Source organism: Aristolochia californica, unplaced genomic scaffold (genome assembly GCF_029961685.1).
Source record: "Aristolochia californica isolate CCGP_79_NKW_82.1479 unplaced genomic scaffold, dmAriCali1.0.hap1 SCAF_2, whole genome shotgun sequence".
Classification (NCBI taxonomy): Eukaryota; Viridiplantae; Streptophyta; class Magnoliopsida; order Piperales; family Aristolochiaceae; genus Aristolochia; species Aristolochia californica.
In genome coordinates, this window is record NW_027181881.1 from 48,330,029 (window position 1) to 48,471,717 (window position 141,689).

The window sequence follows — 141,689 nt, forward strand, 5'->3', positions numbered from 1 at the left end:
CAAAATCCACGTATTTTACGCGTTGCCCATACGTTTGGCAGAGGCGGTCAAGCTTGGCTGCCGTTAGAAAAATTAAATGACCGACTTCGATTCCGATGGATGGTAACCGTCAGATAATGTAGACGGGCCACGTATTTTGGTGTGATCTACTTAGGTAGAGAGAGTACAGGGAGGAGAATATAATATAATCTACAAGTTTTCCCCTTTTTTTTTTTTTTTTTTTTGCATTAAAATTGATGGGAACGGGAGTGAGATTTTAGCTAGAAGTGGGCCACGACAAAAGTACCTTTTCTTTAGTCTTTACTAGCCCCTAACACATGGGCCTTGAGACCAAATTGCATGTGACCAACCCCAGGGTTAAGGGCTTTTACTGGTTAGAAACAAAAGGCAGAGAGAGTGAACAGAGCGGAGTCAGATAAGAGCAGTCACTCCTCTGTGCTCCTGGTGGTATGTTTTGGATTTTGACCACAGAAACGTTAGAAAAACAATTCTCTGTGTCACTTTGAACGCACCTTCAGAGAATTTTCCCTCTGAGAGAGAGAGAGAGAGAAAGAGAGAGGAACTTTTTTCTCAAAGCACGAGATGCTCTAGAAGGAAGCAGGAGAAGCAGGATAAAAAGAGAGAAAGGTTGCAGCAGAGGGAGAAGAAAAGGAGAGTAGGAGTCAAGAGATCAGGATACAACTGAAAAAGGAGCAAGAAGAGAATGCCTGCAAGAGTGGCTCCTTTGGACACTGGAGTTCAGATCCCATACCACTTCAGGTGTCCCATCTCTCTGGAGCTGATGTGTGACCCGGTCACCGTCGCCACCGGCCAGACCTACGACCGCGCCAGTATCGAATCGTGGGTGGCGACCGGAAACACGACCTGCCCTGTCACTAGAGTGCCCTTAAACGACTTCAGTCTCATTCCCAACCACAACCTCCGCCGCCTCATTCAAGAATGGTGCGTCGCCAATAAGTCCCACGGCGTCGAGCGCATTCCCACCCCTAAGCAGCCTGCGGATCCTGCCCACGTCCGCGCTCTCCTCGATCAGTTGTCCCTGTCTTCCTCCGCCCCCGCGGAGCCCCGCCTCGCCGCTCTCCGCCGTCTCAGAGCCCTCGCCAGGGATTCCGACAAGAACAGATCTCTCATGTGCTCTCAGGGTGCCCAAGCTACTCTTCTCCCTATCTTTCTCGCTCACACCAACGTTAACGAATTGGTACTTGAGTCGCTGGCATTACTGGTCATGTTCCCGCTGTCCCAACCGGAGTGCAGTTCGTTGGCTGCCCAGTCCGACCGGCTGACCTTCATCGTCTCCCTCCTCGAGCACCCCTCCATCGAGGTCCGCGTCAATGCCGCGACGCTAATCGAGTGCATCGTCTCGGGGTCAAGAACACCGGAGCTCCGGCTTCTCGTCGGGGAGACGGAAGGCATATTCGAGGGGCTTGTGAGAATCCTGAACCACCCATTGACGTACCCGAAAGCGCTCAAGGTGGGCGTCAAGGCCCTCTTCTCCCTTTGCCTAGTGAAGCCCAACCGAGGCAAGGCCGTCGCCGCCGGGGCTGCCAGCGCTCTCGTCGACCGCCTCGCCGACTTCGAAAAGTGCGACGTGGAGCGCGGCCTCGCCACCATCGAGCTCCTATGTCGGGTTCCGAGCGGTTGCGCGGCATTCGGAGCTCACGCCCTCACCGTTCCACTCCTCGTCAAGATCATACTCAAGGTGTCTGATCGTGCGACGGAGTACGCCGCGGGGGCCCTCCTCTCTCTCTGCTCCGCGTCGGAACATCTCCAGCGGGACGCAGTGTCGGCCGGAGTGGTGACGCAGTTACTGCTACTGGTGCAGAGCGACTGCACCGAGCGTGCGAAGCGTAAAGCACAGGTGCTGCTGAAGCTCCTCCGGGACGCATGGCCCCATGACTCCATCACCAATTCGGACGATTTCGGTTGCAGCGACGTGGTCCCCTTCTGATAATTCTCCTCTTCTTCTTCTGCTCCTTCTCCTCCTATCAAAATTAATTCCCTTAGTTCAAGTCACGGAGAATTTTCCCCTTAAAAAAAAAAAGAAAAAAAAAATTAAAACATTAAAAATTCAGGGTCTAGAATCTAGATTCATACATAAACTTGTGTATTGATGTATCATGGATGTATGTAAGTAGAGATTTTGTTTATTTGAAAAAGGCCAAAAGAGGCAAAAGGTTGTGTTCTTCTTCTTCTCAGCCCATAAGTGAGTTCACTGATTACTTTTATGATATTAACTTGGTTTCAATTCCTTCTACCACTTGAAAGCAAATGAAAAGCTGCACTGCTTTTCTACCCATTCAAGCTTATTCTATTCCATCAACAAGGAGGCACAAGTGTTTGGTATTGGTGGTCTTCTAGTGGGTTAGGTCCCAAATTGGTTTTTCTCTTTTCTTTCTTTTTGGTGGTGATGAAAGTGATAGATGTGGGGAATCATGTGGATGGATGGTTTTCACTTTGTCACCAATAAAAGGCAGTGTTGGGCATCTTGGTCCTAGCAGAAAGAACAAAATTGAAAAAGGAAAGAAAAGGAGAGAAAGGGAATGATGGGTTGTGTTGTTGGGTGCTGGTCACATGGTAATGAAGTGAAACTCTTTCCTTTCTTCTCAGATTTTCTACAAGAAGAAGAGCAAATCCTTGAAAATGCAGTGTCTATCTGTCATTGATGAAGGGGGGGAGTAATTGGATCTGGTAGATGATTCTGCCCCAGATCTTAGCTGAATTTTCTATTCATATGCATTGGCTGTCAAACATATTTAAAACATCCCCATCTGGAAAAACTGTCGTTCACATACATTCAAAACTTCATTTTAAATTGCAAATCATGAGGAGCTGCAATTGATAACTAGTAACTATAATGAATTAAGAGTATGACACACTGGAGATTGATTCACACCGGTATGCACCATTGACCATTATCTAATGGAACATTATTGTGACATTATCAATTATCATCATCCACAGTGTAGATTGCAATGAAGTCATCCAAGTGCCTCAACAAAACATCGAAATTTGTCCTCTGATGGCGAATTCTTAATGGGGTGATTTGACAACCCAACCCTGCTAATAGATGGGGCCACCCTTATTTTCGGCCGAATCTTTGACTGATCTCGAACAATGAAGAGTTCATTGGATTTGTACTCCAACTGCCATAGCTGCTTCTGAGGCTCGTCGATAAGCTTGGATCAGGTCTCTTAAAAAGAGTACATTCTGACTACCTACGTGTAGCATATTGGTAATTTTATTGTAGGTCCGGCTGGTGGAGGTCAATAGGTAACCCCTAACTAGTAACGTGTAACGTAGTTCTAGATTTATGCCCCATTACGATGAGTAAAACGAAAGCGTTTTGAGTCCATCAATGAGAATTCAGGACCACAGGCACCCCACTAGAGTGGGAGACTATATGGTTGAAACGTTAATAAATAGATTTCCATCTTACAATAATCAATCGAACTGTTTTGCCAGGATGTATAGGTGCAATTAGCCTCGCCGTTTGTCTCATCCTCAAATTTTCTTCAATAGCTAACACAGACTGCCAATGCGTAGACTCGCATTCCCATGAAACCCAGAATGTGATCTTTTATCTTAATACATTATTGACAATAACCTGCCAATCTTAAATTCATTTACAGTTGTTGCTTGATTGTATACGTTTCCCACCTTTGCATCAAAGCCATCAACGGATCTTTGTGTTTGTAATGGTGAATATTGACCATATGAATGAACTGTTCGAACGAATAACGATCACCAAGCTTGGTTCCATCCTACAATTTTTACTCTTTCTAGAATCGTGACCATGATATTTACAAGATTTTTATTTTATTATAACGACAAAAAGTTAAAAAGAATAATTGATCATTCTCTATTATATCATTCAAAAATATAAAAAAAAAACTTAAATTAAATAGGATTTTATTTATTTTTTATTATTAGTTACTTATTTCATGCATTGATAATTGATGTTCATTTGAAAAAAAAAATTATTGATTTCTTACAATAAATAAAGAGAATGACATTTATTATCAACATAATGAGGTCAATGATATTCTGGTAAATGATATGATTTTACTAAAGAAAGAACAGTATCCAGGACAGCCACAGAGATCAATGAGCAGTATCTTGCTTCACTGCAGACAACGTCAGCAAACTGCAAACAACAATCTTGAATCGCACTGGATATTCCCCCAGCTCTTGGTCAAATCAATCATTACACACCCACTTACAAACAAACCCAGAAAAAGAATCAAATTAAATCAATTAAGACAGAACCTTAAATCATTTTGATATACAGTTCTGCTGCTCACAAATAAACTGGTGTTCACGTACATTTTGTAATGAATGGTAAACAATAGAACAGATCCTTTTTCCCTGTCTCTATTCTTACATCTGCTTCATCTTAGCCACATGCTCCAGCAACGCACTAGCCTTCCTTTTGGCCCTCTCAGTCCCACTCCTGGCTAGCTCCATTAGTGGTACGATAGCCCCCAGTCTCCCTATACATGCTAAATTCTCCACATCTTTCTTACACAAGGCAAGTAAAATACCAGCAGCATTCTCCTTATTCCTCGGTAACCCTGACCTCAGTAGGTCTATCAGTACGGGTATGGCATTAGCCCTCGCTATTGCTATTTTACCTTCTTGATGACTTGCTAGCACTGATAGTATGGTTAATGCTTCGTCAACCATGGAATCACTTGTATTTGTCAACATTTGCATAAGTGGGTCCAGGATACCAGCCCTCACTGCACGGGTTTTGTTCCCCTGATATATGCATAAGTTAAAAAGTGCTGTAGCTGCATCTTTCTTTCCCCTCGTGCTACCCCTCTGGAGCAACTCTACTAGTGCTTTAATTGCTCCGGAGGCCCCTATGGTTATTTTATTTTCATCAATAAGAGATAAACTGAAAAGTGTAGCAGCAGCATTCTCCCTAGCTTCCATGCTGCCTCTTTTAAGGACCTCAACTATAGGAGGAACAGCACCTGCAAGCGTTATCAATCCCTTGTTATTTTCATATATAGAAAGATTAAGAAGAGCTGTCACTGCATTTTCTTGCGTTCTCAGATCATCTATTGACAAAAGCTTGACCAGCAGAGGAATTGCACCAGCCTCTGCTATTAAGATCCTATTATCGGTGCTTCTCTTTGCCAGTAACCGGATTTCAGATGCTGCATTTCTTTGGTCATCGATCGAGCGGCTAGAGAGCTTATGAACAAGGCCATCTATAATTGTTCTCTCCTCAATCATTTCCTGATTGAATCCATTGTTGTTTCTGACCCTGCTACCACTGAGTCCCAATGGCTGCTCAATTTGGTTGGTTTCACACCACTGCCTAATCAGACTTCTCAACACATAATTTGGGGTTAGTGTCAGATTTTCAAGCTTTTGCTGAGTTTTAGGGCATGTCTTGTTGCCACAGTCTATCCACCTCTGTATGAAAGAACGTTCATATGTCTGCACCAAAGGAAAGAATGTCAGAAAGTGTAGCAGAGCCTTATTCTATATAGATACGAGCACAGTCATCCCACAAAAACCTACTTCTGGGAAAGCCAAGAGAACAGATTCTGTAGTTTGATCTTGATGAATGATGCAAACATGAATGGTCAAAAGTTTCACCAACTAGTCTTTTTCAGTTTAAAATTTTTTACATGGAACTGTTGATGGCCAATAGTTTTGAACCATTGGATTGGCCCAAAGTTATTCCCCATAAGTAGGTTTCATGGTAGATATGTATCAGATGTAGATAAGATTGTCAGTGATACCTGTCCAGTGGACACTATAACAGGATCTCTCATCAGCTCAAGAGATATAGGGCAACGAAAATCATCAGGAATCGTGGGCGAATCAGGTTTTTTAACATCCTTCATGGTTGTGTCGGTGATGATATCACTTCTGCAGCCAGTTTCACCAATTGTACAGGAATCCGACAATGAAGAGTGGATGAGTCGGTCCAGTAGTGATCTTCTGTTTTCCATTCTACGTCCACTCTTTCCATAAACTTCTGCAATGGTGTCCACAATCATTCTGAAGTCATTGTCTGAGCTACCGGTATTTTCAGTCTGAAAGTTTTCACGTACTGTGCACAATACTTGTGGATCAACTCCATGTGTTTGGGATAATACATAGGAAATATCAGTGAGAAGCTTTGAATTAAGGGATCCCTTTCTCTCTGTAGCTCTTCTTAATTGCGCACATACCAATTCAACCTAGTCAACAAGTCAAGTTAGCAAAATATAAGTAAGAAAAAAATTTCAACTTACAAACTACACAACTACAGTATAAAATAAGTAAGTTGTTTTGCCCTTACCTGCTCACGAACTTCATCAGATATGTCAAAATAATCATATGGCATGCCTCTCAGAACTTTCTCCAACTGCCATGTCACAAACTGGAACTGGAGAGCAATCTTCTTTCCAACAAAATCCTAGATAGTTAAAAAATGAAAGTATTTGAAAGAAAATAATCAGTCGCACATAGATATTCTCACAAGCTTCCCTACAGAAACATTAAAAAAGAACACTTATTTGTGCAAGCTTGAAAGGCCTGCTCAACCAATAAAAACTTATTCAGCATAGAAAACAATCATGAAGAATTCCTCAAAATGCCAACTTTGAGGTCCATAAATGAGATGAAAATGACACATCCATGATAATGTGGAGATTAACTCCAAGACTTTGGGGTGCAAGAGAATGAGAAAGAGAAAAAAGATACACCAACCACCATTGAACAATCCATTGCATATTCGAGACAGATTAGTAGCTTTTTCTGCTTTAGTGAACAAATCCACAGACAGTGGACAATTAAAACTCAAACCATGTCACTTCAGGTTATGAAACAGTATAAACAGTGACTTATTTGGAACACCTAAGCAGCAAATACATTCGTTTGAAATTGGTCTTACACTAATGGGTCAATTATTCAGGGACATGGGTGACCTGCTATAACAGTGTACACTCGAAGATTCACCTGATGTTCCAAAAATTGAAAAGCACCTCTTCTTCAGCTTTTATCTCATAAAATGAACTCACAGAAATTTGTTCCAGTTTACTATAAACTACTGAAAGGTTATCTAGTTCTGAACTAATAACAGGTCCTCCACATCAAGATGTTGATGAGTTCACATAGAATTAGGTGTCAAATGCCCAAGGCCAGCAGCTATACCCCATTCTTTCCATCAGACAGTGGATAATGTGCACTAAACCAGTTGTCAAGATTGTAAAGTGAGCATCTTTACATTGAAAGGGACCTACAAAGTCAGGTAGGTGTTAACAACAGATCAAACAAAATCGTTGAAAATGGTGCAGATGGCAACATGTTGACTGTCAATGACAAAAGCCTTCATCAGAGCAAAAACCACCGCATGTTGCACACTGTAAAACCCTATCATATGCCTACAGTCAGAGATGGAAAGCACGCAGCATGAATGGATCCCACTGGATCTAACAGTATGACAATTTGGCAACATACAACTATGAAGAAGCTCCGTAAAAAGTACAAATTGAACAAGCCAGATGACAGATGGGATGTAGGACCACTTCTAAATCGGATGGTGTGATAATACACAATATTTAACAACTAGACAAAACATGAAAATAGGAACAAGCTTTTTCTAGACATTTCTCAAAAAAACTAGAGAAGATAATAAATAATTAAACAAACAACACAGTCAAGTTAATAGCAAACAAGCAAACGAAAGGACATGGGGAATTGATCCTAAACTAAATTGAAGATCAAACACGAAACTAGAACAGACATGCTACTCATGAGTAAATAAAAAAAAAAGAAGAAAAACCGAGCAACTAATCGTAAAAATTTGCTGCTTTGGTAAAAATGTAGACAGCACATTCATCACACAAGATACTTATTCCAATACAAGGTCAATTTTAGGTACCAACATATAAAGTAAACTTGAAACAGAATTAGATTAATAGAAATTTAAATTTAGATTGATTTTAACAAAACAAACTCCCCCAGCAAACTACAAATAGAACCACGAGCGAGAAAAAAAAAACGCTTACAATGAGAGCATCACGTGCCGGCCGTGCAAGCAAGAGCACATTCTTAGCAGCCTCAAGCGCCGGTCGGAGATCAGACAAGGAAGAAAAAGCGGAGGAAGAGTAGGAGGAACAAGTAGCCGCAGCCGCAACCGCAGAGACCAAGGACGAACGTCCCTTAAAATCCTGGATCTCCTCTAACAAATGCGACAGCAACTGAATCCTCCGTGCTAGATCGGTGCAATCCTTCCTAAAAGCCTCAGCAAACCCGCCGAACTGTCCAATTTCCCGGACGATGTCGAGCAACGCCCGTCCCAAGCGACCGAAGTCCGCATCTCCGGCGGCCATTGCCGAGATCCCTCTCTCCACCTCCCCTCCTCGTCGTCCTGATCACAGAGAAGAGGGAGGAAGAAATGAACAACGACTGGAATAATTAAGAAATTATCTACGATCATGGGCGGATGTAGGAGGAAGAAGCCGAGAATTTCGGGATCCAAGAATCATTAAAAAACAAAAACAAAAGATTACAGTTGGAGGGAGAGGGAGAAGAGATAGAGAGAAGAATATATTGAAGTGGACGACAGCGAGATCCTTACAAGGGAGAGCGGCTGAGAGACCAAGAAATGAAAAAAGCGGAGGATGACGTGGACGATCTTACGGTGGTCGTTGTGTCTTCGTCGCGGTGACGATATGGATATTGATAGATAACAGTTAAGAAGGCTGGTCGGCTTCGGACAAAAAGTTGCCTCGCCCTGGCGTAATCCAAGGGACGCCCATGTGCGTGCGAGTGCTCCCCCCCCCCCCCGGTGGACTTCGTGTAGGTTCTAACAGTAACAGAAACCACGGTGGCCAGGAGGAGAGCAATTGTAGCCGACCCGCATCGGACTATCTGGTCCGTCCATTGATGTTGTAAGTGTTTGGTGAGATTCTTCCGTTTACAAAAGGATAATCACCTAAAAGCTCAGCTGGCAGCTTCTCAATAATTTCGGCATTTAATAATTGTTTTTTATAGGCCCGTAGGCTGTTTAGGAATTGATTAGACAAAAGACAATGCTTAAATAAATGCAAGTAACAATGATTGCAAATCACAGGCCGGCGGCTACTCTTATTTTGGTGGGGGTATGGAATTATAAACTGAAAAGTAGAGAATGAGGGTGTCTACCTAACGATGGTATTGGATTCCTTTAATAGATTTTTCTTCTGGTGAAATGTCACAGCTCATCACTCATTCACCCCTTTTTTTAGACTCTGGAATTGGGTTTCTTTTAATAATGCAAGTCGAGGCCGCAGGCCGTTCATGATCTGTTGTAATAATTACATATTAAGACTCTTCCTTTAATTAAAAGTGAGAATTGTGGTGGCAAATTTTGTCATCTTGAGCAGGAATGGGCGCGTCTGGGAAATCCCACACGTCAATTGAAAGCGTGCAGAGTCTTGGGCCTCAGTGGACGCCATGATCTTGGCTGTTAACGATAGCTCTGAGGAGTTGGTCTTTGGTTTAACTTGTAAATATCACTTACAGGGCAACCCTTCAGGCAGGACGAGTTCGTCACCCTCTTGCAAGAATTCTGGAAGCTCATGGGCGCTTTCAAAGGCATGATTATGTTACGATTTTCAGTTTGTTAATGTTATTTATAATTCTGTAAGTGATACTTTTTCCAATAGGAAGAATCAGACACGACAAAATGAGAATCAACTCATCAAGAGAATGTTATTTTCTCTCGAGGGGCCTAACTTCTTTGACAATTGACACTTAATGGGTAGTTGAAGCAACAACATAGGTTTTGACTGGTTGAAGCTCAGAGACACCTCGCAGTCAACTCTTGTACTCATTACTGGCTACAGTTGATAATGAAAGAGATAGTAGATAAATTCCGTTTTTTAACCTCCAAATGCATTTTACTCTCAATCTCATTTTCATATTTGCTTTACAGCAACACATTTTTATGTCCATCCCTCGATGAATAAGCACAAAATCTTTAGGTTTTCTATCTGTATTTTTTCTTATAAATCATCCAAAATAATCTTCCCAATGACCTCGTGTAAAGTCACAAAAGGCCTATACTTGAGGGAGAGTATTAATGAATAATTCATATGGATTAGTGAATATAAAGATCTTGATTTTATTAGTTAGAAAATAAAAAACTTTCTATGCTGGCTAATCATTTTAGGATGAGTTTTTTGACCCAATTTCACATCTCATAGGGATTACACGGTGAAACACTTCCCTGTCCATAAGTTTGCCTTGATTCTATAACAAAAACCAGGTTTGGTTTAGAAATGAAACTGGATGCAAGTGAAATAAATGGCAGAAAACCAACGACATTCACCTTGATTAATTTCATATGCGAAAGTACTGACAAAGGATTATAACGAGTGAGCTCCATTATTGTCTTCGAATTGCTTGTAAGAATCGAGGGCATCTCCAAATAAATGAACAAATGACAACCCGTAAGCAGCTTAATTCGTTTCACGGCGGGACGTCGCAGATGATATCATCAGGAGCAGACCTTGGGTTGCTGAAGTAAGGCCCAAGTTCGTGGTGGCAAGGAGACGGTCCCGACGGCGGCACCGGCCCTCTCGGAAGCATGCTGTGGAACGTTCCTACGTCGTCCAAGATCCGACCATCCATCGCCCTCGCGCAGGAGCCCCGCGAAGCCAAGGTAGCCAATGCAACTGCCACGAAAACAAGAACAAGAGTCGCCAGTCTCCTCCGCACCATGGTTAATCTTCTTCTCTGTGGAGCACAACATAAAAGAAAATGCAACTGAAACGGAGAGCTTTATAAGCTTATATTCGTCGACGCAAAGAGTAGAACGTTGAAAAATGTTTACCCTGTGATGAATTTCAGGCTTTGCTTCGTCGGTAGAATGAAACCGTGTCCGGTAGTCATCAATTCAAAGCACAAGCAGCTTTTTTTGAAATTGGAACGAAATGAAATATTATATATGTAGACGCTGTTGAAATTGTAGCATTGAGTGCCCCCCTCCAATTGGATCGTCGCCTCAGGATTACGTTGTTTGTGAGGAATACATTGAAGAGAAAATTTTGGAAAACGATAAAAACACACACACACACACACAACAATGATAATATTTTTACATTTTCTTGAGTATTAAAAATTCAAATGGAATCAGAATTTCTAGCAAGTTTCCGTAGTGGTCAGCAGATTGATGGGTGAGCCGAGAGTTTCTGATCGAACGGGGTCTGGTTCTTCCATTTGATCATTGTTTTGCGGCGCTTGATTTCTAACGAAGCTTTTAAATTATATTAACAACACAAAGAGACTATTTCTGGAACTGTATCTCCATCTGAGATAAAATCAGAAACCATTTTAACTAAATGCTGCTAAGAAAATTCGGGAAGCGTGAAATACGAAGAAGGGTGTTGATATCATATGAAATGAAATAGGAGAAATTATTGATGGAAACACATGTAGAGCTGCTATTTGGAAGAAGATTATTGAGGGTAGAAATTCAATGGAGATGACCATGGAAATAAAGCAAACGACGGTTGATTAAGGGAAGTGTGAGTTGCAGAGAAACTTCGCTTCGTGATTGAGCTTTTGATGACTGTGTAAACGGTCAGAGATGTCTAACTAAGAAGATGTAACAAGTGTGATGTTTGAGTTTTCCTTTTGCTTGAGCACTAAGAAGCCTAACAAAGGCGCAATGGTTGTTAATATAATTAAATAATGTATGATTCATGTCTTGACTGATGCATAAAAGTTCAACAATTGAAATTAATTAAAACGTAAAGCAAGAACATTCTTGATATCAACAAGTGAATTATGATGCTTTCAGTTTTTTAGACCGAGATGATAACTCAGATTTTAAAGATCTGAAAGAAGGTTCCCATTTCGGAAAACTGAATGAACAAGGAGAAAACAAATGTAAACATTTCTTTTTCTTCTGTTCTTGAGACAATGGAGATCGAAACATTAGATCATAGATTTGGCTGATGGCTATTTCGGAAGAAGGGTTCAATGGGTTGGCTGTCTTCTCCGTCTGTACTTTTACTCAGAATCTCTCTTCAGAATTCATCTGCCAACAGAAAATGATCCTGAACAATCAACTACACAATTAAACTTGTACCACACATATACAAATAACTTTAATAAGGTGCGGAAGGCAAAGAAAGTTGGTGTTGTTTCACTGCAAAAGTTTTTTTTCCCACGAACTGACCTATAATTATTTACAATGGAAATCTATGTGTTGCTTCAGGCTTAGTTACCAAATACTGTGTTTAAAGAAGTCGGGGCAAGTGCTGCTCATTCAGTGATAGAAATCAGCATTTATGTACTCTTCATCCTCAACAAGAGAAACGTAATAAAAGGGACCACTCAATTAACACTGCTAACAGCATTCAATGAAAATCTGTCAAATCCATGTAAAACTTATTTTTTTCTTATTCTAAATTATATAAATATCACCATTAATCAATTGTGAAGGGGTGGTTCAATTCATCTTATAATGTGGTTCAGTTTGATATCTAACAGTAACAACTACCCGAAAACTGACATTTGAGTCAACCCATTAATACTTTTGAGTCTCTGAAATACAATCCTCCTCCCTAAGATTTTTATCCTCATGCATCTCCAATGGTGGATTGTCCTTCGATGATACAAGCCATGTTGATGGTACCCAGGTAGATGGGGAAGCAAGATATAAAAATGACCAGTGCAGTTGTTCGTGACATCAATCATACTATCAATCAATGACAATAGCACCGACAATTTTTTTTTAAAAAAAGACGAACTATAGCACACTAACATTGTAAACTATGAAAAATTATCCGGATTCTTCATCATGTAATTGGATTTCTTTGTCTCCTTCATCGTCTTTTTCATTTTCTTCTACATCGTGTTTTTCATTTTATTTTTCATTGTCATTATCCACGACATCTTCTTCTTCTTCATCACACTCATTTTATATATCTACCTCCTCTTTGTCATCTTCTTCTTTCTCTACCATTTGGATCGGTGTAATTGTACATTCTGAAAGAACATCTAATCATGCCACTAGTCCAACATCGTCATCCCCTCAGACAACACTTGATCCTACATGAGGAAATAACCCGTTTAGATGAGCTCCTCAGTATTTGTCGTCACTTGATTAGACTCGGGCTTTAAATTTCAAACTACCAAGCAGAGGTAGTTGAACAATTCATATAAAAATAGGGACATAAATTTTCATTTGAATTGGTTGTTGGGAGGACGTAGACGTAGTCTTTAGAACCTTGTCGCGGTGACTTTCAATGGCCCCGACGTTTTTGGAGGCACACACCAACGTGAGTTAAGTCCGTTCATGCCTATCCTCTCATTTTGACTTTCGTTTGAACTAATGTGAAAAAATTTGCGTAAAATGACTATTACATTTAGTTAATGCCTCTCGGGCCTCAATTCCCGACAAATGAAACGAAGACGTTCACATTAACATGGATTGAAACTAGTAACCAGAGTTGCGGAAGATTGAATTCAGTTTCTGCTGCCGAGAAATGGGTACTGAATCCTGATTGCATCAAAATATAACAATCCATACATTCTTTAATTCCGGTTTACACTAAAAATAACTTTCATCTACAGTCTGGAGTCGCCTCTGCATCGTCTTCTTGCACCAGCAGGAGAGAGACGGAGTATAAGAGATGTAATCAGAGAAAGAGAGTGTCGAGCTATACCACTTCTCCTTCATTTACAGGGAGAAATCTCACTCCCAACTTCTGCAAAAACCAAGAATAGAAAATGAGATTGGATGAAATGTGACCAAGGAATCAAAGTCGATCACGAGCGCATACAATTAAGGTCTGATAGTGGAATGCTTATATAAATATCCATCTGGGGGCACGAAGTTGCATATAGTCTTCCAATGGTTTCAAATTTATATCACTCTTTAACTGAAGGGGAATCCCATCATGGCATCATCACCAACCACTTAAGCTAGTTTAATTAGACTTGGCGACGTTATAACAATGACGATTAAAATTGACTAAAAAGTCGACTAATAGAGTGAGATGCCATCATCAAAGTTTGTAAGTGGTCGACCCATTTATATTATAGAGGGTTTAAGGAGGAAAAAACGGTGTTTCGAGATGAGATTTGTTTCTGCTGTGATATTGGTTTAGAATCGAATGGAACGGCTAGCCATGTAAAACGTCTCAATGATCTACTAATAGCAGAGATAAGGATCATGATAGAAGCTTGACCATTAAAGAAATTCAGTTGGGCAAGAAAAACAAAAAAGGGGTGGATCTTATCAAGATGTGAAAGTGATAGAAAATAACGCTCCATGGAAAGATACCAAGGAGTTATTAAAGGAGAAAACATGGTCCCTCCATGGATGCACTTATGCCAAACGATTTTAGTTTCTCTGTTAGTGCAATCTAAATACTTGATTATTATTCAGATATTGTCGGCCTAATGGCTGCTGCAGTGGCAAACCAGGTGCCGACATGAGATGTAATATTTCCCAATTTATAACAATGCAATTTAGACCAGGAAATTGATCACCACAAAAAGCTCGATATGTGTTTGTTGATTTTTCCGGTTAGCCGGAAATTCACGTTACCTGTCGGGGCTTGCATCTCTCGTCGATGAGCTCCAGCCGCCTCCGCTGCACGGCCGCGGTACTCCCGTCCCATGCTTCAGTTTTCGCAGCACAAAGCTCCATAATCTTCTCGGCGGCCTCTCCGGCGTCCTTGCTCTCTTCCACCGCCTTGGCCACCTGCGCCCGGGGTAGCCTCATCTTCACCCTCACCGCGCCCCCCACTGGCCCGCTGGAGCTGGCGCCGTCAGCCGCCCCAGACGCAGTCACCAGCGTCAAGTCCGACACGGACCTCCGCGAGAGCATGAGGCTCTCCAGCCTCTCCTTGGCGCTCATGTTAATGACGCCAGACCGTACTCGCCTGGGAGCCTTGTGGTCGGTCACCTTTGGGAGTTGCACCAGAAAGTACAACCTCCTCGGTTTCAGTTCTTGGTAGCCTTCCATCGGCTTAGCACGGACGCCCAGATGCCGGACGGCCTCGGAATCCATCAGAACATGCTCTGGATGGTTCTTAACCACATCCTCGACGCGCACGGGTACCTTGAATTTGATGGTCTCCCCGTCCAGCTTCATGACTCTGGCCGTCTTCCTCCCTCCCAGGCTATTACCCATTTCGACTTTGCGCAATAAAATTCTGAACCTGAACGGCAAAAAGAAGATAGAGAGAAATAAACCTTCCCAAGACAATCGATTTAACCGACCTCCTCTCTCCATTATGTTTTTATATCCACCCATAGGAGACAAGTCTTAACTAGTGAGATAAAGTTGGCGCGGTCGTGGGTCAAAAAAAGAAGGCCGGCGTGGGAGAAATCTGACGGTTCCAGGATTCTACGTAAAACTACAAATCCATGTGACGCTTTTCAATTTTTCTAGAGTATTTCGACGAACGGCTGATGGGCAGATTTTGATCTTCTGTGCAACCTCGGAAGATCAAGTCCCCGATTTTCCAACTGCGACAGCTTCCGTATCAAGTCCGTAATACGATGGATTTAAAACTTTAAATACATATGATTTGATTACTCAATCATTTTTATAAAGTTTTCTTCGTGGATTGACTGGAGAGAAACCCGGTGTGGACTCGGGGAAATTGGGGGAGATGCTCCACATTTGAAACGGTGTTTGTCAACGGAGGGGTTCTCAATTTCATCACGGTGGATGTTGTTAAAGAAAAGTCCAAATGGATACCAAACCTTTTCCTTCTGGGTTCTCACCTGGCCTTTTTTGAATTTATGGCTCATCCAACCGCATGTTCCTACTAAACACTTTCTCCCTTGTTTTTTTACTGCACTTTGAAAAAGGAGGAGAGAACTGTCATGAACAAGAGAGGAGGAGAGAACGGCGGCGGAATCAACGGGAAGATGGCATCAGAGGGTAGATAGGAGAAGTGACTTTGAAAAGATCAGCATAACTGCTCCATGTGCTGCTTTCGCTCTCAGATTGGGAGGTAGGCAGGAATCAGGTTACGATCATTCAGGTTGTATCACTGTGAAGGAAAAGGACTTTTGCGGCAATGGAACCACTGTGCACACGCATTACCAGAAGAGCTATGCAATTGGCAAAGAAACAAGAAAGCCAACTTTTGGAGAAATTCCTAAAGCAGTGTTTTTAGATATCAATATTTGGGTGTATGGCCGCTAATATCTGGTAATTGTTACTCCGAAGTACAACTAAATTCCTATTATCACTAATAGAATTCGTTCAAATTATATTAAAATAGTTGTTAGTTTATTCTACTACAACTTTACTATTAAAACAAATCTCCCTCCTCTCCTTTGAAAGAAGCACCTTTTGCCATAACCGAGAGAGACAAATGAAGAGGATAACTCTGCCCTCCCAAAGGATGAAAGACATGGCTCTCTAGGGTAGACATAAGAAATTATTCATAGTGGTCCATAGTAAAAATGATCATCAATTTAACGCAAAACATAATTAGATTTGATTATTCATTAGGACCTCTTTGTTATGGGCATCCTGTGCCACTGAGGGATTATATCTTTCGCTCCTGACTGGCCGGTCTTTTGGATAGTATTGGTTAGGTGCATAACATTTGGTATCAGAGCTTCATTCCTCTATCGCACATTCAAATCCTGGTGGCTGCGACCCAATGCGCAGAGGCTGGATTTAAATACAGGTAAGGTCAGCGGAAACACCAGGTAACAGAACCCAGGTCGAGCATGTGTCGCTATGACGACGAGTGAGCCGTCAGGGCCGTCGGCTCGCGAAAGGGGGGTGTGATGTTATGGGCATCCTGGCTATTGAGGGATTATGGCATCCTGGGTTATGTACCTATGTTTTCCGCTATTGACAGACCGGTCTTTTGGATAGTATTGGCTAGGTGCATAACACTCTTAGTGTATTGTGTAAGTGAAAGTGAATTCACTTTCACAGGGAAGTAGCCCTAAAAGCGTTTGTGCCCCGTGTAAGTGGGGAGTGAAAGTGAATTACGCATGTAATTCACTTTTACTCGTTCAAGTGAATAAACGAGTGAAAGTGAATTCACCCCATGAGACCAATGAATTCACTTTCACTCGTCGTTTCACTCAATGCTCGATGCTGAGACATTAAACCATAAATGATCTATTTATTGCTTCACACCCTTGTTCTTATCGAATGAACAAATCAAAGAATAATAAAACAAAGAATTGTATGGAATGCTCTTTCTACCATCCTTCAAAAGAATTCAAGTGCTTGTAGAGGTCACCTAGACTTTCTCAAACAACCACTAAATCTTAGTAAAAAATGCATCTGCATAGAGTTTTCTACTCTCAAATTCATTGTACAGAGAAATTACATTATCAATATCATTGGTTCTCAAGTAAGCTTCCATTATCTAATAATAACACAAAAAATCAGGTGAAGTCCCTGCTATATGTTCATACACCAAAATTGTGCTCTTGTACATACGAAGCTTGTTATAGATTCTCGTCGCTGAATCTTACACCGCCATTGCCATCTCCCTCTCCTATTCGAAACTCTCAACAATCTCTTTGACACTTAACCTTTCATGCAACAACTCACCATTTTCTCACAATTTTATGCCGCAGTGGAAGACGAAGATGCAGGCGGAGAGGAAAGAGTAAAATGGAGAAATCAAAACAATGGAAGGATATATCATACTTGTGGAGTTCGCCAACTCTGTAAAATCATGGTGGAGGAGCTCCACAAAATGGCGCTGGATGGGTCGAACTAGAATGGAAACAAGGACGAGGAACGACAAATCGTGTAGGATCATGAAAGAGGGAAGAGGAAGGAGGAAAATAGGTTTTCCTGACATGGAGAGTTGACCATTCCACCATGGGGGCTCAAAGTTAAAATCCGGTAATTTTATATATAAGTTGAAATTTTTGTATTTTACAAATTAGTTTTTATATTCCGGTACGCTCCTAAGTATCCCTTGATTTAATTAAAATGTTTATAAAAAGAGCAAAACCTAAATAAACAAGTCAGTTGATTCAAGCATTATGCATTTGGATTAGGGATTCTATTCATGAACTATGTTAACCTTTTTCCTATTATAATTTGTTAATAAAAATTCTCTCTACGCTTTATACCATTTTTTTTCATTGTGTACACTAACACCAAAAAAGAATTCACATTCATTTTCACTTTTATTTTCCACAACACTTTCAAAGTACACTAACCCCCCCTTATAGTTCAACAAAATAGTTATATGACCTCATCATTTTGTTATCTATTTACCCCATTTCTGTTTAATTATCTGTTTAATAAAACTAAGTAAATAAACAGATAAAAAATAAAATTTTTTATAAAACTATTAATTTTTTTAAAAACTGTAGTAACTCAATATAAGTATTAAAAAATATAAAAAAAGACAAAATGTCAACTTTGAGATGACAATGAAGCTCGTTCGTTATCGTGATTCATCTCTCTACCCATATATAATTGAAAACCGACAAACACAAGTCTTAGACGATTGACTCCAATAGAGTGAGGGAGGGTTACAAATCAACATCTCTCGGAACCAATCCCACAAGCTGACAACCACCCTAACGACAACCCCTTTCACTTCATTAATCTAAGCTCGATCGAAACATATGCCTCTACCAAATATTCCGTTTTTGAACTCTCTACATCATCTCTACGCATCGCTTCTCACCCTTGCTGCTCCATCCCATACTCCTCTGTCGTCTTCGTCAATTCTGCAGTCTTCGTGCATGGGTTCTAGTATTCTAAAGGTATCGAATGAGAACCGCAACTTTGTCGTTCGTATCGTTTCGTGCCCAAGTGTTTAAAATTTTAAATTACTGCCAAGCTTTTATTCTCTGTCATGGTTTGTAAACGAAGCGAGTCTCTGACAGAGGAGTCTTAGAGTAAAAGCAAACCTTTCAATATTCAAATGGCGGATCCATAAATGCAAGGCCTATTTCCACGACAAAAAACACCAAAAACAAAACAAGGGAATTTTCTTCAAAACAAAATTCAACTCAGAAGTTGGTTTGCCATCAATGAGTTTGAATTGGTTAACCGAACGCCTCGATTTGTCAGCTTCATCAACTTCGTCCTCAAGCTTCCGCAATCGGCTCCCAGAAATATATTATCAGGCCCGGCCCATGATAATCAGCAATGCTGATAACCCACACATGCCACTGAGCCAAAGGCCCAATCCATAAAATTTGGCATAACAGTTATAAAATAGGTTAAAAAGGGTGTTAGTATACCCCACTCATAATTATTGATTCAATCTTGCTTTGAATCTACCAAACAAAATTCTTGACATGCTCTTTTAGGCGCCTCAAGAGGCAAGAAGGGAAGGAACGATTTTGGGCTTCAAGGGGCAGGGCCAAGCCTTAATTTTATACAAAACCCATTGCCAGCTCTACATGTCTGATTCTGACCAATTATTCTGACTCAGAATCCTTAGCTAACGTGCTGCCAAGTACCAACACTTCCCATAACTAATTATATTCGTGAGTATGCAATAGATGCCACTGAAAAGAGAATGAGGGATTATAATTGATCCAGAAGCAGGGCTGAAAGCCCAGAAGTTCAAATTTCCATCATTGCTGCAAATGCAATTTTCTGGAGCAGCCTCAGTGGACTGGCTTTCTACCTTTTGCATTGCTTTGCACCAAACCTTATCTTGACAAAGTTATTTTCTATTGTAAAAGTCCAGCTCCAATACCCACCCCTTTTTTTATTCTTTATCTTCGAAGCATCACCAAATTCCACGTTCCAGCTTCTAACTTCCGTTAAAATGCATTAAAGCACCAATGTACTGCCCTTCCCGGGGCTGCTGCTCTCTTTCAGCCTTTTGAATTGGCTTTTTGGCAAAAGGGAAAGCAAATTGGAACCGCATGTTCAGTGTCTCTGGGAACTTTCGTCGAACATTTGACGGGCAGGGCATGGGTGATCTTCTCTTTGGTGCTTCAGATTAATATTCCTTTTCCTTAGTATTAAATAGCCAAGAAGAACAAACCTAATAGTCAGTCTCATTCAAATTTGGGAATACACAATCTAATCACGTTTTAACACAATTTAATTGCATCATTCAAGAATGGGAATCTGTGGCACATGAGAGGAACAATTTCAGGGTTTTACGAGCCACGTCTGAAATCCGGCCTACCGTCTAAAAAGCAGCCGACGATGAGGTATGCATTATTGTCGTGAGCGGAATCTAATGTTCCAAGCTTGATCAACGTCTAGGCAAGCTACTTTTAAAGCGTTTTTTTTGTGTAACCATAGATGATGATGGGGTCCGCTCGACTAGTTTTTAGGTCAGCATCCTAGAATTTAGTTAGGCACCTCTTGATGTCTCTCCTTTGGACTCTTCGGCAATAAAGAATCCACCGTGGGCCCCATTTGTTAGTTTTCGTGAACTTGACATTTCATGGTATTCTTTCACCGATTTGGTTGTGGACCAAGGAACCGGCCTGATTGGGCCACCCGGTTTCAATCTGGTCGTGACTCGTGAGGAAGATGGTCATTAAATTTTGATGAATATCATCGTATTAGGGTTTAAAGAAGTAGGAGTGACCCGCCGTTCGCAGAGCATTTAATTGGCAGTAGGCCGGGTTTCTGGGAGATTGGATCTGGTGTAGTATGATGACACATGTAGGGCTGTGATGAGGAGTTAGTGACGGAAGGAAGATTTGCCTTATAAGTGGTTACGGAAAGAGACAGAAATAGAGAGAGATACAGAATTGTTGTCGAGGGTGACTAGAGTGTGAGTCACCGTCTACGCTTTGTTAGAGAGCGAAATTTGATGTGGCTTTTGATCACATGGATGTGAGTCATGCCTCATAAGTCATAAGCCATGGGCGGCGCTCCTTTTTTTTTTTCTTTTTTTTCTCTTCCTTTGCTCGATAAATTGGTACAGAGAGGCCCACTTCTTTCGTTGAATTCCGATTTGTACACGCGCTGAAAGGACTGAAATAAAAGATCCAACGGCTGAGAGTACCTCCTTTGACCCATTTCTTTCTAAGTCTTGTTTTGATTCGTGTGATCGTACCCGATAAATTTGAAAAAGTGGGCTCTTTACTTGGACACGTTATGCCCGTCATGGATATCCAAAAACGGAGTGGCCCCTCGTATATACGCTTTTGCCTGGGGATCAGGTTCGGGTTTTGGTAAACCGGAACTATGACCCGACCCATGCCCACCCCCTGGTATTTTATTTGACAATAAAAGACGTGGAATAATTAATCATTACTCTTAATACGTCCGTCTCGCATCCTGTCAACATCGTTTCGGTACTCCTACAATTAATCTAAACCACAATATCTGGTATATCCACTTATCCGTCATTAAATACAAAGGTAAAATTTTTAGCTTTGATTTTATATTAAGAACCGTCATTAACATGGTTGGTTTTGTGGTTCATTTGGATTTGGGTCCCACACACAGCGCTGACTTGAGAATGTAGATAATAGCGCCGGACTCTACTGTACAGTCATCACTTGTTCGTGGAGTGACGTATCTTACACGCCTGTGCGAGTAAAGACTTAATTTATGTATAAATTTTTTATAAAAGATGATAAAAAATGAAAATAGGATAAGAAAACAAATAAAAAGGAAAAAGAAAAAGAGTCTAGGGTCTCAGTCGGGGGACGTGACCCATTCCATTTCCGGCCGCTTTTGGCACGCCAAAATTCCCACTATCCTTTTCCGGATGCGCCCCGCCTTCCACCAACTCAGCGTCCTTCTCCACAACCATTTTTCGTCAGCCATTCGCCTCCGCTGCGCATACACAGCTGCTACTTCGCTCAGCTCATTGATGCCCCGCGACCTGCTCGACTGCAAGTATTAGAGCGTACACCGAAACATATAAGAGCCTGTCCTTCCTTTTCCTTCTTTCTCTCGCTTCTTCCATTTTTTAATCAAAAAGTCTGGGCTGTGACGCTTCGGGGAAAGACATGAGTGTTGCGAGCCCCAAGCCACGTTCACCGTTCGGGAGACGCGCCGGTTCGCAGAACGGGAAGAAATCCTTTTCCATTCTACTCTTACTCCTCCTCCTCTCCGTGATTTAGGGTTATTTTGATTTGGTTTTTTGTTAGATCTCCGGCCGATAATCAAAAACCTAGATTTTTGTAGGATTTCCCCCAGATCTCGAACCCTTTTTGGAGTTTCACCTGCTCGAGATGATATTCGGATGCTTCCGCCGATTCGGCGATTGGACTGAAGGTGAAGAGGCTATTGGATTTCCGGGAGGCAGCGGCTCTGTATTGTACTCTGTAACTGTAAATAGATTGGGGATTCTCCAGAAACCCTGTTTTGTATGGTTTCTTCGCCTCTAATCGGCTCGGTAGTTTTGTTGCTTCTAAACTGTCTTCTGTTGACTCCCTTCCAACTTGAGATATTTTGTGCTTCTCAGGTGGAGATTTGTTTTTTTTTTTTTTCTCCTATTTTGTTTTATAAATTACAGTTATTGCAAAAATAAAAAAAAGAATCATACAAACTGTGAAACCATATCCTCTACTTGGTAACCGATTGGAGGTAGTTGTTGCGTTGTTGGTTTTTCATTTGTTGTATACCAGATTGTGTTTGTCCCTCTTCAGTTTTCTTCTTTGTCAACATACGCCCCCACCAATTTTATCTGTGGGTGGGATACTGGATACATTTCTCTCTTTCCCACTATTTTTTTCTTGGGTATCGAGAATTCCCATCTGTATTCTACTTTCATTTTTTCCTTTTTAGCTTTTTCTCCGTTCAAATCCCTGAGGAGTGTGCTACAGAAAGAATTAGTCAGTAGTATCAGTAACTGAGTGTAACTTTCGGTCTATGGGAATACCCGATAGCTCGATTCCTAATCTGATAGCAAAGCTTAGATCCTGGGTTTCTTGGGGTGGTGGCGATATATCTGGCGTCTCCAAGGAGTACTGGATGCCTGACAATAGTTGCAGAATGTGTTACGAGTGCGACATACGATTCTCTGTCCTAAATCGTCGGCATCATTGTCGTAGCTGTGGCAGAGTCTTTTGTTCCAAATGCATGCAGGACCCTAATGGTATTTCGTCCCATGGAGAGGACAGAGAGCAGTTAAAATTTTGCAAATTCTGTTTTCAGGCGATTGGGCGGAGTTCAATGGCAGAGTTTGATGAGAAATTGGATCTTCTAATGTCTCCTGGACAGAGTTTTGACTTTGCGCAAGAAAAATATAACAATAAGCGATTACAGACTGCGAAGCTGGCAAGTTTTCTTGAATCCCACCGAGGATCTTCTTCTGGGGGACCTACTAGCTGTGCAACATCATCTATCGATCCTCTGTCACCAATTTCATTTCGCTGCACTGCTAGCAGGTTAGTGATTCTGTTTAGGATACATGCAATTTCTGTGGAATGCTCCCATTTCGGCCTAGTTCCATTTAACCCTTTATGTTTTCTTCTACTCGAAAGCCGAAGAGACTCCAAATAGTTCAATTTCTGATTAACAGACTTATGAACTCCAATTGAAGTAGGATTTGGTATTTCTAGGACTCAAATTTATTTTTGTGAATACATGAAGTAATACTTTTCTCATTGAAAATTAGCCATCCTGTGGAAGATTTACTTGTGGTTGTGTGTTTATATACTGGCAGCTATGGTGCCGATGGCAAATGAGGTTTTCAAAACGTAACCTTCTTTTCTAATGTTACAAGTTCACGATGTTGATACATATTTGAGTTTTTTGCCTGTCTATTCTTGAATCCTATTCAGTGTTTGATAAGAACTTGCCTGTTCTTGGATTTAGGAGTGATGAAGAAGATGTAGATGATGCCCGGAAGCGTGTCTTCAGCCCTTCCAATGAATATTCACAAGATGTATCTGATGCAGATGCCAGTAGCATAAACGCAGGAAATGAATTTGATAATTGCAAATCAGTGGCTTCCAGTCCCTTGGATAGTCCCTCATTAATGACTGGTAGTCCTAACAGAACTGATTTCTCACTGCATCCCAAGCGAGTGCGAAGCCCAAGTTTGCAAAGTGACCCTCTTCTCAATCAAGAATCTATCGACCTTTCAAGAAGGCAAGAAAATGATCCCGAGGATATGGAGCCCACTGATGACAGTACTGATTTATCCATATTTCACAATCAAAGCCAAGGAGCAGAACAACCATTGGATTTCGAAAGCAATGGGTTAATATGGTTCCCTCCACCTCCCGAAGATGAGGATGATGATGCAGAGAATAACTTTTTTGAATATGATGACGAGGATGATGAAATTGGGGATTCCAGTGCCACATTCTCATCAAGTAGCTTTAGCAGTGAGGCCTTCTCTTTCAAGGAGAAACCAAATGATGGCCAAAAAGAACCTCTAAGAGCCGTGGTGCATGGGCATTTTAGGGCTCTCGTTTTACAGTTATTGAAGGGAGAAGGCATCTGCATAGGAAATGAGATTGGTGGTGGCCAGTGGTTGGAGATAGTTTCATTTTTGGCTTCACAAGCTGCAAATTTCATGAGACCAGACACTAGTCGGGGAGGAAGCATGGACCCTGGGAACTATGTGAAAGTGAAATGTATGGCATCTGGAGATCCATGTGAAAGGTGGGGCCTGATGATGTTTGACTTCTCATGATGGTTGGTTTCCCTTTCTGTAACAAATTATTTTCATCAAGTTACTAACCGGGTGATTGTGTTTGGCAGCACCCTTATTAAGGGGGTGGTTTGTACCAAAAATGTGAAACACAAGAGAATGACTTCACAATACCGAAATCCTATATTACTACTTTTGGGTGGTGCACTAGAGTACCAGAGGGTTCCAAATCAGCTAGCATCTATGGATACATTACTGCAACAGGTTATCTATTATTTTATTTTCTTCCATGGATGTACTAATTAAATTCAAATCATTCAGTGAGCTAGAGAGCCTTGCTGAGCAAATAATTCTGTATTATTTGCTTGTGAACTGGCAAAAAAAAAAAAAAGTCAAACGGACTTGCCATCTGATCTAAGACGGTGGTTTCTGAGCTGTTGGCCTTGTGTCTTTTGTTAAATTTGTTGCAATATCTTTCTGAATGTTTTCTGGTACTTAATCTTTCTCCAATTCTTTGCATGTGATGTGAATGGATGGGTGCTGCACAGCTGTGGGCTTGTTGTAGCTGATCTGATTCATGATCATTACTTATAAATACACACACATATGCATCCAAGTAATTCTTGTTGTTTTGTTCTGTAGGAGATCGATCACCTCAAGATGGCAGTTGCAAAGATAGAGGCTCATCGTCCAAACGTTCTTTTAGTGGAAAAAAGTGTGTCCTCTTATGCTCAAGAGTACCTGTTGGCAAAAGAGATATCTCTGGTGCTGAATGTTAAGAGACCATTGTTGGAGCGCATAGCCAGGTGTACTGGTGCTCAAATTATTCCATCCATTGATAATCTTGCTTCTGCTAGATTGGGGCACTGTGAAGTATTTCGTTTGGAAAAAGTTACTGAAGAAATTTCGGCTGTCAATCAACCAAACAAGCGATCCACTAAAACATTGATGTTTTTTGAAGGCTGTCCAAGGCGTCTAGGGTGCACGGTAATGTACTCTGAAATTTGTGCTTTACATATTGTACTGGTCATTTATGAACATAGATTTTAAAATATTAGTTTTAAAATAATGTCGCCCTGATCTTGCAAATTAATTCATTGGTAAGAGTGACATACTCTTATACCGTATAGTGTAGCCTCATTGAACACATAGGCATTGAGGCACAGATACATGGTTTTCATTTTTTTTGAAATGGACATGGTTTTCATTTTTCCTCTATATTATTTCTTTCTTCATAATTATATAAAGCAATGATGAGCAATGGACAGGACTGCCTGTTTTTCCTGGTTGATCTGGATCCTTTTTGGTCACAGACACAAATCTGGTTCTTCCTGATCGACCTGCTGACCAGGTTGGATGTGCTGGTTCAACCAGTATACAGATCTGGTGACACCGGCCTGGTTCAAGTTCTTGAGAAAGTTCTGCGGCCATGACATTGAACAAGATTATTAGGAACTATCAGCTATACTGTCCTAGCATGCGTAAGAATGTGAAGATGAATAGTCTATCGATTCAAATGTATCAGCCATTTACCCATTATAATGAGAGCAGGCCATGCTATTGTTTCAATGGCTAATCTGGTTCTTGTAGTGTTGGTTTTTGCGTTTCCATTGTTCTTGTTATACAGTTTCTTTATGCTTCCTCACTTGTGCTGGCTTTGTTATTGTGGTTGCTTCCCCATTTTTCATAATGATTAAGCAGAGCATCTATTGTTAATAAGGTAAGGAGTTGGTGCATACTTGGATGTGATATTTTAGTTTCATCCAATTTTTAATTTAATTATAAAAGTTAAATTGAATAACAAAAACTGAATTAGTTCATGTTATAGATTTATTTCTTATCTCATGCATTTGTTATAGATGTTCATTTTAGATAATTTTTTTAAAGTTTTATCATTTTTAATGATAAAATAAAGATATCATTATTGTTGTAAATCTATTACAGTAAATGGTATTTTCGTAAATAGTGTGATTTTTCTAAGGAAGAAAAAAGTTGGGTGCCGCTAAGGCTTGCTGAACTTGAGTTGGTCTCTTCCCCTTCTCTCTCTCCCTCTCTCTCTCCCCTCCCTCCCTCTCTCTGTACCTCTCCTCTCTCCCCTCTCTTTATGTTTGTGTGTGTGTGTGTGTGTATCTTTTTATTCATCCTAACTGTAGATTTGTTTGATACGTTCTCGTTTGCTTTCTCTTCTAACTAAACTTTAACAGGGAATCGAGCGTCTGAGTGCTGCTTGGAAGTGAAGACTTATTTTTTGTATCCATTGGATGCATGAGGTTTTCTGTTTTTAATGATTTACAAGATGCACCAATTTTATTTTTATTTGGTTATATTTATGGATTTAAATAATAATTTTTTTTTATTCATAATGATTAAGTAGAACATTTATTGTTAATAACTTCTGAGGTATTTGAACATATTTAATGTTGTAAGCTTAAATTTGTCTCTTTTCGAAAGTGGAGCTATACACTTTTTGGAGTTGCATAATCCTTGTGTTTTGTGAAAACTGAATTTACTTCTCTACAACAGTGAATGGTAGCATGGACCTAGAAATCATATTGTATCTTTTGATGAGATATTGAACTTGAATTTGAAGGCCTCATTACTTAATTACAGACAATTCTTTGTACTGTTTTACTAAAATTTGTTCCTTAATCTATATCACATCCTGCTGTTTTATTTTCATTGTATTTTGCATTTATGTTTGAGCAACTTGGTGTACTTTTTTCCCTTTTAGGTACTTTTGAGAGGAAAATCACTTGAAGAACTGAAGAAGGTTAAACATGTGGTCCAGTATGCGGTTTTTGCAGCATACCATCTGTCTCTTGAGACATCCTTTCTTGCAGATGAGGGTGCAAGCCTCCCTAAAGTACCTTTGAAACCGTCAATTGCTATACCTGAAAGGCTAAAGACTAGTGATTGTTCAATTTCAATGATTTCTCAAGCATCTGTTTCTCCTCCTGGTGAAATAATGGTTGATGAGCCCCTAGGTGTTTGCTCCGGGAGCAAGTTGGGGACATTGAATCTGTTGGAAACCTCTAACATTTCATCGCAGGAAGGGAAGATTATTGAAAGTGGTTCAGAGCTAGAGGAATGGGAAGCATCAAATAAGCATTTTGCTCTTTCTACTGTAGATTTGGTGTCTGATGGTAATGTAAACTTCAAATCACAATGGGGCAAGCTGCAGTATGGGAGGCTGCTTTCTTTTGGTGAAAATCTCACGAAACCACCGCCTATTGAAACTCCAGTTCAGGAGGAGGTAACATTAAGTAATCATGGACCAGCTGTGGAAGCATGCGATGTTCAAGATAATCAAGCATCTGCTGCTGAGTATTTTACCACAGCTGACAATAACCAAAGTATCTTAGTGTCATTGTCAAGTCGTTGTGTTCTAAAAGGAACTGTCTGTGAGCGCTCTCAACTTTTTCGAATAAAATTTTATGGAAGTTTTGATAAGCCACTTGGGAGGTTTTTGAGGGATGACTTATTTGATCAGGTATCTTTTATTTTTTTTCTTCTTATAGTTTCTATTTCTTGTAGTGATCTTTGTTTCTAGTTATTCATGTCTGTTAATTTTGGGCTGATTGTCTGGAAATTCGACTTGATTATGGCAGAGATCGTTTTGTCGTTCTTGTAATGAACCAGCAGAAGCTCACATGAGGTGTTATACACACCAGCAAGGGAGTCTTACGATAAATGTTAGACGTCTCCCGTCTTTGAAATTACCGGGTGAACGTGATGGTAAAATATGGATGTGGCATAGGTGCCTCAAGTGTGCCCTTAAAGATGGTGTTCCGCCAGCTTCTAGGAGGGTGGTAATGTCAGATGCAGCATGGGGACTTTCCTTTGGCAAGTTTTTAGAGCTAAGTTTTTCAAATCATGCAACTGCTAATAGGGTTGCTAGTTGTGGTCATTCACTGCAGAGGGACTGTCTTCGCTACTATGGGTATGGTAGTCCAACTTCAGCATGCTTGACATCTTGATGATGTAGGTGCAAAAAAAGAAGAAGCTTTGACAAAATTATAGCTTTGTTTTGATACTAGGATTTTTTTTTTTAATTTTTAGGTTTGGGAGCATGGTGGCGTTCTTTCGTTACTCACCTATCGACATTCTCTCTGTTCATCTGCCACCTCTGATTTTGGAATTTAATGGCCAATGTCATCAGGAATGGATTCAAACAGAAGCTGTAGAGGTGAGGTGTTTAGAGGGCAATTTTACTTTGTGGTTTGGATTGTGTCATAGGCCTTCCATGTCTGTGGCATTTTGCATTGTGGTGAGACCCTGTTTCGAATCAGTCACTTTAGTCCCATTTTTTGGTTATGGTGGCACTTAATTTCATACTTGACCCATCATATGCATGCAATTTCCTTTGCGAGCCATTAGTTTTTCAGAAATTCTAATGTCATATTAAAGGAACGTTCAAGTATTACTTTATGTATTTCTTTCCTTTTAGGTCTCGAAGAACATGGAATTTATGTATGCTGAGGTGTTTGATGTACTTCAAGGCATTGAACAGAAGCTTGTGATGTCTGGATTTGAAACTTCGAAAGCGAGTACCCTCAGTCATATTAATGAGCTGAAAGATATGTTGAAGAAGGAAAGAAATGAATATGAAGTAAGTATCAATTGAATGTGAATTTCTCTTTTATAGCTTGATGTACAAAGGACAAGGGATTTTTACAGGTTTGTAATATCCATGTGACAGGGATTGCTGCAGTTTGCTGCCCAGGATTATTCAGACTTTGTCCCGGTGGCTTCAGATATTTTGGAGCTCAATCGTGTGAGGCGTTGCCTCCTCATTGAGTCATACCTGTGGGACCGGCGGCTCTCTTTATTGGATTCATTTCTCAAGTCAAAAAGTCCTCTTTCTATGGGTGAAGCCATTGCATCTTCCAAACTGAAAATGTCTCAAAATGAATCCTTATCTTCTGATGGCAGTCCTGGCTGTGGGTTAGAGGAAAACGACATCAAGTCTTTGCCCATTATAGAAAATTCCAATGAACAAGTTCTGTCAAGAGAGAAAGATGAATGTAATTTGGAACTCTCAGAGCCTGTGTTAAACGAACATTTCCAAGTGAAAATTCCTATTCAAGAGGTGGAAACAATTGGTTGTGAGGCTTTTGTTGAGAACAAATCTTTGGATAGCTTGCCTTCCCCTGCATCAAACCTTTCAGATAAGATAGATTTGGCTTGGACTGGTTCAGGGCAACCTAATGAGGCTGAAGCAGCTTCCATGAGCCCAACGAAATGTTTAGAGAATTTACATCACAGAAGAGTTATGGCTCCAGTTCGAGTGCACTCATTTGATTCTGGATTGAGATTTCATGATAAAGTTCATAAAGGATTATCTCCAGCGTCATTGCATTTGTTGTCATCAGTCAGGTCTTTTCATGCTTCTGGAGATTTTGGAAGTTTAGTGCATGACCCAATTTTAAACAGAGGAAGGGCCTACACTCAGACCTCTCCATTGGCCAACCAAAAGTTGAACTTTATTTTCGGTTATACTCCATTCTTTGTCTCATTGACTTCTTGCATGGTAAGTGATGGTGCTCGATTGCTTCTGCCTCTGAGTGGCTCCAGTAATGTTGTTATTGCTGTTTACGACAACGAACCAACCAGTATAGTAGCTTATGCGCTTAGCTCCAAAGAGTATATGGATTACATGACTGATAGGTTTGAGGGGCATGAAATTTGGAATGACAATGATTTTAGCAGAGAGGATGATCTTGGGCATGTATTAGGCCCCTATCGTGGTATCTCCACATTATCAGCTTGGCAATCGTTTAGTTCGGTGGACTCAGATGATTTGCAGTTTAGAAGCTATGGAAGTTATGGATCTGATGGTGCATCTTTGATGAGAGGGGCTCATGTGCTACCAGATTCTAAGAGAACACCACATGTTCGGATTTCTTTTGGGGATGAGTCTTCTTTGCCTTCTGGAAAAGTTAAGTTCTCAGTGACTATTTACTTTGCCAAGCAATTTGATGCATTGAGAAAAAAATGCTGTCCAAGTGAAGTTGACTTCCTGAGGTCCATTAGTCGCTGCAAAAGATGGAGTGCGCAAGGAGGAAAGAGTAATGTTTACTTTGCGAAGACACTGGATGAGAGGTTTATAATAAAGCAAGTCACGAAGACAGAACTGGAGTCTTTTGAGGAATTTGCTCCCCAGTATTTCAAGTATTTGATGGATTCTCTGAGTTCTGGTTGCCCCACTTGTCTTGCGAAGGTCCTTGGAATTTATCAGGTTAGTACTGGACCCTGTAGTTTATTTCTTGGAGATCATAGTGGCCTTGATGTATTGTTATATTTAAATGTTTTAGCCAGTGTTGACAGAAAGTTGAACTGGGCCCTTCTTTGGTTTGTGGAATCTCAAAATTACTGTTTGACAAGCTAGGTCAATCAGATTGTCCCTCCATCTATTTCTACATCATGGTTGGGAGGAGAGTGGTACCTTCTCGATCTGTGCAGAAAGAGGGGGAGGGGGGCTTGACCGTTTTCCATGTGATGGGTGGAGGTGGGGTTCTTCTCCCTTTAGTGCAGAATGAGGGAGAAGGATAAGGGAAGTTCCCTCTTCCCCCTACCATCTGTTTTTGTTCCGTACCCTTCCCACTTGTTGTGTGTAATGCATGGGGAAGGGACGTCTGCTCTTCCCACTGTGGTGAGGCCTTTCTGGTATTATTATGTTATTCATGTTCTTCTTTCTGGGTCGCTTTTTTTATTTTTAATTGGTGATGCTGTACCAGCTCAGTCACCAATTGAACCCAGTTGGTATCAGTCACCCTTCACATTTGATGGCTAGTACGGTTTTGACAGTATAGGTTTCAACCTGTGCTCTGTTATGGATCCATCCTGCATTAGTAGTTTTTGTGAAAGTGTCTGAATCTTGCGATTCATTGAAATGTTTTATTCCCCTATATGAGGTGTGATTGATCAATGGTAGTGGACACGTCAATAACACCACTATTTCCTTTCTAACCTGTCATGGGTAGGTTCTACAAGTACTGCTTCATTTTATGTTAATATTGCGTTTTCTCTACTCTTTGCAACAAAGCTTTCATAGAATTTTCTGACAGTACTGATTTGTTTGGTATCTCTAGGTAACTGTGAAGCATTTGAAAGGAGGAAAAGAAGTGAAGATGGACTTGATGGTCATGGAGAATCTCTTCTTTCAGAGAAGCATCTCACGTGTTTATGACCTTAAGGGTTCAGCACGCTCTCGTTACAATTCAGATACAACAGGTGGCAACAATGTTTTGCTGGATCTAAATCTTTTGGAAGCCCTGCGTACAAATCCAATGTTTCTTCGGAGCAAGGCAAAGCGGACATTAGAACGAGCAGTGTGGAATGACACGTCATTTTTGGCGGTAAATCTCCCCCTTTTTTAGAATGGGGCAATCCTCTAATGTTTTCACTCTTGTCATGGATATGTGAAACATGTATGTTGATCGGGTGCAGCAAAATTGATTTGAAGTTAGAATTGTGGAGCAATGGGAACAAATGATCCTGGAAATTTATACCTTTAGATATTTGCTGAAGGGACTAGGATCATTTGTTTGATCATGTGACTCAAGCTGTTTGTGCAAGCTAGACAGGTGGTCCTTCAAATCAACATCCGATCGATCTTTACATGTATCATAAAATATTTTTTGTTCAATTAGATTAAATGAGTTTTGTGTTAGGTTGTTAGGAATTTTGTGGACGTCTCCAGATAAATTATTCTTGGGACTGCGCCCGTACTTACGTGGCCTCTGCATTTGTTAATGACAGTCGATTGATGTAATGGATTACTCATTGCTTGTGGGGGTGGATGAAGAGCGGAAGGAGCTTGTTCTGGGTATCATAGACTTCATGAGGCAGTATACATGGGACAAGCATTTGGAGACGTGGGTCAAGGCATCTGGTATTCTTGGGGGTCGCAAAAATGCATCCCCCACCGTTGTTTCTCCGAAACAATACAAAAAGAGGTTTAGGAAAGCCATGTCTACATACTTCTTAACGGTACCCGATCAAATGGTCATCGTGAACAGTGAAGCAGTTGCTTGTGATGCTGATGCTCCAGGATCTGGGATTAGAGATAGCAAAGGCACAGGATAGCTAGGGAGTGAGTTGATGGCTGTATAAATACATGATGCAAGTGTTGTTAAAATGTTATTCGTTTATTGGTTATCAAATTTGTAATTGATTTTACCCCCATTTTGCTCTTATCTCTGTGTTGCTCCCCAAGTCTGTCTTCTCTCAACTGTTACTAATTGTGCTAAGTTGCCGGCGCCCGCCTAAGAGCTTCGTCTCTTTTGTAATTTATACAGTGGCTGCAAATAAATTTGCCAGTTTAACCCCGTTCAACACATTTGTGTTTCTGTTGGTCATCTTGAGACTTTTTCATGGATTATGCTCGTCCTTGGGATCTTGGTTTCTTCCATGTGTACAGTTGCCAGTGGGTGTATGATGAAATAATGGTTTAGACTGCAGGAACACGAAGTTGCCTTTTCCATTAATCTGGAAGGTTGTTGACCGGCAGACACCCTGTTACTGCACGTAACGCATTTCTGCACGTACAGATCAAAGAAATAAAAAAGGGGGAAATAAATGTGAAAACAGAGGAGGAAGAAGAGACCAATCAATGTGGGTGGTGATCATGGTTGGAGTTTGTTGTAGGATTATTACTGTGGAGTCCTTTTTCTCGAGGCATGTTTGAATCTTTCTAGGAGCGATGAATTTGTATTCACGTGGTGGGGGGGAAGGCAATGAGTTAAATTCCCTTGGGTGGTGGAAGAGACTTGGGAAATTTTGATGTGAAACCATGCTTGTCAGAAGAGTGGAGAGCAGACCTCCAGAAGTCCAGAAGGCCGAAAGCACAACGTGTGACTAAGTGTGTCCAACTCCTTAAATAAACGATGTCAATACTTAACCAATTTGGCAATGTCACCACGTATAAGTAGAGAAAACGACATCGAACTCCTTATTACTGATGTTAGTCACTTAATTTTTTGTCTCATTCTCTCGGAATCAATGAAAAATGATTAATTAGGACGGAATTCGTTGAGAAATCATACACCATTAAACACCACATTCAAGAGTTAGGTCCAACCGAACCACTCTCTTCAACATCTAATTTTCTTTTCCTCTTTTCTCATCCCCAGCAGTTATTAACATTTAAATAATTTTTTTTTAATAACTTCAACTAAGGACACCAGACGTCCTGTTTTTTTCTACTAAAATAAAAACTAATCATAATTAACCAAAATTAAAACATCTTTTCGATTTTTAGTTATAATTAAAATAATTATTTTCTTATAGTTAAAAAAAAATTAAGGATAAACTGATAAGGACGAGATATTAAATATTGGTCAGAATGAAGGTGGTTGGGCGTTGGTTCGAACCCGAATTTTTGGCTAGGCGCCCTGTTTAATAAAATAATATTTTTTCTCAACCAACGCCAGCTTACGTGGCGAAAAATCATCATCTCTGGCTGTTCATTAAAGCAGGTGGGAATGGGATACTCGGGTCATCATTCACATTTGTTGCACCTGTATCGAGGCTTTCATTAAATTGGGTCAACTGTGGAGGCTTTCCGATTAACATATGGGCCGCGGGTTCCTCTTGGCCTTCTGGAGATACGCCGGTCTCCGACTTTCCCCGTCCGGGGAAGGGAGGGCCAGAGTGGGAAGGAAAACGTCTCATACTGCGGCTCTGAAGTGGGTAAAAAGAATCATCTTTGTTAGGAACTAGAGAGAGTGCGATAGGAAACTCATTTTCTATCCACTTACGTTTTGGGACTAGAAAGAGAAAAAATATTATCGGATAAAAAGATGATTTCAGCATAAACATACCCTAAAATGATATTATAGTTTTAGCCTGCAATGAAGTTATAAAAGAGTTCTTTCAGTTTACTGTTTCTTGTATAAATTGGAACAGCAAGTCGTTCATACACCTACTTTTTAAGATTTTCATTAATCATGGGAACTATCGGGTTTTTTTCCCAGTTCTCTTATCATGGTTCAGGAAGAACGAAAGACAGATCATCTTCAACGCTTACTTATTTCACATCTCATCAACTCTTTACGTGACAAATCAACGATTGATTATAATATATATTAGTTTGACGGGGAAATTGTTGCAAAAATCTTATATAAGAAGATATTTCAGGTGGCTCCACCTCTTTTTTCGCAGCATGGCAAATGAAGAACCGACATGATTCAAAACTGGGTATGTATGAGCAGAAGCAATTTAGCTTTCTTGTATCTCTTCATCAATTTTAATACACGTAAAAAACCCAGATCGAAGGCTGCATGCATCTTCTGTAACTGGAAAAAGACGCGGTGATGCTCGGCACTTGCTTCGTCCAACGCTTTAAACCCACCAAACCAGGCCGCGCACACTTTAGTTAAATTTCCTCACCCCACTGCGTCACTCTCTTCCACAATTTGTGGCTTTCATTTCAGCAGAAGGGTTCAATGCTGCAAAACTGTATTCGGCGTGACAACTCATACTTCTCCTCTCCTGTATGAGCCACATACTTCCCCACCGCTTTCTCTCTTGTGGGATCACATTGATTAAGATGAAGAAGCAACTTGCTTGATTGGAACTTATTCCTGAGATTGGTGATCAATCAAGCGTTTTATTGATATCAATTCTCCATAATGGTTCCTTGTCGATCTACTCTGAGAAATTCCTCTTGGATTGGGTTTGAAAACTCGTTGCATGAGTATAAAATAATACGAGCAGAACTGCAGACAGCAGATTCCAGATCATGAATATCTTGACTGTTATCTTTGTGTATAAATCCATTTATTTTTCAATGTATATGCATTTAATATGGTGTATTCATGGATTTTACGAACATAACTTCCTTCTGCCCAGCGTCCCAACAGAAAGGTAGTCATGAATTTTACGAACATAACTTCCATCTGCCCAGCGTCCCAACAGAACTTTTTAAGTTTGGAAGCTCCCGAAGAGAAGGATTCAAGAGTAGAAAACTTCTGTTTGAAGCAATTTGAGGTGTACTTAAGAGGGTGATGAGTCCTACGCTTTGGTAGACTTGGCGGTAGCTCGGAGAGTTATATTACCAATAAAAATGGCGAATGAAATACATGGCCATAAGTAAAAGATAGAAGAAGGTCCAGCTAAGGTAGCGTTGGTGACGTGAGAGCTTTATTTAATTGAGCCATCTGCCCACATTGATTGCCGCCACAAACCCTTTAAATTCTCCAACCAGCTCGACTGACTCTTCACAAACATTTGTTCTGCTCTCTTCCTTCCTCGTCTTTCTTCTCTCACTCTCTTCTCCCACCACCGCTTTACTCTGTCTTCTGTCTCCTTTCCGACGCACAGAGGAAGGAGAGATGCCGACTCCGTTGCCGGACTTCTCTAACTCTGTGAAGCTCAAGTATGTGAAATTGGGGTATCAGTACCTGGTCAATCATTTTCTGACTTTCCTGCTCGTACCCATCATGGTGGGAATTGTTATCGAGGTACTAAGGATGGGCCCGGAGGATATAGTCAACCTTTGGAGATCGCTTGAATTTGATCTCGTTCAGATCCTATCCTCAACCTTCTTGATCGTCTTTATCGCCACCGTCTATTTTATGTCCAGGCCTCGCCCGGTTTATCTTGTCGACTACGCCTGCTTCAAGCCGCCGGTGACATGCAGGGTGCCCTTCGCCACATTTATGGAGCACTCGAGGCTGATCGACCCGGACGATAAGAAGAGCGTGGACTTCCAGATGAGGATACTGGAGCGTTCTGGGTTGGGGGAAGAGACGTACTTGCCACCGGCCAACCACTACATACCCCCCAACCCCACAATGGAGGCGGCGAAAAAGGAGGCCGAGATGGTGATCTTCTCGGCCATCAACTCCCTCCTGGAGAAAACCGGAGTCAAGCCCAAGGACATTGACATATTGATCGTAAATTGCAGCATGTTCTCGCCGACGCCGTCGTTGTCAGCGATGGTGGTGAACAAGTACAAGCTCAGAAGCAACATCCGAAGCTTCAACCTCTCTGGGATGGGCTGCAGTGCGGGAATGATATCGTTGGATCTTGCTCGTGATCTTCTCCAGGTTCACCCCAACTCGAACGCACTGGTTATCAGCACGGAGATCATCACCCCCAACTACTACAAAGGGAAGCAGCGTTCCATGTTGCTTCCCAACTGCCTCTTCCGCATGGGTGCGGCGGCCATCCTTCTCTCCAACCGGAGGCGCGAGAGGCGGCGGGCTAAGTACAGACTAGTGCACGTGGTGAGGACACACAAAGGCGCCGATGACAAAGCTTACCGGTGCGTCTACGAGGAGGAAGATCCGCAAGGTATCTCGGGCATCTCGCTCTCAAAGGATCTGATGGCCATCGCTGGAGAGGCTTTAAAATCCAACATCACGACCATGGGTCCGCTCGTCTTGCCGGCATCAGAGCAGCTGCTCTTCCTCTTCAGCCTTATCGGACGGAAGCTGATCAACCCCAAGTGGAAGCCTTACATCCCCGACTTCAAGCACGCGTTCGAGCACTTCTGTATCCATGCAGGCGGAAGGGCAGTCATCGACGAGCTGGAGAAGAATCTGCAGCTGCAGCCGGAACACGTGGAGCCGTCCCGAATGACCCTCCACCGCTTCGGCAACACCTCCTCTTCCTCCCTCTGGTACGAGCTCAACTACCTGGAAGCAAAGGGACGCATGAAGAAGGGCGATCGCATTTGGCAAATCGGTTTCGGCAGTGGATTCAAATGCAACAGCGCAGTCTGGAAGTGCAACCGCACAATCAAACCTCCTGTGGATGGCCCCTGGGCGGACAGCATTCACAAGTACCCAGTTCACATACCTGAGGTCGTCAAGCTGTAAACAGAGACCTCTCCCATGTCGACCGAATCAGCAAGCAAGCTCACTGCCCACCCCGCTCTATTTTCTTATTCATGCTTCTTTCTTCAATCTTAATCTCCCTTCCCTTCTTTTACATCAGTTAAAAAAAAAAAAAAAAACTGAATTCCAACTACAATTTAATTCTCAGTTTGCTCATAAAAGTAACTGGAACAAAATAGTTAGGATGTCTGTACTTGAAAATGTCTGATATTTCCAGAAGAAAAGCTCTGTTGGTCTGTTGTATCATCTATGAGTATCATGATCATCTCTTTTTTTTTTTCCTTTCTTTCGCAATTTTGGTATGACATTTCAGGTGGTAACGGAGGGGTACCTTCTCCTTCACTTTTAGACCTAACCCAGTCATCGGCTCAGTAAAAAGTGTTTAATGAAGGGCATTTAATAGCGTAATTGGGGCAGCAGTATGAATAATTATATGCCAATGATACGATCAGAAGCTTGAATGCTTTTATCTTAATATTCAGAGCCCTTCAGGAAAGACTAAGTTCATAAACTTTTTATCTTCTCGGATACGTATTCAATATTATGAAGAGGTCGACAATCTCCACGACATGTATTTATTATTAGCTTCAGACAGAATTTAACACTTGTCTACGAGAGGATGTTAACCAGTTCTTGTCACTTCTCCTACTAACAACAATCTTATCTATTGGTTCTCTTTGTCTAACCTTGATCATGGAAAATGATGGATGCGAGCCAGTTTTAAGTGATTCATATGAAATAAAACGAATACATTTGGGACCTGAAATTTTAAACTTAAAAGTATTGGCGTTAGGTTTTCATTAACTTTCAAGGACTGAGTTTTAAGATTGTTTTTTTCTTTTTCTATAGGATTTGATATTCTTGGAGTTCCAAGGCTATTTGTCGAATTATCTTTTTTGTTGCTTCGCCAGATGTTCAATAATAGAGCATGGAATGAAAATAGTTAAATCACTACATTCGTAATTACTTATTCCAACTTTATAAGTTCGAGTACTGTCTCCCCTTTAACTTTAGTTTATTTTTGCGAAAGTGAAGTTCCTCCCTCCCCCTTTTGATCCTTTTATTCTAATGAGGGGAAGATCAAGAGATCAACCCCAGCCCACTACGGAGCCCAGCCCATGAGTCCAAGGTAATAAAAGCCCAGTCTAAACCAAGACGACGGGAGCTTCTCAATAAAAATGTGGAAGGAAGATTTCTGTTTTCATCGTGGAAGTGTGTAGAAATAGAAATAAGAGGGAAAAGAAAGGGGCGTGTTTCGGACAGAAAAGGGGCACCGAGGAGAGCAGAACGAAAATGGGCACTGCGTGGAGAGAAATTGTGGTGAGTTCTTGAGACGATTCCGGCTGCCGGAGAATGCGAAGGTGGTTCAAGTGAAGGAGGCCACAGAGAACGATGTGCTGATAGTCACCGTCTCCGAGCAAGAAGTCAAGAAACGTCTCAGCTAAAGGAGGTTCTTTCTCTTCAAGTTTTGTTTTTTTACATACTCTGTTTGTGTATTCTGTTTTGTGGATGTGTATTTGCTCGCTGTGAAGGTTAGTTTTCAGTACATGGACTGAATAGATCAGCAACTTTGCGATTGTGTATGTTACATTTTATTTAACAATTAGTATCAGAGCGGGACGGTCAGGGATCGTTTTTTTTTTTTTTTTTGTGAAGCTATCTTAAGTTTTGAGCAATAAGGTACTCTGCAAGGGTGTTGGTCAAGCTTGTTCGGTATAGTCAAAGTTCTGCCAGCATGATGGATGACCTTCAAGTGGTTGGAGGAATCAAGAAGCTCAACAACAAAAACTACAACACGTGGTCAACATGTATCGATTACAATTTTAGGCTCGGGGCTAGGGTTGGTTCGAGCTCGAGTTCGAAACATTTAAATCAAGCTCGGCTTGAACATAGGAAGGTTCGGTCGTAGCTCGTTGCGATGCTACCCTTATGCCAAATTTTAAGTAGAGGTCATGCCCAATTTTATGTAAAATGTATGCATAATTTTATATATAATTTATTTTACACATATTTTTGGAAAAGTTTTAAATTTATGTTGGAGCTCAAACTCGAGACATGTAGTTTTTGAAAAGTTTTAAATGAATGTTGAAACTCGAGCTTGATAACAATTTTAGGCTCGAGGTTGGACTCGGCTCGAGCTTGAGTTTGAAATATTTAAATCAAGTTTGGCTCGAACATAGGCATATTTGGGCTCGACTTGACTCGATGCCACCCCTACCTTTGTGGGTCTAGGTTGAGAGTCTAATTAGCTACTATAAATTTTAATGAGGGTGTGTTATTGAGTTGGCTTTTGTGATCAATTGAGTGGTATAATTCTCAGTGTGATTAGTAGTTATAATTAGACTCAGTGACAATTTATTATAGATACCGGAGGACAACCCAACTTAGAGGAACCTCAAGGTGCTAAACTATTTTGGCGGGATATGCTAGAAATTCCCAAAAGGATTGTGAACCACGTAAAAACAAATGGACTGCTGGATTTGCAGTGTTATTTTATGTTCTAGTTATTAATTATATGTTTGAGAGATTACATAATTGTTGTAAAATTACAATAAAATGCAAATAATTTCTTGAGAACTAATGATGCTTTACTCATGTCATGGTTACTAGGAGTATGAGCTGAATTTTATAGGACATTTTACCACACCCTTGAGCTCCTCATTAAAACTAATTTAAAAGGGCCCCACGCATGCATACAGCAACCATCAGTGTACCTTATCCCAACACACCCACTTGACTTGAGCCTCTTCCCGGCGTTGCTTCTCTGAGAAATATTATGAATAAATTGCTCTTACTAATCCTTCCATAGAAATGTAGGACATTTTGCACCCTTAATGGCCAAAAAGCCAATCAAAAGAGGGAAAAAGTGGTGGCAGTGAAGGAGAGAGGTAGTTGGACATCTCCTTCTCCCATTTTTCTACTCTCAAGTTGAGAAGAAGATAACTCTCCTTGTCAATGCTAGCAGAGGGGAGAGGAGCCATCCTTGCCAGGTCCATCGATCTAATGGTTTGGGTAATTTGATTGTTTCATCTAGGAGTTAATATATTGCAAGTCCATTAATTGGTGAAGAATTAAAATTCAAAAAGTTGAGTAACAATCTCATTCTATTATTAATGTGTGGCCCTCCAAAAACATTTATTGCATTGTAGAAAATATATCTTTACACTAGAGCAAACAGTTTTTGTAATATTGGCAAATTCATCCCCTCCGTATATGGTGAAGTAATTACTGATAACTATTGCAAATTCTAATATGGGTGTGAATGTAATTATAAGAAGGGCATTATGACAGTTTTGGATTCAGAATAATAATAAAGGAAAAATCCCTTTGAGATTAACTTATAATAGATTTCATGGAGGTACATTGGGCAAATCAAGAACACATATTTCTTCATTAAAATTATTAGATATAAGTGATAACGCCTAGCCATTTGTTATATCAAGGCATCTTGGAAATCCAGTCTTCGTCCTTGTGGGATTTCATTTGCCATATTTATGGGAAACCATCGCAACAACAACACCAGCATAGAGGACAATGTTAAATACTTTCGCAGTTTGTAGAGATTTGTTGAGGATACCAGTGAGTCTCCTAACTGCGTTGTCCCAGTGCTCAACCACTTTGGTAGAGACGATGGCTGTGCTCGCATCACATGTCTGCGTCTCAATTCTGCGTTTAACCTGAGACCATTTAAGTGATCAACATAGGCCACAAGAGTTTGGCCAGTAAAGATGCTGGTAGGCTTTCCTGAAACAGATACAGGTGAGATCTAAGTTTTCAACCGTTCCTGTACTGAAATTGACCGTTAGACACCCCCATCCCAACAGGTGAGGAATACAGTTGAAAAAACAGTGTGCATCTGCCACTGTTCGTGCCTGTCGGGAACATTGAATAGATTGGTCAGTTCTCACAGAGCTTCAGTAATCTCCTGATCTGTTTGTTAGGCAGGAACACATGAGCCTGGGCTTTATTAACGAGGGTTGGTCAAGGTCGAGGCTACAACCACCGTCACCTGCTCGAATTATGAAGTGATGGGTGAAGGCAACTGTCTTGGTCTCTGCAGCAGTCCGAGTGATTGAACGTGGGCCATTACCAACTACAAGTAACTTCGTATCGGTACGCATGCATATGATACATTACCTTGACTGAAACTTGATTGCGAGTCTCTCCAGTATTCATATTTCTAGTCTCATGAATCTTTTCACTTTCACAGACCTCTACAGTAAACAATAATTTGTCTTGATTTATATTTTTCTAAGATTAAGAACAAGTATGTATTTACAACGTTGGTCATATCATTAAACCTAACCACTTCTTCCATATATTAAATATGTTACTAAATGAAGAAGAAAAAATGATTTAATTGACTATCATGTTGTTCAAATAAGTTATTCTCCCTTTCCCAATTCAGTTTCAATCATATCTTATTTAGTTTGTTCAATTAGTTATTTTCACATCTCATTCTAAATCTTATTTACTTTGTAAATTAACTATGTTTTTTTTTTCAGATTAAAAGTTCGCATCATTTACAATTGGAAAATCCAGCAATTTTAAGTTCATCAACCACCCTTTTCTTTCTTTTCCTCAGTGGTTGTTTTAATTGGATCAATTCCGAACATCATATGGTTTATAATGTTTTCTACGTTTGGTTTTAGTACATCTCTTTGTTTGTGAGAAGTCACATGCAGGGTGTACCTTTGAAAGTTCAATAATTCAGCCAGAACTGAATTCCCGAGAAAAGAAAATATGAGAGAAACTACTTTTTTCTCTTAGTTAATGACTTTTTCTAAAAAATCATGGAATTTGGAGACAAGATAAAAAAAAAGAGAAATAAGAGGAAAATTTTTAATCATCAAAATTTATAATATTTTTTATTTTTTGCTTGCATTTAAACAAGAGAAACTATACTTCTCTACTATTTTCTCTCTCATTTTTCATGAACATTCATACAAGAGAAAAAAAACATCCTCCTTTTTTCTTCTTTTTCTTTTCTTTTATCTCTACATTATATGTTACAAACACACCTTAGTTTTTTTTGCTTCCGTTAACTTAGGTCCCGCATTTTATTTTCTTGGCGGGTCGCCAAATCGGACAGGACCGGACTGAAACCAAAAAATAAAAAATAAAAAATTATGAAGTCTTATTCAGAAAGTGGACCGGACCAGTTATCTGACCGAATCGGAATAACAAACCCAAACTAGGTTAACACAGTGAACAGAAAGCGAACCGGACCAATATTTTTGGGTGATCATCATCGATCTTCTTGCATCATGTCGAATGAATCAAAACTAGGACGTATTTGTACTCACTGTGGTGAGACTAGGTATATAAAGTCAAGATGTTATGAACTTATTGGCTATCCAGATTGGTGGGATCCTACTAAAGCACCTTGCAAACGGAACACTAAACCAAATAATCATGCTTCCGTTGCAGTAGCAAAATCCTCCACCTTTGCTACATCCGGTAAGGTTTTTAATACTTTCACTCCTAGTAGACATAGTGAATCGATAATTAATTCTGGGTGCTACTGATCATATGACCTTGGACAATCATAATGTTGAAATTATGAAACCATCTGAACAACATATAGTATCTACATCAAGTGGTACTCCCTCTCACGTTATTGGAGAAGGTTCCATCACCCTCACTGAAAATCTGAGTCTTGATTCTGTATTAGTTGTTCCAACCCTCATTCATAATTTATTATCAGTGGCTCAAATAACTCGTACTTTGCATTGTATTGTGATTTTTTGGCCTAATCATTGTGTTTTTAAGGACATTTGAACTCGGAAGACAATTGGTTATGGTACTAGAAGGGAGAAATTCTATTACCTTAATATGAAGCCAGAGAGGTCTCACCGGTTAGCTCAAACATTCTCTGTGAATAAATTTGCAGAAAATGAGATTTGGTTATGGCATAAAAGATTGGGTCACTTATCTTTTGGTTATTTAAAGAAACTGCTTCCAAAACTATTTGCTAGATTATCTATTTCAGATTTTAAGTGTGAGGTATGTGAATTGGCTAAAAGTCATCGGGTTCCATTTCAAATAAGCATTAATAGGAGTCCAACACCCTTTAGGATTATCCATTATGATGTATAGGGTCCACCAAATATAGCCTCTCTGAGTGATAAATTGTGGTTTATTTCCTTTATTGATGATCACACCCGGATGACATGGATTGGCTTAATGAAATCAAAAAGTGAAGTTAGTTCACTGTTCAAACAATTTCACAAAATGATAGCCACTCAGTACCATTCTACAATACAAATTCTCCGTAGTAACTATGGTGGAGAATTTGTTAATCAAGGTTTAAAAAAATATCTAGATGATCATGGTATTAGGCATCAAACTAATTGTCCGTAAGCAAAATGGGGTTGCAGAGCAAAAGAATCGCCGCCTTCTTGAGGTTGTTATTGGGGGTGAAGTCATCACAACTGCAACTTATCTTATCAACCGAATACCTTTGAGTGCGTTACAATTTAAGACTCCCTTGAGTGTTCTTCATGAAACTATAAGCTCACCTGCTGTACTGAATCTGCCACCTAGAGTTTTTGGGCGTGTAACCTTTGTTCATCTCCATAAGCCTTTGAGAAATAAATTGGAACCCCGAGCTCTCAAGTGTGTCTTTGTTGGTTATGCTCAACATCAAAAAGGTTGTCAATATTATCATCCTCCCTCTCGCAAATTTTATGTCACTCTTGATGTGATATTTCATGATGATATCATGTATTATTCTACTCCTGAATCTCAATTCAAGGGAAGAACATGATAGAATTGCATACCCTTAATCATCATTTGGATATCTTGGATACTACAAGTGGAAGTATTCAAATTACAACAGTGAACATCAAAATAATACAAATGAGCATGATTCACAAGATGGAGACAAACAAGACCAGATGGAAGTGATGCAACTAGAGTCTCAACCAACATATTCACAGGATGGAGACAGACAAGTCCAGATAGAAGTGATGCAATCAGAGTCTCAACTGACATCTTTCCCCCTTCATAATGTACCAATGGATCAATTGCCTTCTGAGTCCGAGTCCATGTCTAAGCCTCAAGTAAGTTCCAAAACTCAACTAAGAGTGCTACCTCATCGAACCACAAGAGGAAAACCTAGAGTCAATTATGAACCTCTTCTCACCTCTAAATCTCAGTATCCCATACATAATTTTGTGTCTTATCATTGATTGTCAAAGGCAAATGAAGTATTTGTGAATCAATTATCTGTTATATTTATTCCTAATAGTATACAGGAACCTTTGAAGGATCCTAAGTGGAAAGAAGCCATGAATGAATAAATGAGGTCCCTCCTAAAGAATTCAACATGGGAAGTGATTGACCTACCTGTAGGAAAGACACCAGTTAGATGCAGGTGGGTATTTACCAATTAATATGAAACCGATGGCACCATTGAAAGGTTCAAAGCAAGACTCGTCGCCAAAGGATATACTCAAACCTACGGGATCGATTATATGGAGACATTCACACCAGTGGCCAAAATCAATATTGTTCGGACTCTACTATCTCTGGCTGTGAATCTTGACTGACCCTTGTATCAGTTTGATGTTAAAAATACATTTTTGCACGGAGATCTCCAAGAAGAAGTATATATAGAATTACCTCCTCGATGTATTATGCAAAACAAAGGATGCAAACAAGTATGCAAATTGAGGAAATCTCTATATGGTTTGAAGCAGTCCCCGAGGGCGTGATTAGTAAGGTTCAAAAATTTTACGAAATCTATCAGATACAAGCAAAACAACTCAGATTATACTCTCTTCCTGAAATATAACAAGGAGGCCATCACAACTCTTATTGTGTTTGTCGATGATATGATAATAACTGGGAATGATCCAGAAGAAAATAAAACATTGTAAAGTCATCTTGTTAGAGAGTTTGAAATGAAAGATCTTGGCTATTTAAAATATTTTCTTGGTATTGAAGTGTCAAGATCCAAGGAGTGGATTTTTCTATCTCAACGAAAATATGTTTTGGATTTATTAAAGGAAACTGGTATGACCGCATGTAGTCCAGTCAGTACTCCTATGGAAGAAAATTTGAAACTGGGAACACATTCAGATCAAATCCCTGTTAACAAAGAACGTTATCAGAGACTAGTTGGGAGGTTAATGTATCTTACACATACCAGACCAGACTTAGCTTACGTACTAAGTGTGGTTAGTCAAGTTATGCAATCTTCAAGTGAAAAACATATGAATGTCGTCAACTGTATCTTACGTTACTTGAAATCATCTCCAGGGAAAGGAATTTTATTTAAAAAATGAGGTAACTTAAAAATTGAAGGTTATACTGATGCCGAATGGGCTGGGTCAATAGAGGATCAATGGTCTACATCTTGATACTTTACATTTGTAGGTGAAAATTTGGTCAGTTGGAGAAGTAAGAAACAAGAGGTGGTGGCTAAATCGTCAACTGAAGCCGAATACAGGGGAATGACCAAGGCAATATGTGAATTATTATGGATAAAAAATATGATACAAGAACTACATATTGAGCAGACAAGTCCTATGAAATTATATTGTGACAATAAAGCAACATGTGATATTGCCCACAACCCAGTCCAGCATGATAGAACTGAACATGTTGAAGTTGATAGATACTTTATTAAAAAAAAGTTAGAAGCAAGAATCATTGAAGTCCCTCATGTTCGATCTGAGGATCAGCTTGCTGATGTGCTAAGCAAGTCAGTGTCTTACCGAACTTTTAACAATTGTCTTGACAAGTTGGGCATGAGTGATATCTATGCACCAACTTGAGGGGGAGTATTAAGATTTACTCTGAGATTTCTTCCTTTTAAGGAGAAATCATGTAAATATTCTGTAAATCCGGTGATTGTGTAATCCCGTTAATCACTCATAATTCTTCCATGTATATTCTGTAAAACGGCTATTTAAGCCGATGATGTGAATGAGAAAATATGAAAGAAATTGAAGTCGTATTCTTGAGTGTTTTTACTTTCACAATTCAAAAACTCTTAACTCAGTTTCGTACTTCGGCCAAACATCATCTGATCCTAATATAGTAAAAGCCCATTTGCTGAAATATTACTACACCATGATGTCCAAAATAGCTCTTTGGGTATTGTAAATCTTGAAGCAGTATCAGGATAATTTTTTTCCTTCTTGTTCCTCCTCCGCTCGTATGAATTGATCTGTATTAAGAGGCAATGTAGGTTGAGGAGGAGAGAGGTAGACCGTCCTCAAGAAGACAAGTAGGAGACAATATGGGTTTAATTTAGAGGTAGCCCCTTGTAGTAAGAGAGCCATAGGCGCCTATTACTACTGAGGTGGCGTAGCCCCTAGAGGTTCACTTACTTAGGAATTAGTAAGACCCTTGGCACGATCTCTATAATGGGTGAAACATGGGTGATTTCTCACTTGGAAAATGAAAATGTGGATGAATTAGTGTTATTTGATCGGACTGAACTTTTGAATTGAGTTCTATCACACTTTCAAATAACACAAAGCCAAAGATCAATAAAAAATTAATTAAATAATTATGTTTAATTTGATGTTTAACTCATTGACTTAGTTAATATGACTAGGTTGGCCAAAGATTAGGTTGTAAAACCAGTCACTATGCATATAAGACAAACAACCATGCAATCAGTCGTGCATGGGATGTCACTTGCCTAAGACATTGGCATGATCATGTTCAAGACAACAAGTGAGCTAGCCAAGCAAAATCACCTCAAACTAATGAGAAAACTTGTCAGGTCCGTTGAGGAACAAAACTAGAGGCAATCGAGTGAATAAGTATAAACCTGATCTTATAATTTATGTTTATGCACAATGATCAAAGTATAAGCAAAAACAATCCCATACCAAGTACATACAAATTTTTTATGCGGTTGAAAATCCATTCGCAAATTGCTAGTCCACCTCCAATATGTTTTTAGCACCTTGAGGCTTCACTAAGTATGGATTGCCCTAAGACATCTACAACAACTTGTCACTGATGTACTACTCTATTGACCACACCAACCAATTTACATTAGTACACCCTCATTTAAATTAGAACGGGAAACTAGGTATACTAGCCTAGATAGCCATAAAGCGATTTTTTAGTAGTTCACTAAGCTATACAAGTCTAGACCCACACAAAAATTTCTGCAGCTTAGGCACACCGACCTAGACCTACAAAGGATTTTCAGTATGTTTATTTACACAAGACAACTCAATGTAAATTGATTCTCAATTGGCAGATATAACAATCCACGTTTATGCAAATAGGCACTCTAGTTCTCAAGTACCTACTTAAGTAATCGGCAACTCAAAAAAATCCTTACTGACTAGATTTGAAATAAATGTACAATGTTAAGATGGAATTGATTTTTAAAATTGGGAAAACATATAAAGTAGTTCAATGTAATGGTTGATTTTAAAGTACATCCCAAGAGCAAAAATCTAAACTTTAGTGAATAATATCAAAGAGTAATATGACTAGTTTGGTATACTCTTCCAAGTATAATTAATATAACTCAAAGTAGATGCTTGCATATATTTGGATTTGAAAACTTATCCCCAAATTTCAAAAAATTTATTACCCTTTTCATATGCTCCAACCATGACTACCACATGTGCTGAAATCATTTATCTCCAACACCTCCTACTCAACCTCTCGTATTTATACACCGACCTGTATCACGTATTTATTTAAATCCATGTTTTTCATTCTTGTTATAAACATATCGACATTGACACTTACTTTGCTCTCTCCACTGTCTTGTGGTGGGGGAGGAAGCATCTCTAGATAGAGATGGAAATTGAAGGACCTCAACTCCCTCCTACAGTAGGGGAGGGCCCTTACAGCCCTGCCTTCAGCTCTTAAGGAGGGCTTTAGATACACCCCACCTTCGAAAGAAATGCAGCCCCTCTCTCCCTTGGTTTCGGGCAAGAGGGGAGTTCTTTTTAGTCGATGTGTAACCGTGAATATTTACATCAATCATTTGCGTTGATGGGCCATATGAAATTTTTTATATTGACAAATCTCCTGGTCATTGCCATTAAGAGGGATACAAAGTTTCAGGTATTGATCATGTCAAGGATGAGAAAAGCTATGTATCCAGAGACAACCCATTTAATCAGTGGGCCCAATCAAAGATGGGAGAGAAGGGATTCCAGCAGTGGGCGTCTCGGGTTTTCGAGCTGGTTCTGTTAAAAATTTGAGATATCTATCATGTATAATTTCGATCTCGAAAACTTAGGATTGGAGGTGTTAATTTTATCTGATTATTCCATTTTTTTCTTCACTATTTACTAAAGGGAACGAAAATGGAAGAAAATATCTACCCGGTAATTTTATTCATTTACCATTTTATTATTTATTAAATGAAATTGAAATGGATAATACCCACATTCTATACCAATTTAGCAGTTTACCGTTTGTCTAGATTTTCAAAAACAAGAGAAACGTCTTGATTTGTTTGATTAATTTAAATGATATAATTATTTGTATTAATTAAAAAAATTGAATCATTGATTTAAGGATTCAGATTCTCTTATTTGCTAATAAATATGCATAAAAATCTTATGTGAATCCATGCACAAAACTTAGGCACATTAGAAGAAAGATGAAGCCGTAAATAAAAAATAAAAAATAATAATTGGGCATATATTGAAAAATGGGCAAAATGAGTCAACCCCTTTGTCATTTCTATGAGAAAAAGGGTGTTGGCTATAGGAGAATAGAAGGTATTGATAGAAAAAGGGTGTTGACACTAGGATATAATGTATAATTTTTTTTAATTTACGGACCTATTTGACCTATTTTTTCAAGATATTAAAAACATCATTTCCTAACTCTAACGACTAGTTTTCTAAAAATTGGGGAGTCGTTTATTTAACCAAACTCTCCCCAAATGAATTATCCTCCTTGCCATAGTAAAAACCTAGCCTTTGAAGACACGACACACAATTTGAGAAGTTTTTGCCTCCTTGAAAGCTCAAAAGGAAGTCAAATTCGATAAACTTCTGCTTTGAGCTAATTATTTTAGTGCTTGTGTTTTTAAAATTTGATTGAATACTTACAGCCCAATGTAATATTTGATTCAACAATTACATTTTGGATAGTTGTGCAGTCCAGTACCACTTGAAATTAGTTTTGTAGCCTATTTTCTTTCAAATCATATCAATACATGCCAGTATGGTATTTTTGGAGCACTTTAATGAACTTTTGTAAAGTATTAAAATTTGGGGATAATATTTCAAATCCAAGTATTTGCATGCATAAATATTGAGATATATTAATGATAATTGGTCGAGTGCAATGAACCAATGCTAGTATACTTTGAAATCATCTACTAAAGTTGATATTACTACTCGTTGGCTATATTTTGAAACTAATTATTAAATTGACTTGCATTGAGTGTATTTCCCTATTTAAAAAAAACAATCCTAGATTTAAATTGAGTGCATATTTTAAAATCAAGTAATTAGTGACTATTATGAGCTACCTATATTTTTAAATCAAGTAATTAACGATTATTTTGAGTTATTGATTACATTGAATAGATACTTAGGATTGGTATGCTTATTTGTTGTGCTTGGATTATTGTTTCAACTTATTGAGAGGCAATATAAATTGGGTTAATCCTTTCAATTTAGGCCAAGTCTTGAGTAGGCAAGAGCATCCTCATCCCAAATTGTTCAAGAGAAGTTGTTGTATGTAAAAATTGGGAAGTACTGTTTTCTGCTACATTAGCCATTAGTCCTTGAGTAGGTAAGTGGTATTGAAAATCCCTTTGTGGGTCTAGGTTGGTGAGTAATTGAAATTCGCTATGTAGATCTAGGCTTGTTTAGCTTAGGCTTGTGTGTGCTATTGTAATTTGGCTATTATAGTCGATTGATTAGTGACACAAGTCCTCGTGTAAGCAAGCATCGTAATTAGCCTTAGAGGCCATTTATTATAGATACTATAGGGTAACCCAAATTTAATGAAGGCTCAGGATGCTAAAACATCCTGTGGGGGTAAGACTTACAATATAATAAAGGTAAACTGTAAAATTGGCTTTACTCTTTTAACTAATTAAAATGACAAATACACTCACATAGGTATTAAGATAAAAGAATTGAAACTTATTTACCTACTCTTCCCCCGACAAGTTTGTTACTCATGTCTACTTCTTTTAAGTCTATTTTCTTTAGAAAATTTTGTCTTTTAGTTCAGAACTTGCATGTGGCTATTGACCCGAAGGTCTAATCCAATTTAATACTAAAAGATATTTAAATGGTCGGGCTTTATTTAGAAAACTTTTCTGAGTAGAATCTAACTGATATCTCTCAAATCATACTGTATCTCTCAAATGTCTATCTGGATTCCTTAAAGTGACTGCCTGTTTTTACGCCCTTGGATTATGTAGATCAGAATCTCCTTGATTTGCTCAATGTCGGTGCTCTTCTGTTTTAAAGAAAAGAATGCGGCTTAAGGGGAAATAGAAATTTAGGAAGATTAGTGCCTGACTTGGAGAGAGAGAGACGGAAAATGTGAGTCGATGTATCCTTCACTAATATCATGCCGACATTGCTGCTGCTCCTCTTATTATTTCCTCTCAGCAGCTCAGCTTTTATTTTAATTCTTTATTGTACAAGTGAATTCCTTCTGATGAGAGATTACGGGTTTTATTTTAAGCTGCTAGTGAGAGAAGGCTGTGTCGATAATAAATAAAAACAGCTGCAACAACTGAACATGGCGGACATAATTTGCCTAACCGTCTTGCTCTGAGTTGGTGACTTCCCTTGGGTCCCCCAACCGGTGCCACACGCTTAAAAGAGCTGTTTACTGAGACAGGTGATGATGAGGATTTCAACGAACAGGATGACAGACTTTCTCCAAGTACAGTCTCCACTGCTTCATTAACCATGATCACCCAGAGCTACTTTGCTCTGTTCTAATTCGATGTAACAAAGCTAAAATAGATACGTCTGAGACCCATTTGGTTAATCCCAAAACTAATGAAAGAAATTGAGCAACAGTTAAAAGCTGTTGTAATGCCTAGATTTGGATGGATGAAGCGGGTTTATATGCAAGTAATTTACCTGAACCTACCGAAGTGGTTATTATAAATATGCCTCTGTGGAGTTCGATCGTACAGCTAAGGTAGCGTTGGTATCGGAAGGCTTTAACATTTAAAACAAACCTACCGTAATTGATTGCCCCTTTCTCTGCCCTTTATAAACCCTACTACTACTCAGGCAATTCTGAACCATCGCCACTCCATCCATCTTCAACCAAACTTGAGCACGGCAGACATGCACCACTCTCTCCAGCTCAAGTACTTTAAGCTCGGTTGCCACTATATGATGAATCATTTCGTCACCCTCCTACTGGTGCCCATGACGGGCTTGACCCTCTTCGAGATGGCCAAGCTTGGCCCTGATGGCCTGATCGAGTTGTGGAGATTCCTTAATTTGGACGTGGCTCACGTCCTGCTCTTGTCTCTCCTCGTTGCTTTTATGGTGGCTCTGTACTTCGCGAGGAGGCCGCGCCCGGTATATCTCATCGAATATGCTTGCTACAAGGCTCCGGCATCCTTCCGGTTCCCGACTTCCAAGTTCATCAGCCAGACTCAGCAGATAGAAAACTTCGACCCGGCGAACGTGGAGTTCCAGTCGAAGATCATCGAACGCTCGGGGCTTGGAGACGAGACCAGTCTCCCTCCAGCGCTTCACCACGTTCCCCATAGCCCCACCATAAAAGCCTCCAGGGAGGAGGCCCAGTTGATAATATTCAACATCGTCGACGACGTGCTGCAGAAGACGGGAGTGCAACCCAAGAATATCGATATACTCATTGTGAACTGCAGCCTCTTCTCGCCCACTCCATCCCTGACTTCCATGATCATTAACAAGTACAAAATGCGGAGCAATATACAGAGCTATAACCTCTCCGGTATGGGTTGCAGCGCAGGGCTGATATCCATCTACCTAGCCAAGGACCTCCTCCAGGTGAACCCCAACGCTAACGCGCTGGTGGTGACCACGGAGATCATCACGCAGTACTGGTACACGGGGAACCAGCGATCAATGCTGCTTGCCAACTGCCTCTTCCGCATGGGTGGCGCGGCGATCCTCCTCACTAACAAGAGCAGCGAGCGCCAGAGGGCCAAGTACAGGCTGCTGCATGTCGTCAGGACACATCGTGGAGCGGAGGACAAGGCATACAACAGCGTGTACGAGGAGGAAGACAAGCAAGGGAACGTCGGAATCTCTCTCTCTAAGGATCTGACGACGGTTGCAGGGGAAGCCCTCAAGTCCAACATCACGACTCTAGGCCCGCTGGTCCTCCCCCTCTCCGAGCAGCTCCTCTTCCTGTTCACCGTCCTCGGCAGGAAGCTGATCAACCCCAAGTGGAAGCCCTACATCCCAGACTTCAAGCAGGCGTTCGAACACTTCTGCATCCACGCTGGCGGTCGTGCCGTGATCGACGAGCTAGCCAAGAAGCTAGACCTCTCGGAGGAGCACGTCGAACCGTCGAGGATGACACTCCACCGTTTTGGTAACACCTCCTCCTCCTCTCCCTGGTACGAGCTGAGCTACCTAGAGGCCAAAGGACGGATGAACAAGGGCGACCGAGCATGGCAGATCGCTCTGGGTAGTGGCTTCAAATGTAACAGCGCCGTCTGGAAGAGTCTCCGCAACATTAAGCCGCCGGTCGACTGCGCCTGGTCCGACTGTATAGACAGGTACCCGATACACAATACAGACGTGAATAAGTAGTAGATGATTTCGGAGGGGCAGCGGATCCGAAACTCAGATTGGTAACATAGATAGCGGCCGGCCGGCCTTGTGTTGCACGTTGTCTCCTACTCTTGCTCATGTCTTTTTACATTCTCTTGTCAAAGAAAAAGAACTTATCGCCATTAATGCCTGAGGGCTTGCAAATTCTATTTCGATATCGTTATCCAGATTTTTCCTGATGTTTAATGATCCATTCTGTTCCCATCTTCAATCTGCTTAAACTTTTAAGTCATAATCAGCTTTACTGTGTTTACGAAAGCGAATGCCCTAAATTAACCAGATTGTTTAATAAATGAAAACAATGACGAGACCTCAGGCCTATTCATCCGTAGATTCTTTCCTTTCTTCCCGGTGTTTCGTTTGGCTTCTCATTTCCAATGCCGATACAAAAGATGTCACGTCTTGTCAGGATGATCCAAAGTTTGAACCATCTTGTTGATTCGGAGAATCTTCGTTCTCAGCTAACCAGAGGGGTACAGTAAAGACGAACAAGATCACGTTATCTTCTGAGCCCATCGTCATTGTAGGCAGGTGAACTTGGCGAGGAAAGTGATACCCCTAGGTGTAAACGAAGGAAGAAAGTGGTCGCAGTGTCGGTGGAGGGCCGTGGAATGTCGATCAGATGCCTGCTAGAAAAATACTTCAGCTGCGAACTAGAGAGTTCCACGTTGTTTCTTACACATATTATGAGCTTAAAAACAAGGAAATTTTACCAAAATATCGGTTTTAAACAACTTATTTATGAAAATAACAAAGACCACAAATTATTTACAAAACTACCGAACTTTGACCAGTCCACTGTATATGTGGACAGTCAAAGGTGACACTTAAGCTTTGACTGCTTACGTGTTGCTCCATCATCAGAGCGATGTTGTAGATGAACACATTGACTGCCATGTCATTATTATTGACACGTCATTTGCCACGTCATTACATGATAAAATTTTGAATAAATTTAAAAAAATTAAAAAATCACATACACTTTTTATTACCTTATATCTAAAATAAAAAATTATTTAAAAAAATTAATAAACAATTAAAAAATTAACTCTTACTTATTTAACACCATTTAATATCAATTAAAATATTTATTAATTAAAAAAATTATCGTTATACTTTTTATTTCTTCATATTTTACAAAATAAAATAAAATAAGTAAATTAATTAGATTTAAAATATTTATAAATTAAAAAAATACAAAAAAAATATTTTAGAGTTTAAAAATACAATTTATTTGTATATTTTTATCACCTTATTTACGAAATAATAATATTTAAAAATTTTAAATATTTATAAATTTAAAAAATCTTACTCTTAAGTCTTACCCATATATTATCGATTTAAAATATTTAAAATTTTTTAAAAAATACAAAAAAACTATTTTAGAGTTTAAAAATATAATTTATTTGTATATTTTTATCACCTTATTTATAAAATAATATTTAGAAATTTTAAATATTTATAAATAAAAATAATCTAACTCTTACCCATTTACTATGGATTTAAAATATTTATAAATAATTTTTTTTATTTTTAAGTCTTACCCGTATATTATCTATTTAAAATATTTATAAATAGAAAAAAATTTACTCTTAAATCTTACCCATATATTATCCATTTAAAATATTTATAAATTAAAAAAATAGACAAAAAAATTGTTTTAGATTTTAAAAATATAATTTATTTGTATACTTTTTATCACCTTATTTACAAAATAATAAATTATTAAAAAATATATTATTTAATTAAAAATCTTACAAAACTTTACAATAATTTTAATTTGGCAAAAATTTTATTAACATAAAATCAGAAATTAAACAGTAAATCACATAAAAATCAATACAGTAATTAAACACCTAAATTCAAATTAATATTATAATTAAATACAATAATTCTATTCAATTAACAAAAACCCTAAAAAATCACCCCAAGGTTTTGAGAGAATGGCCGGGAGGAACAAAGGGGAAGGAAAAGAACGTCGGCGGCGAGAGGATGAACAGAGGGGAACGGAGAAAAAGAACGAATGATAAGGCTGAGACGAAGAGAGAGTGGTTGAGCGGAGGGCGTCGAGGGCGAGGCCGAGCGGCGGCAATAGGGGCGAGGTCGAGGCCGAGGCAGAGCAGAGGCCGCAGGCGAGCGGCCGAGGCCGAGCGGCGGCAATAGGGGAGGCGAGCGGCAACAGGGGAGGTGAGCGGCAACAGGGGAGGCGGCAGAAGGCGAGCGACGAGAGGAGAGCAGCCGAGACGAGAGGCGAGGAGAAAATCGTGGAGGAGAAAATCGCTTGCGGCCGCTGCTCTGCCTCGGCCTCGTCCCCGCTGCCACCGCTCGCATGCGGCTGCTGCTCTGCCTCGGCCTCGACCTCGCCCCTGTTGCCGCCGCTCGGCCTCGCCCTCGACGCCCTCCGCTCAACCCTCTGTTCATCCTCTCGCCGCCGACGTTCTTTCCCTTCCCCTTTGTTCGTCCCGGCCATTCTCTCAAAACCTTGGGGTGATTTTTTAGGGTTTTTGTTAATTGAATAAAATTATTGTAATTAATTATAATGTTAATTTGAATTTAGGTGTTTAATTACTGTATTGATTTTTATGTGATTTACTGTTTAATTTCTGATTTTATGTTAATAAAATTTTTGCCAAATTAAAATTATTGTAAAGTTTTGTAAGATTTTTAATTAAAAGATATATTTTTTAATAATTTATTATTTTGTAAATAAGGTGATCAAAAGTATACAAATAAATTATATTTTTAAAATCCAAAACAATTTTTTTGTATATTTTTTTTAATTTAAAAATATTTTAAATGGATAATATATGGGTAAGATTTAAGAGTAAATTTTTTTTTATTTATAAATATTTTAAATAGATAATATATGGGTAAGACTTAAAAATAAAAAAAATTATTTATAAATATTTTAAATCCATAGTAAATGGGTAAGAGTTAGATTATTTTTATTTATAAATATTTAAAATTTCTAAATATTATTTTATAAATAAGGTGATAAAAATATACAAATAAATTATATTTTTAAACTCTAAAATAGTTTTTTTGTATTTTTTTTTAAAATTTTAAATATTTTAAATCGATAATATATGGGTAAGACTTAAGAGTAAGATTTTTTAAATTTATAAATATTTAAAATTTGTAAATATTATTATTTCGTACATAAGGTGATAAAAATATACAAATAAAGTATTTTTAAACTCTAAAATATTTTTTTTTGTATTTTTTTAATTTATAAATATTTTAAATCTAATTAATTTACTTATTTTATTTTATTTTTTAAAATATGAAGAAATAAAAAGTATAACGATAATTTTTTTAATTAATAAATATTTTAATTGATATTAAATGGTGTTAAATAAGTAAGAGTTAATTTTTTAATTGTTTATTAATTTTTTTAAATAATTTTTTATTTTAGATATAAGGTAATAAAAAGTGTATGTGATTTTTTAATTTTTTTTAAATTTATTCAAAATTTTATCATGTAATGACGTGGCGAATGACGTGTCAATAATAATGACGTGGCAGTCTATGTGTTCATCTACATCATAGCTCTGATGATGGAGCGACACGTAAGCAGTCAAAGCTTACGTGTCACTTTTGACTGTCCACATATACGGTAGACCGGTCAAAGTTCGGTAGTTTTGTAAATAATTTGTGGTCTTCGTTATTTTCATAAATAAGTTGTTTAAAACCGGTATTTTGGTAAAATTCCCTAAAAACAATAGCGCAAGTATACTACTACTCAAAGAATCTCTGGTCAGCGGCAGTATGTGATATTACATTTTGTTGTTTTACACATGAAAGTTTAATCATTAGAATTAAAATACTGACCAACATCGATCAATGACCAAGGTTGAAACAATCTGATCGCCAATTGACCAGTAACTTCAATAAAAAAAGTTATCAACATGAAAGTATGGAGGTTTTGTCTAATAGTCTGTCAAATGTAAAAATTATAGTTTTTGTCAAGATTTAGATCGATTATTAAGATCATAACTTAATCAACAATCAAGATAAAGTGGATTGTAACATGGTGCCAAAATTATATTTTTTAGATTGAAGTGCCACCTAAGCACCACATAAGTGAGTGCACATGGATGATATGTGGCATCACAAGAAAATTCCACCCAAATAAAAATGGTGGTACATCAATGACAATCGACATCATAAGATTGCTCCACCTAAAGGAAAGATGTGACGTCATTTTCAAATAAATCAGATGAGGTGAAGAAGAAAAAGTCTTGTAAGTGTTTCCCCCCCTTATATGTGTATCTAGTAATGGAAAGAAGGTGAAGTATAAATAGAGGTTCATTGTAGGTTTGGAAAAATAAACTTTTTGAGAATTTTGTTGGACTGTAGGGGCAAAGCAAAGCTTTTATAAAGGAGAAATCGTTAAACAAACACACAAGAGCTCCAGATTTTGACCTCTGTTAAAATCTTCACAAGGCTTGCAACAAGTAAAAATTCTGCTACAACTACGCCAATTTCCTTGAAGCCATCACATAACTTGTACCAAACAAATACTCAATCTACTATAATTTCATTATTCCTTCTAACACCTCAAACTTCAAATTAGCCTAAACTTTGTAAAATTTCTGCAATAAAGGTAACATTAAGTAATCATCTATAGAGATATTTTGCCACCATCTTGGGACCTGTCACTACAATGAGGGGGCAAGTGAAGACTAGTCGTAACATTAAAGCTAGTTAATCAAGGGAGGCTATAGTTTGATAACAAATCATTCAAGGTTCAAATCAAGTTTGTGCATGATGATCTGATCAGAAGACCAAGTCAAAGATATGACCTCACATCAATTTAAATCTTGTGACTTTATTTTATTGTTGTACTTACGGTCTCACCATGATGTAGATTGAATACTTATGTACGTCTACATGTTTTGCATACATGGTGGGATATCTCGGCCTCTTATCTCTTTCTCCACAAGCTCCAAGAAAAGAATTAACCCCAACATCTTGGCATCTCAAGGCATAAAGAAGAGTGATTATCTCAAAGTCACACGTTCAAATCGGAACTGATAAAATTTAATGAAAATAGATCTGGTTGTCATCCATCTAAACCTATGGAGATAGTCAAACACATAATCGATCATGGAACCGTCAAAGAGAAATGAGGTTCCTTCAAGTAGCACATTAACAATTCATTCAGGTCTAGTCACTCGACTAATGAAAAAGAAGTCACAAGGGCTAAAATTGTGTCATAAAGTGGAAGAAAAGAAAGAGACCAATGATTTTGAATGTACAAAGAAGATCAAATATTATGCTAATCTTTAAGCAATCATATCTTCAACTACTGAAGATGAAGAATTTTGCCTCAAAACAACATCAAAAAATCTTCTCCATCCTTCATGCTCCTTGAAGTGGGTGATGGTTAAGCAATACAAGGAACATTGTAATAGTTCTTCTCAAAAGGATGAGAGCAATCTCCAATAATCACGAAAGGAATGCTCAATATAACCAACTTCTCCAAGATTTAGAATATCTATCATAATGGTATAAGCAAAGACTTTGGAGGAGCAAGTGGTAGAGCTACAACAAACGATGCAGGAAAAAAGTGAGCAAATCAATGCAAGAAATGCTCAAATTGTACAACTCATTGCCAAAATTGAGTTATTGATAATAAACATTGGAGAATCTTCTCATTACAAAAGTCCTCCTCAACTCTTCTCAGCTTCAAAGGGTACTTATTTTCCTCCAACAAGAAGTAAATAAATTTTTTGACAATCAAAAGGAGACACTTTGCCAATTGACTTTCTCAAGTCGATCATTGAAAATATTATTTAAGATCTTCAACTAATGGACGAATCACAAACGAAATCTCGAAGTTAGGTTCAGCCTTATAGCAGGAGAATCCAAGCTCTAGGAATGCCACGTAGATACAAGTGGCCTGAGTTCTAACAGTTTGATACAAATGGTAGCCCAAAGCAACATATTGCCCAATACATCAAAATGGGCAATAATATCGAGACAAATGGTAACTTGATGGTGAAACAATAATGTGTTTGACTAGTTTCAGAGTTTGTTGACAATTGGAAATAACTTGAAAATAAATTCCAAAGCCTATTTTATATCACTTGCCACATTGTCATGGTCGAGTTCACCAATACCAAGTAGCGAGGAGATGAAAATGTAATCAATTACATCAATCATTGGTTGTGTAAAAGAAGAGGCCCACAATGCCTCCAAACACATGAATTTTGATGATATAAAAAAACAAACTTGTTACACTAATTGTGAAAAAAGAATTTTGCAGAAAAAAAGGACTTCTTAGAATTTTTGACATATGACTTCGAATTTAGTCCTGGATTTGAACCAAACTGAAGAAAGAAAATAAAAGATGGATTCCCCACCCCCCCACCCTCATCAAAAAGAAGTTATACTATATTGGTGCACAACTGAGCTCTGATGAACTCCGCTACCCAAGGAGAAGAAAATCCCCAAGCCTGTCAACAATGATTGTTAGGCACCACAGAGAGAGCTCTCTAGAGAACCTCTTTTGCAAGGAAAGGACTAAGTTCATCAATAGAGATTTTTTATTGAGCTACTAGGCTCACATGGTGATTTTAGTTTGGGGTTTCTCCAAAGTGATAATGCCCAGAGATATATTCATCACCCAGAGAACGAATGGTTTTTGTAACCAATTTCATGACTAAGTATGTGGTGACCTATTGGTACCGAGCACAAGAGCTGCAATTGTCGTCATGGTCAATGGGAATGGAGTCTTTGATGTATCGAATGAGCTTAAGGAATTAAAGTAGGATATGGAGGGATTTTAGGTCATCAGCTGGAAGAGATGGATCTTCCTCTAAAAATGAAGGGGAGAAGAAAAACTTGTATACCAAAATGAAGGAAACTAAAGTATGGAAAAAAACAAATAAAGTAGGAAAGGAGATAAGGGATAATGAAAAAGTGAAGAATAAACTACACTAAAACTTGATCGGGAGAAAGAAATGCATTGTCTATGTAAATTGACATTGTGTCAATCTACAAAAATTGCTCTAATACTATGTTGAATTTTTATAAAAGTGAAAATAATTCATTGACTTGATTATAACTAAGTACAATGAGATTTTGTTTATAATAAAAGAAACAAATAGAATCAAATGAGAATTAAACTACCCTTGTCCTAGTTATTGCCTGATTGAAGAATAAGTATGGAAGAGTCTTATATGATTTTACAACAAGAAGTCTCAAAGAGTCATAATTAAAATGGTGAAGTCTAAGAAAAGTCTCATGGGAAGGAGGTCTCACAAAAGAATCATATAGTTTAAAAATATTTTAATTATTTTAGTCTTTTAATTATATTCAGTTGTTTAATTATTTTAGGACTTATCTTTTAGTGTTTGATTTTGGGTGCAACTGGGACATTTATAGTTAAATTGTAATTTGATTCTACTTGTCTCCTATATTATAAATAGAGGTTCATTTTACGCAATTACAATTAAGTTAATGAATTATTTATTTTTCATAAATTTAATATGGTATCGTATCAGGTTCTATAAATTGATGTTACATCAATCTACAACGATGATTTGTTTATCTCTCCCAATCAAGGTTTAGTATAATTTAACTTTGGAAAATTTTCTAAATTACCCATTTTTAACCAATATTTAAAAATTAATAAAATCCAAAAATAATATAAAAATACCCAACTTTGACCTATCAACTACACTTTTGTACAATCTAATTCGACACGTCAACTTTGACTGTCTACATGTTGGCACGTCATCACATCACACCAACAAACGGAGAAACAATGCCCACATCATCGAAACATTGCAACATCATCCACATGTATGACGTGTCATCATGATACCTCATCTCCATTTTGCATCAATCCTTCTTGTCAGCATACCTTTTTTTTTTCATGATTGATATAAGTTCATTTGTAATTTAAAAAATAGTTTACAAACATTATTTTTTTGTTTTAAATATAGTACACATTTTATTATCTTCTATTTTATATAATATAAAATATAAAATTATTTATTAATTGTTTAAAAAAAATTCTAATGTAATTGATATCTTACATTATCTATTTAATATTTTTAATATAATTCAATATTTGTTAAAAAATATTATTTTTAAATCTTATATATCGGTATGTGTTTCATTACTTTCTATTAATTGTAATAAAATATCACTTTTTATATTAGTTATATACAAAATATTTTTCTAATGTAATTAACACCTTTCATTATCGATTGAAGAAACTTTCTAATATTAAAAATATATTATAAAAAAATATTTTAGTTTTAAAAAATCTTATTTGTTGGTGCACATATTATTAACTTTTATTTAAAATAATAAGATATAAAATTATATATTAATTAATTAAAAAAATCTCTTCTAATCGGTTTATCACATTTCATTATTGATTTAAGAATACCTTTCATTATAATTTTTAAAAGCTATAATAAATTTTCTATTATTTTGAAAATATTAAAAATCTTAAATCGATAATGAAATGAGTTAAATAGATTAGAATATAATTTTTCAAGAATTTATATATATATATATATATATATATATTAAAATAAATAAAAGGTAATAAAATACATACAAACAAAAATATATTGAGAAGTCCACTCTTTCTAGCTGACTTATTGAGCCATTAGTGACCACATCTCTCCCTCTTATCCATTTTTGGTCCTCTTTTTTATACTCAATCCATAGCTATTCGAAAAGAGTCGCGATCATGTGTTACTTCCAAGACCTCAACATCCCATCCAATGTTTAATTTTATTTTTACTCACTGATTCTCTTTGGAATGTTGCACTTTTGTTGCTGCCTTGCCTACTATGTCTACTCCGAGAGATCATATAGAGGCTTTGATTCATCCACGATGGACAGCTGCCATGGAAGAATAAATGATTGTCATGTATCATAATTACACATGGAACTTGACTTCTTTAACCAGTAGCAAAAGATTAGTGGAATGTAAATGAATTTTTACAATTAAGCATAATCTGGATAGCTCAGTTGCTCGGCTAAAAGCCCAGTTTGTTGCTAAGGCCTTCACTCAAGCATATGGACTCGATTATGAGGAAATTTTTTCTCTAATTACCAAACTCAACTTTTTAAGACTTTTCATCTCTCTTGCTACAAATTCCAAGTGGTCTATTTATCAACTTGATGTGAAAATTTTATTTTTCAATCGTGACCTCCTTGACGAAGTTTATTTGCTCCAACCACCTGGTTTTGTGTTTGAGGGGGAGAAGGTATATAAGCTTAAGAAATAGATTTATAGGCTTTAGTAATCTCCTCATGTAGGGTTTGACAAATTTAGTAAAATAGTTTGTGGTTTTTTACTTTAAGAGGTATGAAATGGACCATTCTATTTTTGTTATGCATATTATTAATGGTGTTATTCTTATTCTCACTAGGAGTGATACAAGCGGTATTTACTAGATTATAAAAGGGTTAAGCTTTTCCAAACTAAAGATCTTGGTTTAGTGAAGCATTTTCTGCGCATTGAAGTTTAACAATCTCAGTATGGCCTAGTTTTGTCATAAAGAAAGTATATCTTAAATTTGCTTGAATAGTGAGGAATGTTGGACTACAAACATATTGACAATCTCGTGGATCCAAATATGAAGATGTTAAATATCATATTATAAAGTAGATGTTAATAAGTCCTAAAGGTTGGTTGGGAAACTAATCTATTTGATACTCACAAAATGTGACATCTCTTTTGTAGTAAGAGCCAGAAGCTAGTTAATGTACAAGGTTTAACTCTCTCATTGGCAAGCATTGGAAAGAGTATTGAGGTAATTAAAAAAAAATCTCGATCAAGTGTTATTGCATAAGAAGCAAGATCATCTCAATATTTAAGGATTGGAAGTTAACAAGTCCTTGGTTGAGAAACTAATCTATTTGATACTCACATGATGTAACATCTCTTTTGTAGTAAGCGTCAAAAGTTAGTTCATGCACAAGGTCGAACACTCTCATTGGCAAGCATTGGAAAGAGTATTGAGGTAGTTAAAAGAAAAATCTCGATCAAGCATTGTTGCATAAGATACAAGATCATCTCAATATTTAAGGATTTGTAGATGTAGACTGTGCAGGGTCTGCTAATGATAGATCCATATGTGGCTATTGTACCATTGTTGGAGGTAATTTAGTGACTTGGCGCAACAAGAAGTATAATGTTGTGGCTAGATCGAGTAGGAAAGTAGAATATGGAGTCATGGCATATGTCATGAGTGAGATGTTGTAGTTGAGGTCTTTAGTCAATGAACTTGAGTTCCAAGATAACACTTTATACAACTTCATTATGACAACCAAGTAATCCTTCACATAACAACATATCCAATCTTCCATGGGATAACAAAGCATATTAAAACTGGCTACCATGATTATCACAGAAAAGCTCAAAGGTAGAGTTATTTGCATGATTTGAATTCCTTCAAAAAGTCAATTGGTTGATATTTTTTCCAAAATAGTTTCAGTCAGTCTTCTTCAACAGTCTTACTTCAAACTTGGTATGTTTGATGTATTTGAAACATCGGTTCGAGGGGAGTGGAAAAAACATAGTGAACCTTGATTGGAGAGAATTTGGTTACATGGAAAAGCAAAAACCAAAATGTAGTAGATAATCGAGTGTAGAAGCAGAATACAGAACCATGACACATACTATTAGTGAACTCATATGGATAAAACCTCTTCTCATTGAATTGGGATCCTACAAAGAAACACCAATAGATCTATACTGTGACAATCAAGCAGTAATACACATTACATCGAATTCAGTTTTCCATGAAAGGACAAAGCATATTGAAATAGATTGCAATTTTATACGAGAAATGTTCCTAACTGGTTTCTTATCTCTGAAGCATATATCATCACAAAGTCAAGTTGCAGATATTCTAACAAAGCCGGTCACTCACAAGATTATGTCTACTATATGCAGCAAGCTGGGTATTTATGATGTCTTCTCACCCCCCAACTTGAGGGGGAGTGTTACAATGTGGGACCCACTATGGTGCTCGAGCTGGTGGGATCCACCATGAGGACGTGGGAAACCAAGAAGAGTCTTCACCAAGCAAACACGAGTTAAGGAATTAAGAAGCACAAGTTGAATTGAGTTAGAAGACTTGAAGATCAAGTGGGACCCACAAATATCTCACGAGTTGTTAACCTTATCAAGATAAGCTGGAAGATCATGAGGGACCCACAAGGATAAGGCCAAGCTCAATAGCTAGACGATACAAATACAACAAAATTACATGATTTTAATTTTATTTTTTGTTGAGCCTTTGACATATTAAGAGTATCCAAACCCATTTCATTTGACTCATAGGGGCTAGCATTTCCTTTTCCAATGTAACATTTATGGGGTTTTATACCCAATACTTATATAAAACATTGTAAAATCACAAATTTGGAAATTTTCTATATATAGTCTTTTACCCTATTTTGGTCATCAATTTGCACAATTCAACCATATGTCTACTTTTACTATCATAAATAATTTCAAATTATGATATTGAAGCTAGAGGTGAACATGGGTAAAATTAATAGGGGGGTTAGTCCAACATGAAGTGAGATGAATTACTCTCACATTACTTAGTTAATTAGATTAAGGGGTTAGTGTATAATGAGTTACACTTCAAGTGAATCATGTCAATTCACTCGCTCAAGCAAAAAACGGGTAATTTGGATATCGACCTGTTTTGCAAATCAAACAATTGAAGCGCGCATTGTTCCTTCCTCCCATTCCCCCCACGATCCTTCTGCCAATTTTTTTCTCTCCCCGGGTCCCCCCTTGGGGGAAAACGATATAGTGCGGGGGTAGGGTAAGAACAGTTTTTCCTAACCTCAACCCACCCAAAGCCTTATAACAACATTATACATGTTTTAAATAAACACTAATCCTTAAAATTTTATGTGACAAGGACATTTAGGAAACTAGAATTTGATTACAAACCATTGATAAACACTAATTCTTATATGATTTCATTGTTTTTTTTATCTATTTTAACATCATGTTATAGACGGAATAGCCATGGGCCAATGCATGGATTGTCTAAGGATGTGAGAAAGGGGTAGGAGAGTAGGGGAACACGAAGGGGACAGGTTCAGACCATGGTTAGGGTTTTTCAAAAGCCTACCTATAACCTAAACCATGTGCACCCCTAAGTTACATAGGTCTTAGAAGCATTTTAAAGAATTCGTACACTCACTAAGCTCTTGAGTCTGTCATCTGTTTTATATTTTTTCTTCTCAATCATCATTCATCTCCTATTTGTTTTTACCAGTCTTGCATGTCATTATATTGATTTGCAACTTATCTTCGCTTTCTCATGTTCTTGCTACCAACAATAGAATTACTTAGATGATTTTATTTTCACTTTCACAAATTAATAGTACAATAAATTACGATTTTGTTCTCATCAAAACTGGGTGTTTGTAAAAAAGTAGCATTGCGGGTTAAGAGTTTCTCTAAACACGACTTAATTTCGTGACTTTCAGCAACAAATTTAACCGGCAATTCTGCTGCACAATACATCTCTGAGTAAGCATCTCTTTTCCAAGGTTCAGATATCGTGGCGAAGTGCTCCAAGCAGCAGCATTGATCATAGAGAGATATCTCCCAGGGTAGGCCCAATTGAATTTGCTTTTAAGCTAGCTCCATGCTCTGGAGTGTCAGGAGGAGAGGAGATTTAGAGCGAAGATGCGAATTCGGTCCAGCTCAAACTCATAACGAGCTTCATATTCAGTTCCGAGATGCCAATCCTTGCTTACAGCAACAGTCCACATACAGATTATCTTGCTTTCTAGAAACTATTTCAATACAATACCCGTCGTTCTGCTTCTGCGAGAAAAACGGCCGAGGAAACACCCAACACCCAGAACAGAGAAACCAACAAGAGGATCGAAAATGACAAGCAGATGAAATATAAACGCAGAACGATGAGAGAGTCGATGGGCCGCGATTCGTCGGCAGAAGTGGAAACAAAACTGAGTTTAATGCGCGCACCAACTTGGGTTGGGTCCCGGGTAGTGGCTTGAGCATTTGGACGTAATGCCTCGCACTGCTCCCCTGGATTGGATTGGATTCGATCATATGTTAGGATTTCCCTTCATGTCAAAGCCACTGTAGAGGGCATACATAGCATTCTTTTGCGGCATTTCGTGCTAGGCCTTCCTGCTAGTACGTCTTTTCCGGTCATCTCGTCTCTACCCTTTTAACCCACAAAAAAGAAAAAAGATTTCCTTGAAGGTAATGTTGTTGATGATAATGATCTCAAAGATGATAGAGACTCCGACGAAGACGATTCGAAGCTTTATGCTTTTCTTGATTTCTTTCCTCTCTGCTTTTCCTGTTCAAAATGATCGGCCTTCCACACCAGTTTAAATATTAATGGTTCCCTTATCTATCTCACTTTCTCGATCTTTTAAACTTAAACAAACCCTTGGACTTTTCTTAACTCTAAAAAGATAATCAATGGAAGGTTTTTCAAGTTCGGAAATCATAGCAGCAGGTACCCATCGCCACTTTGTTCGCTGTCAACGTTTCATTAAAATCTTAGATTTCAGTTGAGTTACATCAGAGTGAGATCATGTCATCCTCCCACGCCTAGTCAATGTTTTTTATCAATACCCGTTTTTGTACGTCTTGGGAGATTGCTGTTTGTTTTGCTAATTTTTGTGTTGACTTGGTTACAGTTGATTAATTGGTGAAACCAACATGGACTGAAAACAAACATTTAAAGGCGTTTGGTTCGGCAATGTGCAGGATTCTTAATATATCGAGGCACTCTGTATACAAGTTACGACGTCAATTTTATTCTTCCTTTTGAATCGTTGTTATCGTTCAATTAAACTTTCTCTTGAGTTCTTTTGAGAATTCTTCCACTTTGCCAAGAAGCTGTAGAGATCTGCATTATGATGTGCCGGTTTTCCAGCTTGATCACTATAGTGGACGGATAACTTGAAGAAAGATGAAGAGGATGCACACGGCTGATTAGAAAGAGCGGACGATAATAATGAAGTAATAGACATTACAATAGAAGAATATTGACATTGTTGGTTTGTTTTTATCTGGTGAAGTCATCTCTTTCTAGGATCAAGTAGAACAGGAGGTCAACCGGTGCGCGCAGAACGAAAGTTTGCTCCTGTTTTTCTTATCTCGATGCGATAAAGGATCACTGTAACACTGGCTTTTGAGGCTTTGACTCATTTCTGATAAGAAAGAGCGAACGATAATAATGAAATAATAGACATTCCAATCGATGAATATTGACATTGTTGGTTTGTTTTTATCTGGTGAAGTCATCTCTTTCGAGGATCAAGTAGAACAGGAGGTCAACCGGTGCGCGCAGAATTCTCTCACTAAAGTTTGCTCCTTTTTTCCGATCTCGATGCGATAAAGGTTACTGTAACACTGGCTTTTGAGTCTTTGACTCATTTCTCTTCGATGTCGCTGAGCTCCTTCTGTTCTTTCCTCAAATGCTCGTTAAACAACCGCAGCAAAGGGTCATTTTCTTAACCAAGATTACTAATTTGAACTTGAGTAGCAAGAGATCCCAAGAATGGTGAAGTAGATTTGTGGAGCACTCAAAAGCCGCGCCAATTCGGAGAAAGAATGATTAGAACAGTTTACCGAGGTTTCGGCAGTGGAGGAAGAAAGATTGTTACGGATCTCCTCAATTCTCAACCCAGTACAGAATTCAACGACTTTCTCCTTCTTAAATCTTGGCAGTATGAAAGGATTGAATATCGAGATCAGTAACTCCGCAAGATGGTCAATCTAATACTCGAGGTACTTGACTTTGACTTCAACGCTAGTGACAGTAATTAGAGAATCTTTTGACTAGAAACAATATAATAATCCCATTGATTAAAGTCAACCTTTGGAATTATGCACCCTCGATTCAATTTCTTTCTTTTCTGCATTAGGAGCAGATCTGCTAACGGCAGATTTTTAATATCGATGTGGTCGATAATCAGCCCTCGCATGAATAATTTATAGATATTTTACATTCATCAATACAGGTATTTATAGGTTATAAAGAGATAAGATTTTACATAACAAATATTAAGGAGGAGTTTGTATTACTGTAGAGTTACAATTTGAGACAATATCAAATTCTATCAGTTTCATCTTTATCTCTATCATGTTCCTGCAAGATGAGAGTCCAATCTTGGTTTTCAAGAAGAGTAACCGTGTTCTTGGAAGTGGTTTGGTGAAAGCATCTTCTAATTGATAAGCAAAGGAGACATGAGTAACCTGAAGAACACCACTTTAAACTTGTTCTAGAATAAAATGGGAATCCAAAGCTGCATGTTTCATGTGCGAGTGAAATACTGGATTGGAGCATAGATTTATAACATCGATATTGTCCCAATAAAGCACCGGATGTCGTGAAAGAAGAACACTAAGTTCAATGAGAAGAGATTGGATCTCAGCTATAATGGTTGCAACGGATCAATATTCTTGCTCAATAGAGGATCGAGCCTCAATCTGTTACTTCTTATAACTCCAAAAGATAAGATTGCGACCTAGGTAAACAATATAGGCACCGGTGAAAGTGAAATCGTCTTTGTTTCCTGCCCAATCAACATCAGAGAATGTTTGAAGAAACAAAGAAGATTGTCAATGTATTACAATACCATCATCCAAAGTTACACAGAGATAGTGCAACAATCGCTTAACAACATCTTAATGATCAGTAGTAGGGTAATGCATAAACTAGGATAACTTATTTACCACATAAACAATGTCAGAGCAAGTAAGAGATAATTATTGTAGACTCCCAACAACAGTCCGATATTCAGATGCATTAGAGAGTGTTAGGGGGGCGACAACGACAGGAAGAGGGATTGCCGATCAAGAACTCTGATATCATATTGAATAAGAAGAATGAATAACAGAGAGATAAGATTTTACATGATAAACATTATCATTAAGAGGAGTTTACATTGTTTAGAGTTACAATTTGAGACAATCTCAAATTCTTTCAATTTTATCTTTATCTCTATCAATGTCACCCGAACTTCCTCTTTGCCTTTTTCTTTTCCCTCGAAGTCATCGTGGCCACAATCTTCATAGGGCTCTCGAGAGCCTCTGTCACAGGACAAGAACCCCTTCCCTAATAAAATTAGGTCCAGTTCTGTATTAAACCCAACTTGGGTATTTTTATAAGCTCAAATCTGAACTGGAGGTCTAAATAATGTGTTTATATGCTTCACTTGATAAAAAAAAATAAAAAATTGAATTGTATCTCAATACGACATGAAATCTGAATCATCAATTCTGATCAGACTTACACAAAGAACGGCTCTAATTCGTCTCATACTTGATCAGAGATTAAGGAAACGCTAAAGTCTCTCCTGTTAGCTGTTTTTGTTTTTCCCTTACACGAGCAAAGTATTTTAACATAAAGAGAAAAAAGTGGTAGTGGGAGATGTGGTGGGAGGATATGCCAAGAGTTTATTTAGGATGGTTTGTGACATTTGAACTTTCACTTGAAAAGTGACTGGAAGAGGCCAAGCCCACGTGGGCGTGGGCGCGAGGTAATCCCTGATTTCTTTTTAAAAAAAAATTAATTGCACCACGTTTGGAGCAGTCGAAATCACTCGTGCACAGGGAAAAAAGTAGAGAAAAGAAGAACTAAAGACTCCTAATCCCTCTTAAATCATCATTATCAGAGACTAATTAATTCTCTTTCAATATTCGAGCATTGGGAACTGAAACGATAAGATCCCGCCACCTCTGTTTCATAATCATTTCCTTTCTCTTCTCCCGCAAAATCGGTTTCGATGCTTTGCTCCATCCTCCGAGAGCGAGAGAGAGAGAGAGAGAGAGAGGGAAAAGAGAGGTGAAATGAAAGAAAGCACTCGCAGACAACTGAAAGTATGCAGATGGCTGTCATAGGCGCATCATGGAGTAATCTGAACACCCATTTTAAATTAATTTCTACGGACATTGCAGTCTTATCCGCTTCACTGTGGCCTCTCTTGCTTTCTCCGATGCGCACATTTTATAATATAAATTGGATAGTTGATTATATGAGTACCAAAAAATTATTATTATATTTCAGTCACTTATTCCATTTGAAGCTTCTCCTGTTTAATCCTCTCACCTCTCTTACCTTTTTCGTATTCAGTCTCTCCAATAAACAAAAACCAGAGCTGAAAAAACAATGCATCCTCGTAGCCTCTCCTGTACGAACAAATACGAATTCTGGGCTCCATCCTCTCAATGTGTCAGAGGCTTCAATTTGATGAGAACCCCATGTTTGGGCTTCAAGGTGAGCACCACCACAGGCGCATGCCGATAATTCTCGGAGATGCTGAAGCTGAACCGAGTGAGAAACATGGCTAAGATGATCTTTGCTTCCATCATGGCGAAGGATTGGCCCACGCAGTTGCGAGGCCCCGCCGCAAAGGGCATGAAGTGGCGGCCAGGAGCAAATGATTTCCCCGCAAACCTTTCGGGATTGAATTCATGCACATCTTTTCCCCACAGTTCTTCACTGTGGTGAAGAGCCAGTACTGGAATCCAAATCGATAGTCCCCTGGGAATGTGGAGATCACCCAGCTTGAAATCCTCGAATGCCATCCTTGGAAGCAGAGAAGCCGGCGGATACAGCCGCAGTGATTCGTTGATTATCATGTTAAGCTGCCAAAAAACAGATCGTTTTACGAATTAAGAACCCGCCCATTGTTTCGTATTTGAATTTTGAAGTGAAAGTTAACTAGAATGGCTTTAAACATCATTAATGGAGTCTTGTAGATTTTTTTTAAGTACCAGAGTGAGCTTGGGAAGATGATCCGGGGAGGGGGGTTTCCCCCCACAGACCTGAAGCACCTCGGTCCGTGCCCGTTCCTGCCACGTTGGGTTGATCGCGAGTAACATTGCCGTCCAAGTAAGAAGAAGGGCGGTGGTTTCATGGCCGGCGAAGTAGAAGGTCTTGCATTCGTCCATTATGAGTTGCAGGTTGAAGCTAAATCCCTCTCTCTTATTCTGGGTTTCAGCCAGAAGCATACCAAGAAGATCATTCCCGTAGGACTCACCTCGTCCAATCTCAACGCAGTCTTTTCTGCTCTGGATGATCTCTATCAACAGCTTCTCCACCTCCATCTTCAGTGCTTTAATCTCCCTATTATATTTGCTGGGAATGTACCTGCAGATTAAATTAAGATTTGGATGACTACAAATATATGTGAGGCAATTGATGGGAGGGAGCAGAACCCACTATTAATTGAACCGAGTGCCAAACCGAAAGTGATGGGCAAAGAGCATCACAAATGTCACTCAAGAGAAAAGAGAGGTCAACCTGGCCCAAGGAATATTAGAAAAGGGATCTGGCAAAGCATGTGGAGCTGAGGTGGAGGATATTAATTTTCAGAGAATCAGAAGCGAGGAAAGACTCACCGACTGCCGGGAAACCAATAGTGGCGGCTGGATTGAGCGCAGAGGTGTTGCAAAGAGTTAAGAAGATGAAAGATTTTCTTCCCCTTGTCGTAGCTACTGTCGAATTCTGTCCGAGAAATTATGTCTCCGGTGAGTCTGGTGAAATATTCTCCAATCTCCACCTCCGCGCCGCCGGACGCGGTCTCTGAATGAAGAGATTGGAGCATTTGCTTCGTGCATTCCACCATATATCCTGCATGATTCTGCAGACACAACCATTGGGGTATCAAATCCTATTAGAAAGCTTTAGAAAAAAAAAAAAAAAAAACCCTGAAATAAGGAGAATAGGAATTCGTATGAATCCACCCCTTCCTAACCTTGAGTTTGTCACCAATGAATGCCGGCGCGACGATGTGTCGTTGATGATACCAGTCTTCTCCATTCGCCATCAGCAAGCCTCTGCCAATAAAATGCTTGGAGTTTTGTTGCTGCAACCAGGACTTGCCTGAGATTTGGGTGTACTTGGCTGACAACAGCTCCTTGATCATTTCCGTCTCCGTCAAGCATATCCTCGGCTCGCATCCACACCAATAAATGAATCTCTTTCCTGCGCACCAACACGTGATTCAAACTACAGAATCGCTTTCCTCAACCGACGCATATTTCAATCGGAAGAAAGCAAAAGAAGAAAAAGGGGACTTACCGTACTGTCTGGACCAGAGGATATAATGCGGCATGAGACGGCTAACGATGTCATGGTGAATGGAGTTCATATCGGAGGAGGTGGTCTTGGAGATGATGGACGCCATCTCCACGAGATTTCCCACGAGAAACTTGGGTTTGGGCCCATTGACACCTTGCCTTTGCATAAACTTTTGGATCCTTTGGGGTGTCAGCCAGTAACAAGAGAGGGTCACATGGACAGCCCTGAGCAGAAGAAGCAGAGAGAGGAGCAGGAGCAGCAGAGAGAGGAGCAGGATCGTGAAGGCCATAATAGTAGGAGCAATGGCGGAGAAAGAGAAGATTTGGCAAGGAGAGGGATTGATGGGTGTTTCTTCTGTGACTCTCTGATCCTCTTTATAGTACATCAATGGAACAGTAAGCAGCTGGCCCATCTGGTCTCCTACTTCTGGTGGTAATTCGTTTGCTGGCTCCATTTTGCATATGCTAAGTGTAAAACGGTTTAAATGGCATGCAGTCCACGGGATACGAAACCAGGGACGCTTTTAACGTCATTTTGCTCGGGAATATAAATCTGAAATCCTCATTTTATGCTCTCCACCTCATCCCCAATCGTCTACTTTACTGAGAAGCCATAAAACCTCTCTTAATTACGCTAATTAAACGTCTACGCTGCTTCTTTTCTACTGTAAGTCTGACCGGACGGCTTTTCTACTTTCCTTTGCGGTGGTCTCGGTTCAAAAACGAGAGCGGGCCCAGAGAGGGAATGATGAGGTAGGTGTGTGACTACCTCGTCCTCGTCCCCAGGAAGGAGATTTTGGAACCTTCTCTTTCAATTATAATTTCTTTTTCTTTTTTCCCTTACAACAAGAAAGAATAAAAGTAAAACCCCACGGAGAGAGTCGCAGACTCGCAGTCGCAGAGAGGCCATAGAACCCACCGCCCATCTTCTCCAATTCAGCTTTCTCTGCAACTGCCACAGTCCATGATTGAGGACCCTATTTGCATGTGCCCTTAGCCCTCTTTTTCTGGACACATAAAGTCAGGAACGACGTAACCTGTCTCTTTTTACATTTTTACTTGGAGATCTCTCTTACGCGTTGTCTTAATGATGATTTAGTGGCGTGCTTATCTTCAAACAGCTACTAAAAACGGGTCTCTCGGATAGCCGGCCGGATAGGTGCCCGCGCACCCTGCAGATCGCTCGTCTTAAAAATCTCTTGGTTGATCATGAGGAACGTGCGTTGGGTTCAAAACTTCAATGGTAATGGTGAAATTAGTGAGAAAATTTTCATTTAAGTAGGCACGTTAAGAGAAAACCTAATTAGTAGGTTTAACCGACCGGACCTGAGTGGGAACAAGTTTTCACTATTTTATGTTTAACAAGCTAATGGGTCAGATAGGTAGGATTGCCCACTTGGGGAGATTTTTTTGAACCCTATATACCCTGTCTGAGTTGGGAGTTGGGGTTAGTCTTTTTGCGTGTCCATCTTGTCCTCTTGCCTACCACTTTCACCGATTTCGTTAATCACCCTTAAACCCCCTTTTAATTAGGTTTAATGTTCGTTATATACTGGGTGGGTGTTAACCCAATTCCCCTAGTGTTTTCAGAAGATTGGCGAGAACTGCATTTGTCCTAAGTTGATAATTGAAGATGGTGCAGAAGATAAAACGCAGTGACTTGTTTTAATGAATAATAAAATTTTAAAATGTGAATATTTTGTTTATTTCTATATTTGAATGAGACTAAGAAAGAGGATAGAGAAAACACAAAAAAAAAAAAAAAAAAAAAATGAAGATTCTCCATCGGGTGGGTCTGATGTGAGAAAGTTGGTCAAACGGGGGAAATTACACCGGCCAAGATAGCCTTTCACATTTTCCTTTGATACCGATTCTTGACCTGTCCATTCTCTTACAGATTGAACTGCTGGGACGAGGTGTCCTTGTAAAGGACGTTTCCCTTACGGCGAATATGTTCATACGCACTTTAGGAACAGGGTCTTCTTCTTCGACTACTAGGCGTTTCCTATCCTCCCTTTTTCTTGTCTTCCTTTGACTGGCAGTCGAGAATTCTCTCTCTCCTCTCTCTTTAACTTGGTCAGCTTGTCATTAGGATTCCTTCTTTATTACAACCCATTAGCTTAATTAATCAATAATTATACTTTATAGAGTGGTTTCAGCCCCTCCAAAAGAACAATTCGGCTGACTTCTGGCCTCTTGGATTCACTGGACGGCACCAATCACTCCACAACTAACAAACTTTTTTGGTATTATTCAACTCCACTAAATTCCCATAACATATCTGCTGAAACATGAATTGAAACTCACTTTGTCTCAGCGATGGGTATTCGAGTAATTTAATGGCTGCACCTCCTCCAAATCTTCAGATGGGGTTTTCATGCTGGAGGAAGGAGACAATGCCACATTCCAGTGTTGCACTCTAACATGGCAAACAGAGGACAACAGAATCGATATAAATACTAAAAATTGCGGATTTCCCCTTGCGTTGCAGAAAAAAAAAAAAAAAAAAGTGTTTTTATAGTTCTTGAAGATATGGCACGCACAGGGTACATTCCATTAGCTGAATTCTAATCCCCCACTACTGAACTTTGAGTCTCAGAGCTTCTTGTAAGAAGCAATATACTATACAGAATGAGAATAAAAAGAAGGGGAAAGGTCAGTGAGGGTGTAGCACTATATGTTAAATGTTAGCTTTAACTAAATGTTCATTTGAGAGCAACTCTGATCACAGAAAGTTTTGAGATTCTTATCATTAACATTGAAAAAGTCCCGTTGCTTTTGACAACATGACAGCAGCGCTGTTGTACCAAGGAATTTGGTAGCTTTCTTTTCCATCTCTTCAGACGTCCAAGCAAGCAACTGGGAAAGCCACTTGATATAAAGAAGTACAATAGCGATTCCGGCTGAAAATTGAAATGACGCAGTAGTTTCAAGCTTCAACCACGGGCTTTCCGAGATTCCCTCTCATCCAAAAAAACCCTTTATTCCCCCTTCTTAATTGGGTCAGTTCTCTAACGATGTCAAACCGCCCTTGGCTTCGCTACCTCTCAAAAATGGAGATGATATATTCACTGAAGATAAAGCAGCCATCGGGTACATTCACTATCGTAGAAATTTCTGTTCAAATCCGGTGTGGCCGATCGAATCTTGGCTGCGTAGTAAGATTAAAGAAGCTGTGGTTTCTACGCATTTGCGTTGGATTTTAGCACCTCAAAAGGCCCTCGAGGAACTTCAAGTTCCATCCTTATCTCGTAGCAGAAAGAAAGGCTAAAGAATGTTATCATGGCGATACGATGAGAAACACGTGCAACCTGATCGGTATAGAGTAGATATTTCAGCTTACTCCACCTCTAGCCTCAAAGTTCTGCGTGTTAATCTTTACTTACTGGATTAGTTCTATCATTTTCAGCCATGGCTGAATGCTCATATCCTGTGTTTAATATGAATTAGTCTCGCAAAGCTGACTTATGATGGAATCTGTTTTTTACACAGTTAAAAGTCCCAGCTAAAATGTCAAACAAAACGTATAAAACTAAGAAGGAATGAGAATACATGACTCTCATTCAACTCTTGAGTGCCTCTGAAGCCATTGGGGAGTCAATCAAGTATATTCTTGAGTGATTTTAGTTTTCTCACAGGGGAGGGACCCATTAACTAAAAACGGCAGACAGATACGCCGTTTATTTGGGCCAACCTTTAGTTTCCAACACCTTTTGGGCACAAGTTGGCTTTTAGTGGCCTATGATGCTTCTCTCTTCACACTTTTCAGTTTCTCATTTCAGAAAAAAAAAAAAAAAAAACTCCTCTCACAAGATCAATATGAAATTATTCCATCTGCTTTTTTTGTTTTTTTTCGCATAATAAAATCATCAAAACATCTCCTCAAAAGTGAATAAGAAGAAAATCCATCTCTTCTGCATCTTTTAAAGTTGAGGAACGCTGGAATCCGAACTATTTTTTCTCTGTTATACCAAATTGGGTTATGCGATGGAACCAGAAACCTTTGTTTCTTCCATAAAACAAGTGCAGACACACGGGGTTCGATTTGGCATTTGTTGGCCATTGCTTGCAGTCTTTTCATAACTAAGTTCATCTCTGTGAAACAGTTCTGTGATATCTTCATTCACTTTTCCAGATTTCAGTGGACATACTGTACTACATGTCTGTAGAGTAATAGGAAGTCGATTCAATTGGCCTCATTGTGGGAAGAAAAAAGTACATGTAACACTTTATTATGCAATGAAAGTGGGTTCCAATACTTACCAACAATGACTCAACACATCTTACTACCAAAGTTTCCCACTCAAGGAGGTCGTTCAATGGCTGATCATGGAAACCACTATCGTTATCTGAACGACAAAATGCAAAAGATATGGTCGTCTTTTTCTCTATCACACATTGGTAGAAATGTTGAAGGTGATACTGATGCAAGAAAACCAATCAAATCATGTGTCACTCTAGCCGTGGCTTGGTGTGTTTCTAGTGCTTGTTTTTCCATATATAAATAGCCAAGAGTGTGACCGTTTTCTTATTTCACCTCCTTCTCACAATGATCAACTCAACTCAAAGATGCTTCCTTTATAAGAAACCACACCACTAACTCAGTTACCTTTTCTCCAATGCTTCTCTCCTGGAAATGCATTATCTGGAGAGTTGGGCTATCTTGATACCCAAATAGGCAGTTGCTTAAGGAACTCATGAAAAAATGGATTTGATCAAATATGGGGCAGTGATGATTCTAGTACAGCAAATTGAGTGCCTTGGAAAACTGTAACATCTTTAATTCTTTCCATCTACTTGCGGAGCATAGCATAGTGTCTCTCAGTTTTTTTAGATTATAGTAACTTATCTTCTGGATCTGATTTGGATTCTAATGCTAACATTTGCAATTCCACTCTGTGTATCCATGATTAACTCCTTCAAGGAGGTTGAGGGAGGTCCCATGGTCCTCTGCACATAATATTAACGAAAATAGCAATTCATCTTGTGTTATATGCTTGTTGATTCTTGTGACTTGTGACTTGTGACATAGTAAACTTAGTCACTAAATATTAGTACCCTAAATAATATGATAAACTTAAAATTATTTCTCAAATATAACATAGATGTAAATAATAGATGTGAAATATGTATCAATTGAAACAACTAAAGAAGCTATTTAAGTAGACAAATAACAGCTCTAACCTATTTGAGCTTATACGTAATGACATTTGTCAGATGAATGGTATTTCGATAAGCGGTAGAAAAAGGTATTTTATACCTTTATACACAATATGTCAAAGTATTGTTATGTGCACTTAACCAACAACTAGGGATGAAACTTTGAAGCCTCTCAAAATTCTCACTTAGGTAGATAGAAGAGGAGAGTACAATTTAATAAAAATTGTGAAGAACATGTCATCATACATGAGACTACTGCTCCTTATTCTCCTCAATCTAATGGAATTTTTGGAAAAAAAAAAAAAATAGAACTTTTTAGACATGGTTAACTCTATGTTATCTGGTTTTCTTCTTGTGGGGGAAAAAACTCTACTTTTGGCGTGTAAATTACTCAGTCTTATCTTATTTAAGGAAAACATCATATGAGTTATGGTGGGGTAAATGACAAGTCAAATCCTAAAGCTTTTGATGCAACTTTCATAGGATATGCACAAAATGGTATTGCATGTTGATTCTTAAATTCAAAGTTGTCGGATATTTCTATAATCATTAGTAAAGAATCAAATGATTTTGATAATGTGTTTCTATAAAAGAGGAAGAGATTAGAAATAAGAAGATGTCTAGATCCAAGAATGAGGATACCAAAGTATGGCTACAAAATAATCTAAGAGGAACAAGAGACTTAGGATAGTGAAGAACCTACGAGATTAGTTTTTTACAAATTTTTCATAGAGCATAATCCTTCAACATATAATGAAGTGATGAAATCTAGTGATGCCAAAATACATGGGCATTGACTAACTTACCTCCAGGGTTTAGGCCAATTCGATGTAAATGGATTTTCAAAAGGAAACATAATCTTGATAAGTCTATTGAAAATATCAAGTTAGATTAATTGCTAAAGGTTTTAGTTAAAGAGAAGGAATTGACTTTTTTTACATTCCATCACTAGAATCACTACATTTCAAGAACCTGTAGCACTAAGTATATCATATAAGCTTGAAATCCGTTATATGGATGTGAAAACCATTTTTCTTAATGGCAAGTTAGAGGAAGAGATATCAATAGAGTTGCTAGAAGGTTTTGTAGTTCCTCTTCAAAAGAATAAAGTGTATAAGTTAATTGAATCTTTATATGGACAAGCTTCTAGGTAGTGGCATGAAATTTGATTGGGTAATCTTCTCTTATCATTTTAGAATATGTGATTTTGATAAATGAGTATATTGGAAAAAAAAAATTGATAGATTTTTTATTATTTTGTGTAGTTATGTAGGTGACATTTTAATTTTTGGTAATGAATATGTCAAATTTCTAGAGACAAAGAAATATGATTCGAGTATAACATTAAGAAAAATGGTGACCAATTCGTTGGGTGATCAAAATTTCAGTTTATTAGCTATTTCTGTACCCCCCACGTAGAACGTTGTCTTGTTGTTTGATGACTAAAATGAGCACGAGAAAATAAAGCGTTTTTGGTAGAAGTTTGGTTCTGGAATGCTCCACTATCTGTTTCCATTTTAAAGATTAGATTTCCATGCATCCTTAGGAGGAGTACCTCTCATGCTCCTTAAACAGCTCTACCTCTGACCTGAAACTTCAATTTTTTTTATCATTTTCTGGGAGAATTTCTACAGCGTGTTGACAGCGCATGATGATGATAACTGCATTTTGTTAGGTTTTGATCAATTGTTCTTGTTATCAATAATTGCTGATATAGAAACTCCTTGCCTAACAATTAAGCAAGTTGAGATAAAACTGCGAATAGCTGCAACCGAGTGGGGCATATTGGACGTAGGAAACTTGTTCTAAATTAAATGCTTAGATTAGGCCTCTCAATGTCGAACTTTGTAATCAATCTGGATGTATTGTGTCCACTTTAATTCAACTCATAATGGGAATCCATGCTTCATTTACCACAGTCCCTTAGTTAGTTGACAGTGGAATTAGATTGCCGATAAACTTAGAAATAGCCCAAAATTGATACATCTTTTATTTTTATTTAGGACCAGTGTTGCATCTGCAATAATATGCTACAAAAGAAATCAAATCATCATTAAAATAGAACTTAATTACTCATCTATCTTCGTGAGGGTGAGTACAAAACATGATTAAAATAAATAACTGGACAAGCTATCAAACCAAGCCTGCTTGATTTACTGCAGAAACTAAACTGGAGCTTTCTGTAATAGGTGGTAACATCAAAATCCAACAAATAATGGCATCTGAGATGGGCTAGAAACTTCCTTATGGACTTTATGAGTAGCACACAAAGTACATTTTGTAGTAGGCTATCATCTAAACCATCTTTAAGAGGACCAGCATGTGGTAAGAAGCTCACGGGCCTGCTCCGGACTGAAGAAGCTTATATTCTGTATCTAAATGTACCTTCTACCTATTAGAAGAGATGACTGTGGCTTCAACTCTACAAACCGAGGTCTCCACATGCATGACTGTGCAGTTCAGTAAAAAAATTTGTCTGTTTTAGTAAAAATCAGTCATCAATCTTAGGACTCTGTTGTACATGATTCATTTCATGAAGTGGTAGACCTCCTTTCTTCAAGTGTCCAAACCTTGGTTCGGCTTTTTTAACTTTTAGTTTTAAATTAAATGTGTTGATGATAATTGTTTCTTATCAGTTTAACTCTATTGCAGTGTTTTAGTTCCAGACTTGTTCCATGGGGATTCATGGACAAAAGAACAATCAAAAGATGAGTTTGAGCTCTGGTTAGCAAGATAATCCCCTGAGAGACTTGCCAAGGACATTTCAACCTCAGCAAGGTGGATGGTTAACAAATTCTTAGCTGCTGTGATCTCGAAAAAGCTAGGTATTATTGGGTTTTGCCTTGGTGGCGGGCAATTAATTGAGACTTTGGCTGGAGACAACAGGATCTGCTTTTATGGCACACGAATTGACCCATCTCTTGCTAGCAAAATCAACATTCCAGTCCTATTTGTGTCCCCCTTTGCCCTCCAAGTGTTTTACATGATACGGAGAAAAATATAAAAAATTCTAGAGTGCTGATCTACCATGGGCGAGGCCATGGGTTTGCCCATCGTCCAGAATCTCTAGAAGAAGATGAAGATGCAGAGGATGCACTTGCACTGACGAAGACTTGACTTAATGATGGTTTGGTGGCTGTCGATTAGTTGGTGAAGTTTCTACTGCAAGTGAGTACTATATTCTTCTGTTTGGTACTAGCATAGAACTTCTTGATCTTGATCATATGTGGGAAATTCCTTTAAAACACCCCGAGTTGACTTTGATTTATAATTTCTTCTGTTCACCTACTGCCACTGCTCTCATCGTGATCTCACTTACGGTAGTATTTACTTGACTTCTATAGTTAACTTATGATTTTGAGCTTCTGAAGATATATAATCAATCTACCAGAAGGTGAAAAACAAAAACCACCGGAGACCAACTGCTGTATGGTATACCAACCGTATAGATATTTGATCCAAAAAAATAGATAAGACGCAGATGAAAGAAATGGCCAGGTTGCATTTATTTTATGCGGATAGGATTGTTTACTGTGACTAGTATATGTTTTACGTTTCAAACATGGCAGATGAAAGAAATACAATGGAGTGAATCTGTAGGGAATCCAATGCTGGAAATGTTGGTTCGTGGATTGGTCGCAAATAAAACGGGTACCTGCGGATATGTTTTGTTTTATTTTGTTCCTTGGAAGGAGTACAACGAGCAAATGAACGCATGGGAAACGCTTGTTCTGATCCTCTTCAAGTAAATTAAGTGAACACATGCGCTGTTCCTGAAGGGTGGTCCTCTGTTGCTGAAGGAAACAACCAGTTAGTCAAAGTGGTAACATGAGTATGAGCAATAACGTAACAGAGATGGAAAGAGAGGTTTTGGTGCGCCGTGCATTCACTTGTGTGTTCCATGACTACATGAGCTTTTGTTTGTCTGGATGCGACTATAATGGCTTTGAAAAATGAAAGAAAGCAACGAAATCGAATTTTTTTGAAAGTGAAATGGACTTTCTGTCTTCTTAAGAAAGGTTTTGATTTGATTTGCTGCTTTGGCCTATTCTGATTGTTTTCTCCATAGCCAAAAGAAGAAGAAGAAGAAGAAATCAGACTCTTTGCAGAGGAAAAGAAACCCAGAGAATTCAAAACAACCAAAACATGTGGTAGTTCAGGATTTTAGACAAACACGTTGTGTTCGTAAACTTTGCGTCTTCCAACAACTTAAAGACTGCCAGCAAGATTTATTTATTCTTCCATACACCCATTGGTGTAGCTTTACAAAGCTGTCCCACCTGCAAAAGCTCTTCTCGTCCACATTTGGTACTAGTAATCACTCCTATACCATTCACAAAAAAAAAAAAAAAAAAAAAAAAAGTCAAAAGTTGTAGATATCTGGAAGCTGGCCAAACTGATAAATGACGGCAATTAGTTGGAAATTTTTGGAAGAAATAGGGGGAGCTATAAGATAAGGATGATGAAGAAGGGCGCCACACAGAGACAACGACATGAAAGACACAGCTGAACGATGGATAAGAGAAATGGACTTTTAATACTTAAATAGGAAAAATGTTCTTTCTTTATGGATTAAGACTGAAGACCCATGTGTTCTACCTCGAGCTTTACGAATTACTTTTTTACAAATATGATGTAGTTGTCTGCTCCCTCATACCTTACAGTGTAATTTAACCTTCAACTATGTCAATCAAGCATATAATGCCTTTAGGACATTAAAGCTAGTCAAGATGACATGTGATTCCTAAAGAATTATATAATTATATGCTCTGTGAATGGATTGGGAACAGTTCATGAGATTTCTTGAACTAATAAGCAGCAATCAAATTAAAGTGGCATCTTTTTCCAGCCATGATGAAGCAAGAAGACAAGGGTACAAGATAGTTGTCATGAATTATTTGAATTTGTCTTCTTGATAAATTTTGCTCCCTTTCTTTTCTTCATAGCATGCCAGTAATCAGTCATCATTCACTATCAAAACGAAGGTGGTTTAGCCCCAGCACAGGACCAGTCTGTTCACACATGTCAGGCAGGAGGCTAAATGGCTTGCCCCACAAGAAACATGCAGATGCTGAACGTTAATTCCCAGCATCTGCTTTGGTGAAACAATGGAAAGGGCATATTGCACTAGTCGATTTCCCTCTTTCTGAATTATTTCCTCATGTGCTTCATTCAAAATTCAATTCTCTAGGCTGGGCCTTTCGTACATTGGGTTTTAACTCTCCCAGGAGCAACATGGCAGGGAACTAAAAGCTCAGAAACAAACTTGTCCATGGCCTATTAAATGAAAGAAACCAGTTGCATCACTGTTAGACTGCCCCTTTCGTAGGGATCCTCATGCTGACACACTGCGGGGCGCGCCAGAATTAAAAGACAAAAAAAAGTAAAAAAGTGAAGAAAGCATCATTCAACACTCCAAAAGACATAAAAAGCACTCGGTACATACGAAATAAAGGGAATGGGAGAGGAGAGATGATGAATACAGGCTGAGAGAAGATGACTCTGAATAACATTATAATGAGATAGAGTAACAACGACCAATTCAATGTACAGAAGAAAATTTACAGGGCAGCAGTGAGCTCCATCCCCCCCCTTTCTTCCCCCCAATAACCACGTTCCTCAATAAACTCAAATCTCACAAAACAACATCAATCCACTTTTAATAAACAAAAGTCCAAAAAGAAATAACAAATAAATATCAACGACAAACTGTTCCTCTAAGAAATAAAAAGAAAAAAGAAAGAAGATAACCAGTTTAGATCCACATCCCCAGCTAGATGGTCTTTTTCACATTGGCAGAAGAAGATGAAGATGGAACTAGTAGTTGACAGAACTTTTCACTTTCACTTTTCTCGTTTATTTGCCTCTGTGTTTGCACCTTATACTGAATCAGTAGATGTTTTGGTCTTGGATCTGTATAGGAATTTCTTCTTCTTCGAGCTGGTGTTGTCAACTGTAAGAACAACCTTACCAGGCTCTCCAATCTTGAAGCTGTTTTTTATCACAGGCTCATCAGTAGACCCCATCTTCCTTGTCTTTTGGACTATAACTGTGTATCCATCTTCAGCACTTGGGACGAATTCCGCGCCATAGCTCACATCCCACCCAACAACTCGAAGCTCCCAAAGAACAACGCATGCCTGGGAATTTTTTTTTTTTTTTTTTATGTTAGAACATCCCAATTAAGATTCAATACACAAGTCATTCAATGGATGAATAAATAGAATACCCACCTCAGTAGCAGGCAGTTCAACTGTGTATTTTGAAGCTGGCTTGATTGTGATCTCTGTTACAGGGTCAGCGGTGCTGAAATCAGGGTCGCCCTCTTTGCTCAGTCCACCGTACTGAACAGGAACTTGCTCAGGAGCAATGTATCTAAATAGCATACAAGTAAATGATCCATAAGAGAGACAAAAAAAGGAAGAAAAACTCATCACCAAATAAAATTATAGTTCAGAGACCAAATGAGAGAACATATGAATCATACTGGAGAACCATTAATAATAGAAATCCTAAAAGAACGTATGAACAAGCAAAAGAATCGAGAGGGAGGAATTGGAAGGAATAATTACTGAAAAATCAAATAGATAATCAAAACAAATGATCAGACATGATAAAAATAGCAACCCAAAAAAGAAATCAAAATGAAAAATAGTAAAGAAAGAATCTGAACTAACCAAGAAGACAGTAATTGACATCAGAGGAAAGAAAATCCATTAAAAATTCCACACAAACAAAAAGCGTAACTAATACTCAAACGAAGATGAAGAAAACAAACAAATAGAGATTAAAGATGGGAACAAGATTCTGTGAAGTAAAAATACGAACTTGAAGAGGGTATCCGTGGACTTTGACGGGCCAGCGAAGACAAACTTGCTCTTGGTCCGCTGAGTAAGGAAAGGGCTGATCATCCGGTTGAATGCAAGATACCACCAGGGGACATTGATAAACACCTAATATACGTCGTATCGGATACAAGTTAACAAGAGCACTTGAATTAAAGACGACATTGCAAGAAACTCACCACAAGTTACCTGCTTTGCGACAAACTCGGGGTAATTGTCCTGAAGCATATTAAGGGCCTGGTTGGTCGCCTGCCTGAGCTCTCTCTTTCCAGGACCGGGGGAGTTCTTCAAGTCTGTTACCTGAACGAAGGAGCCGATCCCACTAGGAGAGAAATCGAGCTGTTGTCGGATGCTCTTCTCCAGGAACTGAATCCTCCAGCGCAAGAATTTCTGCCTCTTCTCAGCATCGGAGAAGGTCTTGTCATAGAGCTCCTTGTTCTGAAATTCTCCGTAAACGTTATAGCATACGGGATGACCTTCTTTGTCGTATCCATGCATGAAGACCACACTATCCAGATCGTTTCCGAGATCTTCCTCAAGAAGAGAGTCGATTCCAAACTCCTTCCTCCAGGGAACAGTGTTTTTTATCATCGCGAAAGCATCCTTCACCTTGAAATCTCTTGCCCTGAGAAATTTCAACAGGATCACATCGCTCTTCTCATCGCCAAGAAGTGGGACTCCCCAGATGAAAACCTCCTCCAGAGGCACCTCAGGGGCCGATGGAGCCTCTTCAGCGGCAGCCTCCTCGATCTTCTCGGCCGGTGGCTCCGATGATTCGGGAGCAGGAACAGCGGCAACGGCCACGACAGTTTCCTCGATAGCTTCCACAGTCTTGGCGTCATCATCGTCAACGACAACAGAAGCAACCACTACGGTCTCTTTCGCGACCTCGGCGACCGGTGCCGGCTCGGCAGTTGGCACCTCGGCCTCAGCCTTCGCTGCCTCCGCACTCTCAGCCTTTGGTGCCTCCTCCACATCGGGTTTCGGTGCCTCTTCTGCCGGCTTCGGTGCCTCCTCCTCTATCTTAGATGCCTCTACTTCCGTAGACTTCTCGTCTTCCTTAGGTTTCTCTTCTACCTTGGGTGTCTCTTCTTCTTTAGGCTTCTCTTCCACTTTGGGAGGTGGAACAGTAAACTCGCGCTTATTGAGCGCCTCCTGGATCAACTGCTTGAGCTCTTCCAGCGCTTTCTTTTCCGGGTCAGGAAGATCCGAAACTCGATTGCTCTCCTCTTTGAAGGAAACGGATTCGGTAATAACCTCCGCAGGTGCGGGCTTCTTGTCATCAGCCTCGCCAGCGGGCTCCGCCGCTGGCTTGGCCTCTTCCAGCTCTGGAGCCGCCGGAGTCTTTTCCTTCTCCTCCAGCTTCTCGACCGGAGAATCGGCCGTCACCACAACCGTCTCGGCAACAGCCTCCGCCGGAGCAGCCGTCTGAGGTTCCTCCGCCATCGAAACCAAAAAATATAACAATCGAAGACGCTCGCAGATAAGGGAAAGAAAAAAAATTTCGATTTGAAGTCGTCGAAACAGAGAAAGAGGAGAGAACAGATGTGGAGAGGGAATGGGAGTGAGAAAGGGGGAGGGGAGAATAGCGGAAGAAAGCTTAAATGGAAGGGAGAAGCAAAGGACCAGTCTGTCACGTCAGATGTACAGCAATGCTACTCTGGCGGAGCCCACAGCCGTTACCCGAATATAACGCCGTGGAAGTATCTTCGGTGCTGTCGCACGCCGGCGGTTGTTGGCGCCCACACCGGAAACTCAAACTGCATCCCCTCATTTTCCTCAAGAAACGGTAAAAGATAAAAAAAATTCTCACCCAGTGTCCTCTGTCGGGAACGTACAAGAACAAATTGGGTAAATGACGGCCGTAGCGACTTGCAAAGCAAACGCCGAGTAAAACAAGCAAATTAGCAAAATTCAAAGCCCAAGGTTTCAAACAGAAAAAAAAAAAAAAAAACCTTAAAAATACAGAAAATTCCAAATATGGATTCAGTAACAGACATGTTCCGTTAAATCCGAGAGCGGACGAGAATATCGTCGTCTACAGGTGGCAGATCGATTTACGTTCACCTGTCTCAAAGGGTAACTTGGTCATTATATTCCACATTTTCCTGTTTTGTTTTTTTAACTTGCGCTTTCCGTATGATTGATGACCGGGGAGTCACCGTTGCCCCTCTCCACTGGATCTCTGGTTCGTGAGGCTTGAAATATTTTCTGCACATCACGCTCGCTATACCTTATTTATTTCTGATAAAGATATCAAATTTATCAGCATTTACGATTTTGTTCAGAAAACGCCGGGCGCTGCATTTTTACTCTTCTGTATGATTGGGAAACATGTCAGAAATTGTCACTGCAAATTTGGTTGCGACTTGAACCGCCACTGACAAGTTTTGATTTGTCTTCTCACCCTTCAACTTTGAACTCCCAAGTAATTCTTTGTCGCCCATTTCAATCAAATCACCCTTTTTCCTGGTTCGTCTCCGGAAAGTTCCTCTGTGACAAAGAATAAGTAACATTAAATTACACAAATACCCCTTATTTGGCAGAAACTTCTCCGGGACCAAAGCCGTAGAAAAACATAGCATGTCCCGGAGTCGATCGATATCTAAATGGTGGTGGCTGTCTGCCGTACGAAACTGAGGTCGCTACGTCAGACGGAACGGCAGAGGCAAAACTAGTTTGATAATCGCCCTTTCCACTAAAGCCAGTTCATCAGTGCTCGACTTCCCCCGTCAAATGATTACATAACGGAGTTTTTTCGGCCGTTTCCTTCGTTACGTCCTAAGAGGAAGACGGACGCTCCAGCTGGCACCTGTGGCCCCAAACCCTGCAAGCTCGTGTGATTGTCATCTCAAGGGTCCGAAGAGGGGAGGCCTTCGTTTTGTGGCTGCCACCGGCCACAAACTGATAAGCCACGACTCGCATGCCGGCTTGCTCCGCGGCTTAATTTGAACTCCTAACGTGGCTCTCCCCGGTGGTGACAAAGCTTCACGCAGAAAGTATCCGATAGATTCGGTGCGTCGGATTCCTCGGCGCAGAGGTTAACGGCTGAGATCTAATGGCCTAGTTTTATTTTATGCTGGGAAGAATAGAGCGAAGCAATGATTAAACGGGCTTAAAGAATGAGGTGTCGCTGATGGAAGGTAAGTTGGCCAGTTGTCATGGATTTGTACTATTGGAATCCTATCTAACTCTCATTTTTTTCCACATTAAATAAAGAAGAAAAAATAAAAAATTAATTTACATAAATATATTTTTTTAATGGTAGGAAAACCCACATCGACAAGGCATCCAGCCAAGATGTGACCCCCACTTTCGCCCTTGACCGCCTTCCATTTTTTATTGACAATAACTTCACGCGGGCCCCATCTGATTGCTCCTCGGCTTTTGGGACTCTTCCGCCAATTATTCTCTGTCATGTGGGGTCATCGAGTTCGAGCCATTGATCAACCGAGACGGAACGTTACTGAATACATATCTACAAGCGGGAGATTCATTCGCCATTTGCCACGTACGAAATGTGATATATCCCGGGGAGAGAGCGGGCATTGGGAGTGGTGGACCCGAAGCCATGGTAAGGGCAGATGTTACATGGTTTTCATTGAAAAAATCCCGCCAGTCGTGTGGGCACGAAAACACCAAAAATGTCGCGATTGTGTGCGAGCGGAGAAAACATCTGTGTCTCTTCCAAGTACAAATCTGGCTTGCAACCCATTGAGGCGTGATTCTGTCGTCTCTGTGGGGTTAGATGTGATGGATCCACGTGTCGGGAGGATGGCAATGATTCTTAATTTGAAATTTAAAGAGGATGTGAATGAGCATATGTGATGTTACATTCATGGACTATGACCTTTTTCTAATACAGGCTACAACGAATTTAAATAGAAAATTCTACATTAAAGACGTTACCGACAAAACCACAGCAGAAACAGAAGAAAAGGATCATCTTTTGCTACCAGCACGACTACTTTCTGAGGCGTGATATCTTATATAAGATCAACGGTCAAATCCATAGAAAGACAGTAGAGGTAAGGGTAGCGTAACGCCCCCACGACAAAATAAAGTTAATTGTAGTGGTGTCTGTATATAGGTTCATATATATATATATATATATATATATATTAGATATTTACACTATCATACATTCTGTAATGGTCAATACAAGCCTGTACAGAAAATTTTTATCAAACTATATAATATACATCTGATGTGTATCAGATTTTGAGATCTTTGATACATATAAAAAGTTCGTACATGGCTAGAGTTGTGCCACAAGCTTTGGAGGGCACGAATCAACACGACAAGATAATTGACCCAGTAATCTTTAATCCTTGAACACTGCAAGGACCTCGTAGCAGCTGGTCGCACAACCCTTTTATCTACTTTTCACGCAGCATCAAAAAGCAAGATTCTTAAGTGGTGTTTCAGTGATGAATGATGACTGTCGGGCGCCATCACAGTTTTACGGAAGCATCAATCGACTGAATTTTGTTTCAATTACTCGATGTTTGGAACGACAAAAAGCGAAAATTCCATACAGATTGAAGGGAATTTTACCAAAATATTGATTTAAAAAAATTTACTTATGAAAATACTGACTATTCTAATTTATTTGCAAAACTACTGAACTTTGACCGGTCCACTGTACATACGGACATTCAAAGGTGACACGTAAGCTTTGACTGCTTATGTGTCGACACCTCATCGGTGCAGTATGGTGTTGAACACATGGACTGCCACGTAAGTATAGTTGACACGTATTATGCCACGTTATTACTCAATAAAATTTTGAATAAATTTTAAAAAAATTAAATACACTTTTTATTACCTTATATATAAAATAATAAATTATTTAAAAATTTAATAAACAATTAAAAAATTAACTCTTACTTATTTAACACCATTTAATATCAATTAAAATATTTATTAATTTAAAAAAATCGTTACACTTTTTATTTCTTCATATTTTTAAAAATAAATAAAATAAGTAAATTAATTAGATTTAAAATATTTATAAATTAAAAAATACAAAAAAGTTATTTTAGAGTTTAAAAATACAATTTATTTGTATACTTTTTATCACCTTATTTACAAAATAATAATATTTAAAAATTTTAAATATTTATAAATAGAAAAAATCTTACTCTTAAGTATTACACATATATTATAGATTTAAAATATTTAAAATTTTAAAAATATATATAAAAAAGTTATTTTATAGTTTAAAAATACAATTTATTTGTATAACTTTTATCACCTTATCTACAAAATAATAATATTTAAAAATTTTAAATATTTATAAATAAAAATAATCTAACTTTTACCCATTTACTATGGATTTAAAATATTTATAAATAATTTTTTTTTACTTTTAAGTCTTACCCATATATTATCCATATAAAATATTTCTAAATAAAAAAAATTACTCTTAAGTCTTACTCATATATTATCCATTTAAAATATTTATAAATTAAAAAAATATACAAAAATTTTATTTTAGTGTTTAAAAATATAATTTATTTGTATACTTTTATCACCTTATTTACAAAATAATAAATTATTAAAAAATATATTATTTAATTAAAAATCTTACAAAACTTTACAATAATTTTAATTTGGCAGAAATTTCATTAACATAAAATTAGAAATTAAATAGTAAATCACAAAAAAATAATACAGTAATTAAACACCTAAATTCAAATCAATATTTTAATTAAATACAATAATTATATTCAATTAACCAAAACCCTAAAAAATCACCCTCCTAAATCGGCTTCTGAAATTCAAATTCGGGTTTGGAGGGTGAGTAGAGTTTGAGTTCTGAGAGAAGGGGCGGCCAGAGGGGGGCGGCAAGAGGATGAACAGAGGGAACGGAGAAGAAGAACGAGAGAGGGGGGCGGCAAGAGGATGAACAGAGGGAACGGAGAAGATGAACGAGAGAGGGGGGGCGTCGAGGGCGAGGCCTAGCGGCAGCAGCAGGGGAGTGGCCGAGGCCGAGAGGCAGCAGCAGGGGAGTGGTCGTGGCCTAGCGGTGGCAGCAGGGGAACGGCCGAGGTCGAGAGGCTCCAACAGGGGAGCGGTCGTGGCCGAGAGGCGGCAGCAGGGGAGCAGCTAAAGGGAGAGGCAGCAACAGGAGCGAGGAGCAGCTAAAGGGAGAGGGGGCAACAGGAGCGAGGGCGAGAGGAGATGAGAGGAGAGGAGAAAGACCGAGGAAGAAAGATAACGAAAAAATTAAAACGAAGGGCTTACGTGGAATGAGCTGACATGGCGAGAGATGACGGGGCAATGGTGAAAATTGATAATAACGTGTTAAATGACACGTGTGTAAAATAATGACATGGCAGTCCATGTGTTCAACACATTACTACATCGATGAGGTGTTGACACGTAAGCAGGCAAAGCTTACGTGTCGCCTTTGAATGTCCACATGTACAGTGGACCGGTCAAAGTTCTGTAATTTTGCAAATAAGTTGGAATCGTCGGTATTTTCATAAATAAGTTTTTTTAAATCGGTATTTTGGTAAAATTCCCTAGATTGAATTCACAATGTCCATGAGAAACCACATTCAATCCTTGCAATGAATGATAGAGAAGCACACTTGAAAGTAGTTCATAACCTCCGGTTTTGGCACAGAAAACAACATGGAACTCGCTGAAAGTGGAAAGATACAAATCTACATCTAAAAGCAGTCTACAAAGTCACAATGTCAAGGTTAAACTATATGTATAACCACAGCAACATTAATGCTGCTCGAAGAAGATTTAGTTACGGAAAGGAGAGCAAAGGATGGTATTAGCAACTCTCCTGCAAGCGTTGAGCCAAGTAAACTAGGTGCCAAGAAAGACCCATGAGAGTGAGAACGTTGAGGAAGGAGGAGTACGTATTGAAGCTCTTCAGCCTTCGGTTCAGCTTCACTACCCGAGATTTGGCTGTTTCATGTGTTTCTCGCTCCCGGATGGTCGTTGCAGTGGTGGAAGGAGCGCTGAATGCTGTCGTGGTCCCCCCTCTAGTCTCAGCAGGTGAGGCTGTATTTGTTGTAGTTGTTGTGGTGGTGTGGACGGGCTCCGCCACCATGTCTGCAATGTCTCTTCCTCTCCCTTCTTCCTTCTCCAGTTTCAACCTTTCGAACATTGCCTGTGCAAAGATATTCACCAAAGAGACGATAACAGGAAAATCCAAGCTGTTAATTCGTGCAAAAAGGAATATCTTACGACGAAAGGATTCACCTTGCTCGCCCGCGGCTCCAAGAAGAACATGTTGGCCAGAACGAATGCAAGTGAAGCTAGAAGATTAAAACCCTGAAAGCCGTCAGCGACCCCACGTTTTCGATCGAAGAAATGGCCCAACCACGATAAACAGGTGCCATAAGACACAGTCCTAAAATAGACGGGATAGATCCTGCTCTGTACCATACCGAACTGCTGCCTCGGCAAAGCTCTTGCCAATACATGGCTCGAAATGAAGGTGACCCAGATACATATTCCATACGTAGTGGCGAAGGCCAACAAATGAACCAAAGTCATCACTGATCTCACGTACTCTGGAGACACGAGGTACATCCATGCATCATATGCCACGTCCCGGGCGCGATGGACTATCTCTGTTAAGTTCTTCTTCACCTCCTCCGCCACCTGAGACCCAGTTTCTTCCATCTCCTTCGTCTTTTCCATTAATCCTTCACGGGCTTCCTTCACCTTCTCTGCCAAATCTTCTCCCTTGCTCTTTGTTTTCTCCATCGCCTGCTTCGTTTTCCCAACGGCTCTTTTAACTCCTCCTTCCATATTCTCGGCCAGTTTTTCTCCAACTCGCTTAGGCTTTTCAACAGCCTCTTCTCCTACGTGCTTCTGTTTCTCGAAAGCACGTTTACCTGCCTCTTCCACTTTTTCCGCCAACTTCTCTCCGCTAAATTTCGCCTTGTGGACAGCGGCTTGTCCAACGTTTTTTGCTTTCTCTACAGCGGCTTGTCCAACGTCTTTTGCTTTCTCTAAAGCGTCTCTTCCGCCCTCCTTCACTTTTGCAGTCAACTCTTCTGCAACCCCCTCAGCCTTCTCAACTGATTCTTTTCCGACCTTCTTCGCCTTCTTGACTGTATCTTCTCCGACCCTTTTAGCCTTCTCCACCGACTCTTTTCCATCAACTCCATCTTTCGCTCCTTCTTTCGTGGCACTTGTCATATCGGCAACCTTATCTTTGGCTCTGCCAAAAACTGAAGAAATTTTCTGTGTGCACTTACCATATATATCGCAAACAAGGTCCTTGGCGCCATGGGTGTGATGATCAGTATGCGGAGATGAAGTAGCTTCCGGAGTGGATAAACCCTCACCGAGATTAGGAAGAACAGAAACTGTCTCTTTAAGTTTCTCTTTAAGTTCTTTTCCTACTTCGGACGGGAGAGAAGAACCTTCATGGGACAACTCCGGCACCGATTTCTCTGAATCGGGTATTCGTACACCTTCTCGCTCGTACTCGACAACGATAACACGGTGACCTTCCTTGAGGATCAGGTTTTCCTTGGGATTATCTTTCTGTTGTGGTGGCGGAGACCAGACAGACGCTGCGGAGAGGGTGGCGATGAGAAGGGAAAGAGCCAAGATGTTGATCATTTTTTGCTATTCGTTTTGTTTCCATCTCTTTGATGGTTACGACAGAAGTGGTAGGGAAGAGCATGTCCTCCGACATCTTCGTGTCAGTTTTGACTTTCAACTGCAGTCAAGGTGAGTGCCACGTGAAATGAATAAAGCTTCACATGCTGCCACGTTTATAGTGAAACAACACGTAGTCTGAAACGTGTCATAGTGAGCACGTCGTGGTGTTCAGATCCGAAAATCAGACGGAACGGTGGACACTGGACTGAGGGAGGGTCGTGATTAACTGAAGGGCCCAAAATACGGGTGCATCTTCTATAATGTTCTATATAAATATAAACTAAATAACTGATTAAAAACTAATAATAAGATCTAAATATGAATATTATTCCTTCAATTTTGAAATGAATTTTAATTTATAACTATATATTTTCCCCTTTTATTTAATGCTTATTTGTGGCTCTAAATCTTCAGAACCTGCAGGCAGGGCATCTGGCTCCATGAGATCTGGCTATTTTGAATGAAATCCTTACGATTTTAAGGAAAGATTGGAGATTTTACTTCCGGTAGGAATCAACAAAAACAGAGCCTAAAAATCATCCAACAAAGAAAGAAAGAAAATGCTAAAACACGTTTTGATTCAACAAATCCTCAATCTAGTTCTTCAATTTTATAGCATTACAACATATATAAAGCACGGCATTACATCCATGGAATAGTCTTGTGTTCGTAATGATACAGATGGTTATCCCTCCTCCAAGAGACCTGTGATCAGCGGAGTGTCTCACGCTCTTACTCTCACTTGCCGGGGACGAAGTTGGTAGCGTAGGCCCAAGCATTGTTGTTCACGGGGTCAGTCAGATGGTCAGCGAGGTTCTCTAACGGTCCCTTCCCTGTAACAATCGCCTGAACGAAGAAACCGAACATGGAGAACATGGCCAACCGACCATTCTTCAGTTCTTTCACTTTCAGCTCTGCAAATGCATCTGGGTCATCGGCCAGCCCCAGCGGGTCGAAGCTCCCTCCAGGATAGAGCGGGTCCGTGACCTCCCCGAGTGGTCCGCCGGCAATGCGGTAACCCTCGACGGCTCCCATCAAAATAACTTGCGTCGCCCAGATGGCCAGAATGCTCTGTGCATGAACCAGGTTGGGGTTTCCCAAGTAGTCCAGCCCACCCTCGCTGAAGATTTGCGACCCGGCTTTGAACCACACGGCCTCGCCGAACTTCACTCCGTTCCTGGAGAGAAGCTCCGGGAAGACGCACCCGAGGGCGCCAAGCATAGCCCATCTGGAGTGGATCACCTCCAACTCACGGTTCTTGGCGAAAGTCTCAGGGTCAGCAGACAGGCCGGCAGTGTCCCAACCGTAATCACCTGGGAACTCTCCGGTGAGGTAGGACGGTGACTCGCCGGAGAATGGGCCGAGGTACTTGACGCGGTCGGGGCCGTACCAAGGGCTGCCGGAGGAGACGGCGGCTCTGCCGCCTGTCTTCCTCATGGTGATCCTGCCGCTTCCCTGCTTCAGAGGGAATTCGGATTGCTGGCCGAGGGGAACTGCCTTGCCTGCAAATGTTGGAGACGAAAGAGCCATCGTAGCCATAGAGCACTAACCAAGAACAAGGCAGACTACAGGAATTGAAGTGATGAATATTGAAGAAAGTTGCTACTGCGACTTGAAGGCTTGAAGTAGAATTAGCAGTTTTCGTGCATATTTAAATAATGTCGTGTGGGATCTAGAAGCCCACCCATGTGGATTTTTTAGCTGTTTTACGATTGGTGCCGAGCAAATGATATCTTCTCCAGCAAACCCTTCAAGCTTCTCAACCAATGGAGATGGTTCTTATGGATTTCTGGCACTGACTGATAGCGAATAATCAAATAGGCTCAAGACTGATTTGCCCTGCAGGGCCAAGATACACGATGATTTTTCTTAGCGCTAGCTTACTCTTCATCGTTTCTTTTGGTATTTGCGTCATTGTTTTTTTGATTGTTCATGCATGCAGAATAATTGCGTAGGACCACGTTCGAACCGACTTGGCATTCTCATTGACGTCGCAGATGGATTGCTCTATCCTGGAACTGGATTTCGTACAGCTTTGTCACTGGTAACCTGGGGCAACTGGACCCGTAATGGAGTATGAGGTGACGATTTTCGATAATGCCTGTCGACTGCTGTATCTTATTATCAGATTCTTATACGGAATGATCTCTGTTTTGGGTTCCTACCGGGCAAAATTTATATGTTTACTCGATTAAAGTTTTATTTCTTTAACTTTGCAGATTCTTATGAGTTAAAGAGACAAGATAAATCAAGGTGGTACCATGGAAGACGAGAGAGAGAGAAGGGAGGGGAGTAACTGCTGCAATGATTTTTTGAGGAAATTATTTTCCGCTCTCTTGAAAACCTCTACTTGATAAATGAAATGACCCACTTTCAAGGGATAATGGTCATTCGAGCAGTTGGAAACCTGCGTTTTATCACCAGGTCAAAGCCAGTCAACCTCTTGAATCAGGAAGCCGCACGTCTGACTTCCTGGTCCAACCCACGCCCACCCAAAAATGAGTCAAATCGACTGAATCGCGAGTCAACTCATCTAATCATGATAAATCTCCAAGGAGAAATGCCTTTACGATAAATAGAGGGCCACAAATACTACCTAAAAATCAGTTTTAGCATTTCTAGAAAAAATGCACAAACAGAGAGGGTTCTCGCTGAATCATGTAAGGGACTGTCCATTCTCACAGTGACATGCCAGTAGTAACAAAGAAAAGAGAATAAAAGAGAAACTACAGCCTTGCGCCGCAAAACCCCCTAGAGTTTATTAATGGAGAGAGCTGTTTCATGACCCCAGTTGTTTTATTCTCGACCATAGTCATACACAATCTCAATCTGCATGAAACCACAAAGAAGACGAGAGAAGTCATGCAAAGTAATATAACCGCAGAAGAGCAGAATAGAAATATTAAATGCACGCAAGGTAAGAGTATCAAAACAGCCCCTTGGTTCAGTACGCTGTAGCAAATTTAACTGCCCTTCGATTCAGCATCTGCATGGCCACCAAACATCCAGATTGATCCAGTCTTTTTTCTTCTATAATGCCTCATAGTCCTTATTTTCAATCAACCAAAACTATCCTTTTGAATAATGGACAGCAGGTCTCCTAAGCATTAATTCAAAATAAACTTTACCATAGGCTACTACTGATTATAAGCATGTTCCTCGTGAAGCTAACAGTTTAGCAGATCAAGGAGAGAAAGATGGAATCTCCCTAGGTCAACTCGCCTTGGGGAATTCCCTTCCTCTGTAAACTAGGCAAACAAATGCAAACACTAATGATTACAATGAACTGGTATCTGGCCTCTCAGACACTTCTACAAAGCACAATCACGAGATTAAACAATCCCACCAGTGGTTGCAAGACAACAAATCATGGCAGATGATGAATGAACAGATAAATATAGGTGAAAAAAATTACTTATAGACTCAACAACTTACCCCTTCAGGAGCTGGTGGATTTCGAGTGAACTTGGAGCCACCAGGAGCCCATGGAACTGCTCATTTGATTTAAGGTACAAAAAGAAGAAATGTCAGTTTTTCTTATTGAAATTAATACAAACATCAGATTGCGGTTCAGAGTGTTAATAAAGAGCAAATAGAACACATGAACCATGACACACTCGCAAATTTGAGTAGAATTAGAAAGCAAGTCTGCACATCAGAGCATGTTTGAGCTTTTTAAACACTTGAAAGGTCCAACTCAGGAGTTTGACACAACTTTTTCAATTCAAAAGAGTCAGCTCCACAATCAGGTGACAGTGGTCTGCCTAACAGGGCACTATATCTAGAACATTTTTGTAATTTTTTTTCTAGTTCCAATACCAAGCTGACATTCTTAATCATGCCCACATTGCTTTTACATAAAAATTTTCAAACTGCAATATTAACCAAACACATTTAACAAAAATTGTTAGGCTCTCTAGCTCAAACAGCACTGTCAAACTTCTAAAACTGGTGGAACAATAAACGAAAGATATAGGAACATTATCCTCTTAGAGGATTTCTTTAAGAGCACCTTGAATTTGCACAACTAAATGATGTGATCTACATCATTCATCCTAAACTGGAGTTGCAAGTGAATGACATACAGTCTAGCTAGTGTTATCCCCACCCACCCACCCACTCACTTACACCTGGTGAGACTTGAACCCAAGACTTCACACAAGAGACCCCCCCATATGACCAATGAGTCAAAGGCCCCAAAGTTGCTCGACCATTAATGCATTCATGGAACAGATGCAATAAATAAAAAACTTCAAATACATCAGGTATCTAGTGAAGAATGCACCACTAAGAAGGATTTTCTCATTGTGCGTTGATGGATTAGCAAGAAAGTACAGGAAGGCTGACCATGAAATAGGTCATATTGCAAGAGAAGCAATGAGAATCCTTGACCAAACATTGGATCTGGCAGATGATAGACCCAAATGAAGGAAAAGGAACCATGAAGCCTACCAAGGCATAGCAGAATATTATCACAATGATGATTACAAAAGGAACTTCCTAGTTCACTTAAAAGTCTACTGCTACACCATGAAGGCATCTTGAAGCTAATTGTATTCCACGATCATCGTGGGAGTTGATGATTATGGCTCCTCCAATAACCTATATTCTGATGATTAGAAGTTAAATTATTTAACTCAAATTAAGGTACGAAAGTGATTTTCAAATGTGGAGTTGACCCCAGGAGCCACATACAACTACAAACAGAGTCAAATCTGACTTACAATAAGGCCCAAAGGAAAAAATGGAGTCAAGCCCTGAATTGAAGTTACCAAAAGAGTTGAGCACACTTGGATGGAGGCAACTCCTTAGAGCGAGTAAAAAGCGATCATGAAGTCGACACCAACTTCCAATAAGTTTTGGAGTAAACATGGAGTCAACCCCAGCCCTATGGAAACTGAAGAAGTCAAATCCTCGAAGAAGGAACTGACCCTGGTCTGAAAGAAAAAAGGAAGAGATAGAGTTGACCCTCGATAGATGGAATCATAAATTTTGATAAACCTATTCAACCCCCTTCCTCCAGGTTTTCTTTGTAGGACCTAACAGATTTCTAGTATAATATCAGGAATACATGGCAAAGGTGAAGCGCAATTATTCCAAGTTAGCATAATTTGACAAATTTCCTTCTAGGTCATAGACTAGACAAGTAATTTAGTCAAATTAGTGCAAATCACTCATTTAAATCATCAATCATTGATGGAGGGCTCCAATCATGTCGACTAGAAGTGGGACCATCCCCATATAACAAAAATGTGGGAAAAGATGTACAAGGTAATAGTGTGGAAGAAAATTAAGTAGATGTGTAGAAAAAAGAATGTTCAAAAGAACTTTCGGTGTCTCTAGCTGTCAGAGATAAGTATTCTGCATTTTTTCTCAAAAAAAATACTCAGGAAATTTGGTCCTCTGAAAAAAAATAAAAAATTGGTCACTCAACAATAGCTTGGTTGCAACTAGGGTTTTTAAACCCAAGCAAACATCAGTATTAAAGCATGAAGATGGAGGAAATCTATAACCACCCAAACCCCCAAGGGAGCATTTGCGAGATTCCCAAAAACTGAAATCTATAACCACCCAAACCCCAAAGGAAGCATTTGTGAGATTCCCAAAAACTGAGAAGGTTTTGCAAGAAAATCCAATTTTCAGAATAAACAAGCAGCAAAATTTTCACTAAAAATTAAAAGCTTACAATTTGGGAAAAGGAAAATCTCTGGACAGTATAATTTTGAGCAAATAAACAAGAGTAGCAGCTAAATAGCATGAAGGGAGTAATAACATAATCAGATCTAAAAATGTCTACCTCCTCAGCCAATCTGCTGCATAATAAGTAACAGCATTTCACCGCTCCTCAAACACTTTGGCTAATCTCTCACAAATGGAACCCTTCTAAACATATAATAGGCTCTATTTCATTTCCAAGGCAGATAACCACATGTATATAGGTGAGCACGCAAGATAGTTATTTTGTGGAAGATCAAACTAATACCGTTTTTTCTTTTGTTAATGCAGTTGAATACTTTAATCAATGAAGATAGTCATTTTGTGGAAGATCAAACCAATACTTTTTTACCTTTTGTTAATGCTGTCAAGATGTATACCCCAATCAAGGACCTAGCAGTATTATTTCCACCCAAAAAAAAGCCTAATGTACATATTAGGATAGATAAAGAATGCATCTTCTTTATCTCTTTTCTTTTCTTTCATTCTTTTCAAATAGTCATGTTAAATGCAAAAAGAACTGCTAAATTTTACATACCATAATAAAAAAATACGCATAACAACAACTACAACGATAACGATAATACTTCATAAACGTCAAGCAGTACAAGTTAAACAAAACTGAGGGAAGCACAAAATCTTTCCGTGTTTGAAGGAATATAAAAAGTAATATGAAATTTTTTCTAAAAAAAAAACACTATAACCTTGAAAAAAGGCACTATAATTGATAAGAAAAACAAAAGATACAAAATATTATAATGGACTAACCAATGTAAGGATCAGGGTGCTGCCACTTATTGTAAGCTGCTTCACCATCTTCAATCAGTCTGTCAATAGTGGTGAAATCTTCCTGAGAAGTAACAAAAGGAGAGATACCAAATATGAAATAAGTGACCATATATAGCAGTTTTAATTGTTCCTTTCATGTTTATTGGTAGGAGTATTAAATAGAGAAACCCACTCATCATTATGTGTACATCAGTAAACAAAAAGCAGTCACAAACCACCATATGTATCAAGACATATAGAAATAGAAAACAGAAACCAAAATCTTTCTAATAAACACTAAACTTGAATGATTTGTGAATGGTTACAGCAGTCAGAACTCCTGGTGTTATTCTGCACCCTAGTGTTTTTTAAGCTTTTGCACATTTCTGTTACCATGTTAATCATCATTATCTTGAACTGGCAAAAAAAATGCTGTAAGAGCAACATTGATGACCATCATGGAATTTATTTTTTTGAAACGAGCATGAAATAAATTTCAAATTCAAACTTCTCCTTTTTTTATGCTAATAGATGCTAGAAAGTAGTTGACATCAAAATTTCAAACATACTTCAAAGTTCTTACAACCAGTGAAGAACTAGCTGCCTCGACCATTATCTAGAGCAATCAAAATGAGCCATTGAGTAAAACCTCAAAAACAAAGAATTTGCATTTTTAATTTCCTTGTTATTGCCACTAAATAAGGTTAAATTTAGTGCAAAGGTTCCTTGATATCTTCAAATCTACAACAACAAGCAAACAAGAAATGATGAGAACAACTCAGTTCAATAAAATTAGATACACATGAGTGCACTCACTTCAGTAGGAAAGTTCAACATCCTTCTAGCACAAAAAAAAACAAATCATCTAGTGTCAAAAAATTTATACTCAAGTATGATACCATTTCTCAATAGTAACCCCTACAAGCATTTGTGAACATACCACATGTTTGTTTGCATCAAACCTCTCTCTCAGTCTTGATGCCTGGAAATGACAACAAACATCAATGAGAACTCAGGAGTAACCTATTTTTTCTAAAAAATAATAGCCTTCATTAAAGCTCAAAAAACATAGAGCTAAGCTAGAACAACGTAAATGGAAATCAACCAATGAGTCTAGGGCTGTAAATGAGTCCAGATTTTATCCGAATCTTATCCGGATTCGAATCAGATATATCGGATAATATCCAAAATTTGGGATCTTTCAGATCAGGATATCTGGATCCGAAATAAAAAAATTCAGATCCGGAACAGGGCAAACCTCATTTCCCAACTAAAACCCCCCCACACACACACACACACTTTAACTATTTGTCTTCAAGTTTTTATATATTTTTTGATTTTTTTATTACAGGTATTTGAATCCGGATACTATCCTAAAGTATGATCCGATTTCAAATATTTTCACATATATCCGGATTTTGGATATCTGGATATCAGAAATTGAATTGGACCCAGAATTCCAGGATCCAGACTGGATCCAATCCGTTTACACCCCTAAATAAGTCAACGGAAAAATCAGCTGATTCTCAAGCCATATGGGAGCAACTAAACGAGAAACTCAAAACCGAGTTCCTTGCACAGAATGTTCTCAATGGCTCAAAATCTCTAGCAAGTATATCATTAACAAAACTGAGTTAGAATAAAATAGATGCAAAAGCCCAAGAAAAGCTGACATGAGAATAATAACACAACAACCAAAAATAACATGTAATATCAATGCTAAAGGGTTGGGGACAATCTATCTAGGTCTCAGCACTATCAGTTTTGAGATTTATCACTCAACTGAACCAACAAGCAGAAAATAAATCAATTTGACAGCCAAAATGGAATTGTCAAAAAATTATTTTTCGGAAAATTGCCAAAATTATTGAAAATAAAAAGTAAAAAGATATATATATATATATATATATAGAGAGAGAGAGAGAGAGAGAGAGAGAGAGCAACATAGTCTTGGTTTTGGAAGAGTAGGGAAAGAGAGAAAGAGAACAAAGTCATGGTTTCAAAAAGTTCCAAGTGTGCCTGTGATGTAGCATCAGGTTGATTTTTAGCTAGCATGTATCATCTTAAGAGAATAAAGTCTGGTGTGGATCAAACTGAAGAGGTATGCATAAAAGTATTTGCCTGAAGGAGGGAGAGAGAGAATATAGGGAATGAAAAACCAGGATACTTGGACCACAAAGCCTTGCAAGGGCCTAGCAGTTCCCTATCCAAGACAACAGGTTCTGCCAACACTGCAGATGGGAAGTTGCACACAACTTCAGCCTGCAACAAAGCTATGTTGTCCCTCGCGGTGGTAGAACAATATGCTTTAGAGACAACTTTGACAAAAACCTCATCAAGAACGATTGATGCTAAATAAACTGGACTAACTACTTAAGTGGTGTGGCAGAGCTAGGAAATTCATACGTCCCATGCAATGGCAGAATGTGATTTTTGCTTCAGTTCAGGCATAAGAAGAAAGGGAGATTTAGATAATAAAAAAAGAAACATTCAAGTGGTTGGATAATTCTGGAGGCTGGCCAGCCCTAAAATTGTATCTTCCTAGTTGACCGTTGTTGCAAGATCTCTATATGCTTTCATTGAATTGCAATAAGAAGAGCCTTCCACCCTTTTGGGGTGGGTGGTCACATGGGTTACCAAGTTAGTACACCATATGTTTAAGTATTTTTTACATATGACATAGCAAATGTGATTATCAGTATTTTATTTTAGTTATTATTCAGCAGTAAATGTAGCCAGTTGAACATCCAATCACCACTACTACCACAACGAACCAAAAATAAATAAATAAGTAAATAAACAAAAGATAAATAAATCTGATTCAACATATATTCATCCTGGGAAAATCTTAAAATGTACTAGCGTAAAAGTGCAAGGAATACAACCAAGGAACCCTTATAATGAGGGATTCGAGGGTCACCCCATCTTTAACATAAGAATCAACTGGTCCATTGGTGGCTCTAGGAACATGATACCCTTAAAACAATGCCAATGACGCCAGGGAGGGTCACTCTTCTAGGTGCACCAGCCCATTACATCATCAGAGTCACCTTCAACATGGATATGACCAGCACATGTCCCTGAAAATCTTCAAACCATGCCTTAATGCTTGAATCTCAGCTGAGGTGGAGTCTAAAATTCCAAAAGGCCTGGAGCGGAATGCTAAAACAGCACCAGTTGAATTTCTGAAAATACCACCAAAACCAGAAGAACCAGGGTTTCCAAGACTGGAGTCATCAAAATAAACCTTAATGACTCCCTCTTTTGGGGGGTTCCCATCACTAGTCTTAGATCTCATAGGCTTTGAGAGATAAGCAGGCAATCTCTAGTAGCTCCTCGAAAAGGTCAGCATGCTAAGCCAAGTAATGATGTGCTTCATGATTCTTTCTGAGATATTCACCCAAGAAGCTGATTTGTGATTAAAACTTCTGTGGTTTCTCAAGCCATATTCCTAAAGAATGTGAATAAGACAAACTTTTAACACACTTTACCCAATTTAGGTAAAGCAGTCCCCAGACATATGAAGACGAGATCCCTGAAGTTGTCCAGGGGCACAAAGAGAGGCCAAAATGCTGAAACAAGTAATTCCAGACTCTCCAAGAGAAAGGGCACTGAATGATTAGGGTGCTTTTCACTCTCATCTTCATGACCATAGAGGAGACAGGTGCTCGATATATTTGATCCACCCCTTCTCAAGTTGAGCACAGCCAGATAATTTCCAAGCTATGAGGCCAAGAGAAAAAGAGCCTCGATTTGTAGTCATAAGTTTTTCATAACAAGAAGCCACAGAGTACCTCCCATCACCTGATGGACACCATATTAACTCATCAGGTAAGAATGTATGAGGTAGAGGGAGTCAACTGTTTGCATCAGATTACAGACATCTAAAGCTTCATCATCATTTAGGTTTCCTCAGAAATGCAGATGTCAGTTTACATAGATCTCTGCAATCAGGATGTTCTGATTCCTACCAAGAAGCCTCGGACAAAGACAGTTTAGAGATTTATCTAGCACACACCAATCATTCCAGAACTAAATATCCATCCCCTTTTCAGCATAAAACCAGATATTCTCGTTGAAATTTGGGAAAAGCCGATAGGTATACCTCCAGAAAGGGAAGTCTTTTGTTTGAGTCTTCCTCCAGCCACCAAGTTCTAGATAAGGATTTCAGCTTGCAGAGAACAAAACTCCTCCAAGGAAGATTTTCAGGGTTCACTGAAATTAGTGCATAAATTGCATCATTGAACCTATATACTAATTTTCTTGTTCTTTTTTCCCTCTTCTTAAGGGCATAAAATCCTACAATTTTATTTTTCATACCCAGTTATAGATATGATGTGAAAGCAGCTTTCACTACATACCAAGATCACCCTCCTGACATATATTCAGTGGCCATCAGAATCAAGTTGAAGCCGTGAGCAACCCATTTGAAAAACGAAGTTCAAGAAATATGTTTGTCGACCCTTGTTTGATGGGCAACAGATGTACCCAAAACAGAACACAGCCATATGTCAACAGAGAATAAGATTGACCGCAATCACATGCATTTTTGGGGCATTAACGGTACCGGGCCCATCAAATGCCCTAAAAACGTAAATGTAGGATACAAAAATTTGTATTTTGAAAGTATGCTAGTTCTTATTAGACAACATCAAGTATCCTCAACGTCTACAACCAACTTCCTCCATTGTTTCTTTCTCTACCCAGATTTCCGCACATCTTCAGAACTGACTGTATCATAGTATAATGGCGTGGTAATCCACCCTAGAACAACGTCGACTTCACTTGATGATGTCAATACTCACTGAAAAACGGGATCAACCGCATCGAATACGGGAAGTCGCTGACCCTCGTGTATTGGATTCCTTCCCCTTCCGCCCAATCAATTAAAATTCATAAAACACCGATTTATCACTAAAAATACGGAAAATTTGTAGAATTTTTTTTTTCAAAAAACGACTAATACATGAAAAGGGATATGATGGGACGAGGACATGTGAATACATACATCCTCGTAAAAGAGATGCCGATGGACCGCCCAGTTGAGAGTGTCCCTGAGGGCTCTCCGATAAAGAATCCTGACTCGCTCCTTCTGAGCGGCCCTCCTTGCGAGGTAAGACGCTGATGATGCTATTGCGCTCATGCCGTTCTAGCGTTGTCCTTCTCCTACCTTCCCTTCCTCTCTTGCTGTTTGCCTACCAGTAAAAATGCCGGAAGAGGAATGCTACCATCACTCACAGGCTTGCTGTCTCTTCGTGGGTTTAGCCGTCGCGACTGGCATACCCATCCAGGACGCAGCCAGAAATGGCCCATCAAACTGGCCACGCCCTTTTGAACCCAAACGTGGACTAGTGGGCTGACATGCTTTTTGGATCTTTAGAAAGTATTGTCTGTTTGGTTTAAACATGATCACGAATAATTGGGGTAGGTGCAAAACATACAAAATGACTATTTTAGTTATCCAATCATAATCAGACTGCTGAGATTGCTAGTTAATTAGAAGACTGAGATAGTTATTTCGCATATTTGGCACCAAATGAGTTATGACATCGGAGTAGAAAAAAATTGTAATTTGACCCATAGTCTTTTGATCAGCGAGTCCACCCTTTACTGAGCCATGGACTCAAATTCAAGAAGGGACACTTTGATTTTTTTCATATTACCTTGAAGTTTCATGTACATATATGATATGTAGAATACAAAGAAAAACTAATTGCTTGCGTCATCAAAACTATAAGGGACATGTTTTATGCACAATGTTTAGAGATTTGAATTTCTCTCCACATATAGAGCCTACGGCAATGTATGGTTAAATACATAAATTGAAAGTTCTATGAGTCAACTAGGGGTGGTTTCGAATCGAACCGGTTCGCGAGCAGCTCGAGCTCGGCTCCGTTCAATTCAGTATACCTCGTTCGAGATCCGGGATTGGCTCATTTAAATTAACGAGCCGAACTTGACCAAATAAAGGTTCAACTCGAAAGCCAGCTCGTTAACCGGTTGAGCGAGGGAACGGGAGCAAGAGAAGGGGGGGGGGGGGGGGTATTAGCCGTTATCCCCAACAACAGGTCCTCACCAGCGCCGTAACCCCCTTCCCTCTACGTCGTCTCGACGGAAAAAAAAAAATTTAAACTCTCCTTCCTCATGGCTCTTAAAGAATTTGAAATATATTTTAGTAGAAATAAGTTTCTAGGGACTATTAGTATTTTATGTTTTTTGTAAACATTTTTCTAATTGAAATTTCTTATTAAAAAAACATATAATTTTCTAAGTAAGATTTCCCTACCACTATGGACTAGAAAACCATATAGAAAAATTTTGAATAAGTATTTGACAGTTGATGTTGTAATACTTTTAGCATGATGCAATTTTCATTGCAATTTTGTGTTTGACATTTTATTTGATTAAAAAATTATCGATAAGTATAGTAATATATTAGATTGATTATTAATTTTTATTTATTTCCCTAGAAGATGCAATAAGAGGTCCATTTAACTTTCCTAAGAAAATTTTAAAATATTTTTTGTAATTTTCTAATAAGTTATTAAGAGTAATAGGATTTTATTTAAAGTTTTTTTGGGAAATATGTATCATAGGAAAAATATTTATAGTTTTTCCTAGAATATAAATTTTCAACCAGGGGCACTAAGGGAGCCATAATAAATTTATGGCCAGATTCAAAAATTACATAATAAAATAGACTACATTTGGAGTAAAAAAAATTAATATTGGGGCATTCTAATCCATTATTGAAATTCAATCCTGAACCTCCCCTATCATTTTTTTTTAAATGTATGCATAATTTTATATATAATTTATTTGACATATATTTTATATAGAGTATTAAATGTAAACTCAAACTCGGCTAGAGCTAGAGCTCGAACTCGGTTAAAATTATTAGGCTTGAGTTTCGATTATATTTTAGGTTTGCGGCTAAAGTCGGCTCGAGCTCAAGTTCGAAATATATAAATCAAACTCGGCTTGAACAAGGTTCGGACTTAGCTAGATTCGATGCCACCCTTATGCCCAATTTTAAGTAGAGGTTATTTCCAATTTATGTAAAATATACGCATAATTTTATATACAATTTATTTGACATGTATTTTTTTAGAAGTTTAAAATATATGTTGGAGCACACACTTGAGACATGTATTTTTTGAAAAATTTTAAATGAATGTTAAAGCTGGAGCTCGGTTCAAATTTGATTAAAATTATTAAGCTCCAACTCCATAATAATTTTAGGCTCGCGTATAAGTTCGACCTGAGTGCAAGTTCAAAATATTTAAGCTTAGGCTCGAATATCCCGGTTGAGCTCGGTTCCGTGCCTCACTTAAGAGTCAACCCATTGCTTGTTTGAGTTTGGCCAAATTAGCTTTTAAGATTATGTAATACGTGAAAACTGTATGATGCGAGAGCACTCTCGCTTCGTTCTATACGAAAGCTATATATATATCCATAATACTGGGATCTCGATTGTGTAGCAATAGCATCCAGCAGATGCCAGTAGGCCGGGCGGAGACTGAGAAGTTGGGAGCTGTTGGCACTGACGACTGCCAGCTTCTCCATTTTTCTATTCCTCTCTCATCGAGAACCGAGCACTTTCTCTAGCTACCTTCCGCGCTCCCCCCTTCTCGGAATCGCTAATTCTATTCGCGAGCTCTAGCTTAAAATACTCTCTTGGATATCTATTACCGATTTTGAAATCCATAAAGACAGACAAGGATTTCAATATGACAAAATTCGCAGAAGCTCCTGTAGATCTGAACATGGGCCAGTTAAGAAACCACTCTCGCAACGGAAGAAGGAAGATAAAAAACGACACCCATACAGAAAAGTCACATTGTGGAAAATCACATTGTTGCAACCTTAATCGGTACCTGCGTTTCAAAGTGATATGGGCACTGGATTTTCTGTCTGAGAAATCCAAATCCTGTAGAGAAGGAAAAGTGATAATGTTGAATTTTTGGTGTTAATGTTTGGAGAGAAAATGATCGGGGAGAGATCTCTGGCAGAGACTCCGACATGGTCTGTGGCGACTGTTACAACTGCTATGGTTGCTGTCTGTTTCATTGTCCAGAGATCTATTTATCGATTTGGGAAGGTAGATATGAGACATTTCTTTTTACTGCTGTTCGCTGTCTTAATCTATTTCTGGGGCTGACGCTTACATTTTAATCGCCATCAGTGGTTGAAGAAGACGAGGAGGAAAGCTCTTCTTGCTTCACTGGAGAAAATCAAAGAAGGTAAGCTTTTCTTGAGTAGAAGCTTACTTCACAGTTTATTGACACCCTTTAGACACTGATGGTTTTCGCTCTTTATGTAGAGCTTATGTTACTGGGGCTTATATCTCTCTTGTTGGGTCAATGTGCTCGTTGGATCTCTGAGATTTGCATAGAGTCATCTCTTTTTAGTAGTCATTTCTATCCATGCTCAGAAAATGAAGTTACAATTAGGATCATCTCCAGAAATAGTATCCACAGTAAAAATCAGACGGCTGCAGGAACCGGAGCTGTTTCCCCACAGTGCGGAGAGGTAAGTTACATAGGTGTTGGTGTGAGCTGTCTGAGTTTTCTTTCAAACGAGGAAATCCTCGGTAGAATAAAAAAGAAAAAGTCATACAAGATGGCAGGATGGTAAATAAAGGGTTATCTCATAGAGATGGCATTGATGTATTTATATTAAAGTTCCAGGGTTAAAACCCTAAACCCTAAATCCTAAGTTCAAGGGTATTATTATAATATTATAGTTTCATAAATCTATAAATAGAGCTTCAGGGGGAGTGTTAGGAATAATCAAGTCCATAACCCTTCTTCCTCCTGTTTTTTCCCAATGGGTTTCTTTCATTTTTTTCTCCATGAGCTAAATTCATGGAGTCCTGAAAATCAACAGAAAATATTAGATTCAGGTTACCAGTAAGAGGGTGCTCTCTGTATCATTAGTCACATTTGTCCTTTGTTCTCTTTAAATAATTAGGAAAGGTGAGACGAGTACATGCTCATTGCAGGGTCGAGAGCCATTTGTATCCTATGAGAGTCTTGAACAGCTTCATCGTTTTCTGTTCCTGCTTGGGATTACTCATGTTTCCTACAGTTGCTTCACTGTTGTCTTGTCCATGATTAAGGTGTGACTCTCTAAGCCTTCCAAGTTTTTTTTTTTTTTTAATGTATATACCCCTAATTGCTAATTGACTTTCCTTTTTCTTGTGTTTGGACAGATTTATAGTTGGAGGAAATGGGAAAATGAGGCAAATCCTTTGTCCGATGAAAATTTGCAGGGTGAGCACTAAATGAAGGTTATATGTTCTCAGCATTCATGCATGTAGAGTGTCATCCTTTTTCATTTTGAAATTTTTTTAACTCAGGCAAGGATGATTCTCCCGGTGTCATTTAATGTGTCCTTTTATATCCATATGGGATCCTGTGCATTGTTTTAAATTAATTTGAAACAGAATGTAGTACATGAAAAACTGATGCCATTTTTTGAATGGCTTCTATTTGCTTTCTGATTATTACAGTTTAAAATACTTTCATTGTGTTAATTATGATCCATAAGTGTAACAAACTGTTAGCACTTCTTTCAATTTCATTTGGGTTTTGGTATTGAAGAACCATGTAGTTATAGGTCACCACCTCTCATATACAGTACTTGCTATATTAGAACAAGTATTTTGGGATGATTGTAAACTAATGGTCCTATTAGTGAAATGAACTCCTTGACAACTGTTTATTTGTTTTGTCTTTATTATATAGTGAGGAGGACTTTGTTTACAAAGCAGCAGTCCACTTTTGTTTTCCATCATGCCTCCCACCCTTGGAGCAGGAGCAAGATTCTCATCTGGATGGTAATGTCCTCTTCTTTTATTTCGTCTCTCTAAAATGTTTTTGGGTGTTAGCTTCATGTTATCAATTAATATGTAGGGATTAATTTTGGATATCTCAATGACACAAATGCAGCTTTGTCTTGTGCGTCAATTCAAAAGCTCTGTTGAAAAGTCAGATTACATGGCTCTGCGTTTGGGTTTTATCACTGTGAGTTCTCATTGTTTAAGATTTTGAATCTTCTGATAGATATAAGAAATATGAACTACTTTTGGATAGGAGAGGCATTAAGGCAGGTTTTTGAAAGTTTTGCCTTTAATGCAAAAGATCTGTAAACCCATTCTAGCCTTTGCCATTTGAAGGGGTTGAGAAGCAGCCTGATTCTGGTCTTCCTACTCTCCACATCTTAAGTAAGTTGTCCTTTTTTCTTCTGAAATAAAATGAAAGAAAAACTAAAAAGCATAGAAGAGAAGATACAAGTGGGGTTAAGCGATTGAATTTTGTAATTAATAGAAGGCATTTAAAAAAAATTGAGCCGGCATTCTCCCTGTAAATAGTGAAAGAGCATACCCTCTTGGGAACTTGAGCAATTTCTAAACCAAACATCATTTTCTTGTGAAGATCTGTCTTCATTGAAGTTGGCTAGTTATCCAGCACTATTCTTCGCCATCACCACATGCCAAGTCTTCATACCACTGGAATCTCATGCCTATAACTTCCATTCACTGTTTCCACCATTGTCGATAAAAAAATTACAAAAAGGAAAACAAGTACATATCAACTATAACTCCAAACAATCAATCATCATTAAAAACATGATGCTTGACAATTGCAAGGGGCTCTTATACAGTATATATTTTTATTTTATTATTTTTTCTTGGGACTATATTTAATTAAGTGAAATGCTAGGGACATAAGTGAAAATCTAGCTTATGTAGTTTGTGTTTGGAATTAGACGTCCTAATTCCAAACGAAAGAGATCAATAATAATAATCGCGAAAGAAGGAAAAAGCAAGCACGAGACTAATAACAACAAGATTTATACAAGTTCGCCTCAAGGTGAGACTACGTCTTGTCTTCCGCTGCTGCAGTAATCCACTATGAAGATAAAATAGTTTACAAAGAGAAACCGCACACACTTACAGGTGGTTTTCTCTAACCTTTCGGGCTGTACCTCTAGATGCTCCTCGGGATGATGATACTCGTCAAGGTGATAAAACCTTAACAATGGCGTATATAAAGAGAAAATTAGGGCAACCGGATTACAAGTGTGAAATCCCCATACTACCCTTAATGACACAACAGTCAATATATCGTGGACCCGCCGGAGGCTCCCCTCCCCCTACCAACCCCCACGGCGACCTTGTTGCCAAGGTCGATCCTCACCAGAGGGTAAGGTGTTAATTAAGCTCCACAACTTAACAATCTCCCACTTGGAGACTAGTCCATTATCAATATCTCCTCTACATCGGCAATAACTTCTCAATCTTCAGAGAGAAGTCTAACTGAAGTTGTACACAACTTTACTTTATCAATCGTAACAGTCTTTGTCAACATATCAGTCGGATTCTGACTTCCTTGAATCTTCTCAACTGTTAAGACTCCATCATTCAGAACCAATCTGATGAAGTGATGACGCATCTATATGTGCTTTGTTTTAGTATGATAAACAAGATTCTTTGTTAAATGAATAACACTCTGATTGTCACAATACAACACATTTTTCCCATGCTTGAGACCTATTCTTCCTAGAAGGACTCCAGCCATATCATTTCTTTGTTGGCTTCAGTCACAGTGACATATTCTGCTTCAGTAGTGGAAAGAACAACTATCTTTTGCAACTTAGAGACCCAGCCAACTGTTGTACCATCCAATGTATATACATATCTAGTGGTACTCTTCCTGCCATCAATGTCTTCAGCCATGTCAGCATCTACATTACCCTGTAATCCCAAATCTGATTTTCTAAAACATAAGGCTAAGTCTGCAGTGCCTCTCAAATACCTGAGAACCACTTCACTGCTTCCCAATGTTGCTTACCTGGATTACTCTTATATCTGTTCACAACTCCCATTGCATGAGCTATGTCTGGTCTAGTGCACACCATGGCATACATGAGACTACCAATAGTAGAAGCATACGGCATATTGACCATGTTGGCTCACTCATGTTTTGTAGAAGGTGACTGCTCCTTAAATAGCCTAAACTGACTAGCCAAAGGATTACTCACTGGTTTTGCATAATTCATGTTAAATCTGCTCAACACCTTTTTCACATATTCTTCTTGCGACAGTTTCAAGACATTAGTATCTCTAGTAATCCTCATCCCAAGGATTTGTTTTGCAGCACCCAAATCCTTCATTGCAAACTTCTTGGACAACTCCCTTTTTAACTTTTCTATTTCCTCTTTGCAATCATCTGCTATCAACATGTCATCAACATATAACAATAGAATGATATAGGAGTCATCAAACTTCTTCACATATCAACAATGATCTGCCTGACACCTCAAGAAACCTTTACTACTCATAAAGGTGTCAAACTTCTTATACCATTGTCTTGGAGCTTGTTTAAGACCATACAAGCTCTTTTGAAGTTTGCACACCATTTTCTCCTTTCCTTGTGCTTAGAAACCCTGTGGTTGCATCGTGTAAATTTCTTCTTCCAAATCACCATGAAGAAAGGTTGTCTTTACGTCCAATTGCTTTAAGTGCAAATCTTCATTTGCCACTAGTCCAAGCATTGTTCTAATAATAGTTAATTTACTACTGGAGAGAAAATCTCAGTGTAGTCAATGCCTTTTTTTTGTTGAAAGCCTTTTACCACTAGTCTTGCCTTATACCCTTTGTTGCCATCATGTTCGTCTTTTATTCGGTACACCCATTTATTATGCAAGGCTTTCATCACTTTTGGTAACTTGGTCAACTGCCATGTCTGATTGGATAACAATGAATCCATCTCATCTCGCATGGCCAAATCCCACTTGGTTGATTTATCAACTTGCACAACTTCCTCATAACTCTCTGGTTCACCTTTATCAGTCAATAAAATATAATTCAGTGCAGGAGAGTACCTCTGTGGTGGTCTACTAGTTCTAGCAGATCTCCTGACTTCAGTCACATGAATGTTTTGATTTCCTTCTGTGGGTATGTTTTCCTGATCTTTCTGAGTAATATTCTCTATCTAAATAATTGAAAGATCTCTCAACTGAATCACTTCAGACTTCTTAGCTTTATTGCTTGTGCTCTTAGAATATGTTCTCAACCTGTCTTTATACAAGACACCTTCATTGAAGATCACGTCCTTGCTCCTGATAACCTTGCGACTTTGGTCATCCCAAAAGCGATAACCAAACTTGGTATCACCATAGTCAATAAAGAAACATATTTTAGATTTAGCATCAAGTTTATTTCTAGCAATAGAATCAATATGAATATAAGAAACACAACCAAAATACTTTCAAGAAAGAAAGTTTTACCTCTTTTACCGCTCCAGACCTCTTCTGGTATTTTGCAATCCAATGGTGCTGAGGGACCTTTGTTAATCAAATAGGCAGCGGTGTTAATAGCCTCAAACCAGTACATCTTTGGCAATCCCGCATGTAATCTCATGCTCCTAGCATGCTCATTCAAATTTCTGTTCATCCTCTCAGCCACACCATTCTATTGAGGTTTTCCAAGTATGGTCTTCTTCATTTTGATTCTATTATTAGCACAGTATCGTTTGAAATCATTATCTATGGGGGGGTTGGTCAACAAACATAAAATTTGAAGTTCATCTTCATCTTCATCTTCATTTCATTCATCTACATGAACTTCATCTTCGAATTGGGTGTTAGTGTGGACGAGTTCATGTGCACTGGAAAACAGTTTCCAGTGTTAGTGCCCCTAAATGAGAAAAATATGGAAAATAAGAGAATTAGTAACTTGTAATAGTATATTTAATTAAAATATAATATTTAAACATTAAATTAGGTAAAACAAACATTATTACTATACCCTTTCTTCACCCTTCTCAAAATTTTGTTAAATAATAGTATGTAAAGTGTTAATTAAACCCTTTTCTAAACATATGTTGAGCTTAAAATCTCGTGGGCCGAGTTTTGATTAGCCCATGGATTTAAATCCGGTCTAAAAGAACTGACTCACTATCATAGTCCGTCAGAAGAACGGCTGCGATCTTAGTTTTTCCTTCTCCGTCCCTTCTAGGCCCACTAGTAATCGCCTTCTCGAATTTTCCAGAGCGAGGAAATGCAGCGAAGCAAAATCAAATGAGTGATGCAATCCCCGCCATTTCTCAGCTTCAAAACAGCAGCAGCTGTGGCGACACTGAGGCTTCTAGCTTCTTCGTTACCGAACCCCAATTCCTGTTTCTTGTGCACAATGACCTCCACCATCTTTCAGAAATCTCTAATTTCTGGTGTCCGCCAAAAGTCCCTCGTTACCCAGAATGTCATGTCGGGGGTTTCTTGTCCTGCCTCTACTGCGATGCATGTCTTGAGTTCGACCGTCTGTGGATCAAGAAATAGGATACCCAAAGAGGAAGTTGATTCTTCTGGTGGGTTGCTCATCGTGGTTTCCTTATATAAGTTTGCTGATTTTCCTGATCATGCTAATATGCAGAAGCCGTTGAAGGATCTCTGCGAGAGAAGAGAGGGGGCAGAGACCTCGGGGGCGTAGGGAGACGAGAGAGGGGGTGCAGCAGAGAGGGCGAAAAAAATCAAAAATGAGAAGAGACCGAGAGGGGGGTGCGGGAGAGAGGGAAAAAAAATGTCGAGGGTTCGAACCCTTGCGTTTACTTCATCTGGATGATTGGCAATTTGGGGTGGAAACCAGATTCCATAATTTATAATGTGGAGATGATGTTCGGATTCATCTTAGTCATCTAGATGACTTGAAATCTGGTGCTCCACTAATGACGTCAGGAGATGAACTGAGTAATGCGGCTGAAGTTCATCTCCTGTATCAAGTTGACTAACCCCCCTATGTATTCTCTCCCATTATTTGACTGCAGACACTTCACCTTCAAATCAGTCTCATTCTCTACCGTTGCTCTCCATCTCTTGAAGGTATCAAAGATATCATATTTCTTTTTCAAGAAATAAACCCATACCTTTATGCTTGCATCATCAATAAATGTCACATAGTAGTTAGAACCACCAAGGGAGGTAATAGTTGAAGGCCCTCATACATCTGTGTGAACCAACTCCAACTTTGTTATCATTTGCTTCTTTCCAGCCTTAGAAAAACTAACCCTTTTCTGCTTGCCAAAGATACTACTTTCACACAAACTGTTATTTACAGTTTTCAACCCTAGTAGCTTCCCTTTGGACTAAAACACTTTCATTCCCTTCTCACTCATGTGATCGAGCCTATAATGCCACAAATCAGAATCAGTAACAGCATCAGCAACTGCAACCGTGTCTCTACAACTGGAAGTGATGTACAGAGTTCCAGTTTTAACTCCTTGAGCAACAACCATGACTCCCTTAGTGACTTTCCAGGCAACACCATTAAAAGTCACATTGTGACCTTCATCATCAAGCTGCCCTACTGAGATCAGATTATGCATCAGTTTTCGTACATGTCTCACCTTGTGAATTTTCCACTCTGACCCGTTTGACATCCTCAAACTGACATTACCAATACCGACAATATCTAAAGGTTCTCCATCAGCAAGATACACCTTCCCGTGATCTCCAACAACGTAATTCTCTATGACCTCACGGTGCGCAGTGGTGCGAAAATAAGCTTCTGAATCTAACACCCAAGAATCAATAGGGTTGTCAACCGACAAGAGTAAAGCATCTTGTAGCTTTTCAATCACCACATTTGCAACATCGTTTTTCTTTTCATCCTTCTTCGGTGCTCTGTAGTTTTTCTTTATGTGACTAGACTTGCCACAGTTCCAACACTCCACATTCCTTCCGAATTTGGATTTGTTTCTTCCATTCCTTGACTTCCCTCTACCATTGCCCTTGTTGGAATTCCTCTTGAAGTTCTTGCCCCCTAGTATCAACACTTAGGGCAAAATTAGATGTCGATGATTCTCCGGAGTCCTTTCTATGAACTTCCTCTGCAAGAATGGTATCCCGAACATCATTAAAAATTAATTTCCCTTGGCCTACAGAGTTGCTGACCGCAACCCTTATAGGCTACCAACAATTTGGCAGAGATACCAAAAGAATTAAAGCACGAACCTCATCATCAAATTTAATCTGAATCGAGGTCAATTGATTGACAATCGTGCTAAACTCATTCAAATTCGATGCCACAGATGTATTTTCTGTCATTTTTAAATTGAAAAGTTTTTTTCATGAGATGTACCTTATTATTTGTAGCACGTTTCTCATACATGTCGGACAAAATCTTCATCATCCCCGTTGTGGTTTTCTCCAACACCACGTTGTGAGCAACGTTCTTCGACAATGTTAACCAGATTACTCCCAACACCTGTCTATTAAGGAGATTCCACTTATCATCTTTCATACCTTCTGGTTTCATATCCAGAAGTGGTGCGTGCAACTTTTTACTGTACAAATAATCTTCGATCTGCATCCTCTAGAATGCAAACTCTATACCATCGAACTTGTTAATTCCAAGTGTCTATCCTTCTCCGCCAGCCATTGCTCTCAATCACGAACTAATGCTCTGATACCACTTGTTAGGAATTAGATGCCCTAATTCCAAACTAATGATAACAATAATAATAATCATGAAAGAAGGAAAAAACAAGCACGAAAACAATAACAACAAGATTTATACATGTTCGCCTCAAGGTGAGACTACGTCCTCTCTTCCGCTGTTGCAGTAATTTACTATGAAGATGAAATAGTTTAAAAAGAGAAATTGCACACATTGACAAGTGTTTTTCTCTAACCTCTCGAGCTGCAACTCCAGAGCTCCTCGGGATGATGATACTCGTCAAGGTGATAAAACCCTAACAACGGTGCCCCCATATATAAAGAGAAAATTAGGGTAGAAATCCTCACACTACCCTTAATGACATAGCAATCAATATATCGTGGACCCGCCGGGGGCTCCCCGCCCCCCTTGCAACCCCCACGGTGACCTTATCGCTAAGGTCGATCCGCGCCAGAGGGTAAGGTGTTATTCAGGCTCCACAACTTAACAGTTTGAACATAAACTAAGTGCCTTAGTTATATATGAGTGGACGCAATACAGCCAAAGTGGCTTGCCAACCCCAAGTCACAAAAATGACATACCACAGTCAGCAACAACAATGAAGGGCTTGGTGAGGTTTGGCGACACAAGTTCAGGCACAGCAGTAGAACCTGGGATGCAAGCATGCACGCGCAAATGATGCCCAAGCGCCTGCACATGCAAAGGAGGCCTAGGCATGCATGCAGGCAGCAGGGCCAGCAGCGGGAGCTGGCTACTTGACTTGCTGACCATTTCGAAATTTGAAATTCGAACTTGGATCGATTCAAATAGTTTTGAATTGGATTTTCGTAGCTTATTTAGGGCATGTGTTAATGCCTAGGTTGAAATTTGAATTAAGGGGCAATCCTCTTGCTTAGGTGGCAAGAATTATATTGGTAGATGTAAGATAAGGGATGCTTATCCTTCATTTGCATATAAATAGGCTTTGTTAACTTGTCTAAACCATATTCATTTTCGTGGAAAGAAGTCCCCTTTACTTCCAGAACTTATTTCTATTCTTTTCTAAATTCTCTTCTCGATTTGAGAGGTTGACTGGCCTACTTTTGTTTGGAGTAAACTAGACCATAAGCTGAGGATCTATGAATGATTTCTTGCTCTATCTAGTGACGTGACACGTAGTGTCCTTGGGTTTAGACATCTATAGTAGTAACTTCGGTTAGGCATCTATATTGATAAGGGAAAGGTTGAGTTGCAGGTTTTGTATCACATACATGCTATTTTCTAAGTGGGAATTGACCATCTTATCGTATTCCCTTTTTTTAAGAAGAGTGCAATTTTATTCAAGCAAAAGCCAAAACAAAAACAACCGAAGGAAGCCTTGGAAGGGAACCCCCTATAACGTCAAGGAATTAAAGGAAGTTGTCAAGTAGGGAATTTGTTGATCCTGGGACATGAGTCCAAATACAATCAAAGGAATCTACAATATCAATAATGACATGAAAATTTTTCCAATGACGCCACAAAGGGTTTGAAGCTGAGTACTAGCCAATGACTACTTTGGAGTTGCCTTCAATATGGAGTTTGCCACTAAATTGGTTGAGGATAAAGGAGACCCTAGAGGAAGGCATGGAGCTTAGGTAAAGTAAAATAAGAAGTTCCAAGGGGGGCAGAATAGGAGAGAAGGGTCATTCCTTCCCAATTCCTGATGACTCCTCCAAAACCTGCAACACCAGCATTACCATGAGCACAACCATCCCTCTTCTCTTGCTGCTGGCTGAGTAGGGGCTGAGATTTGGCAATGAGTTTTCGATTTTCTCTACCAGGAATGCCATTTAGGCCTTCAAAATTCTGGTCTTGTATGAATCCTGACAGCTATTAATCCAATTATTCAAGTCTTTACTTCTTCAATTGAGGATAATTTGCCATTGAATCTTCTATTGTTCCTCTCCAAAGATCCCATAGAACATGGGTAATGCAAGCTGAGAGGAAGGTATTTCCTAATCTTGAGAGACGACTCCCATGGCTCATTTGACTGATTAGGAAATACCTTCCTCTCAGCTTGCATTACCCAAAAATGTCGCAAAGTGGATTAGGGAATGGGTTTCCTCCTCTTCTTAGATTATCAGTCGTGAGAGTGCGATTGAGAAGGACACTCCAAAGAAAAATTGAACTTTGGGGGGTCCCGGTAATTTCCAGGCAATGGCTGTACTATGGGGCTGGAGTTCACTGTATCCTTTTAGGTGCATATAGGCTGAGGATACAATGAATTTGTGGATATCATATTAGAACCAAACCAACTTGTCTTCAGATTAGTTTCTGACCTTTATTCCCTCAAGGTGGATAGGAGGATGCTGGCATCGAGGGCTTCCTCTTCGGTCTGTCCTCTCAGCAACCCAAGATCCCAATCCTTTTGCGGCATCCATGTTTCTGACACAAGTGAGGATGGAGCTGAGGCCAAACCATCTTATTGTATTATGTTTCTTCACCAATTGATCCACATTTATTTCATGAGCATAATCTGTTTCCTCTTCCTCTACTTTGAGCTCCATCATTGTTCTTACCTTCACACACTATAAATCACCACATCCATGATTAGTAAAGGACCCCGGATGAATAAGGCAGATGCATCTTTAGATATTCTACAAAAGGTGTTCTACTACTTTATTGATTGAAGAGAGGAGCGGGTTACTCTTTGAAACCTGGAAAAAGTTGTTTGCAAGGATGGGACGTCAACACTTGTCACCATTTGACTTCTAGCAGCATAGCATTTTGAATTTAATCCTTGTGAAGAATTTGCAGCCTCTACATTTTTTTATGTTTCTTTTACATTAATATCTGGGCTTGAGTCTGATATACATGTAACTCTTCCCACAGTCCTTTTGAAAGTGCTATAGTTGTTGAAAGATTCCTATCTTCCTGCTTAATCATGTGATACAAAAATTCTTGAAATTTTCTTTGTCATGAGCATATGTCTCATGAGCTGCATTCCACATGCCTTAGTAGTCTCCCAGAAAATGATGACCGAGCTGATTTCTGAATGGGTTAAATTCTTTTTCTTTACCTTATTTCATGCACTCACATAAAGTGGTAAAAGAGGTAATGGGGTGAAATTATGATCATGGACTCTATAGGTATAGGAAAGTCAAAGCTGCTTTAGAATAGCCTTTTCCATTTTATCATCAGCAGAAATTTCTCCATGACACTTTCCATGCTATGCCTTTATCTACAGAAGCACAAACTTCCACTTTCTTATGATTTCCACAAGTATATGTTGCGGAGTATGGAAGACGAGTTCCATGGAATTGTAGGCATTAGGTATGTTGCCACACTAATCACCCCAAATTTTAAGCCACTGAATTTCTACTTATTACTTTCAAGATCATTATATTTTTTCAAAATAATCATCTGGATTGATGATTCGGACTGATAGAAGCATCATCCTTTCTCATTTTAATTTTGCAGCTGGGCTCTCTGGGTTTATGCAATAGTGTGCATTTTCATAAATGTTCATGGTAAACTTTGCATTGTTTCCTGTTGAATTGTCTAGGCCCGTGTTCTTTTGAGTACAAGTTGTCACTGACTTGAAAAACATGACTTTTTTTCCTATTGCAGGTCTTAATATTTACTTTTGGTTGTCATTTGTCCCTGCTATTGTATGTAGCTCCTTCCTTAATGCATTTCTTTTAAAGGTCATAGATCTTTTGACACTTCTATGACTCAAATAGGCTTAACATGCACCATGTTGCAATCATCTATTCAGTTGGTTGTGCTTGTGGGAACAAAACTTCAACATGTTGTTGCTCAATTAGCTCTTGAAGTTGTGGAAGCAAGCGGCCCATCTGTTGGAACCCAATTAAAGCCACGTGATGATCTCTTTTGGTTCGGAAAACCTGTAATTCTCTTGTGGCTGATACAATTTATTTCATTTCAGGTATGTGGAATGTGAACCACCAATTTCTTTTCAGAACTGGCTGAATTGTTTCATTATAGTGAGTCTAAGAAAAGTGCTGTCATGACAAGCACCACTGGGGCCTTTATTTCAATTTTGTAGTTCTTTCTGGAAATGGATCTTATAAGAGATATGTTTAGGTTACTGTCAATTCCTTTTACAAAAATTGCTAGGGTCATAGTTTCAATTCTTTATGCTGAATAGTCAGGTATTTGATTGTTTCATGAGGTTATAAGTCCTTGTATTAATGCATAATAAATCCAGATAAGCAAAAGTTTGGCATGTGTTGATATTTTGTGGGTGGACTGCATACAGCTTTTCAATTCTTTTCAATAGATTTTTATTCTTATTATGCCTATCTTCTTTGTGCTTGCAGAATGCTTTTGAAATGGCAACATTTATTTGGTCTCTGGTAAGATGATCTTGCTTAAAATTTTTATAAGAAAACTTAACGTGCAGGTTCGAATCCCCACCAGCGCAAAACTTATATCATTTCAAAAAAAAAAAAAAAAACTTGTTAAAGTTAAGGCCTATTCCAAAATAACTAGCCAAACTAGAAAGCTTCTTTCCCAAGTAATAAATTCAAGATCTTTTTACTCACTGATCTTTGTGGGGTTATTCCTTAACACTCACGTACTGGTCCTCTTTGTGGATACTGTTTGGATAGAAGTTCATTTATGAGCACCTACTTTGATACCATGTTAAAGTTTGGTTCAAGGTACATTCCAAAAGACTAGCCAAGTTAGAAAGGTTTTTTTCCAACTAGTAAACACAAAATCTTTTTCCTTATCTATGTGGGATTATTCTTTAACAAAACTAGTTTTGCACATGCAAATTTCTAGTGTACCTTGGGAGCTAGATATATGCCATTTTTTGCTGCAATTGGACTTAAACAACTTTGCTTCAGTTGGACCTGATTGTTAGTACGTTATATACTGTTGCTCAACCCTGTTGAGAATATTTTCTAGGCTACTGTTTTTCTTCTTTCAAATAAACTTGGCTGCCCCATTGTCTTTGTAAATTTCTTCTTCCTAATTAAAAAAAATGTCATTGTGGATTGGGTCTTTAGCTCAAGGACCACATGTGGTGGTGGTGGTTGGGTTGTTTCTTGTGTGAGAATTTTGGTTTATCTATATTCTTCTAACTTTTATCTGATATCTCCAATGAGACACTTATTTAAGTCTCAGCAAGCTATGGGGTTTGACATTCAAAAGAAGAAAAAAGTGATTGTTCCAAAAAAGAAATGTTGAAACTTGTTTTTTGGGCAATAATCTCTTCCATCAAGAGAAACAACAATGTATGTCTCATTTGTGAAGAATTCGTGCCTTTTTTTGTTTGCTTTGTTCTATATTTGAGTTTTAGCATTATCTATGTGTTTTTGGGGAAGGAAGCTGGTAAACTAAAAATGATTACACAGTTACTAGTGCAACACCACAGAGTCGAAATGCCTGGCTTCACTTGATAGAACCACCAATGTGAAGACATAGGGTTGTAGTTTGATGGAGGGGGCACAACAAGGGTGATATTCTGAATTCTTTGATTGCCAGCTGTAACTTTTTCACAGAAAATGTTGTGTAGAGACCTGATTCTCTACCTTTCAAGATTGACAGCCTCTGGCTTGTTAAGATGGAGTTTGGAAGAATATTGTCATCTACCGATCCCTTTAATGTGTTTTTACCAATCCATGGCATGAATATAGCCCCATTGATGGACGTGCAAGGGGTTGTGATTAAATATTGCCTGATCCTAGATGTGATGAAAGGACCGAAAATAACAACTGCTGTTGGCTCTTTCACCAGTGGAGAAGATTCTACTTTGTTATTTTCTTAAAACCTTTTGGAGTCCTGTTGTCACGCAGTTAGATTTTGGCTAAGTCTGTCTAGCCAAGCGAAATATCATCCCCGTGCGGCCTAGCTCTTCCCAAGAATTAGTCAGCCTCCTTGTGCCTCGAATCTTCCACCCAACCTCCACACTTGATGTTGCAAGACAAAGGGACAATGGAAAAGACCAAAAAGATGGAAGAGAAAAGCCCAACTCTCTTGAAGCTAAAGGCTAAAAACTCTCTATACACTTGAAGAGCAAAGAATGCTAAGAATGCTCAAGAATGCTTTACAAAGGGAGAGGCCCCTCCTATTTATAAGCCTCTTCCCTGTCCTTTAGAAGGCTCTAGAAATTCCCAGAAACCTGGCTGTTGTCCCTGACCTTTAGAAATTTCTAGAGGTGCCCAGAAAACCCGTCAATTCCAGAGATTTCCACTTCTGGCGCCTTCAAGAGTCTTCTGGCGGGGCGTGCGTGGCCCGCTTGGAGTCCCTCGCGCAGCCCGCCTGGAGTCCTGTGGGCGCCCCGCCTGGTGTCTTGCACGTAGGGGTGGCATCGAGCCGAGCCGAGCCGAGCCCAAACCTGCCTATGTTCGAGCCGATCTTGATTTAAATATTTCGAGCCGAGCTTCGAGCCGAGCCTCGTCTCGAGCCTAAAATTGTTATCGAGCTCAAGCCCAAAAATCTTAATCGAACTCGAGCCTCAACATACATTTAAAAATTTTCAAAAAATATATATCAAATTAATTATATATAAAATTATACATACATTTTACATAAAATTGGACATGACCTCTACAAAAAATTAAGCATAACCTATATATATAATACATGTATAAGATTGAGGCATAACCTCTTCTTAAAATTGAATATAATTTATGTATATAATACCTGTATAAAATTCGGCATGACCTCTACTTAAAATTGGACATAATCAATATACATAATACCTGCATAAACACTCCATAAATACTCCATAAAATTATCTATACATTTCATAATCACTTCATAAAATAGTCTAAACACTTCATACACTGCATAATATTATAAATAAACTTCATACAATAATCAAACACAACAAAATTAAATGAAATATCACTATCAATTTACAATCACCCAAATAAAAACTATAAATCCATTATAAAATTACAAACTATAATTGTTTCTCTTAATGCTAAAAAATAATATACATCCCTGCATGAGCAAAATCTCCACCTACGACAAAAATAAAAAAATAAAATTAGTTATTGTCAGATAAAAAAATACTCTTCCATTACTAGTTACTTAATGTCGTTAAAAATATTAAAATTACCATGATGAGAGAAACATGAAAAATCATGTAGCTGGTAGCATTATCTCTACACTCTTCTTCTCAGGTTGTAATCATAAAACAAAATTTTAATAAATAAAACTAAAAAATATCATAATAAAGAATTGATCAAAGAAATTCACCTTTTGATTTTTCTTTACACCGTGAAGATCCCGAATCCAATCACTGCCACAAATCAAAGCTTGAACTGTATTTGGTGCCAAGGAAGAACGATATGAGTCTATTACTCTACCACCAGCACTAAATGTAGACTCTGGAGCTACTGTGGATATGGGAATTACAAGGATGTCTGCTGCCATCTTAGATAATACTCGAAATTTCATATGATTCACACCATTCTAAAACATCAAAATCATATTGTGAAGTTTCCTCACAACTATATACACCTTCTTCAAGATAAATTTCCAATTCTGACCTTGGTAAATTAACTGCATCCTTTTGTTTCATATAACTCATCAACTTTGACCAACCTGAACTTGATGAAGGCCTACGACTTGTGGAAACACCCATAGAGCTACTAGTACTTGAAACAAGCTCTTCATTTCTAATATCCACATTATATAAGGATACATATTCATTGTAGATCTCATATAAGGTGCGTCGAACTAAATTTATATTCATTGTAGCTTCCTCCATAGAATATATCACTGGAAAACACATTTCGATCAACTTTAATTTGACCCTTGGATCCAAAACTGAAGCAACAACCATCAATAAATTGCATTCACCCCAATACTTCTCAAATTTCTCTTTCATTCTACTAACCATTGTCCTAATGAAAACATTTTCATTTGTAGAATGAAAATCCAGAACTTCTTTTACCCTATATACCTCACTAAGGTACAAATTAGAAGTAGGGTAGTCACTCCCAGAAATTATATTAGTAACTGCATTAAAAACTTCTAAAATCTCACACACCATGTCAAATTTTTCCCATTCATCAAAACTTGGCAAACAATCATATGTTGGTTCTCTAACTTTAAATCTAGAGAATGCATCTTTGAATTTTAATGCAGAAGACAACATGTCATAAGTAGAGTTCCAACGAGTTGGACAATCAATAAGCAACCTCTTTTCACCAAGTTCTAATTGTTGTACAATTTCAGAAAAGTGCGAAGTCTAACCTCAGACAGATTTATGAATTTGACACTTTCACGCACATTATCAATGATATCTTTAATCTGAACAAGACCATCTTGGACTAATAAGTTCAAAATATGAGCACAACAACGCACATGAAACAACTTTCCACCACACACCAAATTTTTTTTCCTTGAAAAATCTTGTTTCAAAACTCTGATACAAACATCATTATATGGAGCATTATCAACTGAAATACTAAAAATTTTATTTTCAATCTCCCACTCTTTCAAACACTTGTAAATAGCATCTGCTATATCAACGCCACGACGAGGAGGAGGAACATGCACAAAACTCAAGACTCGTTTTTGTAGCTTCCAATTACTGTCAATAAAATGCCCAGTAATAACCATGTATTCAATTTTTTGATTTTGAGACTTCCAAAGATCCGTGGTAAGACTAATCTTGTTAATCTCTTTTAACAAAATTTTCAATTTCTTTTTCTCTGCCTCATACACCTCCATACACTCCTTCTTAATAGTCTTCCGGGATATTTTCTCATAATTTATATTTGCCATCTTCATTACAAAATTAAATCCCTCCTCTTCTACTATCATGAATGGATGCTCATGCATAAGAATCCAATGAGCAATGAGTACTCTCATTTTAGCTTGATCATAATTTCCTCCAAAATCCATAAAAGGAAGTCCAGATGGACTCTGATCAACATTAGACCCCGCTCCCACTAGTTGAAAGTTTAAGGTTTTTTGTTTTCTCATTGCCACTTTTCTACTAGTGCAACGTTTCAAATGTCGACTCATATGTGTGGTCACTCCACTACTAATAACACTCAAATTGATTTTACAATGAACACACTGAGCCTTTTTTGTACTATTAAGTGATACTTCTTTGAATTCCAACCACACATGAGACTTTTTTTGTCTTTTGGAGGTATGAGTAGAATCACCTTCATCCTCATTTATGGTAATTTCATCTGGGCCCACTTCTATGACAGAGGGTAGTGACTCTGGTGGAGTTGAGTCACTATTTATAGTTACACTAGAACTAGTGTTAATTATTGATGTCAATTGAGGAGGTGTTGACATTCTTACTTCTACAAAAAAACAAAATTACAAATTAAAAACATAAAGAAAAGAAAGTTATCCGAACAACAAAGATCCTACACATAATTTAAGATACTTGTTTATTCTTAGAGGAAGGTACGTGACATTGTGACAATCAGGAACGACCCTTGTCTTTCAATGCAGCGGGGTCTCTTTGAGCCAGTAGCCCTGCACCCAATAGTTTCCAGTCCAATATACCGATCCTTTTTTTATATATAAATTTAAAAACTTCTAAGATAAGGAAATAAGCACACCAACATTCTCTTCTAATATTCTGATGAAATTCAACCTCAATACCCTACTATACCAAGAACAGCAGTAGATATAAGTTCAATGAGAATTAAGAAAGAAGGACAAAAACTAACTTTTTTTATTCTTTTTTATAATAAAGAGAAGTTGGATGCAATTAAGAAAGCTCCTGATTCCGTTAACTATAATAGAGTATTATTGAACAGAATATGTTATTAACACTCAAAATCATGAAATAAAATTCCATTGCTAAAATATATCAAGTAACAATTTGAATACCATTGCTGTTTATTGCTGAAATATATGATAAACGTACAAAATTTTATAAGAGGCCAGACACCTAAAAATAAGAAGGCAAAAAAGAAACAAGATCCCACAACATAAAAATATTTGAAAGTCTAGAATAATAACTTCATTTATGAAGAACAATAGAATTTGAGCAAAAAAATCATTGACAACCAACCAACTATTTTCCAAACATTATAGCAATTGAGCTTAGTAAGTCATTCTGAGATATACAAAAACATAACAAATGACAAGTTGGGGGATTTTTCTCCCCCACCCTTCCTTTCCTTCTTGAATGTTAGCTCAGTATGAAATTTCCTGGCTCTCAGCCAGCTAGAATGCAATTGATGGCACACTCAAGCAAAAAAATAAATTAAGAGAATAAAATAGGTCAACCTTATACAATCTGTATAAAATGATCTTCTTACATTCTACCCTTAAATCAAGAATTCACCATTTCAAAAAATCAAACAGTATCAACACTCAAAATCATGAAATAAAATTCATACCAGTTTTCTTACAATGATTTCTTCCCGAGTGTATTTGAACTGTCAGCTAGAAATATCGGAAAAAAAAAAAAAACAGAGCTGAGTTTGCTTACAGAAACAAAGTGTGTCGTTCGGATATCCAAAAAAACTTTCCAATAATGAAGGAGCATTGCTGAGAAACGAAGCTGAGAAACGAAGAGAGAGTTAGAGATTTTTTAGGTTAGCTCGGCGACGAAAAAAAACAGAAAGATTAAATAAAAATCTTACCTCCTTCCGTCGGACCGTCGATTTCGTCTCGTCGGCGAGGAAAAGCTTGGATGAAGAAATCGAAGAGGAAGACGAGAAAGAAATCTTTGAGGAAGGAAGACAGAAATCGTAGAGGAATAAATCGAGGAATCGAAGAGGGAGAGGGAGAACGAGGGATTTGAAGACCAAATCCCCCATTTCGCCTGAATACCTGCCGACGGACAGCGATTTCCGCAAGAAATCACGCTGAAACGGCATGGAAATGGCAGACGGAGGTATGGGTTTCGCAGAGAAATTTCCTGAATCGAAGAGGTCTCCGTCTCCCGATCCCCGATCCCGAATCGCTCGTTATATTAATGAGTCGGCTCGCGAGCCGACGAGCCGAAGCGGGCTCTGCTCGAGCTCGACTCGTTAATGTAAACGAGCCCATCCCTGAGTTCGAGCTCGGCTTGAGCTCGAAATATAACGTTTCGAACCGAGCCGAACTCGAGCGGCTCGCGAGCCGGCTCGGTTCGAAGTCACCTTTACTTGCACGCGCGCGCCCCGCCTGGAGTCTTGCGCGCGCACGCCCCGCCTGGAGTCCTGTGCGCACGCGCCCCGCCTGGAGTCCTGGTCTCGCGCGCGCCTCGCCTGGAGTCCTTACCGTGCGTAACCCCATTTCGACCCGCCTCTGCGTGTCTGTTGGTGTGCTGCCTTGCGTGCGACTTGCCCAGCCTTGTGTGCGTTGTGCCAAAACTTGTGTTAGGCTTGCCGACGTTGCTTCCCAAACTCGAATGGCTGCCATACGCGCTTCCTCTGCCGTATGCGCGTTGCCTTCCCTTGTGCTGGAGCTTTATGGTGGGTGTGTGGGCGTGCCGTCTGGACTCGGCTGGTTGCCCCTCGTCTCACCTGTGCTACAACAACATTTACAGTAGCAATCATTGCTTCAGCAAACTCCCTTAATGCACTCTTTATCATTAGTGTATGGCTAAATGATGTTGAGCCACTCAGATCATACTTGTGCTTTCCTTGAATGCACTCTTGTAACCATCCAATTGACAGTTTGACAGCACCTTGCTGCACCAGAAACTTGTTTCTATTGACGAAGATGAAGAGGCTGCCTGGGCAAGTTGTAATCTTTCAGTTTCATTCTATCAGCAAGCATCCAACCAATGTATAACCTGGTGAAGTGACCGGGTTCAGTCCAACCCAGTTCAGCCATTTTAACAGCTTGTTGACTCAGAGCTGCAGTTACTATAATTTAAAAAAAAAAAAAAAGTTTATCAGGGGTATTGTCTTCCCCTGATCTTCAAGCTACAGGCACCAAAAGGGAGGGTGGGGGGAGAGGATTCGTGCCAACAGCACAGGAGTGAAAGGAGCCTAGTCCTCACTGCCTTCATAAAGAAGTGGTGAAGGCAGGGGTTCCAGCGCCCCCCCACCCTCTCTGTGTCGTGAGGGGAAAATAGATAGCAACCTGACTGCTGAGACTGAATTTCTTGGGTTGCTACTTTAACCTGCAAACTCGGGGGTTTTCCCTCTCCTCACGTCTTACAGACTTGTGACCCAAGCAGAGACCAATTCTGCATGAATGTGATTCAATTGGCTGGTCCAGTCCTGGTTTTATAACAAAGCGTCCAACACCTAATAACCCTGCAAATCTGTTTTTATCTACATTTTTATTATATAGTCAAAGTAATCTTCACTAATGAGTAATGCCTAGGTGTACACTAAGATGCTTGTATTTATCTCTGGATGTGGATCTTAAAACCTTGTTATTTCTATGTAGTGGGGATTGAAGGCACGATCATGTTATATGAAGAATTACTATATGATCGTTATTCGCCTGGTTTGTGGGTAAGTTTCAAACATTATTCATGTAAAGCTTACACAGATAACCCATGCACATATGTTGATCATAGCTATGACAGGAAGAGTCTTTTTTTTTAATGACACTAATTTTTATGAATTTTTCTCAATGGATGCAGGGTGCTAGTTCAGTTTTGGTGTAGTTATAGCACAGTGCCTCTTAATGTCATTGTTACACAGGTGCGTGCACAAATAAAGTTGACCTTCCTACTAAGTTGGACCATTACATGTCAATTGAATTGATAAAGTAGGGAGATTACTCTTCAAATTTTTGACTGTTCAAATTTTACTTTGCTAAGAAATAGTACATTTAGCTGATGCTTTAGCTAGGAGGCAAGACTCCAATCCCACGTTGTTAGGTCTCCCCCTTCTTAGCTTGTTTAGCCTATGGACTTAGAGAACATCACATTGTAAAAAAGAAATACATAATTTTAAGTCGAGGCACGTTCTTGTAAGCGTTTGGCTTAGACATGTCTTTGATTCCCTGTTGTTTTATGTCCATATTAGATGGTACACGAATGGAGTTTTATTTTTCCAATATTGATGGTCAAGTAATTTATGTATAGGTCCTGTTTGCTGATTTCTTTGTCTTGGAATTAGGAAAAGATTTTTGGAAAGGAGAACTAAAATTTTTATTGGGAAAAAATTAGTATGGACCTAACTCCATCTAAGCTAGGTGCACCCAGTTTATAATTAAAGCTCCACATTTAAGTTGAATAACTGAACACTTAGCTTGCTCTTATTGATTTTCCGTCAGAAAATAGTGGTGAAGGGTATTTTGGCATTTTTTCACTGTCTACACCTCCTGGATAAAGCTTTATCTTATTCAACATGTTTGAGAGTTTATGTAGTTCAAGTTTCATGTGATTAGGAGGTGTAATGTAGGAGTTATAAGGGTTTAAGTGAGTGAGGGTATAATTATCTTTGTACCTTTTTCTTAACTTAAACTATATATAAGGATTAGGGGTCAACTCGGACAGTAATCACGAGAGCCACTCTTACTCTCTTGCAGCAACTCTTCTCCTCAGCTCTCTTTCTTTTCTCTTCCCCTCTCTCTCAATCTCTTTTATTACATTATTTCACATGGTCGATTGTGTTTTGTCCCCTATCTTTATCAACGATATAATGAAGATAATGGCATTGGTATAGATATATTGAAGTAAATGACATTCTTATATTTTGTGTAATTATTTTAAAGAAAAAATTAGGTGCAGCAAGTAAGGTTGGATGGACTTGAGTCCAGCATTGAAAAGCCATATTTTACAAATAATTCTTCTCAAATACTGCAGATGGGCTCCAGGTGCAAGAAGGCTTTGCTCAGTGAGAGTGTCAGAGAATCACTTCATAGCTGGTGCAAAAGAGTAAAGGAGAGGTCTAAACGTGATTCAGTGCATTCATATCTTGGAACTACAAGGTCAACTTGTTCATTAGGATCAACTATTGACGAAAGAGATGAAACAATAACAGTTGCATCTGGCACTCTATCTAGGAGCTCTTCCATGGGTACGGACAAGTCCATTCCTCTGACTCAGATACGTGGAGCTAGCTTAGGACAAGAGGATGCGTTAGAAAACCCTGGTCAACCTCAACATGGAACCCATGGAAGTTCTCTGCAACTTATGGATGACTCATCCACATTTCGAATGACATTGGCCGACTTGCTGAATCTTCATAATGACAGTAAAAATGATGTTTCGGACACGAAAGCATGAAGATTTATTTTTTGAGTCACATAACCCGAACAGAGAGAGAGAGAGAGCTAATATGGAACCCGCAACGGCTATTGTGATTCTATTTATGGGATAAAGATTCTTTATTTTATTTTACTTTATAATTGGGTTAAAGGTTATTATTACATTTCTTGCTTATCTCTGTTATACATGATTTCTTTTCCGCCAATAGAACACTTGTTGCTGCTGTGTTTAGTTTTCACCATTATCTTTAAACGCTAATCAGTGTATTCATGTCTTGGACGCGAACTACAAGGTTAACTTGTTCACTGGGATCAACTATTGACCAAAGAGATGAAACAATAACAGTTGCATCTGGCACACGAACTCGGAGCTCTTCCATTAGTACGGACGAGTCCATTCGGTTGAATCAGATATGAGGAGCTAACTTAGCGCAAGAGGATCCGTTTGAGAACCCTGATCAACCTTTACATGGGGACCCGACGGGAGTTTCTCTGCAACCTACGGAAGACTGACCATGCATATTTCGAGAAACAGTGGCCGACTTACCGAATCTTCGTATTGACCGTAAAAATGATGTTTTGGACATGAAAGCATGAAGGGTTACGCAACAGCACCTCGTGTGACTTTTTCAGTTCCTCAAGTTTATTGTTACTGTTACTGAGTTTTTACAGCGTAGGGCAACAAGAGATGCAAGATTGCCCCCAAAGCTTGGTCCCTTATAATTGCGATTATTTCTGCTATATGACCACTGATCATGGTTCTATCACTAGCAATGAGTAAGGCGTTATCTTATCTTCCTTTTAATCGTTAAAAGCAGATATACATGTATAGCAAAGTTAAAAATCTTCGGCTTTTTGCTAGATGAGTACCTGGTTACTTCAAAATGTAAATGGATTAAAATCAGATCACAGGCATCATAAAAGCTTGTATTGGTAGCCATTAGCCGTAGATAATTAGAAAACGAGAAGCTGTGAGGGTTTCTCTTGGTATTGCCAATCATTTAAAACCATTTTGCAGTCGAAACATTCCAGCCAGATACCCATTGGGTTTTCAGCAAAGACAAATCTCCTCCTAGGACTATTGCATTTCAAGAAAGAGCATTGTATACAGCAGCACAGAAAAGGAACCAGGAAAGGAGTAAAATAGCATACTGTATAGTTCGTAGAAATGCTAAATTATACGCACTCTAAAGGAAGATCGAATCGAACTCGTCAGAGCCCCCAACCCATGCACGAAAAAAGACTATGACAAAGATTAAAGAAGCCAAAAGGAGAAGAAAAGAGACTAGAGACAACCAAAGATCACTCCTTCCGAAATTCGTGGAGATTGAACCTTACTGTTTTTAATTCAGCTCTTCCTCCTTGTGGGTGACAATCTCCACGTCCGACGTGGGGTAGGCGGCGCAGGTCAGGACCCATCCTGCCTCGATCTGCTCATCATCCAAGAAACTCGCATCTGATTGGTCGACTGATCCTGTGACAATTTTTCCGACGCAAGACGAGCAGGAGCCGGCACGGCAAGAGTAGGGAAGATCAATGCCTGCCTCCTCGGCCTGGTCGAGGATGTAGACATCGTCGGGGCAGCTGAACTCCGCCGTTCCTTCTGGGAGGACCAGCTTCACTTTATAGGCAGCCATGGCGGTCACACGGCCTCGGCCGGTCTTGAGGCCGAAGAGAGCCTGACTGACGTTAGGCGTGGCCCGGAGGCAAGTGGTGGCCGGCTGGCGCTGGATGAAGGAAGTGCTCAACATGGTGCTGGAGAGAGCGGCGGAAGCGGCGGCCATTGTTGTCTCTACGGAAGTCTGTTCTGTTCCTTCGATGCAGAAGCAAGACAGAGTGAGAGTAGAAATCAGCACCTGCGAGAGAGAGAGAGAGAGAGAGAGAGAGAGAAAGCAGTGGCTGAAATAGTTATGGTTTGGTGGAAGAGATGGAAGAAGAACGAAGGGTGGACAGGACGCCAGAAATCCTATCTTGACACGTGGCGAAAAGTTGTGGCTTGCTTATCTTTTTGATGGGTTGGATGTAGTTCGTTCACCAGTCCATCTGTGGATGTGGCTCGCAGAGCCTGTGCCTTCCACACGGTCTCTGCCCTTTTTTTTGTCCGTGACCAACAAAATTTTTCTTCTAAAACTTTATTCTCTAGTGAAAATAAACTTTTATGATCATGCTAGTTTGGTCTTTAATTTTTTTTTATAAAACTGTGAACGAATTTTGTTGGCAAAGAGGTAATGAAATATATCAAGAGACTAGCCAATACAATCTAAAAGATTAGTCAGTTAAGTACGAAAAGCCACTGTTCACAAGAGTCACTAATTCGTGTATTTATTATTAGATTATATTAATATTTAAATATATTTAATAAAATTATATGCAATACTTGTAAAAAATTTGCAAGAGCCCTAAAGCCTAATCACTAGAAATAAACATAAGGAAAATAATACTATAACAAGAAATGTAACTCAAAAACATTTAAGTATACAATTAAATAACTCGAATTATATATGTAAATATGTAATCAATGTAAAAAGCTAAATAAAATTCTCAAACCATTATGATACACTTCATGTATGACTTGATAGGGTCGATTGTATGCTATCGTAAATAGAACTTAAAAGTCCCTCATCTTCATCCTTCTTCGCCAGATTATTGATTAATAGATGATGATTTATATCTATTTTGCTCAACAGAGTTTATAGAAAACCGTTAATCAATTCCGTATGGCTTAAACCCAATGTGTATGTTCGAAACGGGTACCAGATCTGGTTGCGTTATTTTGAACCCATTGACTCTTCTTGGCCCACCCGACTCTAGGCCCGCTCCTAGGGTGATCGGCCGGGGCCCGCTCGTCTGCGTGCAAGAAGGGAAGGCGGAAAGTTTCGTCTGGCGAACTTATTGGCTTTCCTGTGCCTGGAAAAAGAACGATGTGGTCGTGAATGAAAAATTTCCCCGTTTTGAGTTATTGCTCTTGTTCGTCCGAGTGCGCCCTCCTTTAATCTTATTTTAATTGTGTCTGCTCATAACTCTGCAACAACCTTGGCCTCCGCATTCCAGGTTTAGGTCTCTTCTGCCTCAAATTTGAAAAGCTTTGCAGGGATAATGGCTACGCATACGGTTCATCAACTAGCTCAGTGCATCACCTGCCACGCTTGGAGCCCCGATCACTCTAGTATGTGTTCTCCCGTGCTCCCAACGTAATTGTCAGTAGCAGTTTCTGTGTATGGGAACATCATTTCCTTGAATTCTTCTTTAGTGTTTCCAGCTAACTTTCTAGAACACCTAAATGGTTTTTCCTAGTTTAGATTTTTTTTTTTTTTTTTAATTAGATGAGACAAGGTGATTGAGATCGCAATTTCCTTTTGCTCATTGTTGCGGATCTGCTACATTTGCGTTCAGTATCTTGAAAATGTTGTTTTTTCTGCTGCAGTGGTTGCTTTTTGCCCAAACAATAATGAAGTTCATATCTGTAGATCCTTACCTGACAAGTGGGAGACGGTACATATTCTTCAAAAGGTGCCTCCTTGCACAATTTCTTCAGATTGTTATGTCTCTTAGGAAGATTTTGTGTTGTATTAACTCAGAATCATGGATTTTAATTATAATTGCCTCTATATTAAGTGACCCTTCTTTTTCTATGGTTAATTTAAATATAAATTCGATTTTACCCCTTGACTCTGGTTTTCTCCTCTCTCTCTCTTTCTTTCTCTTCTTTTTCTTTCCGTCATTTGGGTAACAAGCAAAACACCCCAAGCTGCAGCGAGACTATAACGAGTGGCCTCAGTGGACAACCACCTACGTGGCTGTTAAGCCAAAGAACCAACCCACGATTTATTATTATATTTGAAGTTCTATAATCTCTTAGGATACTGATGCATGAACAAAATGAAAAACACATGTTTTTGGAAGTATAGGTATAGTAGGCGATCCATGTTTATTCTAGTAGCTGCAGCAGATGATTGAGGGTTACAAGTATTGTTCAAACATCCATTCTATTCCCATTTTAGGAGGTTTTGTGCAATTTCTGATGTTTCTATTATTATTGTACGACTTCTGTGAGCAGCTTTTGTGGTTTTTTGCTTTTTCCAGCTAATACTTTTAAGTGTTTTGCTCCAAATTTCAGGATAGAAGTTGAACCATTTAATACAAAACTTTCAGTAATTGATTCGCACTAATGAAAAGAAAAGTATCAGATCTTTTGTTCAAATATTATTAAACAGTAGCTAGGGTGAAGATTCTCAGTTACATGACTTTCCATGTTAGTGCAGCAATATGAAGAATCAAAAAACAATAGAACTAAATTTTCTCTTAGAACTAAGAACATATAACATATTTCATTGCATTAAATTTTCAAACTGACATTGGAAAGAATTTACTACGGTAAGATTACTTTCAACTAAGTAAATGACAACTGAAGCTATCAAATAAGATACTCCTAAGAAGAAACTTTCTGAAATTGTAAAGTTCTTATGATAAATAAGTGAGGAAATCCAAGGATACTCATATAAAATTGAATTTTATGCTTTATGTGTTGATTGTTCTCTTCTGTCTTGTGCTTTTCTAACAGACCTTCTATTTTACCTCTAATGGAAAAGAATCTTCTGAATGCTGTTGTCCTAGAATTATCTTTTAAGACTGCAGCGCATGCCCTGCATCAAGTCAGTTGTACCATGAGAATATGGATAGATGATGTAATATTTTATGGGCCTATCAAGCGAATCTGGTGTACGGAATGTGGTTACATGTTTCTTGTCCATGTGTTATCATAGTTCCTCATGTTATCCAGAGGTTAAAAAGGAGAAAATAGAGAAGTTACCAATGCTTATGTTCTCATGTTTATTTTAGTTGTTGTTTACTTCCATGTATATCTTAGCTTTATTATATTCTATCCATCACAGCATGATCAAATTATTTCCGGAATAGATTGGAGCGTGAAGTCAAACAAAATTGTTACTGTATCACACGATCGAAACTCGTGAGTATCTTTCTATTAACTAAAAACACTTGAACTATCACCATTGTTAGCGTCTGAAATCTTCACTTGTGTCTAGGGTAAGATGCATCTGACAGGGTATCTTTATTTAAATTTGATGGCATTTTCGTTTTTATATTTTGTGATTTTCAGATATGTTTGGAACCAAGAAGGATCTGAATGGGTTCCAACCCTTGTGATTCTTAGGCTAAACCGTGCTGCACTATGTGTTGAGTGGAGTCCTAAAGGTGATGGAGCTTGAGTTGGTTGTCCCTTGTCTGTTGTATTATGAAAATGGGTTTAAAATCTGACCTGAGGGATGCTTTTTCTCACCCCCAAGTTCTGATTGGTTTTGGGCATGTTGCAAGTTATGTCATGATATTTGGAGTGCTATCTCATTTTGTGCATCAAATCAATGTTGTTTTGTGTTTACAGAAGTACCAGAGTTAATGAAACTGATGGGTTAAATTAGAGCATAAGTCCTGGAATGTTGTATATGCTTCTATCCCAATGTTTCCTTCTTTACTGTGGAGCAGGGAACTGTATTCCTCTGCATTTACTCTTGTGCAGTCCTAATTATTTATTATTGAGTAAATTGAAACTTTTGATTTTTTTAAAAATAAGATAAAGAAACTTTTATTATCCATATATTGGTATGCTCATTACTGTTACATTTCAGAGAACAAGTTTGCTGTTGGAAGTGGGGCCAAAACTGTATGTATATGTTACTACGAACAAGAAAATAACTGGTAACATGCTTTCTCTTTTCTATTTTTTTTTTTTTTTTCAGTTCTTTGAAGAACAGGCATACTTTGTTTTTCCTTTGACGCCCTTTTTATGTCTTGTGTACCGAAGGGTATAGTCAACATGTTGTCAGTATCCCATGTTTCTAAACAAGGGTCAACAATCGACAACTCTTGAGTGATTCTTCTCCCGGAATCTGTTTTTCTCTTCCCTTCGCTTACTTCTAGACTCCCTATGAATCACTTGGATTATCTTCTTATCATCCACTTTCAGGAGTTAGACATCAGCCTTACTTCCAATTTTTCCCATAGAAATCAAAAGAATTTTTTTTTCTTTTTCTGTGGGTTGGTGATGATTGAACTATTCAACATGTTTGGGCGGTTTTGGAGCTTGCAGAGTCAACAGTAGGACAAGGGTAATTTCTCTATAATCCTTTCCATTTAGTGGACTTGGGTGAGTGGAGGAGAAGGGCAAATAGAGGGCAGGTTAATGCTGTTCAGATCATTGACAATGCATTCTAATCATTATAGTGCTGCTTGTGTGATATGCCTGGATTTAATCATTTATCTATTTGAGATTATGGTTTTGTAATGTGACATTTTGTGTGGATGGTGCCTATATCTCCAGGTGGGTAAGTAAACTTATACGAAAGAGGCATAATTCCTCGGTGACAAGTGTCGCTTGGCATCCTAACAATGTGCGTATGTATGTTTCTTTCACTTAATACCTTAGACATGGATAATTGCAGCACATCTATGTATCTTGTCTGGAACAACTTATTCCTTTTCATACTTCTAATGTTTTCTGTATGCCAAAAATGTTTGATTGTTTCCTACTCTATCAAAATTACGTAGACTAATCATTGTCCTTTACGTGGGTTTGAGACATGTTTGTATACTATATGCAACTTTCCTTACGTTGTTGGATTACAAATCTAATCACTAGGTTTGGATTTTTGGACATGGATCTAACCTGTGTTTCCTTCTACCTTCGTGTCATTGTATTTCCCCAGTCAATTAAATATTTTTCAAAATTATGTGAATCACATCTCAGTGCGATTAAGATTATGTTTCCAGCAGTAATATGTGCTTACATATTACTTTTTAATGATTTCCTTTCTGTTCCATTGCTATCTATTTCTGTCTTGTTATGAATTATAGCATATTCTCTCTTTGCCCAGACAAAATGTTTACGGTACTGAATGGTAACACTGATATCTGTGCACCATGTCAGAGAATGGCCCAGTTACAGAGGATCTTTTTTTTTTTTTTCTTTTTTCTTTCAGGGGAAAATGACAACTTGCTTACACTGCCTCAAGTTCAGATTTTCTAGGAACATAAATAGAGAAAAAAATTAGAATTTTTTATTCAGTGGATGCATTCACAATCTAGCTTGCTTTCCACTTATTGTGGGGCTAATGACTACTAGTCATTTTCAAGTCCATACTTTCCAAGAGATCTTGGCCTAATGCCAATGCTGGGATTGGATATGTCTTACTTAAAGACATCGAGTCATCTCAATCCTTAAAGGTGAGTCAGTTAACCAAAACGATTTTATAGACCCAGCAAGTCAGATAACCAAAACGATTTTATAGACCCACTTACCAAGTGAAGATTTAAGTCAATAGTATCCCTTTACTCCATGAGTACCTGGAAACTTATGGATACAGGAGAAAATGCCTTCTTTTTCTGTTTTGTGTTTATCCATGAGAATCAAATTTGATGACTTGTCAGGTATCCAACATGGAAGCAACCTCTTGGTGTCTGAAAGATGTGTAATATTTAAAAACCATCCAAAAGTTTTTCAGTTGGAGCCATGACATCTCAGTCTTTCTCAAGGCCCAGAAGATAGTGAACCATTTATTACATCACTGGTGTATAACAAATTTTTACTTGATGTTGATTGTGATGCCTTATCTTTTAGTTGTTTACATCCATTTTATCTGCAGATTTTCCTGGCAACTACATCTACAGATGGAAAATGTCGAATTTTCTCCACTTTCATCAAGGGTGTTGACTCAAAGTATGTTTGTGTATTTTGAAATAGAAAAACATTCCCACTTTTAATTTAAATATAATTTTTTCAGTGGCATTCTTTCATGTTTTTGGATTCTCTAACCAGGGATTCAGCTTCAAGTCTCACTAGTGATTCAAAATTTGGAGAGGTTTGTTACTTTTTCTTTTGTCCTTTTTTTTACACTATCTATTTGTTTGTTGTCTGTAAGCAAAATTTTCCAAATAATTTAGAATTTCCATTTATTTATGCCATTTAAGTAGCTATTTCCCTGGGATTAGATTAATACTTTTTTCATTGAAAATGTTTTCTTTTAGTTTCCCCTTAGATTTTTCTTCAGCAAATCTAGTCAACATAAGAGTTTGACCTATCCAAATAGATTTGTTTTTTAAATCCTGCACTCAGAAGAAGTAATTTTTGTTGAAGCAGCAAATTGTGCAACTTGATCTCTCAATTAGTTGGGCCTTCTGTGTGAAGTGGTCTCCAAGTGGCAATACTTTAGCTTATGCAGGTCAGCTTTTGTTTTTTGCAACATTCTTCACGTTGCTTGAAATGTTGTTATTTGATGGTGGATCATTATGATAATTGATATTGTTAATTTTGTGAATGTAAAGTCAATATATATTATTATGCATGGAATAACTTACTTTTTATTTTTTCTTCTTTTTGTTCTCTTATTTTGTTTATTCTTTCTTCATAATGGAATTGTTTACATATCTTATTGTGCTTTTGATACTAACATGATAATCTGGGCACTTGTGTCCGTTCAGGTCATAATTCGACATTGTACTTTGTTGAAGAGGTTGGTCCCACTCCTTCTGCTCAAAACGTTGCATTCCGCGATTTACCTCTTCGTGATGTGGGTCAGCATTCTCTCTGGTCTAAATTACAGTTTTTGAATTTTATCTGCAGCTTTCTTTGCAGTTGTTAAAGAGAAAGCATTTTTGTAAACTTTTCAGCTTCTGTTTGTGAATGAGAGAATGGTAATAGGCGTGGGTTTCGATTGCAATCCTATGGTGTTCATGGCAGACGAAAGAGGCATATGGTATGTTATGGTTTCTCCACTGGAATCTCTTGATGGCTTAGTTGAGACTGTTTTAAATGTAACAAGGTGTCCATTCGTGAGATGCCCTTGTAAAGACAGAATGCACAAGCAAAAGTAATTTTCTGCCCTAGAAATGATTCTCTATGCTTGCAGATTGTTTCTCTCTGATTACCTTTTAAGGACGTATGCGAGTGGCAATAGAAAGAACTGAAGTTTCTATGTTGTCTGGTTAATTAACATTTTGAAGGTTGAAAGGGCATTTCACTTACTGCATGTTTCTTTTAGGGGCTTTGTGAGATTCCTTGATGAAAAGAAAGTTGCACCATCAAGTTCAAAATATGGTTCTCAGGTCTGTGCTACTGCTTTTCAACTGGCTTCTATAAATTATGCTTGTGGGAGTGTTTTGGGATAAGCCTTCAAGTTTCTAACTTAAAGTGCACAAGCACATTTTAGACTCAGTATTGGCATGACTGAACAGAATAGGGCATTCTTATAGAGGGTTGCTGAAGCAAAGTTGTTCTGAGGAATGTGAGAGTATACCAATAATATTCAATATCATTATTTGAAATATTAAAAATCATTATTTGAAATACTCGTTTTTGGTGGTGCTGGTTGTTCTCCTTATTAAGCTTCTAGTGGTTGGGCATTTGGATATTATTGTATTTAAAATTTTCCCTTTAACCCATAATAGAAGATGACTACTTTGGAGGCATGGGACTGTTATTTCAAGAAGTCCAGAATTACTGTCCAATCAATAGGGGCCAATTGGAAGTCCTGGATTTTTACTTATATCGAAGTGTTTACATTATGTAATTCCAACAGTACAACAGGGAGGAAGTCATTTTCATCATGATTTTCTCGTTTATAGCTATCATTGGACAATCCCACTGTTCAGGATAGTTAAATGAACTTTTTGAAAATTTGGCTTTATGATGAGCATAATAAGAAAATGAGAGGGAAAGCTGCAAGATATGAAAATCTCACTTTCAAAAGATGGTTAGTTCGACCTTAGTAAGAATACAGTTTTTCAAAGAAAAGAATGTGAGTCATTCATGTTCTTTTTGAAAAGTGTCCAGGAATGTTTTCCAGATGTTTCTCTCTCAAGAAATTCATTGTTTGCACGTCTATCTCGTACTGTAGAAGCAAGAAAAAGTACATAAGGAAATCTTAATTAACTGTTAAAGTTCACTACAGTTGGGTGTTTTTAATAGTAACAAATATGCAAAAGCTGTTTGAAGGGAGTTAGTTGAAAGAATTCTCTTGCTATGTTCATTCAGAAGGTAATCTGCCATAAGGAAATTCAGTTAGCATTTGTTACTACAAGTGGACATGAATTTGTAATTCAACCTTGAAACAATTCATTCCCCTACTGATGTAATCATTATCCAGCTGGAGTAGAGTGTTCTATATAGGTTTTTTCTCTTTGCTTGTATTTTCCAGTATGTTAAATTTCCTGGAATTTGAAGTAATTTAACCAACTGAGATCTGTTTATAGTGTCATGAATAAAAATATTTAAATCCCATGCACTCAACTTATACATTCTTGTCATTGAAAATCTGAATCACTGGTTTCCTATAAATATACTTTGGGATGGAGGCGTTGGGGAACTATTTTCTCTTCTGTTCTTAGGGTGTTCATAGGCACTCCTTTTTTTTCTAGTGTTCAAAGTGAATATCTGTGCAGTGTTGACTCACCACAGTTGTTAATTTGATATGATGCACTTTTTCTTAGTTATCTGGAACGCTAGGGAAATTGTATGGTCAACCAAAGCATGGAGTCAACAATGATGCAGTAGAGCCTTCAAGAGTTCGAGGAGGTGCTCATGATAATTGCATAACGTAGGTTCCCAAATTGGTTTCAATGCACTTGTTCTGCTTGATTTTCTTGCTTCCTCTTGCATCATCTGTCTGAAGGAAACTACTAAGATTATCATCAATGACCCACTTTAGGTGTATTCTGCCTTTAAAGAAAGCTGGGGAGACTTCGGTGAAGCAATTTAGTACTTCTGGTTTGTACCGAAACCTCTCAATTGGTTTGTTGCCGTCCCCAAAATGTGGTTCTCATAATGTATGTGTTGTCTCATTTATTGCAGGGTTGGATGGCAAAGTGGTGATTTGGGATTTGGAAATTTAAGTGTCCTAGTTCTTAATATGACTCTGGCGGGATTTGGTTCTGTTGATGAATCTCTATATGAATCATATTATGGTTGCTTGGTTAAAGGAATGAAAAAGTGGCCAGATGCTCATGTATCCACGGTACATGACAACGGTCAGGCCACAGGAGTGATTCTTCTACTGTGTCATATTACCTTTCGTGACTCTTTAACCAGAAGCAACTTAAGAGAAGAAGAAACTATAAAACATATGAAATGTTTTATACACACAACTAAGTCTATGTTTTATATACACATACCTAAGTCACAAGAGAAAATTATATAATTTAATTTTTAAGGAAAATTAAATATGAAACTTAAGACTTATACCTAACCATTATTTTCTTACATAAATTAAGAATTATTATATGTATTTTTAGAATATTTTGTACATTTTCCATTGAAAATATGAAAATCAAGAAAGTTTGCGATCAGGTTCACTAAAGTTTTAAGAATCTTCCCACAACGAAGCCATTTGACAAGTCCTCAAATCAACTCTAGTCAATAATCAATTGTCGTTTTGGTGTGGTCAGCTGACCATGATGGCGCATTCAACTAGGACCAACAATTAATAGCTATCGTGGGTTGCATTTTTAAGAAAAATGGTAAGACCACTAAGTGGACCCACCCAGAAAGATGGGGGCGGTACTCTCCATTCTTCGCACGGGCTTCTGGAGGACAGGGATATATAGAGTTCGGTAACCGTTATCGATTTGGAACATCAAATGATACAAAATTTTATATTATATTAGATATATAGGCAATTAAAATAGGTGACTTAATGTCACAAAGGATAAGCTTAATTAATGCAGTTAGGAGTTAAAAAAACGAATCTGATCTTTCACGTAACATGAATCTCGTATCGGGTTTTTATACACCTGCTTACTGAACCCG

At 38.8% G+C, this 141,689-nt stretch overlaps 14 protein-coding genes and 1 pseudogene across 14 annotated transcripts; 7 read left to right on the top strand and 8 right to left on the bottom strand.

Moving 5' to 3' along the window:
* The first annotated feature begins 487 nt into the window (after positions 1–487).
* LOC137956018 (U-box domain-containing protein 26-like) lies at positions 488–2,188 on the top strand. Its single transcript, XM_068803306.1, has one exon. It carries the CDS (start codon positions 704–706, stop codon positions 1,946–1,948), a length of 1,245 nt encoding a protein of 414 aa, XP_068659407.1. The 5' UTR covers positions 488–703; the 3' UTR covers positions 1,949–2,188.
* A 2,049-nt stretch (positions 2,189–4,237) lies between these two features.
* On the bottom strand, positions 4,238–8,561 carry LOC137955832 (U-box domain-containing protein 10-like). Its single transcript, XM_068802998.1, has 4 exons — positions 8,013–8,561; positions 6,302–6,418; positions 5,757–6,200; positions 4,238–5,448 (listed from the first exon to the last, which is right to left on the bottom strand). Exons 1-4 carry the CDS (start codon positions 8,334–8,336, stop codon positions 4,378–4,380), a joined length of 1,956 nt encoding a protein of 651 aa, XP_068659099.1. The 5' UTR covers positions 8,337–8,561; the 3' UTR covers positions 4,238–4,377.
* Positions 8,562–13,490: 4,929 nt separating this feature from the next.
* LOC137957166 (uncharacterized protein At1g66480-like) lies at positions 13,491–15,202 on the bottom strand. Its single transcript, XM_068804899.1, has 2 exons — positions 14,552–15,202; positions 13,491–13,706 (listed from the first exon to the last, which is right to left on the bottom strand). Exons 1-2 carry the CDS (start codon positions 15,137–15,139, stop codon positions 13,659–13,661), a joined length of 636 nt encoding a protein of 211 aa, XP_068661000.1. The 5' UTR covers positions 15,140–15,202; the 3' UTR covers positions 13,491–13,658.
* A 6,448-nt stretch (positions 15,203–21,650) lies between these two features.
* LOC137957371 (putative 1-phosphatidylinositol-3-phosphate 5-kinase FAB1C) lies at positions 21,651–32,834 on the top strand. The gene is made up of 11 exons (XM_068805139.1): positions 21,651–23,283; positions 23,714–24,508; positions 24,608–24,761; positions 25,140–25,484; positions 27,229–27,987; positions 28,106–28,437; positions 28,557–28,683; positions 28,945–29,106; positions 29,197–30,735; positions 31,589–31,855; positions 32,259–32,834. Exons 1-11 carry the CDS (start codon positions 22,766–22,768, stop codon positions 32,583–32,585), a joined length of 5,325 nt encoding a protein of 1,774 aa, XP_068661240.1. The 5' UTR covers positions 21,651–22,765; the 3' UTR covers positions 32,586–32,834.
* A 2,890-nt stretch (positions 32,835–35,724) lies between these two features.
* LOC137955701 (3-ketoacyl-CoA synthase 6-like) lies at positions 35,725–37,623 on the top strand. Its single transcript, XM_068802776.1, has one exon. The coding sequence runs from the start codon at positions 35,834–35,836 to the stop codon at positions 37,322–37,324; it is 1,491 nt and encodes a 496-aa protein (XP_068658877.1). The 5' UTR covers positions 35,725–35,833; the 3' UTR covers positions 37,325–37,623.
* Positions 37,624–51,557: 13,934 nt separating this feature from the next.
* LOC137956057 (3-ketoacyl-CoA synthase 5-like) lies at positions 51,558–53,287 on the top strand. Its single transcript, XM_068803361.1, has one exon. It carries the CDS (start codon positions 51,619–51,621, stop codon positions 53,083–53,085), a length of 1,467 nt encoding a protein of 488 aa, XP_068659462.1. The 5' UTR covers positions 51,558–51,618; the 3' UTR covers positions 53,086–53,287.
* Positions 53,288–70,266: 16,979 nt separating this feature from the next.
* LOC137957081 (cytokinin hydroxylase-like) lies at positions 70,267–72,524 on the bottom strand. The gene is made up of 5 exons (XM_068804785.1): positions 72,195–72,524; positions 71,869–72,098; positions 71,513–71,754; positions 70,886–71,261; positions 70,267–70,756 (listed from the first exon to the last, which is right to left on the bottom strand). Exons 1-5 carry the CDS (start codon positions 72,481–72,483, stop codon positions 70,334–70,336), a joined length of 1,560 nt encoding a protein of 519 aa, XP_068660886.1. The 5' UTR covers positions 72,484–72,524; the 3' UTR covers positions 70,267–70,333.
* Positions 72,525–76,512: 3,988 nt separating this feature from the next.
* Positions 76,513–80,500, top strand: LOC137955221 (uncharacterized; annotated as a pseudogene).
* Positions 80,501–82,835: 2,335 nt separating this feature from the next.
* LOC137955979 (patellin-3-like) lies at positions 82,836–85,759 on the bottom strand. The gene is made up of 4 exons (XM_068803231.1): positions 84,388–85,759; positions 84,182–84,306; positions 83,587–83,728; positions 82,836–83,493 (listed from the first exon to the last, which is right to left on the bottom strand). The coding sequence occupies exons 1-4, from the start codon at positions 85,642–85,644 to the stop codon at positions 83,233–83,235; spliced, it is 1,785 nt and encodes a 594-aa protein (XP_068659332.1). The 5' UTR covers positions 85,645–85,759; the 3' UTR covers positions 82,836–83,232.
* Positions 85,760–90,991: 5,232 nt separating this feature from the next.
* On the bottom strand, positions 90,992–92,802 carry LOC137955222 (late embryogenesis abundant protein At3g53040-like). The gene is made up of 2 exons (XM_068802087.1): positions 91,426–92,802; positions 90,992–91,333 (listed from the first exon to the last, which is right to left on the bottom strand). The coding sequence occupies exons 1-2, from the start codon at positions 92,800–92,802 to the stop codon at positions 90,992–90,994; spliced, it is 1,719 nt and encodes a 572-aa protein (XP_068658188.1).
* A 637-nt stretch (positions 92,803–93,439) lies between these two features.
* Positions 93,440–94,404, bottom strand: LOC137956087 (chlorophyll a-b binding protein of LHCII type I, chloroplastic-like). Its single transcript, XM_068803409.1, has one exon. The coding sequence runs from the start codon at positions 94,381–94,383 to the stop codon at positions 93,583–93,585; it is 801 nt and encodes a 266-aa protein (XP_068659510.1). The 5' UTR covers positions 94,384–94,404; the 3' UTR covers positions 93,440–93,582.
* Positions 94,405–95,384: 980 nt separating this feature from the next.
* Positions 95,385–104,566, bottom strand: LOC137956313 (NADH dehydrogenase [ubiquinone] 1 beta subcomplex subunit 9). The gene is made up of 5 exons (XM_068803759.1): positions 104,336–104,566; positions 100,268–100,309; positions 99,328–99,409; positions 96,280–96,335; positions 95,385–95,673 (listed from the first exon to the last, which is right to left on the bottom strand). Exons 1-5 carry the CDS (start codon positions 104,468–104,470, stop codon positions 95,641–95,643), a joined length of 348 nt encoding a protein of 115 aa, XP_068659860.1. The 5' UTR covers positions 104,471–104,566; the 3' UTR covers positions 95,385–95,640.
* A 2,568-nt stretch (positions 104,567–107,134) lies between these two features.
* On the top strand, positions 107,135–130,030 carry LOC137956552 (MLO-like protein 4). The gene is made up of 15 exons (XM_068804095.1): positions 107,135–107,428; positions 107,513–107,570; positions 107,651–107,859; positions 108,332–108,448; positions 108,542–108,602; positions 109,077–109,168; positions 109,281–109,355; positions 118,998–119,083; positions 119,231–119,280; positions 119,381–119,421; positions 119,529–119,699; positions 120,094–120,129; positions 128,102–128,169; positions 128,301–128,361; positions 129,471–130,030. The coding sequence occupies exons 1-15, from the start codon at positions 107,300–107,302 to the stop codon at positions 129,891–129,893; spliced, it is 1,677 nt and encodes a 558-aa protein (XP_068660196.1). The 5' UTR covers positions 107,135–107,299; the 3' UTR covers positions 129,894–130,030.
* An 892-nt stretch (positions 130,031–130,922) lies between these two features.
* On the bottom strand, positions 130,923–131,755 carry LOC137956833 (ferredoxin-like). Its single transcript, XM_068804471.1, has one exon. It carries the CDS (start codon positions 131,656–131,658, stop codon positions 131,218–131,220), a length of 441 nt encoding a protein of 146 aa, XP_068660572.1. The 5' UTR covers positions 131,659–131,755; the 3' UTR covers positions 130,923–131,217.
* A 1,018-nt stretch (positions 131,756–132,773) lies between these two features.
* Positions 132,774–140,930, top strand: LOC137956351 (actin-related protein 2/3 complex subunit 1A-like). The gene is made up of 15 exons (XM_068803818.1): positions 132,774–133,040; positions 133,299–133,384; positions 134,767–134,843; positions 134,994–135,088; positions 135,520–135,589; positions 136,212–136,281; positions 137,533–137,606; positions 137,706–137,748; positions 138,027–138,108; positions 138,368–138,456; positions 138,557–138,642; positions 138,928–138,991; positions 140,375–140,481; positions 140,593–140,651; positions 140,736–140,930. Exons 1-15 carry the CDS (start codon positions 132,971–132,973, stop codon positions 140,774–140,776), a joined length of 1,113 nt encoding a protein of 370 aa, XP_068659919.1. The 5' UTR covers positions 132,774–132,970; the 3' UTR covers positions 140,777–140,930.
* The last annotated feature ends 759 nt before the right edge of the window (positions 140,931–141,689 follow it).

What these genes read in the sequence shown, in the direction of transcription:
- LOC137956313 (XM_068803759.1), bottom strand. Translation starts at nt 104,470, where the DNA reads ATGAGCGCAATAGCATCATCAGCGTCTTACCTCGCAAGGAGGGCCGCT. An exon ending in GGCATCTCTTTTACGAGGAT is followed by an intron (nt 100,310 to 104,335) that starts GTATGTATTCAC and finishes TGTCATTTCCAG; the next exon opens with GCATCAAGACTGAGAGAGAG. An exon ending in GCACCCTGATCCTTACATTG is followed by an intron (nt 96,336 to 99,327) that starts GTTAGTCCATTA and finishes TCAAATGAGCAG; the next exon opens with TTCCATGGGCTCCTGGTGGC.
- LOC137956057 (XM_068803361.1), top strand. Translation starts at nt 51,619, where the DNA reads ATGCACCACTCTCTCCAGCTCAAGTACTTTAAGCTCGGTTGCCACTAT.
- LOC137957166 (XM_068804899.1), bottom strand. Translation starts at nt 15,139, where the DNA reads ATGGGTAATAGCCTGGGAGGGAGGAAGACGGCCAGAGTCATGAAGCTG. An exon ending in AGAGATGCAAGCCCCGACAG is followed by an intron (nt 13,707 to 14,551) that starts GTAACGTGAATT and finishes TGGTTTTTGCAG; the next exon opens with AAGTTGGGAGTGAGATTTCT.
- LOC137955222 (XM_068802087.1), bottom strand. Translation starts at nt 92,802, where the DNA reads ATGATCAACATCTTGGCTCTTTCCCTTCTCATCGCCACCCTCTCCGCA. An exon ending in TGGAGCCGCGGGCGAGCAAG is followed by an intron (nt 91,334 to 91,425) that starts GTGAATCCTTTC and finishes ATCTTTGCACAG; the next exon opens with GCAATGTTCGAAAGGTTGAA.
- LOC137955832 (XM_068802998.1), bottom strand. Translation starts at nt 8,336, where the DNA reads ATGGCCGCCGGAGATGCGGACTTCGGTCGCTTGGGACGGGCGTTGCTC. An exon ending in CTGATGAAGTTCGTGAGCAG is followed by an intron (nt 6,201 to 6,301) that starts GTAAGGGCAAAA and finishes CTTGTTGACTAG; the next exon opens with GTTGAATTGGTATGTGCGCA. An exon ending in TTATAGTGTCCACTGGACAG is followed by an intron (nt 5,449 to 5,756) that starts GTATCACTGACA and finishes CCTTTGGTGCAG; the next exon opens with ACATATGAACGTTCTTTCAT.
- LOC137955979 (XM_068803231.1), bottom strand. Translation starts at nt 85,644, where the DNA reads ATGGCGGAGGAACCTCAGACGGCTGCTCCGGCGGAGGCTGTTGCCGAG. An exon ending in CCGAGTTTGTCGCAAAGCAG is followed by an intron (nt 84,307 to 84,387) that starts GTAACTTGTGGT and finishes GACGTATATTAG; the next exon opens with GTGTTTATCAATGTCCCCTG. An exon ending in TTGAACTGCCTGCTACTGAG is followed by an intron (nt 83,494 to 83,586) that starts GTGGGTATTCTA and finishes AAAAATTCCCAG; the next exon opens with GCATGCGTTGTTCTTTGGGA.
- LOC137956351 (XM_068803818.1), top strand. Translation starts at nt 132,971, where the DNA reads ATGGCTACGCATACGGTTCATCAACTAGCTCAGTGCATCACCTGCCAC. An exon ending in GTGATTCAAAATTTGGAGAG is followed by an intron (nt 137,749 to 138,026) that starts GTTTGTTACTTT and finishes TTGTTGAAGCAG; the next exon opens with CAAATTGTGCAACTTGATCT. An exon ending in CAATACTTTAGCTTATGCAG is followed by an intron (nt 138,109 to 138,367) that starts GTCAGCTTTTGT and finishes GTGTCCGTTCAG; the next exon opens with GTCATAATTCGACATTGTAC.
- LOC137955701 (XM_068802776.1), top strand. Translation starts at nt 35,834, where the DNA reads ATGCCGACTCCGTTGCCGGACTTCTCTAACTCTGTGAAGCTCAAGTAT.
- LOC137957081 (XM_068804785.1), bottom strand. Translation starts at nt 72,483, where the DNA reads ATGGCCTTCACGATCCTGCTCCTCTCTCTGCTGCTCCTGCTCCTCTCT. An exon ending in CCTCTGGTCCAGACAGTACG is followed by an intron (nt 72,099 to 72,194) that starts GTAAGTCCCCTT and finishes GTTGGTGCGCAG; the next exon opens with GAAAGAGATTCATTTATTGG. An exon ending in ATCTTCCCAAGCTCACTCTG is followed by an intron (nt 70,757 to 70,885) that starts GTACTTAAAAAA and finishes GTTTTTTGGCAG; the next exon opens with CTTAACATGATAATCAACGA.
- LOC137956552 (XM_068804095.1), top strand. Translation starts at nt 107,300, where the DNA reads ATGTTTGGAGAGAAAATGATCGGGGAGAGATCTCTGGCAGAGACTCCG. An exon ending in CTATTTATCGATTTGGGAAG is followed by an intron (nt 107,429 to 107,512) that starts GTAGATATGAGA and finishes AATCGCCATCAG; the next exon opens with TGGTTGAAGAAGACGAGGAG. An exon ending in TGCGTTTGGGTTTTATCACT is followed by an intron (nt 109,356 to 118,997) that starts GTGAGTTCTCAT and finishes CTTTATCTACAG; the next exon opens with AAGCACAAACTTCCACTTTC.
- LOC137956087 (XM_068803409.1), bottom strand. Translation starts at nt 94,383, where the DNA reads ATGGCTACGATGGCTCTTTCGTCTCCAACATTTGCAGGCAAGGCAGTT.
- LOC137956018 (XM_068803306.1), top strand. Translation starts at nt 704, where the DNA reads ATGCCTGCAAGAGTGGCTCCTTTGGACACTGGAGTTCAGATCCCATAC.
- LOC137956833 (XM_068804471.1), bottom strand. Translation starts at nt 131,658, where the DNA reads ATGGCCGCCGCTTCCGCCGCTCTCTCCAGCACCATGTTGAGCACTTCC.
- LOC137957371 (XM_068805139.1), top strand. Translation starts at nt 22,766, where the DNA reads ATGGGAATACCCGATAGCTCGATTCCTAATCTGATAGCAAAGCTTAGA. An exon ending in CAAGGCGTCTAGGGTGCACG is followed by an intron (nt 25,485 to 27,228) that starts GTAATGTACTCT and finishes TTTCCCTTTTAG; the next exon opens with GTACTTTTGAGAGGAAAATC. An exon ending in AGGAAAGAAATGAATATGAA is followed by an intron (nt 29,107 to 29,196) that starts GTAAGTATCAAT and finishes TCCATGTGACAG; the next exon opens with GGATTGCTGCAGTTTGCTGC.